Source organism: Lithobates pipiens, unplaced genomic scaffold (assembly GCF_037356315.1).
Source record: "Lithobates pipiens isolate NorthernLeopardFrog02 unplaced genomic scaffold, aLitPip1_a1.2 Scaffold_12, whole genome shotgun sequence".
Lineage (NCBI taxonomy): Eukaryota > Metazoa > Chordata > Amphibia > Anura > Ranidae > Lithobates > Lithobates pipiens.
In genome coordinates, this window is record NW_027507707.1 from 18,819 (window position 1) to 162,997 (window position 144,179).

The 144,179-nt window shown below is 48.4% G+C and overlaps 1 protein-coding gene across 1 annotated transcript; it reads right to left on the bottom strand.

Annotated features, from left to right (window-relative positions):
* Positions 1-9,039: 9,039 nt before the first annotated feature.
* Positions 9,040-70,696, bottom strand: LOC143973812 (rab11 family-interacting protein 1-like). The gene is made up of 6 exons (XM_077474666.1): positions 70,309-70,696; positions 40,706-41,148; positions 36,686-37,379; positions 24,073-25,398; positions 18,076-18,181; positions 9,040-13,129 (listed from the first exon to the last, which is right to left on the bottom strand). The coding sequence occupies exons 1-6, from the start codon at positions 70,656-70,658 to the stop codon at positions 12,911-12,913; spliced, it is 3,138 nt and encodes a 1,045-aa protein (XP_077330792.1). The 5' UTR covers positions 70,659-70,696; the 3' UTR covers positions 9,040-12,910.
* Between the last annotated feature and the right edge of the window lie 73,483 nt (positions 70,697-144,179).

Genomic DNA, 144,179 nt, shown 5'->3' on the forward strand with positions numbered 1-144,179 from the left:
GACATTACATGGGACAGGGCACATGACAGGGGACATTACATGGGACAGGGCACATGACAGGGGACATTACATGGGACAGGGCACATAGCAGGGCACATGACAGGGGACATTACACGGGGAAGGGCACATTACATGGGACAGGGCACATGACATGGGACATTACATGGGGCAGGGCACATGACAGGGGACATTACATGGGGCAGGGCACAATACATGGGGCAGAGCACATGACAGGGCACATTACATGGGGCAGGGCACATGACAGGGGACATTACATGGGACAGGGCACATAGCAGGGCACATGACAGGGGACATTACACGGGGAAGGGCACATTACATGGGACAGGGCACATGACATGGGACATTACATGGGGCAGGGCACATGACAGGGGACATTACATGGGGCAGGGCACAATACATGGGGCAGAGCACATGACAGGGCACATTACATGGGGCAGGGCACATGACAGGGGACATTACATGGGACAGGGCACATAGCAGGGCACATGACAGGGGACATTACACGGGGAAGGGCACATTACATGGGACAGGGCACATGACATGGGACATTACATGGGGCAGGGCACATGACAGGGGACATTACATGGGGCAGGGCACATGACAGGGGACAGTACATGGGGCAGAGCACATTACATGGAGCATGGGGCAGAGCACATGACATGACATGGGGCAAACAAATGGGTACATTGTGGGGGGGAAACACAGCTGGGCAAAGTACCGGTGGCTTTCTTCTTCTGGCTTCAGAGCACATTTAATTCCTCCTCCGATGGTGTGCTGTTCCCCCTCGGCCCATCCTCCTCCTCCTCCTATCCTGTCAACCGCAGATGATGTCACTTACTCGGGAAGGACAAGAGGGGGGAGGGGCCTGCAGGGAACAGTGCGCTCCAGCCAATAGGATGCCAGCCGCTTCTCTGCCTGTGTGATCCTCCTGTCAACTGCCTGAATGACAGTCAGATCGCCGCGGAACCCCGGTTGAGAACCACTGCTGTATGTGAAGGGCAACCTGAAGCATCGCTCTGTGGAGAACCATGGTTGTCCCAGAATAGAGTGTGGCGGTGTAGAGGAGATGATGGACCATTTCCTGCTTTAGTGACCCTTCAATATAAAAGTCTATAAGCGGGTGGGTGGGGCTCTGGGTATCTCTTTCCTGCTTAAGTTGTGCGGAGTGGGCGTACGGGGCTGTAGAGACTCACCGGATTTTGATTTCGAGACACTTTTTCAGCTTAGTAATCCATTATGTCACATGGAATGCACGGAGTCAGGTTTCCACTTGGGAAAAAAAAAAAGTCCTTCTCGTCTAGGTGGTGGTATGTTTATTAAAAAACTTACTAAAATGTTAAACAAAAAATACACTTTAAATATAAATAGGCAAGTCAAAACCTAACTAAGCATAAAGCTGCTCCCACCCAAGTGAGATCATGTGACCTGACAGGAGGGACTTCAGAATAGCCAAGTATAGAGCTATATTACCAAAAGTATTGGGACACCAGCCTTTAGACGCACATGAACTTTAATGAGGTCTTAGTCCGTAGGTATTGAGTTGGCTCCGCCCTTTGCAGCTATAACAGCTTCAACTCTTCTGGGAAGGCCGTCCACAAGGTTTAGGAGGGCGTCTATGGGAATGCTTGACCACTCTTCCCAGAAGAGCATTTGTGAGGTCAGGCACTGAAGTTGGAAAAGAAGGGCTGGCTTACAGTCATCTCAAAGGTGTTCTATTGGGTTGAGGTCAGGATTCTGTGCAGGCCAGTCAAGTTCCTCCAACCCAAACTCGCTCATCCATGTCTTTATGGACCTTGCTTTGTGCACTGGTCCCGACCATTTGGCCGGGGGGGGGGGTTATAGCGTGGGGGGATTGTCTTTCAGGGGTTGGGTTTGACCCCTTAGTTCAAGTGAAGGAAACTTTTACGGCGTCAGCATACCAAGACATTTTGGACAAATTTCATGCTCACCAGTGCCCGTCCCTACTTCTAAGCAGTGCCGCCCCATTAGCGCCCATCAATGGAGGAAAAAAATTACAGTTTGCAAAATTTTATAACAAACTATGAAAATTTTGCTTTTGTTTCTTTAAAATTTTCGGTCTTTTTTTGTTTGTGTAGCAAAAAAATAAAACCCCAGTAATGATTAACCACCACCAAAAGACAGCTCTGTTTGTATGGGGGAAAAAAAAAAAAGATAAAAATGTCATGAGTATAGAATTACATGACCGCGCAATTGTCATTCAAAGTGGAATAGCGCTGAAAGCTGAAAATTGGCCTGGGCAGGAAGGGGGTGAAAGTGCCCGGTAAGCAAGTGGTTAATAGGTGGGTAAAGACAGCATCAGAGGCTTCCCATATAAGCATATTACTTCCTATAAAAAGAAACCTGGGTGAAAAGTTTCCCGCCTGACTCCGCCCTTGGGGATTAGCAGATTTTATTGAGCTGTAGTCACACCTGAGCAGAGCGTGTATTATACACGAGGTAGGTCGCTTTATAAACCAATCATCTCATGTACTCAGCTCAGACTACATAAGTCGGTGATTATTTACAGAGTTTCATTTCCTGTAATTACTGACAGATGAAGATCATTACATCCACTCATCACACAGACGATCGCTGAATAGCTGTAGATATTTGTTTTGTAACTCTGTTATCAATGTGTGAGGATTGTGTTTTTTGGGGGAATCCTCAGTATTTGTTGTGCAGGAACAATACAGAATGGCTGTGAAGTATTCCAATGGTCAACCAAAATTAAAGGAGAAGTTCACATAAAAAAAAAAAAAAAAAGTATAAAAAAAATTATACGGTTAAAAAAAGTATAAGAAAAAAAAAAAGTATAAAATAAATAAAAAGATCTAAAAAATAAATTATAAAAAAAAAAAGTGCATTTTGTTTCTAAGGAACCTGCAGAACATCACACCCAAGACCTGCAGATCACGGGTGCAATGTCAGGCTCCTGCAGACTCTCTTGATAGCCGTCTGCCGGTACCTCTGATACGGACAGTTACTTGAGAGCAGAAAGTCCAATAGACTATAAAAGAGCTCACCAGCGCCCTCATAGCTCATCGAGAGCTAGAAAAAGTCTGCCGCAATGGCTGATGGTACCTGTAGTCTATTCATTTACAGGATATTGTAAAATGAATGACGTGGCCGTATTGGGCGGAGCCACCCCCGGCATGGCCATGCTGCTTTCAAATCGTGACAGGGTGCGGGGGAGACGATTCCTCCGTCAGCTGTCACATGAAGGAGGTGGGAGAGGGTGCTATGTGGGGGGGGGGGGGGGGGGGGGGGGGAGAGACATGTCCCAGTGTCCAGCAGGTTTTATTGGTATATGGGTTCAGAATTAGCAGGAGCCGATACATGCAGTAATAAGGTGAAGACAGGAGTGAAGGTGATAGAGAAATTTATTAAAAAAAAAAAAAAAAAAAATCCTAGTTAGACTTACCGGTAACGGTATTTCTACGAGTCTTTCAGGACAGCACCTGGAGAGAGCGCAGCTCCACCCACTTTCCCAGGAAACACTGCAGATCACTTTAAAGACCGGACACTTCCACCATGGCCTCAGTTGTTCATAGAGTACCTCCGGCCATGCTGAAATTAAATAAGCAGAACATAACACCCCATTTTTCAAATACAATCTAGGGTGGGTCATCGGCGCTGTCCTGAAAGACTCGTAGAAATACCGTTACCGGTAAGTCTAACTAGGGTTTTCTCCCTTCGTCTTTCAGGACAGCACCTGGAGATAATAAGAGAGTACTTACTCTAGGGTGGGACCACCGCCTGCAGAACCTTTCTGCCAAACGCTTGGTCTGAAGCTGAGAGCAGGTCCAACCTGTAGTGGCGGGTGAAGGTTGAGAAGCTTGTCCACGTAGCCGCTTTACAGATCCGATTCAGAGAGGCCCCTGCTCTTTCCGCCCAGGATGTTGCTACTGCCCGAGTGGAATGGGCGACAACCCCTGCGGGGTGCTCTACTCCGGATGCACTATAGGCTTCCCTAATAGCCATTCGTAGCCACCTAGCTATAGTATTTTTAGACGCACTATAGCCCTTCCGTGGTCCTGAGAATGCGATGGAGAGAGTGTTTGACTTCCTAAACTCACTTGTGATCTCTAGATAGTGTAATAGACACCTTCTTACATCTAGGCTATGAAAAGATTTTGAAGTTTGAAGGTGAAGGACAAAAGGTAGGTAGAACTATTTCCTGCGTCCTATGGAAGGCTGTTGAGACTTTTGGTAGGAAACCCGGGTCAGTTTTAAGAACCACCCGGTCCGGGAATATGCAACAGAAAGGCTCCACTATTGATAAGGCTTGTAACTCGCTTGCTCTTCTAGCAGATGTAATAGCCACTAAAATGACTAACTTAAACGACCACAACCTGATAGTCGCTGCTACTGGGGGTTCAAAAGGTTCCTTGGTCAATGCCTGTAGAACCAAAGACAGGTCCCATTTAGGGAAAAACCTAAATGGTACGGGCCTAGCTCTGGCCAATGCCTTAAAAAAATCTAATAAGCGGTTCTTGAGATAACCGTCTCTCAAGAAAAAACGATAAAGCAACCACCTGTGTCTTCAGGGTACTGGCTGCCAACCCTAGTTCCATGCCCTCATGGAGAAATTCAAGAACCGAAAGTATCTCCTGGGGAGGAAATTCCTTTGATAGGCACCAGGAGTTAAAACGTTTCCACGTTTTAAAATAAATTGCCCTAGTAGTATCTTTTCTACTTCCTAGGAGGGTTGAGACGAGCTTATCAGATAACCCCTTTTTCTTTAAGATTTGCTCCTCAGTAACCACCCGGTTAGGTCCCTTCGAAGCGGGAGAACCCAGTGGGGTCCCACCGCCATCCTCTGTATGGTAGCAAACCATGTCCTTTTGGGCCAAAAGGGGGCCACTAGAATCAGACTTGTGGATTCCCCCTGCAATTTCTTTAGAACCAAAGGGATCATCTGAAAAGGGGGGAAAGCGTAGCACAAGCGGAAATCCTACGGGTGTGCTAGGGCATCCAGTCCCCTTGCCTGTTTAAAGAGAAGAAGGTCCTCACTTTGGTGTTGCTCCGTGACGCGAAAAGATCTGAGGCAGACCCCATCTCACTGTCAGATCCTGAAAAACCTCGGGGTTCAGACTCCATTCTGATTCCCAAATTTTTTCCCTACTCAGAAAATCCGCTACAACATTCAGGTCCCCTTTTAGGTGTACTGCTGATATGGACCTCAGGTTGCTTTCTGCCCATGACAGAATCTGGATGGGCAAGGATAGCAGCACCCTGCTCCTTGTGCCCCCCTGCCTTGTTATATAGGATACAGCTGTGGCGTTGTCGGATAAGACCTGGATATGGAGACCTTGAACCACTTCCCTGCAGGCCCATAGTCCGAGCAGGATGGCCCCGAGTTCCCTCCAATTGGAGGATCTCCTGGCCTCCCTGACTGTCCAGCTCCCATGGGTCATCTGTCCTTCCAGGTGGGCACCCCACCCCCAGGGACTTGCATCTGTAGTCAGCCTCCGGTCTACCGGAAAACACCAAAGTAGACCCCTGTCTAGATTTGAGTGATTCCTCCACCACCAGAGCTTTCTCTGGACCCGAGGGGGCATCCTGAATTGTTTCTCCAGGGACTCCCCGTAGGACCAATTCGTCAATATTGCCTGTTGGAGCTCCCTTGCATGAAGGCGTGCCCACTGTACTGCAGGGATGGATGCTGTGAGGAGGCCCAAGACGGACATGGCTGCCCTGACAGAAATAGGCTGGTTTGTCTGGGTCCTCTTCATGGCACTCTGAACTTTTTCTATTTTCTCTACTGGGAGAAAAATCTTTTCATGTCTGGAGTCCATGGTGTACCCCAGGAACTTTATCGACTGGGATGCAATCATGCTTGATTTTTTCTCTGTTTATCAGCCATCCGAGACCCTCTAAGTGTCTTACTGTCCTTCCCAGGTCCCTCTCCAATAGACGACCTTTTAATTTTTGCCAATACAAAACATCTAAGTATGGAACGATTGATATACCTTCTACCCTGAGGGGGGCTAGGGCCTATGCTACGATCTTTGTAAATATCCTCGGAGATGAGGATAGACCGAACAGGAGAGCTCTGAACTGGAGATGTATCACTGAGCCTCCCGTCCTGACTGCAAACCTCAGATACTTCTGTGAAGCTATGGCCATGGGCACATGGAGATATGCATCTTTTAGGTCTATGGATGCCATAAAAAACAGTTTGGCATCAGAAGACTCACCGAGAAAATTGTATCCATCCTGAATCTCTTGTATCTGATCGATTTGTTTAAAATCTTCAGATTCAGGATCAATCTGAATTTGCCCGATGGTTTCCTTACAAAGAAAATGTGTGAGTAACAGTCCAGCCCTATCTCCTCGGGGGGAAACGTCACCCTTTGCTGCATCAGTTCCCGCAGAATAGAGATCATGGCTACTGATTTTTCTGGGTCCTGAGGAGCCTGGGTTACATAAAACCGTGCGGGAGGGGGATGAGCGAATTCCAGCCTGTAACCCTCTTCTATTGTTTTGAGGATGAACAGACTGTTTGTCACTGACTTCCACTGTGGAAAAAAGGCATGTAACCTTGCTCCCACAGTTGGAAGACCGTCACTGGCTTTTTGGGTTCAGGGTATGGGGGCGGAATAACACTCCCGACTTGCCCCTTTCCCTCTGCGGCTTCCAGGGCCTTCTATATCCTGTCTCTTTGGTTTGAGGTTTTTCGAAAAGCACGAAAATTTTTAGTGCTCTGGGGAATCACCTTTTTAACAGGAAAACCTTTTCTCGTCAGCCGTTCTGTCCAAAATGGCTTCAAGGTCAGGGCCGAACACCAAATCTCCCTCGAACGGAAGACCGCATAATTTGGCTTTTGAGGCAGTATCCCGTGTCCATGTCTTCACCCATAAGGCCCTACGGGCTGAGATTATCAGGGCTGCGGACCTGGCTGACATCTTAATTGACTCCGCCGAGGCATCCGCCATATACCCCACTGCTTTTAAGAGAACAGGCAAGGTATCGAGCAGGTCCTTTCTAGGTGTTCCTGCCTCAATATGGTCTTTTAGCTGTTCTAGCCAGTGCTCCAGATTTCTGGCTACTACAGTTGAAGCCATTGCTGGCTTGAGGTTTGCCAATGTTGAGTGCCAAGCCTTCCTTAGGAGGGAATCAGCCCTTTTGTCCACGGGATCCTTGAGGATACCCATGTCCTCAAACGAAAGATCCTTGAGACCTGAGAAAAGGCCGCATCAAGCTTAGGTTTCTTGTTCCATACCTGCGAGCTATCCTCAAAGGGAAACTTGCCTTTGAGGGACCTGGAAAAGAAAGGAGCCCTCTCAGGGTCTCTCCATTCCTTTTTGACAGTTTCGGATAGAAACGTATGCACCGGGAACACTCTGTTTCACCTCGCCCAAACCCTGAAACATTTTGTCATGTAGTGACAGTTGGGCCTTCTCCTCTGTGATATTCAGAGTAGTGTGGATATTTTTAAGCAGGTCATCCACCTTCTCTAGGGATAATTTATACCGGGATGATGAAGCAGAAGCCTCCTTTACTTCCTCTGCCTCCAACTCTCCCCCACCTGGAGAGAGCGCAGCACCCCTTGGTTCCCTGCAGCGCTTCCACCATGGCCGGAGGAAACACAACTGAGGCCATGGTGGAAGTGTCCGGTCTTTAAAGTGATCTGCAGTGTTTCCTGGGAAAGTGGGTGGAGCTGCACTCTCTCCAGGTGCTGTCCTGAAAGACGAAGGGAGAAGAAAAAAATAAAATAAAATTATTATATATATATATATATATATATATATATATATATATATATATATATATATATATACACACACACACACACATATATATACACATACACACACACACACACAGTGGGGCACTTAAACACCTTCCTGCCCAGACCAATTTTGAGCTTTCAGCGCTGTCGCACTTTGAATGACAATTGCGCGGTCATGCTACACTGTACCCAAATGAAATTTTTATCATTTTTTTCCCCCCACAAATAGAGCTTTATTTTGGTGGTATTTGATCACCTCTACGGTTTTTATTTTTTGCTAAAGGTGGCACTGATGGGCGACATTGTATTGTATTATATTGTACTGGTGGATGCTGATGATTGGCATCCATTGTGGGCACTGACTGGCATCCCTTTTGATCTAGGGTGGCATCCTTGGTGGTCCAGTGTGGGCATCCTTGGGGTGGGGGGGGCTGGACAGCTGATCATGTGGTAAAGAGTCTCCGTCGGAGACTCTTTACTGAGATCGTAGTTGCGGGGTGTCAGACTGACACCCCGCAACAATGATTGCCGCAATGCGCGCCTTAATATCCTGATCACGTCCGGTCAGGATATTAAAACCACTTTGCCACTGTCATTTTGCTATATGGTGGGCGGAAAGTGGTTAAAGAGGAAGTAAACCCTGATGGGTGTTACTTCCTCTTTGATTCCCTGCAAAGGTAAAGCATAAAATGGACTACGATGCATCGCATCGTAGTCCATTGTGTCACTTACCTGACACAGGCGCCAGCGAAGTCACCGCTGTCTCCGGTAGTCCGGAGCATCCGTCTTCTCGGTGGGTCTCGCTGCTCCGCCGCTGTCATTCGGTGAAGCCGCGATGACGTCACTCCCGTGCATGCGCACGGGAGCCGCCACTTGCGGCATATCGCCGTTGACCTTGGCGCGCCGCTTTCTACGGCGCATGCGCCGTAGACAGCAGTGCCTGTCTTTCGGCAAATATCTCCTAAACCGTGTAGGTTCAGGAGATATTTCTTGGACCTACAGGTAAGCCTTAATCTAGGCTTACCTGTAGGTCACAGTGGTTTGTAAGTGTTTACAACCACTTTAAGGCGAGAGAATGCAACTGTGAGAAGGAAAAGTAGGGCGTGCATTATACAGAGCAGAGGGATTGAGAGGAAGCCTGGATGAGATGAAAGTTTGATGGAGAATCGGGTCACCTGTAGTCCGTTCCGTGTTCTGCAGAAGAGCAGGTTATTTTTAATACAAAAAAAAATTAAAAAATCAGAAGCTTTGAAGCAACCAAAGAACTCAGACCACCGACTCAATTCCAGAATTTAAAAATACATTTATTTTTTTATATAAATAGATCATCACTACAAAAAAACAAAAAAAAACATTCAGTGTATAACAGTTGTGTTTTCATAAAGTGCTGCGAGAGGTGCCGGGTATGATGAAGTCCCGTGTATCCAGATATGGGGTGCACCGTTCTGCACTAAACACCTAAAGAAGGCACAATGGCGGCGGTCTGCGGTCGGGGCGAAGGTCAGCGGTCGGTCTTATTATAGGCAGCATATTTACTTCGGTGCAAACAAGGCAGCACTGGTGTAGAGAGGAGCATGTACAGAAAATAAATGGCCCCTTCAAAGTTGATCACATTCTCCAGCCATACCGCCATCTCTAATGCAATGGGGCTTTTAATTGTTCCGAGCTGCAATTGGCTGCGCCTCTCCTATTCACAGTCTAGAGACAGTCAGCTGACCGCAAACTGAAGTCCTAAGAAAAAAAAAAAAATGACCCAACCAACCCCAATTTAGGGCCGACTTACAAAACACGGTGCAGGAAAGGAGCGCTCTGTGCACATTTCCCACACTGTAGATTACTGTGCTGCCCATGATTTCTTAGTGGCACCCCAAAACACATGTTGCAAGCTCAGTGCATTGGCAGGCACCACACGGTACCCCAGTTATGTGGCTTGCTGCAATGCGTTCCGAAAAAAGTAATGCTTGCACTCCTTTTTCCACGTTCCAGGGCATGTTACACCCCCCGATGGGCTGCAAGACTGGATTGCACCCATTCTGGAGTGAACCGGCCCTTAAAGTCCCATCATTTTATGGAATGTCGTTTTCTAACCTTGTTCACCTTGTTATATAAAATATTTTGAAATAAAGTCCCATCTCCAGTCCAAACTTTGCTCTTTGTGTTAAATTGAGTGGGGAAAAAAAAAAAAAGAAAAGTTGGAAGCACTCAGGCTTTTATTTTAATCTATGTCCCAACCCGAGACAATTTCTTCTTACGTGCACCCCCAGGAAATAGGTAGTCAGAGGAAAAGGAAAGTAAAAAAACAAAACAAAAAAAAAAAAAAAAAAATGAACTCCAGGAATTCAGCAGCTTCGCAAAATGTGTTGGCATGTGATGATTCAAGACCAGTGAGGTGCGTGCCACCTCCTGGACATTTAATCTACATCTGAGTTTTATGGAGCTCTGGCAGGATAGCTATCACTACATTTCCAAAGCTTCAACACTCGACCGCGCTCCTTCAGCTGCAGAGTCGCATGCAGCTGCTGTGCCCATCCCACCTCTTGCCCAATCACAGAGCGCTTTGTATTTTTTGTAATGAGTTGATACAAAGGCTTCTGTGAATGGGCAGGAGAGGAGGGCAGGCAGAACTGCTCTATGTATGGTGAGAGGGTCTCTCCTGTCAGGGCACCCTGGAGTAGTGATACCCATCTCCAGGAGCCTAACAAAACTGCCAGATGCAACTAAAAGGTCCAGGAAGTAGCATGCACCTAGCTGAGACTTAACTCATACTATGCCAGCAGATCTTACATAGCGGCTCCATTCCTGGAATTCAGTTTTAGGGGAAATTGTGCCAATGGGCACCAGACAGGTCTTGCTGGGGTCTCAAAAAGCTTGCTAAACACCAAATTACATCCATCTGAAAAGAAAGCTCAACTGGAAGTAGAGAAATTGTATACATGTAATACATGTGGAAGATGCCCTTTAAGAAAGGCACATATAGAAGTTATGCTTCTTTCAGCACATGAAAAATGTGCCATGGCTCTGGGCCCAAAGGCCCCCCCGTGTCATGGCTCCGGGCCCAAAGGCCCTCTCCGTACCATGGCTCCGGGCCCAAAGGCCGCCCCCCCCCCCCCCCCCGTACCATGGCTCCGGGCCCAAAGGCCGGCCCCCCCCGTACCATGGCTCCGGGCCCAAAGGCCAGCCCCCCCGTACCATGGCTCCGGGCCCAAAGGCCGGCCCCCCCCGTACCATTGCTCCGGGCCCAAAGGCCACCCCCCCCGTACCATGGCTCCGGGCCCAAAGGCCGCCCCCCCGTACCATGGCTCCGGGCCCAAAGGCCGGCCCCCCCTCGTGCCATGGCTCCGGGCCCAAAGGCCGCGCCCCCCCCCCCCTCGTGCCATGGCTCCGGGCCCAAAGGCCCCCGCCATGGCTTCAGGCATCCAGGATTAGATTGGGTAAGCGGCTATCCAGCCAAACTGGTGACTCTTCATGTCTACTAGAGCATGTGGGGTGGATGTAGAATATGTAAAGCATTTATGAACGCACCTTATGTCATCTATAATTAAGGATTCTATATATAAGCTTTCCAGTCTATGAATCACATGCTGTGCATAGATATACACATTAATAAAGAGATGATTAATTCCCCTTCTAAGGATCAGTCAGGTTTCTGGCTCCGTGCCTTGTAGATCAAGTCTGGTCCAGACAGCAAAAATATTCATATACAGCAATAAAAATATCACAAAAAAAGGAGTATTTTTTTTTTTTAAAGTTTCAGCACAGATTGTCATTGCATTGTGGTCACAGCAGTACCCACATCAATATAAAATTTGTTCATTGAAAAAAAGTCATTAAAATATATAGATTCATTTAAATAGAAATATATACGTTTTTGCATACAATTCCCTGCAAGAAAGCAGGTACGTGGTGTGTAACCAGTAAAAGGCAAAGAAAGGCAGATTTCTATGTACAAGGCACATAAATATACACACAGAATAGGCACACATTCATTTACACACTTTAAAAACACTTTCAACTTTCTTCATATCTGAGCTCACCTACTAAGAGGAAGGACCTGGAACCAAAATGTGGACATTGAGTAATAAGGACCTACCTTTGTTAGCCCAAGACAGTCGTTTCAATGTCACTCACATTTTTCTAGCAAATAGATTTTCTGATTGGTGGGCCCCCTCCAGGGCAGACGCCAGCCCCCCGGGGAGCCCGCAGACGCCAGCCCCCCGGGGAGCCCGCAGACGCCAGCCCCCCGGGGAGCCGGTGTTTTATCATATGAGGTCCTCCATCCGATAGGGTCTGCTGCGTACTGCGCATGACAGCAACACCGATTCCGAAAATTGCCGAGAATGAACGGCGCCTGCGCAGTGAGTCCAGGTTCTATCCCCACTATCCAAGTGGACATAGAGTAGGAATATAAAAGAGCCGAGCGCAGCGAGGCCGAGCCCGAAGCGTCGCGAGCAAAGCTCTCCCACGAGGGGCCCTCTAATATTCACAACCCTATGTCCGCTTGGATGGTGGGGCAGGCGCCGTTCAGCTTCGGAGATTTTCCGAAGCTTCGTCTGCTCCGTAGTGCGCATGCGCAGTACAGGGCGGACACTATATGATGGCCGGACACTATATGGCAGAACACCGGCAGACGCCAGCCCCCGGGAGCCCGCAGACGCCAGCCCCCGGGAGCCCGCAGACGCCAGCCCCCGGGAGCCCGCAGACGCCAGCCCCCGGGAGCCCGCAGACGCCAGCCCCCGGGAGCCCGCAGACGCCAGCCCCCGGGAGCCCGCAGACGCCAGCCCCCGGGAGCCCGCAGACGCCAGCCCCCGGGAGCCCCCTCCAGGGCAGATGTCAGGTCGGTCCTCTTAGAGATGAAGATGGATTCCAAATAGTGCAACTTCTCTTCAACTAAAGATGGTGCAGAAGCCCAAGAGCCATCAAATCATCACAAACTTACTTTTATACTGAAAAACGTACTGCTTTGTTACCTTGTGTAGTCAAACTCACTCACATTTTATCCCAATTTGATTCCTTAAATTCTATCGTACCCATAAGATAACATTTCTCTGGTGGAATCGATAACAAAACCTCAGTCTTATTCCAGTGATGTACTTATCCCCCCCACCCCACCATTGTCCTTGGATATCCAGAACAGAAGAACGGAGCCGGTCGGGTTTAAACCTTTCCCGCCTTCTTGCTGAGCTGTGTACCGGAGCGCAGGATGTTGGGTGTTTCCTCCATGATCCGCACTAGTAGATTGTCTATGTAGTCCTCCAGCTCTCGTACCTGGTTCTCCTTCTTGGCGATGGTGTCTTTCTGCTTCAGCACCACCTGGATCAGCTCATCGTGGGTCAGCTGGGCAAACGCAGAGGCCGGGTCCGAGGGATCGTATTTCTGATAGAAGGAACATATTGGTAAGACAGAGCAGACAAAAAACACACATGGACAAATGATGTACACAGGAAAAACATTGGAGGCGATTTACTAAAACTAGAATGAGAAATCTGGTGCAGCTCTGCATAGAAACCAATCAGCATCCAGGTTTTGTCAAAGCTTAATGGAACAAGCTGAAGATAGAAGCGGATTGGCCACCAAGTAAATCAGCCCCAGTGCATAGACCCAACAAGGTTTTGTTTGGTGAAATCTCTACCAGTCAATAACCGGTATTTAGTAAGCACTGTAAAGGGTTCATCAGTGGATGGCCAAGGAGCTGGAGCAAACATAGGCCTCAACAAATGCTAGGTGCCAGGTTGCTATGGCAACTAGATATTACGTCCTGGCGCCTGGGCTTTTGTCAGCCCATTCACTGCCAGCACCACTCAGCATGTTCCAAGCCTGGTACTGAGGCTGGGTAGATGGGTTCCCAGTAAGATTTGGGCAATGGAGTTTTATTCACTGGGTGGGTCACAGAGACGGTCCCCATCCTATAGGGGCTGGGCCTTCCATCTCCTGTTGTGTGCTGGGCCGGGCTGTGAACCGATAGGACCCACACATGGTCCCGCTCAGTGTGGAGGTGGGCAGCTCTTTGTCTTAGCCAGGCAGTGCGGGGTGTAGCGGGCTGTCAGTGCTCCGCTCTGTGGGTGATCGGTGATTGGGCAGGAGGATGGAGCATGGCTGCCATAGGCTGCACGGTGAGGACAAAAATGGCTGCCCCACCCACCGCTATGTATCCCAAGCTCTGCTTGCTCATATGTGGGCCCAGAACTGGCATAGTGGGTGCCGCCGGTCCGCTCTTCATGTTGCGAACCCAGACGGGACATGTATGACAGTTCAATCGGCAAGAAAGTAATGCAGTGCGATGGGCATTGTATTATATTCACGGGAGATATTGGGCATCTTAGACCCCGCATGTCACTTTAAAGAGAACCTGTCCCCCAAAAAAATGATCACAGAGGACTTCGCTAGGTAAAAAAAAAACTGGTTTGGGGAACTGGAGAAAGTGCAGAGAAGGGCAACCAAACTGATAAGAGGCATGGAGGGGGCTCAGCTATGAGGGAAGATTAGAGGAACTGAATTTATTCTCTCTGGATAAGAGGAGATAAAGGGGGGGGATATGATCTCCATGTATAAATATATAAGGGGTCCATATAATGAACTTGGTATTGAGTTATTCACTTTACAGTCAACAAAGAGGACAAGGGGGCACTCTTTACGTCTAGAGGAAAAGAGATTTCATCTCCAAATACGGAAAGGTTTCTTCACAGTAAGAGCTGTGAGAATGTGGAATAGACTCCCTGCAGAGGTGGTTATGGCCAGCTCAGTGGATTGCTTTAAGGCCTGGATTCTCCCCTAAGTGTACAGAATATAACTGGGTACTGACATTTATAGGGAAAGTTGATCCGGGGAAAATCTGATTGCCTCTCGGGGGGGGGGGGGGGAAGGAATTTTTTCCCCCTGCTGGAGCAAATTGGATCATGGCTCTGCTGGGGTTTTTTGCCTTCCTCTGGTTCAACTGTGGGTATAGAATTGGGTATATGGGATTGTATGATATTTTGTTTTTTTTTGTGGTTGAACTGGATGGACTTGTGTCTTTTTGTAACTTATCTGGCTCTTAGAGTCAAAGCAAATTTGTCAAGCCCCTATATAAGCAATGATTGATAAGGATTATATATTCCTTTTTAGCTACAAACCGTATTTGTGGCTATAAAATAAATAGAAATTCATCATGAGGTTTAGGTTTCCTCTTTTCTTGAACAGATTTAAAAGATCTAACCTGAAAGCGGATCTGTTTAATGTATCTTTATACAGTTTGGACCAAGCTGGCCCAAACCATTTACTGCACTAACTGGTGCAATTGTTGGGCGTTCTGTATTAGCGATATGTAGCTGAAGCAGTATACAGTATACAGCGATGTGTACCGGGAGCAGAACGAGAACTTTCCGTCTCACTACCGGAACCAAATAGTAAGGCTGAGCGCTGCTCAACCATTCATGGGAAGCTTTGTATTCTATGAAAGAATATGAGAAAAATAAAAAAAGACATCCGTTTTACAGTGCCAGAAAGCGCTGTTCCACTGGAGCCATGTAACTGCCATAATGGACTTTCCAAAATCGAATACATCCGGATTTAATGAAAAGCACATTGATCCAGTCTGGCATTATGAAGGGAAGCCTGTTATTACAGTCACACTTCCTCCATAAAAAAGTTATTAGGAACAGAATTAATGTGTGTTCTGCATTTTGTTTTTCTTTACTAACATGATGAACATCAATTAGGCAAAATGCTTCTGTTGCTACCGCCTGCCGGCCTCCGCCGTAATGAATATGCCGGGAAATTAAAGCCATACTTGCAGATGAGCTTCACTTTAATAAGAGCGGGCTGTAAATATCACCGCTAACCAGGACACCGGCCCAGCACTATAGTAATTCAACCCCTTCAACTCATGCAGGCTCCAACTTGTATTAAAGTATGGAGTCCCCCCCCCCCCCCCCCCCAACCGCAAACATACTTACCTAGGTGCCCCCAGGGGCCTCCAACATTGACATTTCAGTCATTTAGATATCTCAATTAACTAATTTACACTCACACATTTAATCATTCATCCTAGGGTGATGATCCTTTTTGGTTAACATTAATGGTACACTGCCTCATCGCGACACCGCACGCTCTGTCTGCCTCAGCTCCCGTGTCAGTTGACACTCCCGGCTACTTCTGTTGCCCGTGATTGCGCCTCTTGCCATTCCCTGACCCGTAAGTATGGGTACTCGATTTGGATACACTGTCCCTTTTCCCCCATTTTTTCTTATTTATTATACAAACCTGACTAATTGTTGGCACACCATTTCTCGTCCCACAGATATTCATCATATATCAGCTCCTGATGAGTGGCAATGTAGCCACGAAACGCGTAGAGCTTTAAATACTACAAATCACATCCAAACATGCAGTTTTACTAGACTCTGGAATGTTTTTACTTAATTCTATTGATTTTTACTATGTGCAAAATGCCTATACATGAAGTCAATGCTTTTGATGTATGAACTGTGGGATTAATGTTTTTGATGTGCAATACTTTAATATATTTACTACCTATGATGGATCATGGATTATACATTGTGTATCTTTGTGCCCTATGCTATACATTTAATCTATAGTTAATTTACACTATTCGATTTTTGTTGCTCTTCTGCTTTTTGCTACCAAAATCGCATGCTTAGTCAAAGTCCCAACCCTTTCTTTTTACCAACATTGAGAGCTGTGCCATCAAACAGCTGATCGCTTGGTTCTCAGAGCTCCTGGAGCTCTTTGCTCTGAAACATCATCTCCCCCCCCAGCTGTGGAGGGGGCAGGAGTGGCTGACTCAGGGTCTGAGCAGCTTTCCGAGTCAGGTGCCAGTCCAGGCACGTGTGACTTGTCACAATCTCTCCTGGGCCAGCTCTGTGACGGCAGCAGACAGCGAGTGTAAATCTGAGTTCCACTGGTTATTAAAAAAAAATTTTTTAAAAATTCAGCCGCTACAAAAAGCTAATCTGACTTAAAACAGCCACTCACCTGCCCAACGGTCCAGCAATGCAACCACCCGATGCCTCGCTCCTCTCCCTGGCATTGTAAGTCTGGGCGCCCGGCTGTGACAGCTTGTGGCTTCACACCTGGTGCGCTGTCAGTGGCCAGGCAATCTTCCGGGACCTGTCACATGTCCCAGAAGATTGCAGGGAGGGAGTCGTCTAGGCGACCAGACCAGGAAGTGGGAGCTGGGTACCTATCAAAACTAGGTACCCACTCTTCTCTTAACACCCCCCCCCCCCCCCCCAAAAGAAAAATGACATGCCAATGTCAGGGAGCGAGGGGTACTTAAAGCAGCTGTTCAACTTTTGGGTGGAACTCCGCTTTAAGCTCGTCGTCTGCTGAAAATGGGACACAGGAGGAGTGCAGAAAGAACTACAATCCTGTCACCCACAGGAGAAGTACAGCCAAACCAGCTTTCCCCGTACTTCTCCTTTGTGAACCTACAGAGATTCTCCCTCATCTATATTCCCACTTTCAATGCGCTTTGGTTCCCCTTTCTGCAAAGTCGGATCTCATGAGAAGCAGAAGTTTCATAGTAAAGGAATTTCATGGTGAACACGGCGATTCTTGTTATTCAGATTTAGGTGTGAAGTGCTGCGTGAAAGAAGAAGAAGAGAAGAAGGAGAGGAGAAGAAGAAGGAGAGGAGAAGGAGAAGGAGAGGAGAAGGAGAGGAGAGGAGAAGGAGAAGGAGAGGAGAAGGAGAAGGAGAGGAGAAGGAGAAGGAGAGGAGAAGGAGAAGGAGAGGAGAAGGAGAAGGAGAGGAGAAGGAGAAGGAGAGGAGAAGAAGGAGAAGGAGAGGAGAAGGAGAAGGAGAGGAGAAGAAGGAGAAGGAGAGGAGAAGGAGAGGAGAGGAGGAGAAGAGAAGGAGAGGAGAAGGAGAAGGAGAGGAGAAGGAGAAGGAGAGGAGAAGGAGAGGAGAAGGAGAGGAGAAGGAGAAGGAGAGGAGGAAGAGAAGAGAAGGAGGGAGAGAAGGAGGGAAGAGAAGGAGGGAAGAGAAGAGAAGGAGAGAAGAGAAGGAGAGAAGAGAAGGAGAGAAGAGAAGGAGAGAAGAGAAGGAAAGAAGAGAAGGAGAGAAGGAGAGAAGAGGAGAGAAGAGGGAGAGAAGAAGGAGAGAAGAAGGAGAGAGAAGAGAGAAGAGAGAAGAGAGAGAGGAGAGAAGGAGAGAAGAGGAGGATCACATGATATGCATATATAAGGATCACAGCTCCAACCAACTCCCTCAGTCGGGTGGAGGGTATTGGTGCAGTTGAACGTGCAATCCATTACATGTTACCGTATCTGAATGCCTTTGTTGACATAATACAATTAGGAAGACATGAGAGAAGATCTCTACCTTGGAGTTAATGGAGTTCAGCGCATTCTCATGACTCTTGATGGGTTGTGGGAAGTTGGAGATCGGCTTGCTCTGTGTTGCATTCAGCGGCTTCACTGGGTTAGTCCTGCAGAGACGGCAAATGTTCAATAAAATATACAAGTACCATTGTAGCATTAGATTAGCGGGGGAGGGGGTGATACAGAAAGCAGGGGACATTCAAGACTTTTTTTTAAAAGGATATGTTCACACGCCTTTTTTTTTTTTACTATGAGTCTGCAAAGCATTGCACCTCCAATCAGCCGATCGCAGCTTCAATGTCAGGTGATTTGTGCTGCCGATTTCATTGCGGCTTGCGACTAACTGAAGTAGAGGTGCACCAAATGGATATTTGAGCCCAAACCAAAAATAAGGTATGTGCTTGGCCGAAAAAAAAAAAAAAAAAAGACCGTTTAAAAAAAAAAAAAAAAAGACCGTTTAAAAAAAAAAAAGAAAAAAAAAAAAGAAATGGCAACAGGGGTTATAACCCTCCCTTACTCTATTCAAATTGGAAAAAAGTTTTGCCTAGAGCAGTGATGGCGAACTTGGCACCCAGATGTTTTGGAACTACATTTCCCATGATGCTCCAGTACACTACAGAGTGTCAGAGCATCATGGAAATGTAGTTCCAAAACATCTGGGGTGCCAAGGTTCGCCATCACTGGCCTAGAGTACTAGTTTAAGGAATATGCTCCCTCCAGGCATAACTGCACCTAATGTATCCATTGCTATGCATGTGCCAAAATGGCTCCCAGACTAAGGGTAAGGACCACACTATACAGAGAGGGGGTCTTGAGGCAATGCGGCTTCTCTATTGCCCTCTCCCTCCCTCTTGCCACCCCCCTAGCCCTCGGCCCGTCTGCCACCCCCCTAGCCCTCGGCCCGTCTGCCACCCCCCTAGCCCTCGGCCCGTCTGCCACTCCTCTTCTCCCCCCCCCCCCCCAGCTCTCGCGCACGCTCTTTCCCTAGTGCTAGCTCAAATTTTATCAACTATTATAGATTTGCAAATGTTGTGCAATTAAATCATCTATTTTTTTAATGCAAGTTGTTAAGACTACCTTTTTTTGCTGGCTAGCTGGCACGTGTGCCTGCAAATATATTATATAAATTTAGATAACAAACAGGGACGGTTACCACTTTCGTTTAGCAGTCACCATGCATAAATTTGTAGGAGAACATAACTGAATGAGACAGGAAGAATGCATGAAAATTAAGTCCACGTGAATAAGACAGGTTTATACAGCCAGCCAATCGTATGACTGCAAAGGAAGTTAAATTAGCAACTCAGAAGGTAAATATTTGTTCTCTACTATACATCATTGGCTTCTGAAGTCATGTGAACAGGACTTCATTAGTGAAGAGCCACGGGCCCAGAGCAACGGGCCCAGAGCAAGGGCCCAGAGCAACGGCCCAGAGCAACGGGCCCAGAGCAACGGCCCAGAGCAACAGGCCCAGAGCAACAGGCCCTCAGGCTTGCCCTTTGTTCTGTCCCCTCCACACTAATGAAGTGTCAGACAGTCGCTGTGCACCTTGTATATCATACCCTCAATAAGCCTGACAAATGTTGCTGGTTTGTACGATCTCTGACATACAAAATAATCAGAATGACATGATGTCTAAAATGTATTCCCATTCTGGATTTATGGAAACCGCCAATGATGTAGGTACAGCCACACATGTTGATTTTTAGGATTCTCCTCCAATAAAGGAATATGAATACATTTTATAGATTAAAAATGAACACTTTCTGCACAGACACCCATCATAATGTGACTGGCAGAACTCGACTTTTATAGACAAATTAGAAACAGAAGTAATGAAATGCAGAATGAGAAGTTCAGGTTTAAAATTACTAAATTAAAACAGCAATTTAAAAATAAACTGGAAACCGTAAAAACGAACATTTACTCGGCAGTCATCCATTCACACCCGCGTGTCGCCGGCACAGAATGTCCCCGCAATGTTTACTCAAGCCAAGTCCTGGAGGCATGGAGGTTGCGGGCAGTGCCAATCACTGAGTACAAAGATGTTTACACTGCCTCTACCAGTCTATACTGGAGCCTACTGCTACTGGATTATACTGGAGCCTAAAACCGCTTTCCAGCAATATTTCCAGTTCAGCAACGCTGCACAGCACAAAGGGAAGAAAAAAAATAAATAAAATTGAATTCAAATCAAAAAGGAGACCAACCTTGAAATGCATACAGGCAGGGGATCTGTACCCCGTCCCAGGGTTGTTTCCATAAGACCCCTTTCACACTGGGGCGCTTTGGAGGTGCTACAGCACTAAAATAGCGCCCGCAAAGTGCCCTCAAAGAGCCGCTCCTCACACTCCTGTGTGAGCCCCGAGGGCTTTAACACTGGAGAGGTGCGTTGGCAGGACGCTAAAAAAAGTCCTGCTAGCAGCATCTTTGGTGTGGGTAAGGAGTGGTGTGTATACTTCACCGCTCCTGCCCATTGAAATGAATGGGGCAGCGTGGCTATACCACCGGCAAAGCAGCACTGCAGCAGCACTTTGCAGTGGTTCTAACCCTTTCTCGGCCATTGGGCAAACTTACACTCTGCAGGAGAGCCAATAGGTACACCCCCCCCCCCCCCCCCTTTATAAGCTGCACTCCAAATTTGGCACATTTTTCTACATTGATTTGTTAAAAAGATTAACTACAAATGTGTCTGCACCCAAAACCACCTTCCTTGACATGTTTCACCACCACTAGTTTGTTTACAAGGACAGGGAAAGTTTATCTTTGTGAGCAAGTCAGCAGGTGTGAAACGCGTGAAGGAAGGCGGCTTACGGTGGAGGCATCAACATATGAAGTTTTCATCTTATGACAAACTATAAAAAGAAGACCAGGCTTTGGAGTGCGGCTTATATCTACTTTGGACAGAGTGGAGAGTGGCTGAGATAACCAGCAGCTGGATCATCTGTGTGGCCTGAAAGGAGAAAGTCTGGAGTGGAGCCGTGGGGGTCTGGGAAGGTTCCTGAAACCAACTCACTGCCAAGTCCACCTTTTAGGCCTCACACAGGTGGGGTACCACGGCACACACCGGGTGAAGGACACGTTTCCCTCCGTGGAGATTCACTTTTATGAATGGAAATCCCATTCATGTCAGAACTTCAAACTTGATATCCATGCAGGTGAATGGCCACAGACGGACAAGTGTGCGTTGGAGGCCGGGCACCCGCACAGATGTCAAATCAGGGAGCAGCGGCTGTGTTCATGTACTCACTGCCACCCAACCCATATAAAAGACTACCTCCAAGGCATGCAGGAACACCTGTGCATCTTCATACAGGTAATAGCAACTCGATCTTTGATTATTCAAGATGAAGACGGGTTATTGTGAACAACTTCCAGTTATTAATCACATTCACACCTCATGCTCATTATTGGACTCCTTTACCAGGAGATTAAATAGGATTCCAGGTATAAATTAAAGGAAATTACTAAAAATTTATTGTAGCGATTAGGTGATGAAAGCGACACCAAAAGATTTATTCAACATCAGTAACAATGACAGCCATGTGATTCAACTTACAGAATTCATTAACATGGTGGGAGAAGGGAGAGGAGGGGGGGGGGGAAAGGGGAGAGGAGGGGGGGGGAAAGGGGAGAGGAGGGGGGGGGGGAAAGGGGAGAGGAGGGGGGGGGAAAAAAGGGGAGAGGAGGGGGGGAAAAAAGGGGAGAGGAGGGGGGGGGAAAAAGGAGAGGAGGGGGGAGAGGAGGGGGGGGGAAAAAAGGAGAGGAGGGGGAAAGGGTAGAGGAGGGGGGAGAGGAGGGGGGGGAAAGGAGGAGGAGGGGGAGAGGAGGGGGGGGGGAAAGGGGAGAGGAGGAGGAGGGGAAAAAAGGGGAGAGGAGGAGAAAAAAGGGGAGAGGAGGAGAAAAAGGGGAGAGGAGGAGGAGGGGAAAAAAGGGGAGAGGAGGAGGGGAAAAAAGGGGAGAGGAGGAGGGGAAAAAAGGGGAGAGGAGGAGGGGAGAAGAGGGAAAGGGGGGGGAAGAGGGAAAGGGGGAAGAGGGAAAGAGGGAAAGAGGGAAAGAGGGAAAGGGGGGAAGAGGGAAAGGAAAGGAGGTCTCCGACAAAAGGAGGCGATACGTTCTTGATAATACAGGAGGAAAAGGCGGAGAGCTCCTATAGGGAGAATGCACCCTTCACAATACAGGAGAATCGGAGATAACTGATCTCTGCACTGACCAGGTCATTCAGTTTTGCTCACAAAGTCCTGCCAACACTTAAAGGGTTATGCTGGCCATACACTATGAAAAAATCGTCCAAACCCATTTTCAAAAAACGAACATTCGGCCGTGAGTGCAAACTATAATAGTGCCATCAAGTAATGACCGATCAATCGTTCAGTGGACATAGATTGCATTGTGTTTGTTTTTTTACATATACCCAGTGTAAACAGTTCAGACGGGAAACACATTAACCTTTCAATTTATCATTTCGGCAGAAAATTTCCAAACTTGTCCTTTGTTTTTTCGGCTCAAAAACGTTCCAATTATCGATTTTGTGCCCATTAACTAGTCAAAAAAACAAAACAAGCCGTCTATATGATCGAATTTCGGCCGATTTTTCGTATAGTGTATGGCCAGCATTAGTTCACCTCCAACAAGCTGCCATATGTATGTAAGGGGTGCCTGATGATAAACTGTGCCGCTTTGACCACAGTTGGATAATGCCTTTGCTATAGGTGCAGGTTTTAGGCCATTTAACAACCTTGTGAAAGCTGCAGTTTGTTTTTTCTCTACAGAAGCCACTTACCTGTGTAGGCAGTTTTTCTGGTAAAGGTCAACTAACCCTTTAAACAGCCATATTGCTGGCCAATGAAAATGTAGATCACCCTTTAGAGGAGGATGGTATGCGCCTGAACATTTGTATGACCCCAGTAGGAGCTCATTAATGGACAGGTATTCTGAATCCGGCCATTTTATCTCTAATCAGGAATGGGGATTTTTACTCTGCCAGTAATTTTTGGCTGACAAACGGTGATGGGAAGAGGGCAAAATGTAAAATGAGAGACCACATTAGAGTATTCCAAAACTGGTCATTTTTGTTTTGGAGACCTCAATGCAGTAGTAGATTTGTCTCCTTGCCCCAAAGAAAGTCGACTCTCCCAAAAACGTGGTCCATGTAAAGGAGAATTCTATCAGATACCTAATGGTGAAGAACTTCATGGAAGGGAGACTCAAGAATTTCAGCAAGCATGTTTTTTACCTTTCCAGCAACCATGGAAATTCACTGCTACTTTAGTAGCATCACTTAATGCTACAAGACCTGACCTGTAATGAAGGATGTCTTGTGTTTGTGCAGACAGCTGGAGCCCTGAAATCTTCATGGCTGGGATGCCCCGTCCTCTTCATCTCTGAGCTTCTGGAGCTACCATGGTTAACAGCTTCAGGAGGAACAGAAGAAAAGATGGTCTGACGTGAACTTGCCCCTTCTATTAAAAAAAAAAAAAAAAGGAACGTCTTAAGAGGGGGGGGGCATCCTTTTCAGACCATCTTTACTACCTCAAGCTGTCCGCTATTACAGTTGCTAGATGTTCAGAGCCAGGAAGAGGACGGGGGATCCTTGTAATGAAGACTTCTCCTGGATCCAGCTGCCTGCACAATGTGAGACATCCTTCATTAGAGGAAAGTGATGCTACTTAAGCTGTAGGGAAATCCTTTCCAGCGAGACTGAAGCTTTAACCCTTACCCAACGCCGCCTCCTGGCCCTTTAAGTGGATCTAAATGCCGGGGAGGACGATGCTGTGAATTTTTCCTACGGTTGTCTGTGCATCCTGTTGAGTAAAACTCATTTATACACTACAGGGGTTTTAAGCTTCGACTTTGATATTTTTGAATTTGACCTTAATAGACTGAAGCAAAAACAATTGGGGGCTCGTCCGGGATTATACGCTATTGTACATCTACGATAATACTAGGTGTACTGATTGTAAAGAAATGAAAACGGTTACTTTGGCCGTCATCTCACCTTTGCCTGGAAGACACTGCTCCACCGTTCTGCACTGTAGGGATTGGATGTGTCTCAGAGGGTGAAACCCATGCCCGCAGCAGCTTCTTTTTGCCAGTGCTTTCCTTATCAGAATCATCAGTGGTTGGGTTTGCTGGGGATTCTGTGTTGGAAGGGGTAGTTTTGTCATTTGGAAGAGAAACGGAATTGGATGAAGAACTAGGATAGGTGTTGGAAGCAGGAATTTCAGGTGGCTGTTGGTGGGCCGAATCACTTATCTCCACTTCAGCTTTCACTTCACTATTTGTAACGTCAGAGGGCTTCCCCTTGAAGTCCTCCAAGGAATGCAAGGATTCTTCACTGGTCTGTTTTGCAGAGCCACCCTCTCTTTGTGCTTTGATACCAGATTGTTGATCTTTAGCATCTAGCAGCTCATCATCAGAAGCCACTTCTGGATTTTCTGGAATGACGGAAAGTCTATAATTATATTCTTCAATCAACGGACTGGCCATTTTTGGGTTGGCTCCAATGGGTCCCACATTAATATGGCTATCAACTGGTGTGGCCCCAGCACGAGCAGAATGTTCCATGATGGATTCAGGCATTGATCGCTCCATAGGCTTAGGATCTGGTTTCAAAGTAGCGGATTCCAAATCTGAAGCTTTATTTACTTTTCCACTTCGAGGTGCCGGTTTTGGTACCGCTTGCTTTTCTTCAGGTTTTTCGTTATTGGACGTAGGCTGCACTCTTGGCGGCGGCTTTGGCACATCTTTAACAGCAGCACTAGGTTTGCCTTCACTTTTTTCAGGTATTATAGCTTGATCGATCTTAGCCGACACGTCTTCATTTTGATTTGCACCATCACCCCCTCCTCGAGTTCGAAGGTTATTTTCTGGAAATTCGGGATCCTCTTCCACAGATAAGCTCTGGTGTACAGGAAATATACCCTTCACGAGATCTTCATCCACAACATTCTCTTCATCTTTACTGGTCGGCTTGCCCGTAATCTGCTCAAGGAGGGACTTGACATACGTTTTCTTCCCTTTGCTTTTTTCACCAAACGGGGCGACGACATTGACCTCTTTAGGTTCTGGAGGTTTGTTTGAAGAGTTGCCAGATCTCCAAAACAAAGGCAGAGAAGGCTTCTCGTTATCAGAGGAGCCCGTAGATTCCTCGTTGGTCTCGTCAGTCTTCGCACCTTTGAGGGAGTGAGGAGTATAAGCACTGCTGGTTGGATTAGGAGGAGAAGTGATCTGCCCACCAGAGAAAGAAGCAGCGAAAAAATTATCAGATAAAGACTCAGAAGAAAGCCTGGCTTTGGTTTCAGCCTCTGAAGACACGTCCAGTCTGTAAAAGGACAAAATAAAAAGAAATTCTGCAGGTCAGTTACCTAGCAGATACACAATATACAGGACTACAGAATTCTATATATAATTTAGATATCATTTAGATAAAGAATTTTTTAAAACTACAATAAAGCAATAAAGCAGTATTTAGAAGTCACGATCACACAGTTAATCTCTACAAGCTCCATGTTTAGGGCTCATTCACACTGGCAAATCCTAGTAAAAAAGGTTTCAATGTACATCACTGCATGGCGTCGCCCATGCATTTTAATGGCACACCAAGCTAAAAGAAAAATGCACAGATGTGATTACTTAATGTGCCGCCAAAAAAAAAAAAAAATTGGGTGCCGACAACCCATTCAAAATAAAGATGTAGCAATGCATCACAACAGTATGAATTCAGCCTTCAATAGAGGTTGCCATCGCGTACAATTTGTAGAATATGAAACCCTCTTCTCCTGCCTAACTTTAGTTAAAGCGGCTGTAAACCTCAGACATGAAATATGAACAAAGCATCTCTCTATGACGCATACTAGTCTTGGTCCAGAGCACCAAGTGTCATTTCGGTCTGTTGCCTCCTTCCTCTACCATCAGGAGTCTCCTGACACCACGAGAGGGAGCTCCAGCACACAGCCTGTGATCGACCGTGCAGGGGGTTGTGTCCTTTCAATCAGCTCTGCACCTTAAAGCTGTGTTCCGCCCAAAAAAAAATTAAAAGCCAGCAGCTGCAGCATACTGCCGACACGGGCCCTATGTCATCTAGCCTGGATGTTGCGCTGTTGGAGCTAGCAGAGCCCTCACTGAAGCTGAAGAGGCCAGTGAATGGTGACGTGCATACCTGATCATGGCGTTTATGCAGACCTAATCGCAGTGAGATGACCTGTACCCTCCCTTCCTCTAAGATTCTCGGGGCCCTGGGGGGGGACTTACCCCTAGGGGTGTGACGGCCTTTGTGACCTGTTACGGAGCCCACACCTTTGGCTGCTGTCTCCTGGGCATTCTGACGGTTGACCAGTGCCCTGGGGGCTGAGGCTGGGTTCCGGAGGATGCTACCCCCCAGACTGAGTTATGCTGGAGGCTTTAGGCCCCACTCCGGGGGGGCGTCGACCGGGACCCTGCCGAGGGCCGTGGGTGTTTTGCCCCATTACGGGTACCGACGGCTGTTGGGGGGTGTGGGCCTTGTGTTAGGCCTCTGGAGGGGGTCTCTCCCCCCCCCCCCCCCATGATGTAAACCGCGTCGGTAGGGCCTTCTTTCCCCTTCCCCCTCAAATGTTTTATCCAGTTATATGGTGACTGTTTTCCCCCTTTTGCCTTGATTTTACTTAGGTGTTCTACACAATGTTAGATCTCCTTGACAAGGTCAATTACTCAGGATAGTGATACATTATCGATTGTATTGTGCACTGTATGTTTTGATATGTTTTAGGAAAATAAAATAAAGATTATACAAAAAAAAAAAAAGCCAGCAGCTATACATACTGCAGCTGCTGGCTTAATAGGACACTTACCTTTCCTGGAGTCCCACGATGTGTAGCACTGCAGCTGATGTTTCCAATCAGCTGTCGGGTGCTGCCGCCGTCATTGCAGGTAAGGGAACGCGGTAGTGTAGCCTTAACGGCTTCATGCAGGGAATCCTACTGCCCATGCTCGAGGCCCCCGCTCCTCTCTGCTACTGACCCCGGCAACAGGAGGAGGAGGAGGAGGGAGCCCCGGGGTCATGTCATGGGCCACGGCCAGATTCTCGGAAGTGGGAACAGGATACCTGTCAAAGGGTAGATATCCAAAGGGTAGCAGTTCTTTATGATGGGGTACAAGTGAATTAAATCGGGGTGTAAAAATGAATGTAGGATTCAGAAGCCACTGGGCTGTTTGGAGGAGCATGAAGCTATGATCTTGCTTCTGCTGTAACAAAAAAAAAAAAAAAAAAAAAAAAAAGGAAGAGGAGGAGGTCATGGTGTTAAAGAGGAAGTAAAGGGAAAAAAAATACACACCCCGCAAGGCAAAGGCATAATGAGCTAGTATGCATAGCATACTAGCTCATTATGAATAACTTACCTGAGAACGAAGCCCCCCAAAGCGGTCCTCAGTCTTCCTCTTCGCCGCTACCATGGATCCCAGAGCGACTTCAGGGTCTCGCGGCTCCGGCGCTGTGATTCGCTGACATCACTCCCACGAATGTGCACGGGAGCCGACACTCGCGGCATATCGCAGTGATCTGCGGCCTGCCCAGTGCGCCTGCGTGCCGCTGTCTACGGTGCACGCTGTCTTCAGGTAAATATCTCCTAAACCGTGTAGGTTTAGGAGATATTTCTTGGACCTACAGGTAAAGCCTTAATCTAGGCTCACCTGTAGGTCAAAGTGGTTTGTAAGGGTTTACAACCACTTTAAGCGATTACACGGAATATAATTTTTGAACATTAGTTGAAGATCCATGGTCTGCTGGCAAATACGCATGTTAACTGATTTTTGGGGTTTCCGGTTGGCTATTGCAGCGTCCTCTGTTGGCTTCTCAGCCCAGAACATGTTATAGAAAAATCGATAACGTTGCATTGGAACAGATGGACCGGTTTCAGGGCCGAGGAATCCGGAGCATGCAGCCCCCACTGTACTGCTCTCTGCACAGCGTCTGAGGCATGCCATAGAATAGGGAGCAGTCCCAAAAAACAAAAGCCACACAAAGGAGCTAGCACCTGCTTGTTTAGGAGCAGAATCTGCCCACATTGGTTATTTTAGAGCAGTGGTGCATTTTGCTCGTGTTGCACCCCCATGGTTATTTTTGACATGCCAGTTAAGGGTTGCAATCAGCGTGAAAAATATGAGCTAGGATAGAACTGCATAGGAAAAACAAAAAGTTTTCTACAAATTAGCATCTCCGTTGGGAGTATGGCCATAGCTTTCGGCCCTCCTCCTCCTCCAGGTCACAGGAGTGAAATTAGTTCTGCACTCCTGTGACCCGTATTCAGCCAGTCCAGACTCCCGACTTTGTCCAGATGCCTGACCAGCATGCCCATCCCCCGCCCAGCCCTCCAGTGAGCGCTGGAAAGACACAGAGCTGCTGCATGAGCCATCGGCTCTCTACTCACCGAGGAACGAGCGATCAGAGGTCTTTGACCATTCGGCTCTCAGTCTAAGGCCCCAATCGCAACCTGAGCGCAAAACACACTCAACAAGCCAAATCCCCATTCACGTTCACATCTGAGCGTTCTGTCGCCTGAAACAAAAAACGCCTGAAGCGCAAAATGAGTACGCAAGCTTCTTTTTGGCAGATTATACGCGTTTTCAGCCCCATAGACGTCAATAGAAACGCCTGATTTGGCATTTTGTCATTTTCTTCATAAATGTATTTGTTTTCTGCTCAAACAGCAGCTCTCCGCCCCCCAATTTCCTCCCCCTAGTGCTTTCTATTGATTAACCACTTTCAGCCCCGGACCAATTTGCTGGTCAAAGGACCAGACCACTTTTTGCGATTCGGCGCTGCTTCGCTTTAACTGACAATTGCGCGGTCGTGCGATGTGGCTCCCAAACAAAATTGACGTCCTTTTTTCCCCACAAATAGAGCTTTCTTTTGGTGGTATTTGATCACCCCTGCGGTTTTTATTTTTTGCGCTATAAACAAAAATAGAGCGACAATTTTGAATAAAAACGCATTATTTTTTACTTTTTGTTATAATATCCCCCAAAAATATATAAAAAAAAAAACTTTTTTTCCCCTCAGTTTAGGCTGATACGTATTCTACATATTTTTGGTAAAAAAAAAATCGCAATAAGCGATTATTGATTGGTTTGCGCAAAAGTTAAAGCGTTTACAAAATAGGGATAGTTTTATAGCATTTTTATTAATAATTTTTTATTATTTTTTTTTTACTAGTAATGGCGGCGATCAGCGATTTTTATTGTGACTGCGACATTGTGGGGGACCCATCAGACATTTTTGGGACCGTCATTTATACAGTAATCACTGCTATATAAATGCAGTGATTCCTGTGTAAATGACCCTGGCAGTGAAGGGGTTAACCAGTGGGTGGCAGTGTAGGGGTTAAGTGTTCCTAGGGGTGTGTTACTAACTGTGGGGGGGGGGTTGTGCTTTCATTTAGTGAACACTGATCTCTGCTCCAATCACATGGAGCAGAGATCAGCGTCACTAGTTGCTAGGCAGAATGGAGAAATGTTGTTTACAACGGCACTTCTCCATTCGGCCGCTCCGTGAGACGATCGCAGGGATGCCCGCAGCCATCGAGTCCGCGGGTCCCACGACCGGACTCACGGGGGGTCCCGACCAGCGCGGGAGCGCGCCGATGGCAGGGCGGCAAATTTAAAGGGACGTACATGTACGCCCATTTGCCTGCCCGTGCCATTCTGTCGACGTACATCGTCGTGCGCATGGTCGGCAAGTGGTTAAACAAAAATCACCTGAAGCCATAAAACTCTTAAACGCTAAAACGCTTAAAGCGGGATTCCGCTGCCGTTTTTTTTTTTTTAACCTGTGTCACTGGTGGGCGATTCCTACGGTGTCTTTGCAGTCACGATTGGCGTCTTTTTAACCCCCGGCGTGATGATTTCACTGCTAAGGAAAACTTTTAAAAAAAGCAGTCCGGCGGTTTCCATTTTCACTGTGGGCGTTTGAAGCCCACAGGCATTTACTTCCTGGATGCGACGACGCTGAGCTCCCAGCATCCACCGCTCCATCTCGCACATGCTCATTGAGTGTCCTCTTTGTTTTCCTTCCTCTTGCCTCGTGTGCTATAGTGGTAATGGCAGATAGAGCTGCTTGTCCACTTTCAAAATGGCAATTTCGGACACTCCCTCGTCACGTGACCGGCGTCCTCCTTCCGAAATCTCACGAGATTTCGGCATGACTGTGTCCCCCACGGATTCCTGGGAAATAGCTAAAAAAAGTTCCCAGGGACCATTGCGAAGCCGATAAACACGCCTACTCCCACGGGAGGAGAGCCCGCAAGTCGGCATAAATATTAAAAATAAAAAGGTAAATACTGCATATTATTTTATTTCAATGGTCATAACTGCATCTATGTTCCAAAGCCATTTGAATCAGATGAACTTGCAATTTTCTGTACAAAACCGCTTTAAAGTGCAAGTTCACCTTTACAGACAAATCTATAAGGTGAGCTTGCACAGGACCCCCCCCCGCCCTCCCCCGGACCACAGCAATCTCCCGTTCTAAGCCCCGGGGCTTAGAAATCCGCTGAGCTGAATGTCCAGAACATACCCCGTTAGGAGGAGGGTGTCCTGTGTAAGTTCACCTAACAGATTTTTCTGTAAAGGTGAACACTTTAACCTCTTCCCATCCCGCGTTTAGTCAAATGACGGCCGCAAGGTGCCTCTCATCCTGGGCGGCCATCATTAGAGCTGGGTGATTTTCTACAAAAAAAATAAAAAATCTGATCTTTTAAAAAAAAACTTGATTCACGAATTCCAAATTTATTTTTTTTTGATGGCCATCGCGCCGGTCCTGAGGAGCTGCGGGTAATAGTTTTTAGGTGAGGCCGCGGCTTCGGCCTAGTCTAAAGGCGTCTGGCCGTGCAGACTAGGCCGAAGCTGCAGCCTCACCTAAAAACTCTTGCCCGCAGCTCCTCAGGGCCGCCGCGGTGTCAGCGCCGGTCCTGTTGGAAGGAAAAAAAAATGCTAAAAAAAAATAAATTTGCTGAAAATTTGAAATCGATTTGACCTCTTAACTCGAATCAGATCGATTTTTCCCCCCCCCAGCCCTAGCCGCCAACATGACGTCCTCGGCTTCCCTCGTCACTCGGGAGCTGATGCGTGTGCCTGGGGGGCTGCGATGTCTGCCAGGCACCCGCAATTGCATCACTCGGGACCCGATACGCGTGCCTGCGATGTCTGCCAGGCAGCCGCGATCGTGTCACTTGGGAGACTATGCGCGTGCCTGGCGGCTGCGATGCCTGCCTGCCGTGATTGTCTGCCGGGCACCCGCGATTGCCGGTCACAGAGCAGGGACGTGGGATCTGTGTGTAAACACAGTCCCCCACGTCCTGTCAGGGGAGAGGCGACCAATCATGTGTTCCTAGTATGTAGGAACACCGGTCTCCTCCAGTCAGTCCCCTCTCCCTACAGTTAGAATCACTGCCTAGGTCACCTTTAACCCCTTGATCGCCCCCCTGGTGTTAACCCCTTCCCTGCCAGTGACATTTACACAGTAATCAGTGCATTTTATAGCTCGCTGTAGAATTGTCAATGGTCCCAAAAACGTGTTAAAACGGTCCAATTTGTCCGCCGCAATATTGCAGTCCTGACAAAAATTACAGACCACCGTTACTAGTAAATTTTTTTTTTTTTTTTTTTTTTTTTAAATGTCCAATTTTGTAGACGCTATAACTTTTGCGCAAACCAATCTATGCATTTATTGCGATTTTTTTTTCACCAAAAATATGTAGAATACATATTGGCCTAAACTGAGGAAGAAATTTTTTAAAATTGGGATATTTATTATAACAAAAAATAAATTGTTTTTTTTCAAAATATGCCAGTCTTTGTTTAACCACTTACCGACCGCCGCACGCCGATGTACGTCCTATTTTTGAAGAGGGATATCTCGGTAACGGAGCCGTCGGTAGCGGCGGAGGCGATCGGGTCCTCTTCCTAGCTGGGCATAGAGACAAGTGAGGCTAAGATGGCCCCCCCACTCGTCTCTATACCATAGGAGGGCGGAAGCGATGTCAAAACGTCACTTCCGCCCATACCTCTTAAAAGGTATATTTTTTTTAAATGTCATTTTTTTCTTTTTTTTTGTTGCATTTTAGCCCAAATATGAGATCTGAGGACTTTTTGACCCCCCAGATCTCATATTTAAGAGGACCTGTCATGCTTTTTTCTATTACAAGGGATCAAGGGATGTTTACATTCCTTGTAATAGGAATAAAAGTGATCCATTTTTTTTTAAAAAACAGTGTAAAAATAAATAAAATCAATTAAAATAAATAAGAAAAAAAAAGTTTTTTAAAAACACCCCGTCACAATGAGCTTGCGCACAGAAGCGAGCGCATACGTGAGTAGCGCCCGCATATGAAAACGGTGGTCAAACCACACATGTGAGGTATCACCGCGATCGGTAGAGCGAGAGCAATAATTCTAGCCCCAGACCTCCTCTGTAACGCAAAAAATGCAACCTGTAGAATTTTTTTAAATGTCGCTTATGGAGATTTTTGAGGCTAAAAGTTTGACGCCATTCCACGAGCGGGTGCAATTTTGAAGCGTGACATGTTGGGTATCAATTTACTCGGCGTACCATTATCTTTCACAATATAAAAAAAAAAATTGGGCTAATTTTACTGTTTTATTTTTTATTCAAAAAAGTGATTTTTTTCCAAAAAAAAAGTGCGCTTGTAAGACCGCTGTGCAAATACGGTGTGAAAAAAAGTATTTCAATTACCGCCATTTTATTCTCTAGGAGGGTGTTAGAAAAAAACATAAAATGTTTGGGGGTTCTAAGTAATTTTCTAGCAAAAAAAAAAAAAACCTGTTTTAAACATGTAAACACCAAGTCTGAAAAAGAGGCCTGGTCCTTAAAGAGGGATTCCGCCCAAAAAAAAAAAAAATATTAAAAGCCAGCAGCTATAAATGCTGCAGCTGACGACTTTTAATAAATGGACACTCACCTGTCCCGGGTTCCAGCGATGCCGGCAGCCGAGGCCGATCGACCGCTCGGGCCTCGGCTGCTGCCGCCGCCATTCTAGGTGAGGGAATCAGGAAGTGAAGGGAATCGGCTTCACTTCCCGGTTCCCTACTGCGCATGCGCGAGCCGCGCAATAGGAAATCTCCGCGCTGTCACTGGGACCCGTGTGTGTCCCAGCAGACAGCGCGGCAGGGCAGGAAATGGCGTAGACTCCCGTGGGAGTCTATGCCCGGAAGTGGGTGAAAATACCTGACTTTGACAGGTATCTCCACCCCCCTCCCCCCTGAAAGGTGTCAATTGTGACACTGGAGGGGGGGGGGGAGGGTTCCGATCAGCGGAGGTTCCACTTTAGGGTGGAATCCCGCTTTAAGTGGTTAAAGCATAAAAATAAAAACCGCAGGGGTGATCAAATACCAAAAGAAAGCTCTATTTGTGGGAAAGAAAATTATCAAAATGTCCTATGAGTACAGTGATTTATGACCGCGCAATTGTCATTCAAAGTGCGACAGCAACGAAAGCTGAAAATTGGCATGGGCAGGAAGGGGGTGAAAATGCCCGGTATTGAAGTGGTTAAAAAAATGCCAGAAAAAGTTGCGACGCTCAGGTGTGAATGGAGACTTAAGAGACGGCAGGGGACAGCTGCAACGTTCGATCGATGCTGCATTCACCTAGGCGAGTTGATTTTCTCTCCAATCACCCCCCCCCCCCCCCTCCGACCAAGACACGCACTTCTCTTAAATATCCAACACAGAAGTAGGAGATGTCGATGAGCAAACGCAATACGTCAGACGCCGGGCTCGGCCGCTGTGGGGAGGCACACCTTATGTTCTGTATATACAGCCAAATAACCAAACCATTGCCAAATATTGTTTTCATATTCTTCCACAATCAGCAGGTAATTCTCAGCACTAAGATACCAGCTGAACTGATTAAACTTGAAGAGATCTGCCCCGGGGGTGGGGTGGGGGAGGGGGTTACATTAGAGGGTTAACAGAAACCAGCAGAGAGAAGTCTTTTCTTCCTCACTGCAGCAGAAAACATCAGCTGGGTGTGTTCTCTGGAATTGTGCCCAGAGACTTCATACCAATGTAAATGATTAACAGCGAATACCAAACGGCCCGGAGAGAGAGAGATAACACGCCGATCGTTCCTCGCCGCGCACACAGAGGCCTGATAGGTGGTTATACAAATGTTACAGACATCCGATAGCCATCCACAGCCCTAGAATAACAAACACCAACTCGGGATTGGTCACATGATCATCACCTGTCATATTCAGGGATCAATACAAAATCCGAGCCAGGAAAAAGCAGATCGAAGCCATATCAATCGCCATTTACAGATCGAATGAAGTCGCCTCTTTACAGAGATCAGCGTCAACCCAACTTTACACTCCGAGAATAAAAAGAGATTCTCATTTCCCCTTTTGGCCCAACAGGAAGTTTCCACGTGTAAAACTGCAACCAATGAAAGGTAATCTATAAATATGCGTGTCGCCTTTCACGGTGCGTTTCAAGGTGTGTACTTTGTTTTTCATCTTTAAGAAAATGTGATGTCATCAAATACGCCGCCAGCAATATGCAGACTTCACATATTAATGAAATTGATATATGTGACCGTCCACCCGCTCTCTGTGTCGATCGACAAATAGCGAGGCTCGGGAGAAAGCAGCTTTCTATGGGGGGCACTCAGCAGGGTGGAGGGAGCCAAGATGACCAGCAGGGACTGCACTATGTCAATGGGCACACAGAGCAGCTTGGGAGCAAGCCCAGGAGGGCACCAATAGCAAACGGCTTTCTATGGGGGCACTCAGCAGGGTGGAGGAGCCAGGATGACCAGCAGGGACTGCACTGTGTCAATGGGCACATAGAGCAGCTTGGGAGCGAGCCCAGGAGGGCACCAATAGCAAACGGCTTTCTATGGGGGCACTCAGCAGGGTGGAGGAGCCAGGATCACTGGCAGCATCCAATGGGGACCCCCAATGTAAAGGGGGAACCAAGATGGAGCATTGCTGCTCTCCTCCGCACTCGCTCAGTCATTGGCTCCGGCTGCTGTCAATCATCCAATGAGCAGAGCGAGGGGGTCGAGCTGCACTGTCAGTGGGCACACAGAGCGGCTGGAGAGCAAGCCCACATGAGTGCCCCCAAGGCAAACAGCTTGCTATTGGGGGGGGGAAGCCAGGAACGCATGTGGGATGTGGGGGACCCCAGAAAAGGAGGATCAGAGCTGTTCTGTGCAAAACCATTAAAGAGAGCAGGTAAGTATACCAGGTTTATTTACATTTTAAAAAAGGAGGCTTTAAAATCACTTTAAGGCCTCATGCGCAGGTTGACACCCATGTCAAGGCTGTGCTGCAAAACACGGGATACACGGGTGTTCTATCCATCCCCATACAAGCACTCTCCATTCACAATCATTTGGATGTATTGGCTGCATGGGTGCAGGTGTATGAAGATCAACTCCCCCCCCCCCCCCCCCCCCCCCAAAAAAAGCCATTTTCAGAAAAGAGAACCTATAGAATAAAAATATGGTAGTTTTATATTTTTATTAAACCTATATTTAAAAAAAACAAGTTGATAAAATATATACACAAAGTTAAATTTTGAAGCACATATACTACTGAATGCCTCTAAAATGTTTTGCTTTACTGGCAAATGTATAATAGTAATGCAAGAATAAAAAATAATAAACGATACATTTTCAATATAATACATTATATTCTAATACAATCCCAATTTATCCATAGGCCACGCCTTAAAAGCCAGCTCATCAGTTTAAAATTAACCTTAAAGAGGAAGTAAACTGCTGCCTTTTCCCCTCTGAACTGCAAAGTAAAGGCATAATGTGCTAGCATGCATCACATACTAGCACATTATGTGAAACTTCCCTGCAAACGAAGGCCTCGTCGTCACCGCTGGAGGCCACATCCATCTTCACCGACCTTGCTTCCAGGTCCGTGACTGACTGGCTGGAGGCGCATGACATCGCTGCAATGGCGCACGTTTAGGAGATGTTTACAGCACCTATAGGTAAGGCTAATAATAATAGTCTATACTTTAGGTACAATTGATGGAAGTTTACTTCCACTTTAATAGCCATAGAATTCCCCCCACTTTATCCAGTTTTGGGTTCAGCCCAAATTGCTGCGTGTTTGGAAACGCTTGCAAAATTGCGAGCGTTTCCGACCCACAGAGAAATACGCTGCTCTTTAGCAGACAATGCGTGCAACCGAGCCTCACTTCAACAGTGGTTCTGCTAGAAAAACACAAAGAACCACCATGCAAACAGAGCAAGTATATGTTCCTGCCACAGCACGAGAGCAAAAGCACAAGAGCACGAGAGCGAGAGCACGAGAGCACGAGAGCGAGAGCACGAGAGCGAGAGCACGAGAGCGAGAGCACGAGAGCACGAGAGCACGAGGCACGAGAGCACGAGAGCACGAGAGCACGAGAGCACGAGAGCACGAGAGCACGAGAGCAAAAGCACGAGAGCACGAGAGCACGAGAGCACGAGAGCACGAGAGCAAAAGCACGAGAGCAAAAGCACCCGAGCTAGACAAAACTATAGTTTACAGCAACTGCAAGCTAATTTCCTTGAACGCATTTGCCTATTTACATGCATGAACATAAGTTGTACACACCTGGGTTTGACGGCGGAGGTTTTAGCACTAGGGAGAAGTTCGGGTTTCTTCTCCACCAGATCCTCCTGGAAGGGGTTCAGTGAGCTCTTCTTGCCGGTCTCTTCTGCGGGTGGTTTGGGTGCTTCTCTCTTCGCAGGCTGCTCATTCTCTGCTGGTTTGGGGGTTTCCTTTCTCCCGGTAACCAACGACAACAAGGAAGACTTCTTGTTTTCCTGTTTTTTATTTTCCTTCTTTTCCTCTTTTGGGACATCGAAGGACAGCGGAGGAGTTTTTGCTCTGGGCTCCTCGGCCTGTGGGGTTTGCATCGCTGGTTGTTCTGAAGACTTGAGGGAAGAATTTGATGTGGAAGAGGTCATCCCCTTCTCATTACCACTGGGTGGATTTACAGTCTCCTTGGATAGTTTGAAGTCCAGGTTCTCAGCTGAAGCATAAAGAGGACTTTTCCGGGAGATCTGTGGGGAGTTGGTGACAGAACTGTCCTTGGAACTGTCACTTTTGGGTTCGGACTCCTCCATGTACACGTGATTTCCATTGATGCACAGGTTGGATCGAGTGATCGGGTCATTCTTGGATTTCAAGCCGCTGAATAGAGACAGTCCTTCCTTCTTGTTCCCGGATGTGACCTGACTCCACTGCTTGGTGTCGGCGCTAGCCGTTCTTTTGTGAGCGATTATTGGAATGTGAGGAAATCGTCCTGAAAATGTAGAAAAAAAAATTGTGAAAAACTGAACAGACTTTTAAAATTAAACTTTCTGATCTCTCCCATTTCTCAGATCAATTTCTTGGATCTCTACAGCTCTTTTTGGTAATACTACTCTTCCAGGTCACAGGAATACATGTACTTTTGTCATTCAGCTGTTCATCTAATAGTTTCTTGAAACTATCAATGCCCTCCGCTGAGACCACCGCCTGTGGAAGGGAATTCCACATCCTCACCACTCTTACAGTAAAGAACCCTCTACGTAGTTTAAGGTTAAACCTCTTTTTCTAATTTTAATGAGTGGCCACGAGTCTTGTTAAACTCCCTTCTGCAAAAAAGTTTTCTCCTTATTGTGGGGTCACCAGTCCGGTATTTATATAATGGGGGGGTCACCAGTCCGGTATTTATATATTGGGGGGTCACCAGTCCGGTATTTATATATTGGGGGGTCACCAGTCCGGTATTTATATATTGGGGGGTCACCAGTCCGGTATTTATATATTGGGGGGTCACCAATCCCCTCTCAGACATGTCTTCTCCAGAGAGAATAAGTTCAGAGCTCACAACCTTTCCTCATAACTAATATCCTCCAGACCCTTTATTAGCTTTGTTGCCCTTCTTTGTAGTCGCTCCATTTCCAGTACATCCTTCCTGAGGACTGGTGCCCAGAACTGGACAGTATACTCCAGGTGCGGCCGGACCAGAGTCTTGCAGAGGGGAGAATTATCCTTTATCTCTGGAGTTGATCCCTTTTTAATGCCAATATTCTGTTTGCTTTGTTAGCAGCAGCTTGGCATTGCTGAGCCTATCTACTAGGACCCCCAGGTCCTCCTCCATCCTAGATCCCCCCAGAGGTTCTCCCCCTAGTCTATAGATCGCATTCAGATTTTTGCCACCCAAATACATTTTACATTTTTCTACATTGAACCTCATTTGTCATATAGTTGCCCCTCCCCCATTCATTTGTTCAGATCTTTTTGCAAGGTTTCCACATCCTGTGGAGAAGTTGTTGCCCTGCTTAGCTTAGTATCATCCGCAAATACAGAGATTGAACTGTTTACCCCATCCTCCGGGTCATTTATGAACAAAAAGAATTGGTCCCAGCACAGAACCCTGTGGGAGCCCAATACCCACCCCTGACCATACTGAGTACTCCCCATTTATCACCACCCTCTGAACTCGCCCTTGTAGCCAGTTTTCAATCCATGTACTCACCCTATGGTCCATGCCAACGGACCTTATTTTGTACAGTAAACGTTGATGGGGAACTTGGCAAATGCTTTTGCAAAATCCAGATACACCACGTCTACGGGCCTTCCTTTATCTAGATACACCACGTCTACGGGCCTTCCTTTATCTAGATACACCACGTCTACGGGCCTTCCTTTATCTAGATACACCACGTCTACGGGCCTTCCTTTATCTAGATACACCACGTCTACGGGCCTTCCTTTATCTAGATACACCACGTCTACGGGCCTTCCTTTATCTAGATACACCACGTCTACGGGCCTTCCTTTATCTACATACACCACGTCTACGGGCCTTCCTTTATCTACATACACCACGTCTACGGGCCTTCCTTTATCTAGATACACCACGTCTACGGGCCTTCCTTTATCTAGATACACCACGTCTACGGACCTTCCTTTATCCAGATACACCACGTCTACGGGCCTTCCTTTATCTAGATACACCACGTCTACGGGCCTTCCTTTATCCAGATACACCACATCTACGGGCCTTCCTTTATCTAGATACACCACGTCTACGGGCCTTCCTTTATCTAGATACACCACATCTACGGGCCTTCCTTTATCCAGATACACCATGTCTAGAGACCTTCCTTTATCTAGATACACCACATCTACGGGTCTTCCTTTATCTAGATGGCAACTCACCTCATAGAAGGTTAATAGATTGGTTGGGCAAGAACGATTCTTCATGAATGCCGATTACTGCTAAGGATTCCGTTCTCATTAGTAAAATCTTGTATATAGTCCCTTATCCCCTCCAAGAGTTTACATACTATTGATGTTAGGCTAACTGGTCTAATTCCCAGGGATGTATTTTGGGCCTTTTTAAATATTGGTGACAGTAGACTGTCAGTACAAAATTAGGAACAATGGTATGGCAATTACTTGACTGAGTTCCCCAAGTACCCTCGGGTGCAAGCCATCTGGTCCTGGTGATTTATTAATGTTAAGTTCCCAAGTCTCATTTTAATTCTGTCCTGTTAACCATGGAGGTGCTTCCTATGATGTCCTATGACACTACAGTTTTGGTTACTCAACCCACCCCGATTCCCTCGTGAAGACGGAGAAGAATAAATTCAATACCTTCGCCATCTCCCCATCCTTTGTAACCAGATGTCCTTCCTCATTCTTTATGGGGCCAATATGGTCTGTCCTTTTTCACGGTTTACATACTTAAAGAATTTCTTGGGATTTTTTTTGCTCTCCTCCGCTATGTAATCTTACATTTCTTGTTGCATTCTTTATAAAGTCTGAATGCTAATGATGATCCCTCAACTTTGTATTTTTTGAAGGCCTTCTCCTTTGCTTTTATATGCATTTTTACATTGGAGATAAGCCTTGCTCATTGCATTCTTTATCATCCAATCACAACTGGTCAGATTTAAACAGACTTGTAGTCCTTTCCTCCCACATTGTGTGTGAGGAAATGGCAGCCGATACCCGGCAAGGCTGGCAGTACTTTTACACTAAATGCAGCCCCATCACCGCAGCCAAAAAATTACTTAACATAATTTTATAACAAAAATATATATATTTTTTTCCGTTTAGCACGAACAACTCCATTGGTGAATACAACGGAAAAAAAAAAAAAAAAAAAAAACGTCATATGGGTAGAGTGTTGTATGACGGTGGACTTGTGAATCAAACTGGCGAAAGCTGAAAACTGGCCTGGGCAAGAAGGCGGCGAGTGTCCGGTATTGAAGGGGTTACATGGCAAGCCTGGCACAAAAACTCTAGTAGTAAGATGCAACCAAGGGTTGCAAGAAAAATTGCTCAATTTCCCATTAGCACATTGGGGGATGGGGGAAGGCCTCTTGTGGAGCTATATAGCCTGCCCCATACATTGTTCGAATCTCAGCTGGTCCCTGCTGAACCAGCCAAGATTTGAGCAGTTTATGGCCGGCTTTAGACTCAGACAGGACAGTCAAAGGTAAAGCTATAATAAAGAAGGTACAATCTGTTACAAACACCATTTTTTTACTGAAATTTTCCTCTATGGATACCCAACGGATCATCAGGCATTAAACTACATGCGGTCATCATCAATATACACAAAGTACTCACTCTCCGACACGGGGGATCCGGAAGCTCTGTTGAAGTCAGAGGAGAAGTCGCCAGGCTTCAGTACCGTTCTCTGGGAGGGGGATGGTGGAAGTGTTGGAAGGACAGACATGGACTGAGACAAGGAGTTCTTCTTCAGTCCCGGCTTGGAGGAGAACAAAGTCTTCAGCTTGGATTTCTTCTTCTCCACCTCGGGCATCTCCGAGTCGCTCTCATCGCTGTACTGATTCATGCTGGGGACAATGGCGGAAGCCGTGTCGGGTAAACCGTCCTGCCGCTTTCCTTTTATCTTGTCCTTCAGCTTGCCGAAGGGCGAGCGGGATTTCTCCTTCATGGAGAGGTCAAACATACTGGCCGTCATGTTATTCCTCATGAACTGGACCTCCACCTCTACCTGACCACGATCCTTTTCTTTCTTCCCCGGCTTCGATTTCAAGGGATACCATCTAGGGGGAAGAGAAGGAATGAAGGTAAGGGAAGGCAATCACATGGTGATCAAAAGATAAACTACTTTAACCACTTTATCTTATTGCACAGTAAAGTCATCTTTTTTTTTATAAATTATAGAGAACCCCACAGATTTATAAATTTTCTAAAAGCAGAGACCCTGGAGAATAAAATGGTGGTAGTTGCAATTTTTTTTATATCACACAATATCTGCACAGCTATTTATCAAATGCATATTTGCATGAAAAAACACGAACATTAATTTTCTTTATTTCCTTTACACAACTTTTTTCACTTTGCCATCACAAGGGGACCAACAAGTTGCATATCCTCTATGGAGATATTGGAAGTGTCAATCAGCCAGCGAGCCAATGAGGAGAGAAAAGGTGAGGCCAAGTCACACTGTCTTGTGGACAGAGCGGGGCTTGGAATGAGCGTGTACCATTGCCCCCATAGCAAGCGGCTTGATCTAAGGGCACTTGGTAGGAGGAAGGAGGACCCAAGAAGAGGCGTTTTGGGGCTGCTCTGTGCAAAACCATTACACAGAGCAGGCAAGTATAACTTCTTATAGCCTTTAAAAAAGGAGTAGTAAAGTTTTAGGGCTTTTCACCTTAATGCATCAAGGTGAAAAACCTGTGCTGAAGCTGTCCCCCAGAGCCCCCCCCTCCCCCTTTTCTTACCCGAGCCCGATCGTTCAGGCTCCCGCTGCGATCAAATCCAGTGACAAGGGAGCCGGGGCAGAGGCCTGCTGTGTCAATGGACGCAAGTGCACCCGCACAGAAATCAGCTCTGCGTGGGGGCACTCTCCGAAGAGGAGCCAGGAGCGCCGCCGGGTGACCCCAGAAAAGGATTGGGGCTTCTCTGTGCAAAACCTCTCAGAGCAAGTATAACTTTTTTTTAAACACAAACCTTTACAAAATCACTTTAATGCATTCCCTGCATTAGAGTAATAAAAACCTTTTGCATACAGCTACCCCTCCCCCACCCTTATATTTATCCGAGTTCAACCCAGTGACATGCATGAGAGCAGAGGCTCTCTCCCTCCTCACTGGCTCAGAGACAGCCGTGGGAGCCATTGGATCTTGCTGCTATCAATCACAACCAGTGAGGAGGAAACTGGGGCAGGGCAAAGTCACAGCTCGGGGTCAAGCCTGCATGAGGGCACCCAAAGCAAGTGGCTTGCTATGGTGTGCCCTTGGCAGAGGAGAGGAGCCAGGAGTGCTGGCTGGGCACCGAAGAGGTGAATGGGGGCTGCGCTCTGCAAAACCATTACAGAGTAGGCAAGCATAACTTTAGGAATTATGAACATTTAGGCTCGGTTCACACAGGGGCGACTTGTCCAGGCGACTTCGCCGCCTGACAAGTCGCTCCCCGTTCTGTACTACGGAACCGTTCTAATAGGAGCGACTCAAGTAACTCCGACTTAGAAAAAAGGTTCCTGTACTACTTTTGCGGCGACTTCGGGCGACTTGCATTGACTTCTATACAGAAGTCGTTTTGCAAGTCGCCGCTGAGGTCGCGGCGCTGTAAGTCGTGCCGCGTACTGTGTGAACCAAGCCTTACAATGACCAACCTAAAAAGGTAAAGCCTTCTGTCTGTAATTAGATGAAGTTGTACAATAATGTCTACAGAATTCCCAGTACTGTATAAGAAAGAGTCCATCTTACCACCTACCCTCTGGATACATGTTCCCTCACAAATGCTACGTTTACCCTCTGACTATCGTACCCTCTAACCCACATCTTCAATCGCTCCCTCTCTTCTGCCATCTTCCCCAAACTCTAACACACGCACTTGTCAGCCCCATATCTAAAAAGCCCTCAATGGACCCAAGTAATCTTAACCTACGCCCCATCTCCTTGCTCCCCTTTTTATCCTAACTCCTTGAAGGTCTTGGTCTACAACCGAATGAGCAACCACCTTGGCTGATAACCTTCTTGATCCCCTTCAGTCTGATTTTCGTCCTCAACACTTCACAGAAACTGCTCTCCTAAAACTTACAATCTACCAAGGGCCAAAACCAAGCGACACTATTCTGTACTCCTGGACCTCACTGCTGCCTTTGACCGCCTCAAAAAAACTCCACTCCTTTGGTCTCTGTACTCTTCACTGGTTCTCTTCCTACTTATCCAACCGCACCTTTAGGCCGCGTACACACGGGCGGACTGTATGGCGTACTTAGTCCGTCATACAATCCGACGGACAGTCCGTCATACTTTCGACTGAACGGACTGGACCACACACGGATGCACAAACAGTCCGTCGAAAGCTTGAGCGATGACGTGTACAGCACGTACGACGGGACTAGAAATAGGAAGTCCAATACACAGCAATGCACCCTTCCGCCGTGTAAATCCTTTCTGGGCATGCGCCATTCTTAGTCCGTCCAACTAGCCTACTCACGAGCGGACTGTCCGCTGAAACCAAAGTACGACGGACAGAATTTCGAAAAATCCGAAATACTTAGTACGCCAGACTGCACGCTGAAAAAGTCCGCTGAAGCCCACACACGAGCGGACTGTCCGCTGAAATGTGTTTCGACTGACTAAGTACGCCATACAATCTGCCCGTGTGTACGCGGCATTAGTGTTACCTACAATTCTACTTCCTCCTCTCCCTTTCTCTGTTGGGGTCCCCCGAGGTTCTGATCTTGTACCTCTCATATTCAGTCTACACCTCCTCCATGGGTCAGCCGATACCAATACCATCTCTACACTGACACCCAAATCTAAAAATCGAACCCTCAGCCCACGCCTTCAGTCTCTTCACGAATCACTAATTTACCGTCAGATATATCAGTCTGGACGTCACACCACTCCCTCAAACTTAATCTATTCAAAACCAAACTTATCATTTTTCCTCTCCCAGGTGCCTCTTCCCCTGATCTGTCAAAATCGATGGCTATCTGCCCATCCCAAGGTCCTAGGTGTAGTGCTGGACTCTGTACTCATCTCTAGGCCCCGCGTCCAATCGATGTCCAAATCTTGCCTCCTCAATATCTTCAAAATACGCCCCTTTCTAACCAATGACACAAAGCCAATTCACTCGCTGTCATCTCTCCCCTCGACTACTCCCTTATCATTGGCATAACTACATAGTCTATCCCCCCTTCAATCCATCATGAATGCTGCTGCCATACTCCTCCACCTTAACTGCTCTGTGTCTGCTACTCCTCTCCTACTACTTACAAAGCCAACAACTCTGCTCCCAATTACATCACTGCCCTAGTCTCAAAATACCAACCTAATGGTTCTTAGTTCATCTCAAGACCTCCCTGCTCTCTAATTCCACCCCCACCTCCTCCCGCGCTTCTCTCCAGGTTTTTTCCAGAGACTCTCCATTCCTATGGAACTCCTTACCCCAATGTGTCCGTTTCCTACTCTATTAACTTTTAAACAATCCCTGAAAACCCATCTCTTCAGGGAAGCCTCTCCTACCCACACCTATTTTAATTTTCCCCGTCTGATCATCTCCTACAGCTATTCTCTTGTTTCACTTGACCCCCCCCCCCCCTAGATTCTAAGCTCTAACCAAGCAGGACCCCCCCCCCCCCCCCGATTCCTCCTTATTGAATTGTATAACTGTACTGTTTGCCCTCATGTAGTAAAGTGCTGTGCAAACTGTTGGCGCTATACAAATCCTGTGTAATAGAAGGTTTAGTCTACAACTGACTGAGCGACCACCTCATTGAGAAAAAACCTTGATCCCCTTCAGTCTGGATTTCGCCCACAGAATCTGCCCTCTTAAAACTCAAACGACTTACTAACAGCCAAAACCAACGATTAACACGCAACTCTTACTCTTCGACTTTTCTGCTGCCTTTGATACAGCTGATCACCCCCTCAAAAAAAAAAAAACCCATTTCCTTGGTATCCATGGCTGCGCTCTCCGTTGGTTTGAATCTTGCCTATCTCACCGCATCTTCAATGTCACTTACAACTCCACTTCCTCCTCTCCAACTTCTTACCATTGGGGTCCCCCAAAGTTCAGTTCTTAGACCTCTCCCATTTTCAATCTACATGTCCTCCCTGGGTCACATGATAGCCTCCCATGGCTTCCACTACCATTTATATGGTAATGACACCCAAATCTCTCTGCCCCTCAGCTCACCCCATCAGTCTCCTCGCACATCACTGATTTACTAACAGACATATCAGCCTGGATGTCACACCACGTCCTCAGAACTGAATCCAAAACCAAAAAAACTCTTAAAGTTTCTCCCCCACATGCCCCTTCCCCTGACTTCTGTCAATATCAATGGCACATCTATCAGTACGTGCCCATACAGCAGGGTTCTAGGGGTAACCTTCGACTCAACTGCAACTCCCTCATTGGATTACCTTTAGACTATTCCCCCTTCAGTTAATGAATGCCACTGCAAGACTCATCCACCTTACCAACCATTGTGTCCTCCACCCCTCTGCCAATCCCTCCACTGGCTTCCACTCACCCAACAAATACAATTAAAATTACTAACCATAATTTACAAAACCATCCATAACTCTGCCCCCAGAGACATCACTAACCCGGTCCAAAAATACCAACCAAGCCACTCTAGCTCCCTTGTCACCTGCTCCTATTCTCACCTCCAGGATTTCTCCAGAGCCTCTCCCATCATTTGGTTTGGAACTCCCTACCCCAATCTGTCCCCTAATCTAGCCATCTTTAGACAATCCCTGAAAACCCTTCTCTTTAAAGATGCCTATCCTGCTTCTAACACCATTTTAATTTCTCCATTAGCTCATCCCCCACAGCTGTTATTTTGTATCAATTGACCCTTCCTTTAGATAAGGTGTATAGGGAACCTCGGCTCTCCAGCTGTTTTGAAACTACAAATCCCATCATGCCTCTGCCTCTAGGAGTCATGCCTGTGATTGTTAGGCTCGGTTCACACAGGGGCAACACGACTTTTGGAGGCAACTTGGACGTGACGCGACTTGACGCGACTTACAACACTACGGGCCGGTTCACACTGCAGGCGAGGCGACACCGACTTGCCTCGCCGCGACCTGCCGCGACCTCAGCGGCAACTTGCAGATGACTTCTGTATAGAAGTCAATGCAAGTCGCCCCGAGGTCGCCCAGAAGTAGTACAGGAACCTTTTTTCTGAGTCAGAGCGACTCGAGTCGCTCCTCTCAGAACGGTTCCATTGTACAGAACGGGGGCGACTTGTCACACTGCGGCGAGGCGAGTCGTGTCGCCTCGCATCGCCCGCAGTGTGAACCGGCCCTAAGTCGCCCCAGGCCAGGCGACTTGCCGTGGCCAATCAGAGAATGAGCTTAGGGGGGGAACTCCTTTTGAGAGCTGATAATTCTGAGTCGCCTCTGTATAGACAGATCCGACTTGGAGGCGACCTCCATTGAAATCAATGGGTACCGGTCGCCTACAAGTGGGATTGAAGTAGTACAGGAACCTTTTCTGAAGTCGGAGCGACTTCAGTAGTGTGCATTAAGGGCCGGTTCACACAGCAGGCGAGGCGAGGCGTCTCCGACTTGCCTCGCCGCGACCTGCGGCGACCTCAGCGGCGACTTGCAGATGACTTCTGTATAGAAGTCAATGCAAGTCGCCCCGAGGTCACCCAAAAGTAGTACAGGAACCTTTTTTCTGAGTCGGAGCGACTCGAGTCGCTCCCCTCAGAATGGTTCCATTGTACAGAACGGGGGCGACTTGCGGGAGCGAGGCGAGTCGTGTCGCCTCGCATCGCCCGCTGTGTTAACCGGCCCTAAGACAGCTCTCATTCACTTAGGGCCGGTTCACACAGGGGGCGACATGACTTGCCGTGCCGCAACCTGACAAGTCGCCCCCGTTCTGTACAATGGAACCGTTCTAAGAGGAGCGACTCAAGTCGCTCTGACTCAGAAAAAAGGTTCCTGTACTACTTTTGGGCGACCTCGGGGCGACTTGCATTGACTTCTATACAGAAGTCATTTGCAAGTCGCCGCTGAGGTCGCGGCGAGGCAAGTCGTGTCGCCTCGCATCGCCCCCTGTGTGAACCGAGCCTTACATTGATTTCTACATGTTGTGCGACCTGAGGTGACTTGGGGCGACTTGAAGTCGGATCTGAGTCGCTCCTGTGTGAACCGGCACTTAGGGTCTTGCAATGTCTCATGGGTCTTGTAGTTTCAAAACAGCTGGAGAGCCAAGGTTCCCTGCCCCTGCTTTAGATTCTAAGCTCTAATGAGCAGGGTCCTCAGATTCCTCTTGTACCAAATTGTAGCTAAGGTCTGCCTTCATTTTGTTAAGCGCTGAGCAAACTGTTGGCGCCCTATAAATCCTGTACAATAATAATCCTCCTGACAGGTTTACATTGGAACATTCCAACCTCTAGCAGGTCTATAATTTGCAGCCACTTTTACAGGTCACTTCTCTGACCTTCGTTCTGAAATGTCAACAGAAAGCGATGTCATAGTTTCAGTGTTTGCAGAAGGACACGCCGGGCCGATCATGGTGCAGATTCAGGTTCACCCTTGAAAAGGACGATTGAACTGAGAAGACCAAATACAAGGGCATTAGACTCGGTATACGCTGCGAGGACCTGTGCAAGTTCACAGGAAAACATTCTAGGCTGGGCAGGCTTACCCAAATTGTAATGCAACTGAAAGCGGAGGTCTACCCTAAAGTGGACCTTCTGCTCATTGGAACCCTCCCCCCTCCGGTGCCACAATTGGCACCTTTCAGGGGGGAGGGGGGGTGCAGGTACCTGTACAGTACAGGTATCTGCACCCACTTCCGGGATAGCTCTCTGCGTAAAGGGGCATAGATTATACCCCTTTCCGAAAGTCCCCCCGCTGCCTGCTGGGAAACACACAGATCCCAGAGGCAACGGGTCCATCCTTATTGCGCAGCGCGACTCGCGCATGCGCAGTAGGGAACCGGGAAATGAAGCCGAAAGGCTCCACTTCCTGATTCCCATACCCAAGATGGCGGCGGCAACACCCGAGAGACGATCGAGAGATTGGCTTCGGGTGCCGACATCGCGGGCGCGCTGGGCGGGTAAGTGTCCTTATTTTAAAAGTCAGCAGCTGCAGTATTTGGAAAAAAAAAAAAAAAAACGGTGGAACTCCCGGCGGACTCCCGCTTGAAGTACGGGTGCAATAATATTTAACCATCTTAATTCCTGCGTCACCCCTGGATCTCAAGTCCATCATCAGAACCTCACCCCATTATTTATTGGTCAAGTAGAACTTCAGTTGAGCAGTAGAGGTTCTGCCATTTGAACAGAACCAGACATACAGAATCGGGACGGGCCACAGTTCAATGTCTGAATGGACACAGAACAGACTCTGCTCGGGTGCCCCCATAGCAAGCTGCTTGCAGTGGGGGGCACCCAACAGGGAGGGAGGGGCCAGGATCACAGGAGGGGGACCTCTCCTGGCAAATCCACTTCAGAGCAGGCAAGTATAACAGGTTTGTTATTTTTAATAAAAAAACAAAAAAAACGCAAGACTTTACAATCACTTGAGGACATGGCGGCCCCGCTCCTAAACCGATTAGTGCCGTTGTACTATCATATAGTGTCCCCCATCGGATAGTGTCCGCTGTGTACTTCGCATGCGCAGTACACAGCACACACACACACACACACACACACACACACACATTCCGAAAATAGGCGAAGATGAACGGCACCGCGAGTCCAGGTTCCAGCCCCACCATCCAAGTGGACAGAGTCTAAATATAAAAGAGCCGAGCGCATCAAGGTTGAGCCCGAAGCGAGCCCGCGAGGGGCCCTCTAATATCGGCGGCCCTATGTCCACTTGGATGGTGGGGCTACCACCTCGACTTACGGCGCAGGCGCTGTTCACCTTCGGAGATTTTCTGAAGCTTCTTCTGCTCCATACTGTGCAAGCAATGCGCATGCGCAGTATGGGGCGGACAGTATCTGATGGCAGGACACTATATGCCAGAACACCGGGTTTCTAGTATCAGTATGCAGATACCGGTATCAGTACTACCCCAATTCTGGTCAATGGATGGAGCAGATGATAGGAATACGGTAGTAGAAGCCATAATGCAGTATTTTTCCTACTCTATGAATATTCGGGAAAAAAATGGTGTCGGCGCCCGTTCACACAGATTCACAAAATCAATCGCTTTGCAAATGTAAGAATTTACACAATTAACACCCCTTTCTATTGTGGTATCAAAAGAAAAAAAAAATGGTAAAGTACACAGTGCTCAGATTGTATGAAGATTATATTGTGGTCATCACGTGTGGTCATCACGTGTGGTCATCACGTGTGGTCATCACGTGTGGTCATCACGTGTGGTCATCACGTGTGGTCATCACGTGTGGTCACCGAGGTGTGAAATACCTGAAAAGACTTCTATAAAAAGAACAATGACCACATGGCTGACTCAGCCCCGATACGGGAGGAACGGCTCATACACACTTCAATGGTTATATAAAGGAGTGATGTGGGCGACACGCAGGTATCGAGTCTGTAAAGACGACACACCCAGCATGACAAACACCTGAGACTAAAAATAAATCCGATCTCCACAACGTGCGGCCCGACCACATCACAGCGGCGAAGAACGGAACCCGTTTTATAGGACACACACACGTACAAATCCGCTGTAATGACAGGAAGCTATAAAAAGGTCCCAGAATAAAGATTTTAATTTGTTTACTGACAATCCGCGAGCGTTTAGGTCACTCAAAATAGCACAAAGCAGGAGATGTGATCATTGTTTACCCACAAACAGCGAGATAATTGGATCCAACCTAAAGCATCCGTGTGAAGGAAGGAGGAGATCTGTACTGAGGGACAAGGATGACCTCCTCACAGGAAATACATTTAAAATAAACCGCAATAAAAATACTACTAATATTTTTATTATCATTCATTTTGAACAGCAGTAATAAAAATCTGTCACCAGGTGGGCTTATTACAAAACACACAAACACACACAAACACACACACACACAAACACACACACACACAAACACACACACACACACACACACACACAAACACACACACAAACACACACACACAAACACACACACACAAACACACACACACAAACACACACACACAAACACACAAACACACAAACACACACACACACAAACACACACACACACAAACACACACACACACAAACAAACACACACACAAACAAACACACACACAAACAAACACACAAACAAACACACACACAAACAAACACACACACAAACAAACACACACACAAACAAACACACACACAAACAAACACACACACAAACAAACACACACACAAACAAACACACAAACAAACAAACAAACACACACACAAACAAACACACACACAAACAAACAAACACACACACAAACAAACAAACACACACACAAACAAACAAACACACACACAAACACACACACACACAAACACACACACACACACACACACACACACACACACACACACACACACACAAACACACAAACAAAAAACAAACAAAAACACATAAGCCAACCATTTCCAATCGTCTGCGACATACAATGAGTGAAGTGACATCATCCCATGCCAGCCAATTAAAAACAGCTGAAGACCATCACCTGGAACCATTGCAGGCATTATGTGATAGAGGTCTCTTGTTTACAAGTTAAAGAGGAAGTAAACCCTTCCAAACAACTTGGACCTACAGGTAAGCCTAGATTAAGGCTTACCTGTAGGTCCAAGCAATATCTCCTAAACCTATATGGTTTAGGAGATATTTGCCCGAAAATGGGCACCGCTGTCTACGGCGCATGCGCCGTAGACAGCGGCGCGCAGGCGCACTAAATGCGGCAAATCCATGAATGGATTTGCCTAATTTGTCGACTCCCGTGCGCATGCGCGGGAGTGACGTCATCGCGGCTTCGCCGAGTGGCAGCGGCGGAGCTGCGAGACGCGACTCCCGTGCGCATGCGCGGGAGTGACGTCATCGCGGCTTCGCCGCTGTGATTAGTCGGAGCTGCGAGACGCCACCAGCAACATGGATGCGGCGGACTACAGGGATCAGCGGCGACTTCGCTGGCTCCTGTGTCAGGTAAGTGACACATAATGGGCTACTATGCGATGCGATGCGATGCATAGTAGTCCATTATGCTTTACCTTTCCAGGGAAAAAAAGAGGAAGTAAACCCATCAGGGTTTACTTCCTCTTTAAAAATCAATTTCCTTTGCTAGAAAATTACTTATAACCCCCAAACATACTATAAATATACATCTTATGTCAGACACCCTAAAAAAATAAAACGGCGGTCGTTGCAATAATGTATCACTCCGTATTTGCGCAACAGTCTTACGATTTGTTTTGGAAAAAATACACTAATAAAAAAAAAAAAAAAAAAACAGTAAAGTTGCCCAATTTTTTTTTATATTGTGAAAGATAATGCTACACCGAGTAAATTGATGCCCAACATGTCACGCTTCAAAACTGCGCCCGCTTGTGGAATGGTGACAAACAATAGACCCTTGAGTTAGAGAGGAGGTCTATGGCTAGAATTATTGCTCTCGCTCTGATTGCGGTGATAGCTCACATGTGTGGCCTGAACACCTTTTTCATATGCGGGAGCAACTTGCGTATGCGTTCGATTCGGCACGCGAGCTCGGCGAGGTGTTTATATTTTTTCCTTCATATTTTCTGTCCTTTTCATTTTTTGAGTCACTTTAAAGAGGAAGTAAACTTTGATGGGTGTTACTTCCTGATTCCCTGCAAAGGTAAAGCATAATGGACTACTGTGCATCGCATCACATCGCATCGCATAGTAGCCCATTATGTGTCACTTACCTGACACAGGAGCCAGCGAAGTCACTGCTGTCCCCTGTAGTCTGGAGTGTCCTTCTTGGCGGGTCTTGCTGCTCCGCCGCTGTCACTCGGCAAAGCCGTGATGTCACTCCCGCACATGCGCACGGGAGTCGCCACTCGCGGAATATCGCTGTTGACAGTGGCGTGCTCAGTGCGCCGCTGTCTTTCGGCAAATATCTCCTAAACCATATAGGTTTAGGAGATATTGCTTGGACCTACAGGTAAGCCTTAATCTAGGCTCACCTGTAGGTCAAAGTGTGTTGTAAGGGTTTACAAGCACTTTAATTCCCATTACAAATGGAAAGTAAACATTCCTTGTAATAGGAAAGAAAAAAAAGCCATGACTGGACCTCTAATGTGAGATCCGGGGATCAAAAAGACCTCACATCTCATTTACACTTGAAAGCAAAAAACAAAATAAAAATCCCCTTTAGGTGGAAGTGACGTTTGACATCCTCCAATGTTATGGAGCTGAGCGGGGGCCATCTTTCTTTCACTCAGTTCCAGGTCTGTGAGGGGAAAAGCGACAAACTACCGGAGCGCAACAGGAGGCACCTCTCCCATCGCCAATAAAAGTGATCATGGCGAATCCGCCGCAGAGCCCACTTATGTTAAAGAGGACTGCCCACCATTTCAGAAACTACCAGGTCAGCTATGAGAAAATGTATTCCCTCTTAAGAGGGTATTAGGGGGGATATGATCTCCATGTATAAATACATAAGGGGGGATATGATCTCCATGTATAAATACATAGGGGGGGATATGATCTCCATGTATAAATACATAAGGGGGGATATGATCTCCATGTATAAATACATAAGGGGGGATATGATCTCCATGTATAAATACATAAGGGGGGATATGATCTCCATGTATAAATACATAAGGGGGGATATGATCTCCATGTATAAATACATAAGGGGGGATAAGATCTCCATGTATAAATACATAAGGGGGGATATGATCTCCATGTATAAATACATAAGGGGGGGATATGATCTCCATGTATAAATACATAAGGGGGGGATATGATCTCCATGTATATATAAAAGGGGATATGATCTCCATGTATATATAAAAGGGGATATGATCTCCATGTATAAATACATAAGGGGGGGATATGATCTCCATGTATAAATACATAAGGGGGGGATATGATCTCCATGTATAAATACATAAGGGGGGGATATGATCTCCATGTATAAATACATAAAGGGGGATAAGATCTCCATGTATAAATACATAAGGGGGGATAAGATCTCCATGTATAAATACATAAGGGGGGATAAGATCTCCATGTATAAATACATAAGGGGGGATAAGATCTCCATGTATAAATACATAAGGGGGATAAGATCTCCATGTATAAATACATAAGGGGGGATATGATCTCCATGTATAAATACATAAGGGGGGATATGATCTCCATGTATAAATACATAAGGGGGGATATGATCTCCATGTATAAATACATAAGGGGGGATATGATCTCCATGTATAAATACATAAGGGGGGATATGATCTCCATGTATAAATACATAAGGGGGGATAAGATCTCCATGTATAAATACATAAGGGGGGATATGATCTCCATGTATAAATACATAAGGGGGGGATATGATCTCCATGTATATATAAAAGGGGATATGATCTCCATGTATATATAAAAGGGGATATGATCTCCATGTATAAATACATAAGGGGGGGATATGATCTCCATGTATAAATACATAAGGGGGGGATATGATCTCCATGTATAAATACATAAGGGGGGGATATGATCTCCATGTATAAATACATAAAGGGGGATAAGATCTCCATGTATAAATACATAAGGGGGGATAAGATCTCCATGTATAAATACATAAGGGGGGATAAGATCTCCATGTATAAATACATAAGGGGGGATAAGATCTCCATGTATAAATACATAAGGGGGGATAAGATCTCCATGTATAAATACATAAGGGGGGATTTGATCACCATGTATAAATACATAAGGGGGGATAAGATCTCCATGTATAAATACATAAGGGGGATAAGATCTCCATGTATAAATACATAAGGGGGGATATGATCTCCATGTATAAATACATAAGGGGGGATATGATCTCCATGTATAAATACATAAGGGGGGGATATGATCTCCATGTATAAATACATAAGGGGGGATATGATCTCCATGTATAAATACATAAGGGGGGATTTGATCACCATGTATAAATACATAAGGGGGGATAAGATCTCCATGTATAAATACATAAGGGGGATAAGATCTCCATGTATAAATACATAAGGGGGGATATGATCTCCATGTATAAATACATAAGGGGGGATATGATCTCCATGTATAAATACATAAGAGGGGGATATGATCTCCATGTATAAATACATAAGGGGGGATATGATCTCCATGTATAAATACATAAGAGGGGGATATGATCTCCATGTATAAATACATAGGGGGGATATGATCTCCATGTATAAATACATAAGGGGTCTATATAGTGAAGTTTGTTTTATGGTCATCACAGAGGACAAGGGGGCACTATGTCTAGAGGAAAAGATTTAATCTTCAAATACGGAAAGGTTTCTTCACAGTAAGAGCTGTGAAAATGTGGACTAGACTCCCTGCAGAGGTGGTTATGGTCAGCTCAGTAGATTGCTATAAGAAAGTCCTGGATTATTTCCTAAATGTACAGAATATAACTGGGTACTGACATTTATAGGTAAAGATGATCCGGGGAAAATCCGATTGCCTCTCGGGGGGATCAGGAAGGAATTTTCCCCCGCTGTAGCAAATTGGATCATGGCTCTGCTGGGTTTTTTTTCACCTTCCTCTGGATCATCTGTGGGTATATAGGATTGTATATTTTTTATGGTTTAACTAGACGGACTTGTTTTTTCCAACCTATATGCCATAACCCGGGTATTCCATGTCAAAGCACTGACGTACAATAACAGCGGTTTGCAGGAAGTAGTCAGAGAGGACCTTAACTCGCTATAGCGTGTCCGTCTCCATGGCTACACCCCCTCCGACCCAACCCCCCCCCCCCCATAGCCACAATATAAAAAGCCCCATTTTTTTTTTTTAACAAACAGTTTTTCCACCATTCTTTCCTAGGCGAGGGGGTGATAGGATATGTACATCACATATCCCAGGAAGTTGCAGGCCGCACATACACGAGGAGCTAGCACTCATGTGCCCCCAAAGCAAGCAACTTGTCATTGGGGACACAGAAGAGGAACAGCAAAGATGGCCGGAAGGGGACCTCAGTAGAGGAGGCTCAGGGCTTCTCAAAAAAAAAAAAAAAAAAAAGTGCCTTTAGTAAAACTTTAATGAACATCTGCATTGCTGGACAGGCAGAGTTCTCTCGTATGAATGCCGCCGTGGTGATCTCGTCGGGCGCGGGATATTCCAAATCCTCGGTGTGCGTGTAAATGAAGCGCATTTTACTCTATTGGTTTCTTCCGGTGTTTATACAAAATTTGCCTAATCACCTAAACAATCGTGATTAGGAATAATGATTGTATAAAGTGACACTGGACGGGGCAGAGGGGGAAAAAAAAGTCCCAAAATAGCTACCAAAATACACACGTGTCCCCTCTACACCTCAACTATTTGCCAACACCCGAGAGGCGCGTACCTCGTCACATGGCACCGCCACCTGGTGACCCTGAGAAACCTGAAATCCTCATTATGTAAGCCTGACACAGGAAGAGATCTATTCATAGATCCGGGCCGAGTTGGGAAGAGTCAGAACCTCAGTCAGATTTGCTCCACCATCCAAGTCCTTTGGCCGGCTTTAGAATGTTTTATTGTCTGTATCCTACTGGAGGAGATTTCACCCCTCACTGATGTTGGACAAGAAGGCCTGGCTCGCAGTGTTTGCTCTAATTTATCCCAAAGGTGTTCTATCGGGTTGAGGTCAGGACTCTGTGCAGGCCAGTCAAGTCCCTCCACCCAAAATGGCTCATCCACGTCTTTATGGACCTTGCTTTGTGCACTGGTGAGCAGTCATGTTGGACCAGGAAGGTCCAAACTGTTCCCACAAAGTTGGGAGCATGAAATTGTCCACAATGTCTTGGTATGCTGATGTCATAAGAGTTCTCTTCATTGGAACTAAGGGGCCAAACCCAACCTCTGAAAAACCCTACACCATGATCTCCCCTCCCCCCACACCATAATTCCCCCTCCACCAAATGGTTTGGACCAGTGCACAAAGCAAGGTCCATAAAGACATAGATGAACTCGTTTGAGGTGGAGGAACTTGACTAATCTGCACAGAGTCCTGACCTCAACCTGATAGAACACCTTTGGGATGAATTAGAGTGGAGACTGCGAGCCAGGCCTTCTCATCCAACATCAGCGCCTGACCCCACAAACGCTCCTCTGGGAAGAATGGTCAAACATTCCCATAGACACCCTCCTAAACCTTGTGGACGGCCTTCCCAGAAGAGGTGAATATAGGTGTTATAGCCAACCCAATACTGAACCCTACAGACTAAGACTGGGGGGCCATTGAAGTTCATGTTTGTGTAGAGGCAAGCGTCCCAATACTTTCGGTAATAGATTACAAATTCCTCCATTCCTGTATACTCTTCATACTGAGCTACACAGAGCAGCTGCACACAAGTCCCACCACCTGAAATGCGCTGACTGGCTGTTCACGTCCCGTCTGTACAGAAGCATCCAGAGGACGACCTTCATAAACATGTCTGCCAACTGCAGGGATGGGGGGGAGGGGGGGGTATAAACAATGAGAATGTTGTTCATCCGAGATCTGGAAATCAGCTTCACTACATAGCAAAACGACATCAAAGGGGGAGGGGGGGAGGGGATATCCCTGGAAAGGTGCGGCTGTTTTATAGAAGATCTCAGGATCTACACAGCTGCACCACCAATGGGGGCCCCACTGGATTCCTCCAGACAATAAACGGGGGCCCCACTGGTTTCCTCCAGACAATAAACGGGGGCCCCACTGGATTCCTCCAGACAATAAACGGGGGCCCCACTGGATTCCTCCAGACAATAAACGGGGGCCCCACTGGATTCCTCCAGACAATAAACGGGGGCCCCACTGGATTCCTCCAGACAATAAACGGGGGCCCCACTGGATTCCTCCAGACAATAAACGGGGGCCCCACTGGATTCCTCCAGACAATAAACGGGGGCCCCACTGGATTCCTCCAGACAATAAACGGGGGCCCCACTGGATTCCTCCAGACAATAAACGGGGGCCCCACTGGATTCCTCCAGACAATAAACGGGGGCCCCACTGGTTTCCTCCAGACAATAAACGGGAGCCCCACTGGTTTCCTCCAGACAATAAACGGGAGCCCCACTGGTTTCCTCCAGACAATAAACGGGGGCCCCACTGGTTTCCTCCAGACAATAAACGGGAGCCCCACTGGTTTCCTCCAGACAATAAACGGGAGCCCCACTGGTTTCCTCCAGACAATAAACGGGGGCCCCACTGGTTTCCTCCAGACAATAAACGGGGGCCCCACTGGTTTCCTCCAGACAACGGGGCCCCACTGGTTTCCTCCAGACAACGGGGCCCCACTGGTTTCCTCCAGACAACGGGGCCCCACTGGTTTCCTCCAGACAACGGGGCCCCACTGGTTTCCTCCAGACAACGGGGCCCCACTGGTTTCCTCCAGACAACGGGGCCCCACTGGTTTCCTCCAGACAACGGGGCCCCACTGGTTTCCTCCAGACAATAAACGGGGGCCCCACTGGTTTCCTCCAGTCTTCTCCAGAAAGTAGATGGGGGTCCCCCACTAGTTTTCTTCAGACTCCTACAGACAGTAAATGGGGGTACGTGGGTTCCACCAGTTCTGTGCATGCTACATGAATTATCTGCCCTTACTAAAGATTATGGCTAGAAATCCCGGGGGGGAGGGGGATTTCAGAGGCACACCTAGACTCCCCTACACAGAGGTCCTGATTGGGAGGGGGAATTTTTTTATGTATATGATGTAAAGTCCTCACCTATTACCACAGACGGAAGGTTTAGCGTATGTAAACTCAGCTCTATTTATTTTGGGTTGTACAGCAATTGAACTGGTTGGAATGTCGGGGGAGGGATCTATAAGGTGAACAGTGAAGTTCAGCGAGTCAGGCGGTGCGATGAGCCTCAATGTTACTGGAAATCAGCCGAAGAATTTCCCCAAAACTTCAACACAATGTACAAAGAGCGACGAAAACCGGGTCAGGTGAAAAAATTCAAAACAAGGACATGCAAGAAAAATATTTATCCTTTGTGTAATATTCCTCCATCTATTTCCTGATTGGCAGGAGGAAGTAAAAGTCCCGAGGTGACGTTCTATGGAAATATTTGGTGTCTGAGATTTAGGAGTCCATTATCAGAACTCGCGCTGTGATTGGAGAACCAAACGGACCTCCTACAGATCAGCCAATCCAATGTAGAGAATTTTGGTGGCATTCTATACAAAGGCTGGACATGGGTGGCTTGAATGTTACCCCCATTCCAGCTACACTGCCCAACATTCATGGCACTGCAACACCCAGCATGACGAGTTAAAGCGGAGCTCCACCCAAAAGGGGAAGCTCCGCTTGTCTGCCTCCTCCCACCTAATCTGCCACACTTGGTGACTTTTTTTGGGGGGGGGGGGGGGGGGGCAAAGTGAGCAGAACGTTCAGCCGCCTCCTTCCCCTGTAGCCGGCCCAATAAGAGCACAGCGAGCTTTGCACATGTGCACTAGGGAGCCGATAAAAAAAAAAAAGGTCTTCCAGGTTCCAATAAGCCCCCCGCCCATAGACCCCTACAACCATCGGGCAAGGGTTGTGAGGATGAGGTCCTTCTCCCCCCATCAACATGGGAACAAGGTGCTTTGAGGTGGGCCGCAACCCCCAAAGCACCCTCCCAATGTTGACGACATGTGGCCTGGTATGGTTCAGGAGGGGGGCGCTCTCACCCCCCCCCCACCTTTTCCTGAGGACTGCCAGGTTGTGTGCTGGGATAAGGGTCTGGTATGGATTTTTGGGGGGACCCCACGCCATTTTTTTACATTTTGGCGCGGGGTTCCCCTTAATATCCATACCAGACCTGAAGAGCCAGGTATGGAATTTAGGGGGAAGCCCACACTTTATTTTCATTTTGGTTCGGGGTTCCCCTGTGGTCACCGGCGGCACCACATACCTGAAAGAACGCGCTTCTGCACTAGGTATGTGATCCTACGCAGGAGGATATACACAGCCTACGGGCAGGAAGTGGTTAAGAAACATTTCTATTTTTATTATATTCTAAAGGCTTTTTATGTTGAACATGTGACCAGCAGCTCCTCCTGCTTAGGTTTCCCTGCAGACAGGCTGGGAGAGAGCTGGGTCATGTGACAGCTGGATATCCATTAGGAAAAAAAAAAAAAAAAAAACACTTAAAGCGGGAATCCGACTTTTTTTTTTAAAGCCAGCAGCTACAAATACTGCAGCTGCTGACTTTTAAAATAGTGACACTTATCTGTCCAGCGCGCCCGCGATGTCGGCACCCGAAGCCCATCTCTCGATCGTCTCTCGGGTGCTGCCACCGCCATCTTAGGTATGGGAATCAGGAAGTGGAGCCATTTCCCGGTTCCCTACTGCGCATGCGCGAGTCGCGGTGCACAATAAGGACGGACCTGCTGCCTCTGGGATCTGTGTGTTTCCCAGGAGACAGCGGGGGGACTTTCGGAAAGGGGTGTAGATTCTGCGGAAAGGGGTGTTGCTTTCTGCAGAATCTACACCGGAAGTGGGTGCAGATACCTGTACTGTACAGGTACCTGCACCCCCCTCCCCCCTGAAAGGTGCCAATTGTGGCTCCGGAGGGGGGAGGATTCCAATGAGCAGAAGGTCCACTTTAGGGTGGACCTCCACTTTAAACTGGGTTCACACTATAACCCGCGCGGATTTCTGTGCGTCCCTGTTCCCCGTTTCAGGGACGAATCAGGGCTGATTCTATGCCTGAATTTGGCCCTAAAACAGACCCGAAGACGCACAGCGTTTCTGTGCCGTGCGCTCCCCAGCCGCAACGCAGATAAGTGAACCGGCTCCACAGGGATCCAGTCACATTCTCCCGCTATGCGGATTCACATAGGTGTGAACCCGGCCTTAAGAGGGTTTTTGTTTTAATTGAAATGACAGCACCATCAGCCCCATACAGAAACTGAAGGGAGGATGTAGATCTCACAGCGTGGGGATAATATCACTTCAATGCACGGAATGCACATGTATGTGAATAGAGAAACGTTCACACCCCGATACAAATCATTAAACGCCAAAAGAGCCGGGAATCGTCATTTCTATTTAATGTTTGCCGACCCTTAAAACAAAACTAAACATAAACCTATAAGAGAAGGTGCCAGAAGTGTATTGAGTCTTCCGGAGTCCAGTCTGCCCTTCATATAAAACAAAGGAGAGAAAAACTTCTAGACTGTTTGTATACAATGCAGAGAATGGAGGAGAGGAGAGGAGAGGAGCTCCATAATGAAGGATTGTATGATGAGGTCAGAGCCGGAGGAATGCCGTCCAACCTGCTGCCGGCACAACAGGAGAACATTCAGTTGTGTAACCGGAATCGTCACCCTCGCAGATACCCGCTCACCCCACCCCCGTCACCAGCGATAATTATAGAACAACAAATAGCAATATACAATGCAAACCTATATATAACCTGTACACACCTGGAAACACGCAGATCAGATGTGAGAACATGCGATTTTTAGGGTTCAACTGATCATTTGTTGCACTTTTTTTGAGATATATATATATCTATATATAGATATATATAGATAGATATATATAGATAGATATATATAGATAGATATATATAGATAGATATATATAGATAGATATATATAGATAGATATATATAGATATATATATAAAATAAAATACTATATCAAAAAATATTATATATATGAATATATATATATATATATATATATATATATATATATATATATATATATATATAATATTTTTTGATATAGTATTTTATTTTAAATATATATATATAATCACAAATTGTATATATAGATTTTTTGATTATATATTTGATATATAAATAGTATTTGATGATAGAGATCTATAAATCAAATAAAAATTATTATATATCAAATATATAATCTATATATATACAATTTTTGATATATATATATTTTGAATATAACTATATATATATATATATATAACTATATAACTATATAACTATATAACTATATAACTATATAACTATATAACTATATATCTATATATCTATATAACTATATAACTATATAACTATATAACTATATATATATATATATCTATATATAACTATATATAACTATATATAACTATATATAACTATATATAACTATATATAACTATATATAACTATATATAACTATATATAACTATATAACTATATATAACTATATATAACTATATAAATATATAACTATATAAATATATAACTATATAACTATATAAATATATAACTATATAAATATATAACTATATAACTATATAAATATATAACTATATATATATATATATATATATATATATATATATATATATATTCTATGTATTCTATGTATTACTAATATATATATTTTTTTCAAAATATATATATTTTGATATAGTATTTTATATATATATATATATATATATATATATATATATATATAAAAAAAATTATATATATATATTAGTAATACATAGAATATATAGAATATATATAGTAATATATAGAATATATATATATATATATATATATATATATTCAAAATATATATATAATATTTTTTTATATAGTATTTTATTATATATATTATATCAAAAATTGTATATATATAGATTTTTTGATTATATATTTGATATATAAATAGTATTTGATGATATAGAGATATATAATAATTTTTATTATTTGATTTATAGACCACCAGTTTGACAATATGGCCGCCTGGAAGGCGCTCTATACAGATGATATACAGAACATCCTCCTGAAAATGTATTTCCTGCTTGTGTGATTGGCTCGCTGATTTCCCCAGAAGTCTGCACTAAGATACAAGTCAGATTTTGGGCATCCCCTGCAACAAACATCATTTTTGGTGAGGTACTCCCAAAGTGAAAAAAAAAAAATCTAATCTAAAGGGATGCAGACCCTGCCACTTTCCTCACTAGAGTCCTGCAAGTGCAGCAGCTGATTGATTATAAAATAACTCACATGGACACAGACAGCTATTTTTTTCAGAACAAAAGGTTGGAATCTGCTACAAAGTTTATTATAATCCATGTACAGAGATCACCCAGAGGGGGAGGGGTATTCTCAAAAGTGGAGTTACTCTTTAAGTTGGCCGTATGCTGATCAAACTTTGGCCAGTCCAGCAAGTGACCATCTGAATTGTGTGGCCCCTTCTATAGAAGTCGACTGACATCTATCGAGGGGGCATGTTGGAAAATGTTCCATCAATCAGCTGCTGCCAATTAGTATATTGATCTTCTGCCGGTGACAGGTGCTGCTCTCCCAAGTGATGCAGCTGCCCAAACCGTCGCCCTTCTCTGCGGCACCGGCATTGCAAGTCTGGGCGCCCAGATGTGCCTTCACAGCCAGGCTCGCACCAAGCCGCGATACGCATTGTGAATGGTCGGGCAATCTTCTCGGATGTATCCCAGAAGATTGCAGGGAGGGGGAGGTTAACATCCATTCAGTGCCGCCAGGAGAGGAAGTGGGAGCTGGGTACCTGTGAAAAAATGACATGCCGAATGTGGCATGTCACGTGGTCACAAGTACTGAAAGCGGAGCTCCACCCAAAAATGGAACTTCTGCTTTAAGTGAAGGTGATCCCCTGACACCACATTTGGAGTATCTTTTTTTTGGGGCGGGGGGGGGAGATCGGATACTCTTAAGAGGCACCCAGCTCCAACTTCCTCCCGCGGCTCTGCGGCGCCAGAAGTTCACCTCTCCCCTCTCCCGCTGCAATCTTCTGGACACGTCACAGGTCCCAGAAGATTGCCCAGCCAATCACAGCTTGCCTCGCACATGCCCAGCTGTGAAGCCACACGTCGGCGCTGTGGAGAGGAGCGAGGCTTCATACGCCCGCATCGCTGGACAGGTGAGTGTCCGATTATTAAAAGTCGGCAACTTCACTTTGTAGCTGCTGAATTTTATATGTATGGGTGGAACTCTGCTTTAAAGCAGAGCTCCACCAAAAAGGGGAGGCTCTGCTTATTTGTCTCCTCCCCCTTTGCTGTCACACTTGCCACCTATGGGGGGTACATGGTTTTGACAGGCACCCAATCCGGCTGACTGCCATAGTGAACTCACTGCCTCCCCTCAGGCTTCAAAAAAAAAAAAAAAAAAAAAAGTCAGCAGCTACAAATCCAGTGATTTGTAGCTGCTGACTTGCTATTTTTTTTGAAGCCTGGAGCTCCTCTCACACCCAGAACGGTTCACATGAATGGGGTGCGATTTTGATGCAGAAACCACAGTGTGACCAGGGCCTAAAAGTGGAACTAAACTGTCCCCAAATTACAGGAATTTGTTTTTGCGACTGTTAAGAGTTCAATCTAAAATGTTCAAAATTAGCGACTCGGAGTGGAAAAGTCGCCATTTTTTATCGGAATTAAATGTGACCCGTCATTGTGCCCCTCAGTCAGGAAGAATCTACATTGGATTCTATACAATAGTATAAAATACAAACATTAAACTCTACACATCAGAATGGGAGTCAAACAAAAAAAAAAGGTTTGTCAAGTCACTGAGGGGCAGATGGAATTCTGCATAGAAACGAACTGTCGATCTAACAGCATCATCAGCGAACGTCTGTCAGCGCGGGGGGGGGGGGCGCGGAGGAGCCGTACATTCCACCCGATGTAAACATGGTGCCCACAGAGGATATAGAAGAAAAAACGCCTGGCAGGAAACGAGAACCCGCACGCAATGAGTGTCTGCAAACATCTAAATATAGAACTTTCTATAAATGTCACCTCTGATATAAATACCCCTACAGAGGTCCCAGAAAAGACCCGTTCTTCTCTATCCCCCCGCACTGCAAATACCCAATTCTACCAGACATCAAAGTCCAAGAGGTGACCCTCCCCCACCCCGACATTGAGACCGTCCCCACCGCACTCTCAGTCTACGGCCAGCTTGGGATCCATTGTAAGGGATCATTGTAACTGGATTATATGTCTGATCCTAAACAAGAGGCCTTTTCAGAGCAGATTAGAGCAATGCTAATTGCGGAACGGTCTGCTTAACGTAGTAAAAAGCAGCTCCCCCCCCCCTTCAAATCACCTACCGGGGGGGGGGGGGGGATTCTTTGCCTGGGCCTCTCCTCTGGGTCACAGAAGTACAATTCGCTTTGCACTCATGTGACCAGTTTCCAGCAGAGCGGTCAGCCCTGGCAGCATGTCATCCAGACAATAAAGTCTGGATCCGCCAGGTGCCTGGTCTGACGCTCATCTCCGGGTCTCAGCGAGATACTCCCCACCCCATCCACAGCTCAGCTCTTCAGTGAGCGCACACGGGGGAGCATGGGGTAGGGGGAGAGAGCAGAAAGCTGCTGACAGGCAAAAGCTCAGGGGAGGTGAGAGCCATCAGCGATGTTTGATCGCTCGGTTCTCAGTGCAGAGGTGCCTGGACTGACACTCGTCTCCGGCTCTCAGCGAGACGCTCCCCATCCACAGCTCAGCTCTTCAGTGAGCACACGCGGGGGAGCATGGGGTAAGGGGAGAGAGCAGAAAGCTGCCGACAGGCAAAAGCTCAGGGGAGGTGAGAGCCATCGGCGGTGTTTGATCGCTCGGTTCTCAGTGCAGAGGTGCCTGGGAACAGATGCAGCATCCACCCAAGTACGATGGGGGGGGGAGGGGGTAGAAGAACAAAAAACAAACAAACCTTAACTTCTCTTTTAAGAGTGAAAATGAAAGTGAAGCTCCGCTTGTATGAAACCCCCAGTCACATTTAGCACTTTTTTCGGGGGACTGGTACCCAGTTTTGACAGGTACCCGCTCCCACTTCTAACTCAGCCCAAAGTTTGGCCCCACCCTCCTCCCTCTCCGTCCCATGTCCTACACCTATAAGCGATATTTATCAATGGCACAGCCAAAGTCTCCATGTTTCCAGCTGTGACCTCTCCTCACCATAGAGCTGAGAGCGGAACCCCCCTTTATAATGGTCCCAACAGACGAGGGAGCTCCAGAAAGAATCACATCACAGGAAGCTAATTGCAGAAAATGGTGATAAAGCCGCTCACATCCAGCCGTACCAATATCTGCTCTTTATATAGCTTGTTTAGCTTCTCATTTCCTTCTGCACCTCAGACCACATCTCATACGACCATGAAAAACCACACAGCTCTAGCTGGTCATGTGGGAGCGCCACCGAGCCGCCACGAGGCAGACTAGAAAGAGGCGAAAACATCAGATGATTCCTTCATCACAGAATTCAGGATCTCTACGTTTTGGGCTCGGTTCAGACTAGTGCGACCCCCATTGTTGTGCGACTTTCAGGAAGACTGTGCAATGCGAATTGCTTGCAACTTTAATGCAACAGAGATTGTGACCAAGTCACATCAAAGTAGTGCAGGAAACTTTTGAAGACGCTGCGACCCGAGTTGCATAAATTAGAACAGGTGCCATTGGAATAAATGTAGCTGCATGACAAGTCAAAGCCACGTGTCGCATGACAAGTCAAAGCCACGTGTCGCATGACAAGTCAAAGCCACGTGTCGCATGACAAGTCAAAGCCACGTGTCGCATGACAAGTCAAAGCCACGTGTCGCATGACAAGTCAAAGCCACGTGTCGCATGACAAGTCAAAGCCACGTGTCGCATGACAAGTCAAAGCCACGTGTCGCATGACAAGTCAAAGCCACGTGTCGCTAGTGACATGACAAGTCAAAGCCACGTGACGCTAGTCACTATTGTGAACCGAGCCTTAGACTAAAAAACTGTTAGATGTTTCAGTTTATCGGCTCAAATTTATTCACCAATTTTTTGCAGTGAGAACCGAATCTAAAACCAAGATTGGTCAATGCCATCAACACAACCGACTCTACAATCCCAACAAGCGCACCGACAGTAATGCCCCTCCCTGCAATAAGTGTTGCCTCCCAGCCCCCTGTATGGATCAATCATGTGATGCCAAAGCCCTGAGTCCTCTTCAGTTTACAGGGTCCCCCTTTGGGTGTCCATGGCACTGCCGGTGTTTTGTCAGATTAGGCGACCCGTCAGAATTTGTAACGGAAGTGACATTTTGTTGCCGCCATCTTGCTGCACCCCACTCATCCACAGTAAGGATACAGTGAGAAGGCGGCATGCGAACATCTCGTTGCACCCACCAGCATCTTGCATTCTACACTTATTTTTAACAATAAACTTGGCTTATATAGTGAAATTCTGTATTTTGAAATCCCTCAGGCCGTTTTGATCATTTTTCAAAGCAGTGGTGCTCTGTCAGATTAGTAAACCTGTGAGATCAGCAGGCTCCCCGCTGGTTTTAAAATTCAACATCTAAACAGTCAGATTTTTAAATAATGAAATTCACAAAACAAGCTCGTACTGTTAAAAATAAGTGAATTGCAAAACTCCGGTGGGTGCACCAAGATGTCCGCTTGGCTCCTTCTCGCTGTAGCCTTACTGTGGAGGAGTGCAGGGTGTAGCAAGATGGTGGCGATGGAACCACTTCTGCTACAAATTCTGACGGGTCGCCAAATCTGACGAAAAACGTGAATGATCTTCTGTTTATTTTCTGCAAGAGTCCTCCCTTGGGTGGCCATGTCAATGCCTGCATGACATGGACACTTCCCATAGAACCGATTACATCAGAGGGAGACCTTAGGGGGGCTGGTGATGTCCAGTGTCCCCGTCAGTGCCTGAATGATCTTCTGCAAGTCTCCTCCTTTGGGTGTCCATGTCAGTGCCTGAATGATCTTCTGTCTGCAAGGATCCTCCTTTGGGTGTCCATGTCTGTGCCTGAATGATCTTCTGTACCTTCTGCAAGGGTCCTCCTTTGGGTGTCCATGTCAATGCCTGCATGACATGGACACGTCCCATAGAATATCCAGTTCTGTTGCCTGAATGATCTTCTGTTTACTTTCTGAAAGGGTCCTCCTTTGGATGTCCCTGTCAGTGCCTGAATGATCTTCTGTTTACCTACTGCCAGAGTCCTCCTTTGGGTATCCATATCAATGCCTGCATGACATTGACACTTCCCATAGAATGTCCAGTTCTCTCAGGATCCAGAAGACCAGTGACATCAGAGGGAGACCTTAGGGGGACTGGTGATCTCCAGTACATCACAATGTTGAAAACAGTGGCAATTGGCATGAAGTTGTGAGGTAAGATGATTTTAGGAAGTACACGAGGCAAAGGAAAAAAAAAAAGCCTTGTATGATGGGCTTGAGGCTCAGACTGGGGCTTTGAAATATATAAATACAAAATAAATCTGGTTTTGGGCAGAGTCATCCTGGTGACTATTAGTTGCCATTTGTTACAAATGGTTACATTTTAAAAAGTAATGGATGATGGCACTCCAGGATATGAAATAAAATCTTCAGTTTAATCAAAACTGGGTACAACAGGAAGCGAGATCCTACAGGTTTCACACCCACAGGCACTTAATCAGAGGTTAAGATTGAGAACCTGCGGGCATGGAATGAGCAAAAGACCTTCCTGTTGTACTAATTGAAGTCTCATTGGTATGCTGGAGAGCCAGAATTTGGGGGGTGCACTACCTCAATGGTTAACTTAAAGCAGGAAGTTCTGCTGATCCTCCTCCTCCCTCCATACTGAAACTTTTTCCAGGGAGCGGGTACTGGTTTATGGTTTACAGGTGGTTTACAGGTACCCAAATCCCACTCCTGCTTTCCTTGCCAGAGCGAGAAGTCACCCCCTACCACCAACTTTCTGACTGCGGGACCATTTAGAAAGCACAGAGCATCTCATACATGCGGGGGGGGGCAGCTGTGGCGGTCAGGCACCTTCCCACAGTCAAGATGGTGGTGCAGAGAAACCAAAATTGAAGAACCGACCAGGGTGATGAGAGCATTGGATCCCCGGACTGGAGTATTTGTAGCTGACCTCATTTTTATCAAAAAGACCAGCGCCCCCCTTAAAGAGGACCTCGACTCCACTCCATGTTTCTAGTGGTTCCACCATTGTCCTCCACACCAGCTCCTGAGCCACCATTTTTGGGCATCTGCTGTCTTTTTAGGGTTCTTGCAGCCACCCCCCTCCTTCCCAATCAATGACCACCCAGAAATCAGAGGGTTGACCCCTCTTATGACGCACATGTTTCTGCAGGTTGCCCGAAAGCTTCCTGAGATGTAGGACGCCACTATCCATGAAGGGTTATTGGCTGTCGGGGGGTCATGTAAAGGTGGAAGCGCTGGCCAAGTCCCAAGAAAAAAAAATGGCAATTAAAAACAATGGGCGTTAATGAGAGAGGAGGGCAAAAACTGCAAATACCCTGCTAAAGGTGACATCACCGATGCCAGGAGCCCATCCCCCACCTATTAGAGGAAACATGCAACCTTCAAGAAATGTTATCCGATTCAAAGTCAGCCCTGGCCTGGCCGTCCACTCAGGAGAGTCACATCACCTCCCCCCCCCCCCCCATCGTGACTTCTCAGGAGCTCTGCAGGTCCCCCGGGAGATGTATATTCCTTGTACTCAGCGACACAAAGACAGCCCAGCGATTATCAACCAGCATTTCAGGAACTGGAGTTTTATAAAAACGCACCGATAGCCGGCCGTGTAAATTCAGACAATTAGCTCTGCTACTAAAGAACATTCAACTATTGGGGGGGGGCACACAGCAGCCACAGTGTAGACCTATGCCCCCCCCCCCCATTACTACCCATCATAGGAACACATATTGAGCGACCAATCAGTAATGACGGTCTCTAGGATTGGAAGAAGATCTGAGCAGATTGGCAGAAATACAGAATTACCCGAGAAGGAAAATATTTACTGCAAAAGTGAAGAAATCTTCAAACTGAAGTCAGCAAAAAACAAAAACTAAAGGAATGAAAAATGATACAAAAATGATACAATTTATGATACAATCAGACATTTCCCCCCCCCCCCCATATTGGATGAGGAGAGCTACCGGGACCCCTCTTAGATTGAGAAAGCCTGCGCCCCCCCATCCATAATAAATTCAAGAGAACCGGGACCCCCATTGTTAGATTGTAAGAGACTGCCCCCAATATTCAATCAGGAACCCCCCCCCAACATCAGACTGGGAGATCAGGAGACATTGCACAGGCACCCCTCCCCACTGGGTTGGGTTGAGAGACCTCAGGGACCCCTATTTTAGATGGGGTGTTTGTTTTAATGGAGTCTTCCGAGGTGCTCGCATGTTAAATCATTACGCACACCATGGCACCTTCCTCTTCCCCCCCCCCAATACTCTCCAGACCTTCCTCCGATCCCCCCCCCCCCAATACTCTCCAGTTACCCTCTCCCTGATACTCACTGGACCTCCCTTCGATTCCCCTCTCCCCCCCAATACTCTCCGGTTCCCCTCCCCCAATACTCACTGGACCTTCCTCTGGTCCCCCCCACCCCCCCAATACTCTCCAGTTACCCTCTCCCTGATACTCACTGGACCTTCCTCGGATTCCCCTCCCCGATACTCTCCGGTTCCCCTCCCCCAATACTCACTGGACCTTCCCCTGGCCCCCCCACCCCCCAATTCTCTCCAGTTACCCTCTCCCTGATACTCACCGGACCTTCCTCCGGTTCCCCTCCCACCGATACTCACTGGACCTTCCTCTGATTCCCCTCCCCGATACTCTCCGGTTCCCCTCCCCCAGTACTCACTGGACCTTCCTCCGATCCCCCCCCCCCCCAATACTTTCCGGTTCCCCTCCCCCAGTACTCACTGGACCTTCCTCCGATTCCCCCCCCCCCCCCCAATACTTTCCGGTTCCCCTCCCCCAGTACTCACTGGACCTTCCTCCGATCTCCCCCCCCAATACTTTCCGGTACCCCTCCCCCAGTACTCACTGGACCTCCCTTCGATTCCCCTCTCCCCCCCAATACTCTCCGGTTCCCCTCCCCCAATACTCACTGGACCTTCCCCTGGCCCCCCACCCCCCCAATTCTCTCCAGTTACCCTCTCCCTGATACTCACTGGACCTTCCTCTGATTCCCCTCCCCGATACTCTCCGGTTCCCCTCCCCCAGTACCCACTGGACCTTCCTCCGATCTCCCCCCCCCCCCCAATACTTTCCGGTTCCCCTCACCCAGTACTCACTGGACCTTCCTCCGGTCCCCCTCCCCCAGTATTCCACGGTCCCCCTCCTCTCCCGGTACTCACTGGACCTTCCTCCGGTCCCCCTCCCCCAGTATTCCCCGGTCCCCCTCCTCTCCCGGTACTCACTGGACCTTCCTCCGGTTCCGGTTCTGGTGGAGCTCCCACAGGTTGAGGTCGATCTGTCCGAGGAACTTGTCCATCCCGACCAGGGCCCGGTGCATGACGATGACCCGGACGGTGCAGCGCTCCTGGTTGTCGTTGTGGAGGAGGGGCACCTCGAAGGTGGCCTCTTCCTTCCATACCGGGGCCGCGCTCTTCTCCGCCACCGAGGTGGAGTACTTCTCCTTCCCCAGCTGGATGATGGAGTAGGCGTCATTGGTGCCGGCCTTGCCCTTCCCTCTCAGGCCCTTGGCTTGGAGGACGGTGACCTGGACGTGTGTGGGGAACCAAGTCTGTGCCTGCTGGGCGAGCGCCATGTCCCCGAAGATGTGTGTGAGAGGAGCGCGGGCGAGGGGGACTTATATCACCTCCGGGGAGGGGGCGGGGAGAAGGCTATATCTCCTCCCACCCCACAGACAGGTGGGACTGCCCCCCGCTACAGGCACCTGTCACCTAGCAACGCCTCACGAAGTCACTGAGCACGTGATCGGAACGCCAGCCAATCCTGAGTGTGTCGTCACACCGGTGGGCGGGGAACCGCCCCTGTACACGCCCACCCAGCGGTGAGGATTACCTGCTCTATCCATGCCAGCTACTGTCACCTAGCAACGCCGTCCGCGCTCAATGGGCACGTGACCAGTACGCCAGCCAATCCTGGGAAAGGGATGCTGAGGCGCGTCGCAAAACACCTTGTCAGCAAACAAAACTTTATTGAAAGTCACCAAAAAAAACATAAATAACAACTATTACAGCTTACAAGTCCAATAGAGTTATGAAAAATGAACTAATAATGAATAAATGAATAATATGAAGTATTATGAATTTCAAATTATGTTCTTGTTGAAATGTGTTTATTGACATTTTCTTCAATACAAAAAAACACTCAAACTTTTTTTACAAAACACATCACAGGAAAGAGCATTAACCACTTCAGCCCCGGAAGAATTTACCCCCTCCCTGACCAGACCACTTTTTGCGATTCGGCACTGGGTCGCTTTAACTGACAATTGCACGGTCGTGCGACGTGGCTCCCAAACAAAATTGACGTCCTTTTCTCCGCACAAATAGAGATTTCTTTTGGTGGTATTTGATCACCCCTGCGGGTTTTATTTTTTGTGCTTTAACCCTTTCATGACTAAGCCTATTTCTGACATTTGGTATTTACAAGTTAAATTCCCTATTTTTTTGCTAGAAAATTACTTAGAACCCTCAAACATTATATAGTGGCCATAACCTGTTGTAGGGCGGCCTTGATTCATTGGGCTTACCAGTTACCTTCTCTCGGCCTGCTTTTCCACTTCTAGGGGTTCCCAGGGTTGATACCCAACGACTTGTACACTGACACAGATGAAGTCCTCTTTAAAAGGTTTTATTCTGCAGTAAGAACCTTCAAATAACATAGTCTCTTAGGGAACAGAGGGCATGGGTGAAGAACTCAAGCACCTTGAACTGCAGGTCTAACAAAGTCTCTATTTCCACCCAGAGAGTAGCCACTCGCAGCTGGGTACTTCAATCCTGAACAGATCTCTAGCCAGAGATCATGGCAGTCAGCACGTTGACTCAATCTTGAACAATCAACTAAGGGTGAACAAGAACCTTTTCCCTCCATACCTGGAACGTTTCCCATCTCCTCAATGGTACTGGAATAATGTGAATTTGTCAATGTCCTTCCCAACTCAGTAACCAGGCACTTCCCAGGATGCCACTTGCCGGCCCTCCTCCAAAGAGGCCTCCCCCGATTACTTCCGCAAGCTGCGGTGTCCCTCCAAGCCGAGAGCACACCCGGACACTTTGAATCCTCCCTCAGTTACTGCGCCTCGGACCAGCAGGTTCTGAGACTCAGGAACAGACGGATCCCCACCCCAGACCAGGCAGGTCTATAAGGGGCCACTAACAGGAACATGTTGCAGGATGTCCAACATCCCGTGATCGGGAACCCTCAAGGGGCTACCCCGGTCGTGGAACCAGAACAGACCACACAGGTCTCATGAACACCTCTCCTAAACACGTGACCCACACCCCTTAAGTACCCCTTCCCAACTCCTCAGCGGGCCCTGGCACTCCCACTGATTGTCTCTGAGAAGGCTGATACCTAAGCATCCAACCAGACCTGGTTCTGGCCTGTCACGTGCGCCTCACCGTTCACATAACCAGGCAGAATTTCTAAACACAGTCTGGCCAAACTGGTGTTAAGGCCCACCTACACAATTAACCATCAGAACCCCTATTGTTCTGAGGCAAAATCCAAAATGTAATTCGCTACAATTATAATATATATCTATACGTATATATATAGAGAGAGAGAGAGAGAGAGAGAGAGAGAGATAGAGAGAGATATTTTTAGCAAAGAATCTAGAGAATAAAATGGCGATTGTTGCAATATTTTAGTCACATGCTATTTGTGCAGCAGTGTTTTAAACTAAATTTTTGGGGAAAAGGGACACTTTCATGAATTTTAAAAAACAAACAAAACAGTATAGTTATCCTAATTTTTTTGTATAGTGTGAAAGATGATGTTATGCCACGTAAATCGATACCAAACATGTCACGCTTTATGTAGCGCCGGCTCCTGAAGAGCACGCGCTACGTGTTTTTTTCTATTTAAAATTCCTGAAGTCGTCTTATTGAGTATGCCCTTAGCATGTTTTTCCTTCTTGCATTACATATGAAAGACTAACAGCTCTGTGGTTTTGACATAATGTTTATATGATGAATGTGTATGTTTTACACTGCCTTCAAATGCATATGCTGCATGCATTAAATTGTGCAATTTTTTTATTTTAAAGTACAAGTGCACTTTAAAACGAAGTGCATATTTTTATTTTTGTCCACTTACCGTGACCTAACCCCCCCCCCCCCCCCCTTCGGAGAAGTGTACACACCTTGATCTAAAGATTGTGACTATACTATTTGTTTACATCCAGCAGTGCTGTGCCTGAGCATGAGTGTCCCTTTGCCTCAATTCCTGAGATGGTCCTGTATAAGTCTGTGGGAAAATTAATGTGCAGGTGCGGCCAGAGCAGGGAAGACTTGCATCTCTGGGTGCCAACAAACAATGAAACCATGCCCATCAGATTGACTTAAGTATGCATGTGTTGGAGATAAATACTTGAAAAATAATTACTTGAAAACCGTTCAACTTTTTTTTCCTCCCTTGTGTGTGCAAGATTTCACACCACTTTTATCCCCATTTTTTTTTCCTCTTCTGCCTCCCAACGAATGCACTACTCTGTGAGCAAAGTGGGTTTATGCGCGGAATATTTAAAAAGAAGCAAAACCTTTGTGGATGTGTGATCTTTTCCAAGAGCTACATTATGCTTTTTGCTGGGTTTACTGTGTAAATAAGCCATGTTAAGCTGTGAAGGAAGCCAGCTGAACGTATGCTGTTTGTGTGAAAGGTGAGCAATAAAGATTGCCTGGCTATAAAAAAAAATAAAAATTCCTGAAGCCACAGTTGGGTTTTAGAGTCAATTATACCAAATTAAGGTTTCGGTACCAGTCTAGCTGGATTGCACTGGGTTCTGCTTGGCTACGGGTGTCGCTTTCACCACCGGCAAGTGTGAGAATGCAGTTTAGCTAGGTGTATTGAGTGTCATTCTTTCTTGGAACCAGCCCAGTGGGAGAGTCATCTTTCTGTGCATTCTGGGTGAGGGTACTTAAGGTACTGACATCACATGCTTCTGGGTTCCGGTCCAGAAGATCTTTCTGTGTGTTTGGTCCTGGTCCTCCTGACCAGCCCCCATGACCCTCATGGCCTGGGGTGCGGATCCATCCAATTCCGAAAACTCGGGGCTGGCTAGGCCAAGACAAAGTAACTGGGAGGAGGATTCAAAGCTGGTCCGGTGCCGTCTCATCTGTGGAGAGGCCCAGCAACTGGAGAAGCAACCAGGGGAGGACTCTTCGGGAGAAGGCCACGCTAGGGTTGCCACCTTTTCTTCAAGCTAAACCCAAACACTTTAACAGCGCACAGCAAATTTTTACCTCTCCTTAGAGACCCCCCATTAGAACAGAGTGCCCTTATATCAGTGCCCTATTAGATTAAAGACCCCCCATTATACGAGAGTCCCTTTATATCAGTGCCCCCTAAAGACTTCCATCAGTTCAGGAATCCCCCTTTCACATTAAAGTCGCCTTTAGATCAGGAGTCCCCCTTCATTAGGTTTCGGGAGTCTGGAGTACCCCTTTACACCAGGAGTCACCCTTTACATTAGGAGCACTGTACTGAGCATCAATGGTCCCCCTATGAGATCAGAGTCCCCCCCCCCTTCACATCAGAGTCCTCCCTCACAACAGCAGGGGCCCGTTATATCAGTAACTCCACATATCAAGGGCCCTTTTACATTAGGAGCCCTCCTTAAATCAAGAGACCCTCTTTCAAATCTCAATTTACATTAGTAGTCTTCTTTACATCAGTACCCCGGTGTGAAAGTAGGGGGCAGAGTGATAGGAGGGTAGCAGAGTGTGACAGGGGGGCACATAGTGACAGGAGGGAGGCACAGTGTGACAGGAGGGGGATGCAGAGTGTGACAGGAGGGGGATGCAGAGTGTGACAGGAGGGGGATGCAGAGTGTGACAGGAGGGGGATGCAGAGTGTGACAGGAGGTGGATGCAGAGTGTGACAGGAGGGGGATGCAGTGTGTGACAGGAGGGGGATGCAGTGTGTGACAGGAGGCGGGGCAGTGTGTGACAGGAGGCGGGGCAGTGTGTGACAGGAGGGGGAGCAGAGTGTGACAGGAGGGGGAGCGGAGTGTGACAGGAGGGGGGGCAGTGTGTGACAGGAGGGGGGGCAGAGTGTGACAGGAGGGGGTGCAGTGTGTGACAGGAGGGGGTGCGGTGTGACAGGAGGGGGGGCGGTGTGACAGGAGGGGGTGCAGAGTGCGACAGGAGAGGGTGCGGCGTGACTGCAGGGGGTGCGGCGTGAAAGCAGGGGGTGTGGCGTGACAGGATGGGCCCGTGCAAATACAGAGGAGGGGTGCAAATACAGAGGAGGGGGGCAATTACAGAGAAGGGAGGGACAATTACAGAGGAAGGGGGTGCAAATACAGAGGAGAGGGGAAATTACAGAGAGGGGGGCAATTACAGAGAAGGGGGGGCAATTACAGAGGAGGGGGGTGCAAACACAGAAGGGTCAAAGCATAAGGGAGAGAGAGGCGACAGGCAGCTGCTGGTGCAGAAGTTTTTAATAAAATAAATGCTTAAAAGCAATCCACTCACTCTCCATGTCAGAGCTGTATAGGTCAGTCTGTGAAGTTGGCTGTCCCATTCTCCCCTCCGATCCACGCTGCTCTTATCACTGAATCTCTGGAGGAAACAGAGAGCCACGGGAAACTCATGTGAACTGTCAGCCTCTGATGATGGAGGCGTGGTTAAGCCTCTGGAATGCTCTAATTGGTCACAGCATCCCAGGCTGACAGCTCACTGCAGTCTCCCCGCAGCTCTGTATCCTTGGCTTTCTCCAGCGATTCAGTGATAAGAGCAGCGTGGATCGGAGGGGAGGATGGGACATCCAACTTCACAGACTGACATATATGGCTCTGACATGGAGAGTGAGTGGATTGTTTGCTTTTAAGCATTTATTTTATTAAAACCTTCCGCACCAGCAGCTGTCTGTCGCCCGCTCTCTCCCATATGTTTTGATTGCTCTGTAATTGCTCAACCCGCCCGCCGCTCCGATACCCCTGCTGTCCAGGTCCCCCTGCGTGCTGGGGCTCGTAAATGGAGGCCCCATGGTACCCCTGTCAGCTGGAAATGGTGTCCGGGTGTGAGGCATAGGGAAATCCGGGCACAGCCTCCTAAACCCGTACTGTCCGGGTCAAAACCGGACAGGTGGCAACCCTAGGCCACGCTGAAGTCTGGGTTCTCAGAAAGAGCCTGGAGGCTCAGTTTAAAGACACCAAGTGAATCTACAGTCATACGGTATCGCCGGACTTGCGAGATACTGGTACCGTATGATAGTTCTCTAAATTTGCCTACGTCCCTCAGTTACATCCAAGTCTGTGGCAGAGACTTTGTTCACAAGTGTTGTATATTCAAGTCTGTGGCAGAGACTTTGCTTTACTTAACCACTTGCTTACTGGGCACTTAAACCCCCCTCAGTCCCAGACCAATTTTCAGCTTTCAGCGCTGATGCACTTTGAATGACAATTGCGCGGTCATACAACACTGCACCCAAATGAAATTTTTATCATTTTTTTCCCACAAATAGAGCTTTCTTTTGGTGGTATTTAGTTACAGCTCGGAGTTTTATTTTTTGCTAAACAAACAAAAAAAGATGCAAAAAAATAAAAATAAAAAATAATGTTTTAATAGTTTGTTATACAATTTTGCAAACGGGTCATTTTTCTCCTTCATTGAAGTGCGCTGATTAGGCGGCACTGATGGCTGCATTGGTGGGCACTGATGGGCTGCATTGGTGGGCACTGATGGGCTGCATTGGTGGGCACTGATAGGCTGCATTGGTGGGCACTGATAGGCTGCACTGGTGGGCACTGATAGGCATAGTTAAGGCGGCACTAATAGGCACAGATAAGGCGGCACCGATCGGCACAGATAAGGCGGCACTGATGGGCAAAGATGGGCACAGATAAGATGGCATGGATGGGTGGCACGGATAAGTGCCACGGATGGGCACTGATAGGTACCACTGATAGATGGGACTGATGGGCACTGATAGGTGGCACTGATAGGTGGCTCTGATAGGTGGCACTGCTGGGCACTGATGGGCGGCACTGCTGGGCACTGATGGGCGGCACTGCTGGGCACTGATGGGCAGCACTGGGGTGCAGCACCTTTGCGGCAGATTGTGGGCACTGTGGGTGGCACTGTTGGTGGCACTGCTGGATGGCACTGTGGGTGGCATTGTGGGTGGCACTGTGGGTGGCGCTGGGGGCACTATGGGCACTGCTGGGTGGCACTGATGGGGGGCACTTACTTTCATTCAGGATGGCACTGCGGTGGGCAGGTGGGCACTGGCAGGGGGCAGGTGGTCAGCTGTATTGCTGGCCGTGATCGGGACTGATGTCCCGATCACGGCCGCCGGTGATCGGCTTTTTTTTTTCTCTCCTCGCGCTGTCAGCGCGAGGAGGAATAATAGCCGATTACCGGCTCCGTTCTGTCACATGATCAGCTGTCATTGGCTGACAGCTGATCACGTAATAAGGGGTCGGGATCGACCCCTTACACGGATCGGTGATCAGGCGAGTCTCATGGACTCGCCGATCACAGAGCGCGCCGCGCGCGCCCCTCAGGGGGCGCGCAGGCCGCTCATAACCAGGACGACGTCAATAGACGTAGTCCTGGAAATGTAGGTCCGCGCTAATGCCGTCATTTGGCAATAGCGCGGATCTCAAGTGGTTAAACACTCTATCGGCTGCTAGGCCTAGTGAGAGGAGGTCTATCCGGTAGCTGTGAGAATCCAGTGGTGAGAGGTAATTCTCTGGATTTCTATAGTGAGAGACTTCCTATCTTTTGCAGTTCCATGAGTACCCGAACTTCCTACCCAACCCTCTATCCTTTAGTGAGAGACTGTTCTGTGTACCTGTTGTCAAATAAATATCCCAAAACTGGATCCAGTGTCAGTTTCTGCAGTTCTTTTGGCCATCTACCTCGGGAAACCCCTAGACGTACACAGTGGCGTAACTAGAACCTTCAGGGCCCCGATGCAAGAAACCATGAAGGGCCCCCCTGACAGGGTCCTTTACTCCGAGTTTGGTGGCGGAACAACAGGACCCGGTTGCAAGTGGGTGGCTACATGTAAAGGAACCAATTTCTCCATTTGCCGCCGCTTCTCCACCTCTCCCTTCCACAGGCATTCAGCGGCTGCAAGAGGAAAATGGAGAGATGGGTTCCTCTATGTCGGTGTTTCTCAAGCTTTTTCCAGTCAGGACACCCTTTAAGTACATCCCTAGGTGAATGGGGCTGCATTGCAACCACCCTGCAACTGTGTGCATTGCATGCAGTTGCAGCATAGTGATGATGCATTTAAGGGGCTGTAAACCCTCATGTTTTTTCACCTTAATTCATCCTATGCATTAAGGTGAAAAAACACCTGGCAGTCACCGGAACCCCAGCCCCCACCTTTTTACTTACCTGAGCCCTGGAACTTCACCAGGTGGAGATGCGCTCTTCCTTTGCCCGGGGTTCTCGGCTCCTGATTGGATAGATTGATAGCAGCTCAACCATTGGCTCCCACTGCTGTTAATAAAATCCAATGAGGTGAGCGTCAGGGGCGCCTGCAAGGTAACCCCCCCCCCCCCCGGGAGAGCGCTTCTCCTAGGGGGTTGTCTGATAAGAGGAGGAGCCACGAGAGCCACCGAGGGACCCCAGAATACAAGGTTCGGGGCCACTCTGTGCAAAACGAGCTGCACAGTGAGGGTAAGTATAACATGTTTGTTATTAAAAAAAAAAAAGCAAAACCTTTACAATCACATTAAGGGATTAAAACAGGTGGTCAGGAGGCAACATATTGCCCCTTTACCAGCTGTCAAATGCCTCTGAAAAGCGATCTGAGCACAGATCGCTTTTCAGAGTAATAGCATTTTTTTTGCTGCTACTTTGAACAAGCAAGAAAAAAAAAACAGTTCTGATTGTACACATATGGAGTAGGGCTGGGGAAAAAAATCGATTTGAATCTTGAATTGAGTTGAGAGGTCAAATCGATTAAAATTTTCAGCAAATAGTTTTTTTTCAGATATTTATTTTTTCACCAGGATCAGTGCTGACACCGCACCGGTCCTGAGGAGCTGCGTGCAGGAGTTTTTAGGTGAGGCCGTGGCTTCGGCCTAGCCCGCGAGGCCGGACCTGCGGACTAGGACGAAGCCACGGCCTCACCTAAAAACTCCTGCCCGCAGCTCCTCAGGACTGGCGCGGTGTCCATAAAAAAAAACTGGATTCGATTTGTGAATTGAGTTTTTTTTTTTTAAATGACAACATTTTTTTTTTAGAAAATCGCCCAGCTCTAATATGGGAAGGGGGGGCAGGATTAAACGCAGATACATAAAATGTGCATAAATACATCTAAACAGCGGTGGCTGGTGCTCAAAATTTTTGGGGGGCACAAAAATTTTTTAGAAACCAAATCATCAAATGCAGCCACTGTGCCGTCAAACGCTGCCACTGTACCCTCAAATGCTGCTACTGTGCCCAACAAACGCTGCCACTGTGCCATCAAACGCTGCCTCTGTGCCATCAAACGCTGCCTCTGTGCCATCAAACGCTGTCATTGTGCCATCAAACGCTGCCACTGTGCCATCAAACGCTGCCACCGTGCCATCAAACGCTGCCACCGTGCCAATTTAACACTGCCACCGTGCCCATTTAACACTGCCACTGTGCCCATTTAACGCTGCCATTAAAGACTGCCACTGTGCCCATTTAACGCTGCCACTGTGCCATCAATTGCAGCCACTGTGCCATCAAAAGCTGTCACTGTGCCATCAAAAGCTGCCACTGTGCCATCAACTGCAGCCACTGTGCCCATTTAACGCTGCCACTGTGCCCTCAAACACTGCCACTGTGCCATCAAACGCTATCACTGTGCCATCAATTGCAACCACTGTGCCAAACGCTGCCACTGTGCCCTCAAATGCTACAACTGTGCCATTAAACGCTGCCAGTGTGCCATCAAATGCTGCTAGTGTGTCCTTGAATGCCGCCAGTGTGCCCCCCCTGCCCGCTCGCCATCTACACACATGCACATACACACACATACACGCACACACATACACGCATACATACACACACACACACACACACACAAATACACACACACATACACACACACACACACAAATGCACACACACATAAAGTCTGTTCAAAAACGGCAGTGCCCATTTAACACTGCCACTGTGCCCATTTAACGCTGCCATTAAAGACTGCCACTGTGCCCATTTAACGCTGCCACTGTGCCATCAATTGCAGCCACTGTGCCATCAAAAGCTGTCACTGTGCCATCAAAAGCTGCCACTGTGCCATCAACTGCAGCCACTGTGCCCATTTAACGCTGCCACTGTGCCCTCAAACACTGCCACTGTGCCATCAAACGCTATCACTGTGCCATCAATTGCAACCACTGTGCCAAACGCTGCCACTGTGCCCTCAAATGCTACAACTGTGCCATTAAACGCTGCCAGTGTGCCATCAAATGCTGCTAGTGTGTCCTTGAATGCCGCCAGTGTGCCCCCCCTGCCCGCTCGCCATCTACACACATGCACATACACACACATACACGCACACACATACACGCATACATACACACACACACACACACAAATACACACACACATACACACACACACACACAAATGCACACACACATAAAGTCTGTTCAAAAACGGCAGTGCTTTATCTTACCTCTTCCTGCCGGGTACTGCACTGTAGGGGGAGACAAAGAGCACACACTGTTTTCACTTTAGTTACAAGCAGTGTGATGACTCTGAGCTCCCCGCACAGTGCCGATTACACTTCGGCTGAAGATCGGGGAGCTCGGTCACAGCCGCCCGCTCCTTCAATTATACAGGGGGGCCCTCAAGGCCCCCCTGCAGCACGGGGCCCGGTCGCCTTGGCGATCGCAGCGACCCCTATAATTCCGCCACTGGACGTACATGAGGTGAAGAAGGTAATGGTAAGCCCAATAAAATCAGCCACTCCTTCGGGGGTCAGTGCTACATTTATAATTGCACACACTTGTGGAATGGCGATAAACTTAAAAATCTCCATAGGTGACACTTATGCCGCGTACACACAGTCGAACTGTTTGACGTACTTAGTCCGTTGAAACACATTTCAGCGGACAATCCGCTCGTGTGTGGGCTTCAGCGGACTTTTTCAGCGTGCAGTCCGGAGTACTAAGAATTTCGGTTTTTCCAAAAATCTTTCGGTCGTACTTTGGTTTCAGTGGACAATATGGTCGTCAGTATGCTAGTCCGACGGACTAAGAATGGCGCATGCTCAGAAAGGATTTACAGGGCTTTGCTGTGTATTGGACTTCCTATTTCTAGTCCCGTCGTACGTGCTGTACACGTCATCGCGCAAGCTTTCGTCGGACTGTTTGTGTATCCGTGTGTGGTCAAGTCCGTTCAGTGGAAAGTACGCCGGATTGTCCGTCGGATTGTATGACGGACTAAGTACGTCAAACAGTTTGACCGTGTGTACGCGGCATTACATTTTTTTTTTACGGTTACCAAGTTAAAGTTACAGAGGAGGTCTAATGCTAGAATTATTGCTCTCACTTTGGAGATCGCGGCGATATCTCCCATGTGTGATTTGAACACCGTTTACATATGCAGGTGTGACTTCCGTATACGGTATGTTTTCTTTGCTGCGCAAGCTCGCAGTCACGAAGGCGGTTTGAAATATTTTTTTCTTATTTATTTTTATAGTATTAAATTGTGTTTAAAAAAAATAATAATTTGATCACTTGTAAACATCCCTTGTGACAGTAATAGGTGGTGACAGGTACTCTTTATGGAGGGATGGGGGGGGTCTGACTTTGTTTCACCCTGCCAGTGGCCGCCGGAAGCACCGGATCGTCGAACGGCTCTCCGGTGCCACCGGGAGGCCCGGGAAGAGCGGCGAAAGGCGGCAGGAGGGGGGGGGGAGTCCCCTCCTGCTCCTCCGGGATAACAACCAAGCGACTTTTAGTCACATCGATTGTTATCCTCAGATAGCGGATTGCCCGCTCTAAACAACGGTACCGGGATGATGCTTACAGCTGCGGGCATCATTCCTGTATAACCCCCGAAACCGAGTACGCACATCTGTGTATGCTCAGCAGGAAGGGGATAAACAAAAAAAGAGCGTCAATTTTGGGAAAAAAATGCATTATTTTTCACTTTTTGCTATAATAAATGTAGTGCTGACTCCTGACAAGCAGACGCTATGTGTTTTTCAAAGTTAACTTTCCTGAAACCGCAGTTTGGTTTCTGGCTAATTTTCTAAATTTATGGTTTCAGTGCCAGTCCAGCTGGGTTGCACTGGATTCTCCTTGACCGCAGGTGTCGTTGTCACCGCCGGCAAGAGTAAGGCCGCGTACACACGCGGGGACTGTTCGCTCAACTTTGTCCGCTGAACAGTGTTTCGGCGGACAGTCCGCTCGTGTGTGGGCTTTCAGCGGACAGTTTCAGCGAACAGTCTGCTGAACAAAGTTTTTCGGAATTTCTGAAAAACTGTCCGCTGAAACTTTGTTTCAGCGAACAGTCCCCTCGTGTGTAGGCTTGTTCGTCAAACTAAGTTCCGCGCATGCTCAGAAAGGATTTACACGCCGAAGTTTGCATTGCAGTGTATAGGACGTCGTTTTCTAGTCCCGTCGTACGTGCCGTTCACGTCATCGCGCACGGTTTCAGCGGACTGTTCGTTCGTCGTGTGTGGGCAAGTCCGTCCATGCTAATTTTGAGCGGACTGTCCGCTGAAACTGTTTGACGGACAAAGTTGAGCGAACAGTCCCCGCGTGTGTACGCGGCCTAAGAACGCAGTCTAGCTGGGTGTATTGAATGCCAATGTTCTTACGGAACCAGCCCAGTGGGAGTGTTCTCCTGCTGTGCATTCTGGGAGGTGGTATTTAAGGTACCGACATTGCGTGCTTTTCTGTTCCGGAGACTATTTTCTGTCTGTTTGGTTCTGGTCCTCCTGGTCTGGGGTGCGGAACCATGCATTTCAAGTCTCGGGGCTGGCTAGCCCGAGGCAACGCAACTGCAGGGACAGACCTGAATGGATTTCGGGGGCCTATTGATCCACAGGTGGTCCAGTGCCGTCTCATCTAATGGAGAGGCCCAACAACTGGAGAAACACCAGGGGAGGACTCTTCAGGAGAAGGCCGTGCACAAGGCTGGCTTCTCTGAAGGATCCTGGAGGCTTGGTTGAAGGACACTTCATGCAACTACACTCATACGGTATCGCCGGACTGGCTGAGAGATACTGGTACCGTATGATAGTTCTATAAATTTGTCTGTGTCCCTCAGTAATGCTCAAGTCTGTGGCAGAGACTTTACTTAACACCCTACAGGCTGCTAGGCCTAGTGAGAGGAGGTCTATCCGGGGGTTGTAAAATCACACTGTGAAACGGTTGCTATTCTCTGGATTAGGGATGAGCCGAACACCCCCCGGTTCGGTTCGCACCAGAACTTTCGAACGGACCCCAAATTCGTACGAACGTTAGAACCCCATTAAAGTCTATGGGACTCGAACGTTCGAAATTAAAAGTGCTAATTTTAACGGCTAATATGCAAGATACTGTCCTAAAAAGGGTTTGGGGACCTGGCTCCTGCCCCAGGGGACATGGGTCAATGCAAAAAAAACTTTTAAAAACTGCAGTTTTTTCGGGAGCACTGATTTTAATGACGATTAAAGTGAAAAAAAAAAGTGAAATATTCCTTTAAATATGGTGCCTGGGGGGTGTCTGTAGTATGCCTGTGAAGTGCCACGTGTTTCCCGTGTTTAGAACAGTCCCTGCACAAAATGACATTAAACGGAAATAACACCATTTAAAACTGCTTGCGGTTTTAATGTTATATCTGGTTCCTGCAATATGGTTGAAAATCATTGAGAAAAATGGCATGGGTAGCCCTCCCTGCCCATTACCAGCCTATTTGGGTCTTGTACGCATATTAAGGGGAACCCCGTACCCATATTAAAAAAAGGAAATGCATGTGGCCCCCAGGCCCTATATACTCAGAACAGCAGTATACAGGCGGTGCAAACAAGACAGGGACTGTGTAGGTTTGTTGTGTTAAGTTGAATCTGTTTGTAATTTTCAACTGGTACATTTTTAAAGTGTAGCTCCAGTCAAAAAAAATATTTTTAAGCTTTTTGGAAAACATAGGGAAGGGTTATCACCCCTGTATAATTTGTTTTGCCGTCCGTCTTTTTCAGAGCAGGCAGACAGCACGCACAATCTCCTACCGCTGACTGCAAGCTCTATTTAAAACGAGCAAGATATTTAGCTAGATAGGTGGATATAGCGGTGTATACTGCGTTCAGAGCACGCACTACAGAAGAACAAGAACGAAAAATCGGCCGATAAAGATCGGTGTGTACTGTGTTGAAGGTACACAGAACACCCACTGCTTCAGACGCCAACACACTACACAAGGCCGCCGCGCTGGCGGCCTTATATAGTGTGGGGCGTGTACTACACAGCCTGAGCTATGATTGGCCACAGGCATCCTGCCTGTGGCCAATCATGGCTCTCCTCGCTGCCGGCGCTGTGATTGGCCAAGCATGCGGGGTCACAGTGCATGCTTGGCCAATCATGAGCCAGCAATGCATTGCGCCATCGCAGTGCATTGTGGGCCGTGAGCACCACACGAATTTGGCGCGAATGGTCCATAACGTTCGGAATTCGCCGAACGGGCGAACAGCCGATGTTCAAGTCGAACGTATGTTCGACTCGAACACGAAGCTCATCCCTACTCTGGATTTTTCCTATAAGAGACTTTTAATTTTTTGCAGTCCAAAGTACCTGAACTTACTCCTAACCCTCTACCCTAAACTGAGAGACTCTGTTTCTGTTTCAAATCAATAACCCAAAAGAAGATTCAGTGTCAGTTTCCACATTTTTTTGGGCCATCTTCCACGGGAAGTCGGGAACCCATAGACAGTGAAGCGGTCAAGAAGATAACGGTAAGCCCAATAAAACCAGCAGCTCCTTCGGGGGTCAATGCTACATAAATATCCCCAAAAAATATATAAAAAAAACATTTTTTTACCTCAATTTAGGCCGATACGTATTCTTCTACATATTTTTGGTTAAAAAAAAAATCACAATAAGCGTTTATTGATTTTTTTGCACAAAAGTTATAGCGTCTACAAAATAGGGGATAGATTTATGGCATTTTTATTATTATTATTATTATTTTTTTACTAGTAATGGCGGCGATCTGCGATTTATATCCTGACTGCGACATTATGGCAGACACATTGGGCAGCACAGTGGTGTAGTGGTTAGCACTCTCACCTAGCAGTAAAAAGGGTGGCTGGTTTGAATCCCAACCACAACACTACCTGCATGGAGTTTGCATGTTCTTCCTGTGCCTGTGTGGGTTTCCTCCGGGTGCTCCGGTTTCCTCCCACACTACAAACACATGCAGGTAGGTTAAAGCGGGATTCCACCCTAAAGTGGAACCTCCACTGATCGGATCCCTCCCCCCCTCCGGTGTCACAATTGACACCTTTCAGGGGGGAGGGGGGTGGAGATACCTATCAAAGACAGGTATTTTCACCCACTTCCGGGCATAGACTCCCGTGGGAGTCTACGCCATTTCCTGCCCCGCCGCGCTGTCTGCTGGGACACACACGGGTCCCAGTGACAGCGCTGACAATTCCTATTGCGCGGCGCGGCTCGCGCATGCGCAGTAGGGAACCGGGAAGTGAAGCCGATTCACTTCACTTCCTGATTCCCTCACCTAGAATGGTGACTGCAGCAGCCGAGGCCCGAGCGATCGATCGGCCTCGGCTGCCGGCATCGCTGGAACCCGGGACAGGTGAGTGTCCATTTATTAAAAGTCAGCAGCTGTAGTATTTATAGCTGCTGGCTTTTAATATTTTTTTTTTTGGTGGAATCCCTCTTTAATTGGCTTCTGTCCAAAATTGGCCCCTAGTATATGAATGGGGACCTTGGATTGTGGGCTCCATGAGGGTAGGGACCGATGTGCGTGTGCAATGTACAGGGATAGGGACAATTGTAGACACTTCCTCAAGATGGACTGGTGTCTTTATTCAACCTTACTAACTACGTAAAGCTATCGGACCCTTTTGGCACTATTTTGGGACCATTCACATTTATACATAACATAACCAGTGCGATTGAAAATGCGCCGATTACTGTGTAAATGTGACTGGCAGTGAAGGGGTTAACACTAGGTGGTGCTGTAGGGGTTAAGTGTGCCCCAGAGAGTGATTCTAACTGTGGGGGGGGGGGGGGGGGGGCTGGGCTGGGCTGTGTGTGACACATCACTGATCACCACTCCCGATCACAGATCAGAGACACACCGCGGCACCTGCTGTCGGACTCACGGCGGGCATGCGCGCGCACCCGCTAGCCAAGCCTCGCGAGATCACATACAATAACGTCATTTTGCGCAGCGGAGCCAGCCTGCCGCAGTAAAACTGAGACGGCTGGTACGCAAGCGGTTAAAGGGTTAGATCACCTTTTGGCCTGGTTCACAATTACCTGTTTTTTTTTGGGGTACTTTTTCATAGCCCCCAACTGTCCCGGATTTCGAGTATGCAAAAGTATGCAGGCATAGGACACACCCCTTGCCACGGCCCCTTAAAGGAGAATTGTACAAAAAAAAACAAGATTGGTTAAACCCACAAGTGCTTTTTTACCACTACTATTCCTTTATATCGGCTTTTGGAATTTACAAATGCAGCAATTTAGAAATCAGATGAAAGGTTTAGTCAGTCCCCCTAACATCTGGTGTCCCCTGTCAGTCCCCCTAACATCTGGTGTCCCCTGTCAGTCCCCCTAACATCTGGTGTCCCCTGTCAGTCCCCCTAACATCTGGTGTCCCCATCGGTCCTCCTAACATCTGGTGTCCCCTGTCAGTCCCCCTAACATCTGGTGTCCCCTGTCAGTCCCCCTAACATCTGGTGTCCCCCGTCAGTCCCCCTAACATCTGGTGTCTCCATCGGTCCTCCTAACATCTGGTGACCGATGGGGACACCAGATGTTAGGAGGACCGATGGGGACACCAGATGTTAGGAGGACCGATGGGGACACCAGATGTTAGGGGGACTGACGGGGGACACCAGATGGGAAACACTTTTTGAAAGATAAAAAGTGCATTTTATATAAACTATATGGATCAGACCAAAATGAGGGACAAATGAGGAGGAAAGAGGGACAGAGGGACATTGCTCCAAATCAGGGACAGTTGGTAGACCCTGATTTCGAGGGACTGTCCCTGATTTGGAGCAATGTCCCTCTGTCCCTCTTTCCTCCTCATTTGTCCCTCATTTTGGTCTGATCCATATAATTTATATAAAATGCACTTTTTATCTTTTAAACAGTGTTTCCCAGCGCTAAACCTTTCATCCGAATTCTAAATTGCTGTATTTGTTAATCCCAATAGTAGTGATAAAAAAAAAAACATTTGTGGGTTTAGCCATAGTTGCCAACTGTCCCTAATTTCCCGATACATTCCCGGGATTAGGACCCCTTTCCCGATTTAATCGCTTCCCGAGAAACGTCCCGGGAAATTCGGTTATTCACGATTTTCGCTGCCGGGCGCTAGAGGTCCGCAGCCAGCAGGGACAATGTCTCCGCCGGTCGCCATTTTCAAGAAGACCAGAAGTAGGCTTGGCGGATGGCTACAATAGAGATGCTGTGCCGCCGCCCACCCCCGCTGCCAGTCTCTGACCTGTAATGGAAAAGGGCGGGGGATGGGTGGCGCCGCAGCTCAATTTCTTTCCACGCGGCAACGTTGTCTGGAGGAGCCATAGGGGTGGGGCAGTATGGATGCTGGGGGGGGACCAGATGTTAGGAGGACCGATGGGGACACCAGATGTAAGCATTACTGATGGGGACACCAGATGTTAAGAGGACTGACGGGGACACCAGATGTTAGAAGGACTGACGGGGACACCAAATGTTAGGAGGACCGATGGGGACACCAGATGTTAGGAGGACCGATGGGGACACCAGATGTTAGGGGGACTGATGGGGACACCAGATGTTAGGAGGACCGATGGGGACACCAGATGTTAGGAGGATCAATGGGGACAACAGATGTTCGGAGGACCGATGGGGACACCAGATGTTCGGAGGACCGATGGGGACACCAGATGTAAGGAGGACCAATGGGGACACCATATGTTAGGAGGACTGATGGGGACACCAGATGTAAGGAGGACCGATGGGGACACCAGATGTTAGGAGGACTGATGGGGACACCGGATGGTAGGAGGACCTATGGGGACACCAAATGTAAGGAGAACTGATGGGGACACCAGATGTTAGGACTAGGAGAACCGATGGGGACACCAGATGTAAGTAGAACCGATGGGGACACCAGATGTAAGTAGAACCGATGAGGATACCAGATGTTAGGAAGAACGATGGGGACATCAGATGTTAGGACCGATGGGGAAACCAGATGTTAGGACCGATGGGGATACCAGATGTTAGGAGAACCGATGGGGACACCAGATGTTAGGGGGACTGACGGGGACACCAGATGTTAGGACCGATGGGGACACCAGATGTTAGGGGGACTGACGGGGACACCAGATGTTAGGACCGATGGGGACACCAGATGTTAGGAGGACCGTTGGGGACACCAGATGTTAGGAGGACCGATGGGGACACCAGATGTTAGGAGGACCGTTGGGGACACCAGATGTTAGGAGGACCGATGGGGACACCAGATGTTAGGGGGACTGATGGGGACACCAGATGTTAGGAGGACCGATGGGGACACCAGATGTTAAGAGGACCAATGGGGACAACAGATGTTCGGAGGACCGATGGGGACACCAGATGTTCGGAGGACCGATGGGGACACCAGATGTAAGGAGGACCAATGGGGACACCATATGTTAGGAGGATTGATGGGGACACCAGATGTAAGGAGGACCGATGGGGACACCAAATGTTAGGAGGACTGATGGGGACACCGGATGGTAGGAGGACCGATGGGGACACCAAATGTAAGGAGAACTGATGGGGACACCAGATGTTAGGACTAGGAGAACCGATGGGGACACCAGATGTAAGTAGAACCGATGGGGACACCAGATGTAAGTAGAACCGATGAGGATACCAGATGTTAGGAAGAACGATGGGGACATCAGATGTTAGGACCGATGGGGAAACCAGATGTTAGGACCGATGGGGATACCAGATGTTAGGAGAACCGATGGGGACACCAGATGTTAGGGGGACTGACGGGGACACCAGATGTTAGGACCGATGGGGACACCAGATGTTAGGGGGACTGACGGGGACACCAGATGTTAGGACCGATGGGGACACCAGATGTTAGGAGGACCGTTGGGGACACCAGATGTTAGGAGGACCGATGGGGACACCAGATGTTAGGAGGACCGTTGGGGACACCAGATGTTAGGAGGACCGATGGGGACACCAGATGTTAGGAGGACCGATGGGGACACCAGATGTTAGGAGGACCGATGGGGACATCAGATGTTAGGAGGACCGATGGGGACACCAGATGTAAGGAAGACCAATGGGGACACCAGATGTTCGGAGGACTGATGGGGAAACCAGATGTTAGGAGGACCAATGGGGACACCAGATGTTAGGAGGACCGATGGGGACACCAGATGTTCGGAGGACTGATGGGGACTCCAGATGTTAGGAGGACTGATGGGGACACCAGATGTTAGGAGGACTGATGGGGGCACCAGATGTAAGGAGGGGCTCCGCTGATGGAGACAGAGATGTAAGGAAGGGCTCCACTGCTGGGGACACAGATGTGAGGAAGACTCCTCTGATGGGGCACCTGATGTAAGGAGGGACTCTGCTGGGGGCACCTGATGGTATCTGGTGGCAGGCAACGTGGCTAGTGACACTCTCATGGCTCCCACTGATCCGGCATTATGGTGAGTTGAATGATTTCATTTTATATTACAATGTAATAATAGAAATAATGCGCTTCAATCATCCTGAATACCTCCTAAACCAGTGATGGCGAACCTTGGAACCTCAGATGTTTTGTAACTACATTTCCCATGATGCTCTACTACACTGCAGAGTGCATGAGTATCATGGGAAATGCAGTTCCAAAACATCTGGGGTGCTGAGGTTTGCCATCACTGCCCTAAACATTCACCGTTTATTAGGAGATATTACCACTGGATGCAGTCCTGTCACCGGCGTTTGGGCTCTGAAGGTCCGGCATACCTTACCGGACCTTCAGAGCTTCGTGCCGGAAGCTGAGGGCTCCCGCTTGCATGTGCAGGAGTGCCGTCATGGCAGCTCCGGCCAATCACATAGCCGGAGCACGCGGACCCGGAAGACAGACCGGGGGGAAGATGTCAGCCATCTCAGCGGTGACCGGGCGTCCCTTTAGGGCTTCTTTCCAAGGTATTTTCCGTACTATGCAATGCATACTAGCAAATTATATAATTGCCTTACAGGTGTTTTGTTTTGTTTTTGTTTTTTTGTTTTTTTTACCAGGCACGCTTCACAACCACTTTAAGTAATTTAGACACAGAGTACATGGGTGATGTTTGGCTTACATTATTCTGTTTCCATCTTTTTTGTAAAACACAGCAAAACATTAAACACATAAAACACCTCATCTATAATAATTATAACAATTTAAAATATGTGGAGCCACCCAAACACTCCTGTACAGAGAGCGGCACGTGCTGAATAGCAGGTATCCGTGTTTTTAACGCTCTTCTTTTTTATTGACGTCATTCACTTTTACCAAATGGATATTACAATGCATTATATCTGTATAATTATCTTTATTATTATCTGTTTGCCGACCAGCCGCTGCAGTTATACTGCGGCAACATGGCCTCGGCTGCGCAAATCGCTGTCATGTTACGCCGGTAACATATTCTGCCACTAAGGGCCGATGCGTAGTGCCAGGCGGTCGCGATCCCCGCCGGGCTCCCGCGATCGCTCGGGGCGCACCGAGAACCGGGATCTGTGTGTGTAAAGACACAGTTTCCAGTTCTCTGAGGGGAGAAAAGACAAATCGTCTGTTCATACAGAGTATGAACAGCGATCTGTCATCTCCCCTACACAGTCCCCTCCCCCCCCCCCCTTCAGTTAGAACACACACTAGGGAACACATTAACCCCTTGAGTGCCCCCTTAGTGGTTAACCCCTTCGCTGCCAGTGACATTTTTACAGTAGTCAATGCATTTTTATTGCACTGATCGCTGTAAAGACGCCAATGGTCCCAAAAATGTGTCAAAATTGTCCGACGTGTCCGCCACAATGTTGCAGTTTACGATAAAAATTGCAGATCGCCGTCATTACTGGTAAGAAAAAATATAATAATAATAAAAATGCCATAAACTATCCCCCATTTTGTAGACGCTTTAACTTTTGCGCAAACCAATCAATATACGCTTATTGCGATTTTTTTTTTTTTGCCAAAAATATGTAGAAGAATACGTATTAGCCTGATGAAAGAAATCGTTTTTTTATATATTTTTGGGGAATATTTATTATAGCAAAAAGTAAAAAATATAGAGTTTTTTTCAAAATTGGCGCTTTTTTTTTTTTTTATAGTGCAAAAAATAAAAACCACAGAGGTGATCAAATACCACCAAAAGAAAGCTCTATTTGTGGGGAAAAAAAAGGACGCCAATTTTGTTTGTGTGTAACATCGCACGACCGCGCAATTGTCAGCTAAAGCGACGCAGTGCCGAATCGCAAAACATGCTCTGGTCAGGAAGGGGGTAAAATCTTCCGGGGCTGAAGCGGTTATACACAATTTGTATAGCGCCAACAGTTTACTTTACAATGTAGAGGGGGGACGGCACAATTACAGTACAGTTCAATACAGAAGGGACAGGAGGGCCCGGCTCATAGAGCTTACATTCTAAAGGGAGGGGGGGAGGTGGTACAAAAGGTATAAGATGCGGGGAATGATTGGATGGGGGAGGCTTGGGGACAGTTGTTAGGTAGGGTGCCCACGTGTCCTGGATTGCCCGGGACTGTCCCGCAATTGCCATCTCTGTCCCTGGTCCCGGGCACCTTCATTCCGGGACAATACAGTGTCCCGGAATGAAATTGAGGTCACAGCCACCACCTACTAACTAGTAATTCAATTTACCTATACTTGCAGAACTGGTTGCTAGGGCCCGGCCCGCCTGTCGTCTAGCAACCAGTGACATCATAGACTCTCAATCTCTCAGCGAGGCCAGGAGTGAGGCCCAAGCTTAGTGCTGCACTGCTGTCCCCACCCCCCACATCGGCACCTCCTATTTTCTGGCACCCAGCAGCAGGGACTGGCATTATATTCACTCTCCAGGCAGTGTCTCCTCTCCACCCACCTCCTTCCTCGGCACCCATCACCCGGCGGCATGCAGAGGGAGTGACAGCAGCAAGGACTGGTCATCTGGTGTCTCTTCTGTGTGCTGCTGTTGGATAAGATCGATGAGTGCCCAACTTCTCCTGCATCTGGTGGCAAGCTATGGGTGGCAAGTGGCACACTGTATCTGCTGGCAGGCTATGGGTGGCAAGTGGCACACTGTATCTGGTGGCAGGCTATTAGTGGCAAGTGGGCACATTGCATCTGGTGGCAGGCTATGGGTTGCAAGTGGTACACTACACCTGGTGGCAAATTATGGCTGGCAAGTGGCACACTGCATATGGTGGCAAGCTACAGGTGGAAAGTGGCGCACTGCATATGGTGGTAGGCTACAGCTGGAAAGTGGCACATTGCATCTGGTGGCAGGTGGCAAGTAACAAGCTGCGTCTGGGGGCAGGCGACGGTGGCACGCTGCATCTGATGTCAAGTGACAAGCTCATGGTTAACACTGATTCTGCATTATAGGGAGTTGAACTATTTCATGATATTTTACAATGACCATCCTGACACCATATCTAGCATGGTGTTGGAATGCCAGCCAAAATCATTCCGCCACTGAATTCCGTGTCGACCCTGAGAATACATTGCCCCACCTCATCTTTTTTTGAGAAGCGGGGTGTCCCTGAAGGGCAGTTTTTATATGTGGTCACCCTATTGTTAGGTGGGGGAGGGGTAGGCTTCCCTGAATAAATGAATTTTCAGGGATCTCCTAAAGGTGGACAGGTCAAGGGGCTGATCGGATATAACGGGGCAGGGAGTTCCAGAGGATGGGAGAGGCTCTGGAGAAGTCCTGAAGGCAAGCATTAGAGGAGGTAACAAGGGCGCAGGAGGTCCTGGGAGGAGCGGAGGGGACAATTTCGGCGATATGATGTAGATGGGGGCGATGTTGTGGATGGCCTTGTATGTTGTGGTTAGTATTTTGAATTTTATACGGTGGGGGAGGGGAAGCCAGTGAAGGGATTGGCAGAGAGGGGCGGCAGTCACAGATCGATTATTTAGGTGTATTAGTCTAGCAGCAGCATTCACAATAGACTGAAGGGGGAGGAGCCTGTGTAAGGATTGGCCATTTAGGAGAGAGTTGCAGTAGTCATGGTGGGAAATAATCAAGGAGTGAATAAGTTGCTTTGTGGTGTCATTAGTCAGGAAGGGTGGAATTCTGGAGATGTTGCGGAGGGGAACAGGTCAGGTATTATGTACTTAAAGAGGAGGGCCGGTTTTAAAAAAAAAAATGTAAAAGTCAGCAGCTGCAAACACTGTAGCTGCTGACTTTTAATAAGCAGACTTACCTGTCTAGGGCGCCCGCGATGTCGGCCGCCCAAGGCTGACCCGTCCCTCGGTCTCGGGTCCCGGCGCCCCAATTTAGGCTAAGGGAAACAGGCAGTGGAGCTTTGCGGCTTCACTGCCTGTTTCCCACTGCGCATGTGCGAGTCGCGCAGCGCTTTGTGAATGGGGCGCGCTGTGTTCTGGGACACACAGTTACCAGAACACACAGCGACTTATTACCCAGAAGACGCCGCACGGAGGAAAGAAGACCGAAGATCACCGTGGAGGAGGAAGAGGTAGATTAGGATGATGTGCCTAGCAACAGGCATTTCTGGTAAGTTAAAAAATAAAAAAAATTAAATTAATTTTTTTTATGATTTTTTTTCTAATTTTTAATGTATTTTTTTTTTTCAGGGTGGCCCTCCACTTTAGGAACCAAGCCTCATTCTGAGATTTGTTGTTTACAAGTTAAAAACATTTTTTCTGCTAGAAAATTACTTAGAAACCCCAAACATTATAAAAAAAATTTCTAACACCCCAGAGAATAAAATGGCAGCCGTTGCAATACTTTCTGTCACACCGTATTTGTGCAGCGGTCTTACAAGCGCTCTTTTTTTTTGGAAAAAATACACTTTTTTGAATAAAAAAAATAAGACAACAGTAAAGTTAGCCCAATTTTTTTCTTTTTATATTGTGAAAGATAATGTTACGCCGAGTAAATTGATACCCAACGTGTCACGCTTCAAAGTTGTGCCCGCTCATGGAATGGCGACAAACTTTTAACCCTAAAAATTTCCATAGGCGACGTTTAAAAAAATTCTGCAGGTTGCATGTTTTAGGTTACAGAGAAGGTTTAGGGCTAGAATTATTGCTCTTGCTCTACCGATCGCGGCGATACCTCGCATGTGTGGTTTGGATACTATTTTCATATGCGAGCGCTACTCACGTAAGCGTTCACTTTCAGCATGCGAGCTCGGCGGGACGGGGTGCGTTTAAAAAAAAAAAAATGTATTGTTTATTTCTATTTCTATTATATTCTAATAATTCTATTATAGATTTTTTATTTTTACACTGTTTTTTTTTTTTTAAATTCACTTTTATTCCTATTACAAGGAATGTAAACATCCCTTGTAATAGAAAAAAAAAACATGACAGGACCTCTTAAATATGAGATCGGGGGGGGGGGGGGGGTCAAAAAGTCCTCACATCTCATATTTAGACTAAAATGCAATAAAAAAAAAAAATTGTAATTTAAAAAAAAAAATAAAAAAAAAATGGCCCTTTAAGAGCTATGGGCGGAAGTGACATTTTGACATCACTTCCACCCAGCAATTGTATGGAGACGGGTGGGGGGCCATCTTCCCATCACTCGTCTCCATACCTGACAGGAGACAGGATGCGATCGTAAGCAGCGGAGGGCACCGGATCACAGTGGGGGCGGGGGGCCCTTTCCTGCCAACGATAAAAGTGATCTCTGTGGCGTATCCGCACAAACAGCCGCCTGCAGCGGGCAGTCCGTAAATGGTTGAGGACTGGAAGATTTTCCCCCTTAAAGTCCAGCCTATTTTTTTGCCATACGGCACTGCGTCGCTTTAACTGACAATTGCGCGGCCGTTCGACATTGTAGCCAAATAAAATTCCTTCCCCCCCCCCCCCCCCCACAAATAGAGCTTTATTTTGGTGGAATTTGATCACCTCTACGGTTTTTATTTTTTGCGCTATAAAAAAAAAGAGCGACCATTTTGAAATAAAAAAAAAACAGTATTTTTTACTTTTTGTTATAATATAATATAATAAATATCCCCTGTGGGTGCAACTATGTGACTGATAATACAGGCAGGGATGAGGACCTGCTGAAAGCTTTTGCTCACCTCAGCATTTGGTGATTAAAGCTGCTGATTGGCTGCCATGGAGGGGGGAGGAAAGGGAAGCCGAACGAGAGGCCGCAGGAGAACAGCAGGAGAACGGGAGGGAGAGAGCAGGGGAAGCTGCAGCCAAGCAGGAGAAGCCACCACCAGGCAGGGGAAGCCACCAATGATGGGGTAAGTGCTACCAACTGACCAACCGACCCCCCTTACTGTTTGCCGCCACTAATGATGGGGCACAACTCCTCCAACCGACACCAAACGAAGGAACACAATTCCTCATAATGACACCAAGAATTTGACCCAATGACACGAACGATGGGGCACAATTCCTCCCAATGACACCAACAATTGGGTCCAACGATACCAATGATGGTGTACAATTCCTCCTACTGACACCACCGATGGGGCACCACTGACGTCAGGACATTTTCTACTACCAATGGCCACAGTCTGCCCCCCCCCAAAGTCTGAGGGAGATTAAACTGGACCCCTGTTTATAAAGTTTGGAGACCCCTAACATAAGCGATGAGTATTTTGTCACTTCTGGGTTCAGAGCTGTCATTGTTCAGCCTCTGTAGCCGGGGAAGCCCCAAATCCACCACGATCTGTGCTTGATTAGCTGCAGTTCTTGTGCAGCTGTAGTTAGTTACAGCCAGGAGCATGTGTGTAGAATTGGCTACACTGGGGCTCTGGGGAGACCATGCAAAGCTTTGGAGCCACCCCATAGACCAGTGATGGCAAACCTTGGCAGCCAAGATGTTTTGGAACTACATTTCCCATGATGCTCCTGCTCTTTGCAGTGTAGTGGAGCATCATGGGAAATGTAGTTCCAAAACATCTGGGGTGCCAAGGTTCGCCATCACTGTCATAGACAGTACTTTGCTAAAATCTCAAGTCCATCTTCTGCAGAATAGATTGGCCCTCAGATGGAAATCATGCAGCAGCAAGAACATTACGTAAGCATCGTTAACACATCATAATTATTGTCTCATGAGTTTAATTATACTTTAAATTAGATTTGCAGTTCTAGTGAACTTTACGTCATATATAACGCAACCTCTTCAAGAAGAATTTCCTCCCGGGTCATTTCTATGAGCAGCTCATTGTGATATTTACATGCTTGCTGGATGTCAGTGACGAAAATATCACTTTGTAATGCAGCACTGGAATGCTGTAATTATATCTTTACAAGACCTGGAACATCTACATTCCTAGAACTAAGAAAAAGTCTGAAATTTAAATCAAATGGTTAAATGTGTTCTCTACTAGTGATGGACGAACTTCCGACGGGACGTTTCGCGAACGCGAAACGCGAACGGGCACAAACGTTCGCGAAAACGACCGTTCGCCGCGGGCTCCATTGACTTCAATGGGAGGCGAATTTCGCAAACCTTTAGGTCGAATTTGCGGCCACGGGGTAATTATTAGGGGGTAGCACGTAGTCCCACCACCTGGACAATAGCATAATACATGTATGAGGTGAATTTGGGATCGATAACTACAAGCATTTTTTTTTTATTTGGGAAATTGTTCTGACAATTCAGGACTATGGAGCTAATGAAGGCAATGGAGGAGAGGGAAGGTCAGGGACCAGGGTAGGCAAACAAGAGGGTGCAGGAGATACAGAGCACTGACAGCAGCACCGTAATACAGAGCACTGACATCAGCACCGTGACATACAGCGCTGACAGCAGCTCCGTGACATACAGCGCTGACAGCAGCTCCGTGACATACAGCGCTGACAGCAGCTCCGTGACATACAGCGCTGACAGCAGCTCCGTGACATACAGCGCTGACAGCAGCTCCGTGACATACAGCGCTGACAGCAGCACCGTGACATACAGCGCTGACAGCAGCTCCGTGACATACAGCGCTGACAGCAGCTCCGTGACATACAGCGCTGACAGCAGCTCCGTGACATACAGCGCTGACAGCAGCTCCGTGACATACAGCGCTGACAGCAGCTCCGTGACATACAGCGCTGACAGCAGCTCCGTGACATACAGCGCTGACAGCAGCTCCGTGACATACAGCGCTGACAGCAGCACCGTGACATACAGCGCTGACAGCAGCTCCGTGACATACAGCGCGGACAGCAGCTCCGTGACATACAGCGCTGACAGCAGCTCCGTGACATACAGCGCTGACAGCAGCTCCGTGACATACAGCGCTGACAGCAGCACCGTGACATACAGCGCTGACAGCAGCTCCGTGACATACAGCGCTGACAGCAGCTCCGTGACATACAGCGCTGACAGCAGCTCCGTGACATACAGCACTGACAGCAGCTCCGTGACATACAGCGCTGACAGCAGCTCCGTGACATACAGCGCTGACAGCAGCTCCGTGACATACAGCGCTGACAGCAGCACCGTGACATACAGCGCTGACAGCAGCTCCGTGACATACAGCGCTGACAGCAGCTCCGTGACATACAGCACTGACAGCAGCTCCGTGACATACAGCGCTGACAGCAGCTCCGTGACATACAGCGCTGACAGCAGCACCGTGACATACAGCGCTGACAGCAGCTCCGTGACATACAGCGCTGACAGCAGCTCCGTGACATACAGCGCTGACAGCAGCTCCGTGACATACAGCGCTGACAGCAGCTCCGTGACATACAGCGCTGACAGCAGCTCCGTGACATACAGCGCTGACAGCAGCTCCGTGACATACAGCGCTGACAGCAGCTCCGTGACATACAGCGCTGACAGCAGCTCCGTGACATACAGCGCTGACAGCAGCACCGTAAGCAGCCCCAGGAGGAAGTCAGCACAGCACAGGGATGGTGTGATCCCCTCATAATAAGAACCCCCAGGAGGAAGTCAGCACAGCACAGGGATGGTGGGAGCCCCTCATAATAAGAACCCCCAGGAGGAAGTCAGCACAGCACAGGGATGGTGGGAGCCCCTCATAATAAGAACACCCAGGAGGAAGTCAGCACAGCACAGGGATGGTGGGAACCCCTCATAATAAGCAGCCCCAGTAGAAATATGACACCGCTCAACCTCTTCAAAGAGGAGGGTAGGGGCATATAGTACGGTGTGCTTTTTTGGGTCAGGGAAGTGAGCCAAATGAATTAAGAAGGTCTGTGTGCTTGATTCCAAAAATTGTTTATAGACATATACATGGTCTACTGATCACATGTGTTGAATTCCTCCGAGATCCATGCCTCATTCATTTTTAGAAATGTGAGGTAGTTAACACTGTCGTGAGCTAGGCGAGTACGCTTATCGGTCACAATCCCCCCTGCTGCGCTGAACGTCCTTTCGGACAGGACACTGGATGAGGGGCAAGCCAACAGTTCGATTGCAAATTGGGCAAGCTCTGGCCAGAGGTCAAGCCTGCCCACCCAGTAGTCTAGGGGTTCATCACTCCTCAGAGCGTCCACATCGGCCGTTAACCCAATGTAGTCGGACACCTGACGGTCTAGGCGTTCCCTGATGCTGGATCCGGATGACACCTGTCGATGGGTCGGCTGAAAGAATGACCTCATATCCGAAGTCACCAACACATCTTCAAACCGGCCTCTTCTTGCAGGCGCTGTTGGATTGGTACCCGCAAATCCTTCTCTGGGAGTGGGAATTGCTCCTCTGCCAGCGCACGCAAAAGCAGAATGCAGCATTTCTCGAAGCAAGGCCTGGAAGTGCTGCATTCTGACAGCCCTCTGCGACGGCGGTAACATTTCCGCCATTTTGTGTTTGTACCGGGGATCTAAGTACGTTGCCACCCAGTACTGGTCCTTGACCCTCATGCTTTTTATACGGGGGTCCCTATTAAAACACTGGAGCATGAAGGCCCCCATTTGCACTCAAGCGGAAGGTATGTGGTGGTGGTGGTGTTGTTGGTGGTAGTGTCTTTGGGGGTGCACATAGCAGAGAGTGAAGAAGAGGGTGCAGATCGAGAGGATGAGGAGGGTGCAGAAGAATAAGGCTGAGTGAGCCACTCAACCAAGTCTGGTGCGTCCTTTAAAGTAATTGAACGCACCTTCTGCAACTTCCCACTTTGGCTCAAGGCTGTTGCTCCTGCCCTACCCCTACCACCCCTGCGGAAGGGCCTGCCTCTTCCTCTGCCTGTCATTTTTTAAATCACCCTGTGACAAAACTCTTAGTCCCTATACCGCTGAAGGACTGCTGCAGTATAGGGCAGCGGTCAGCAGTAGTGCACGTCAACCCTATGTATTGTGGACCGATAGCGGTCCTTACAGAACAGCAGACTGTACTGCACTCAGGCCTATGTACCGTAGCACCCTATACCAAGTTACCAGTCCTTATAAAAACTTTTGTGGACCAAGCAGGTTGTGTGTTAGTGATTAGCAGACTGTACGTCAGTCCCTATACCAATGAAGGACTGCTGCAGTATAGGGCAGCGGTCAGCAGTAGTGCACGGCAACCCTATGTATTGTGGACCGATAGCGGTCCTTACAGAACAGCAGACTGTACTGCACTCAGGCCTATGTACCGTAGCACCCTATACCAAGTTACCAGTCCTTATAAGAACTTTTGTGGACCAAGCAGGTTGTGTGTTAGTGATTAGCAGACTGTACGTCAGTCCCTATACCAATGAAGGACTGCTGCAGTATAGGGCAGCGGTCAGCAGTAGTGCACGTCAACCCTATGTATTGTGGACCGATAGCGGTCCTTACAGAACAGCAGACTGTACTGCACTCAGGCCTATGTACCGTAGCACCCTATACCAAGTTACCAGTCCTTATAAAAACTTTTGTGGACCAAGCAGGTTGTGTGTTAGTGATTAGCAGACTGTACGTCAGTCCCTATACCAATGAAGGACTGCTGCAGTATAGGGCAGCGGTCAGCAGTAGTGCACGGCAACCCTATGTATTGTGGACCGATAGCGGTCCTTACAGAACAGCAGACTGTACCGCACCCAAGCCTATGTACCGTAGCACCCTAGACAGACCAAGTTACCAGTCCTGATAAAGAGCTTTGTGGAACAAGTGAGTTGTGAATGATTAGCAGACTGCAGCAGAAGGGCAGCAGTCAAGTATAATATTCTTTCTATATTTGGAAGAAAGAATATTATACGTGTACAAGCCTATTACCGTACCACTGATACCAGTCCTGAAAAGAACCTTTGTGGAACTAATAGTAACAGCAAGTCTTTAAAATTATCCTCACTGCCTGACACACTGCTTCCTGCCTGTCCCTATACAAATTGGCAAAAAAGAGTAGGCTGGAACGATTAGCTGGAACAGCTCTTTTGTGGACCTGATAGTAACAGCTAATGATGATGATGATGATGATGATGAAGAAAGACTAATCTGGCTGAGCTGTCCCTAAAATAGCAGCATACAGCGCTCTGTCCCTTTATCTAAACTGACAAAAGAAACTCAGGCTGCTGACCTAACACCTATACCAGTCCTGAAAAGAACTTTTGTGTACCAAATAGCTAGCGTTTTCTCTGTCCCTACTCCACACAGGATCCTTTCCCTACAGTGACAGAAGAAAGAATGTAAAATGGCCACCGGATCGGGTGTATTTATAGGTTAGGGGGAATGTCCAAGTGTCCATGAGCTGTCATGTCTCAATTGGTTGTCCTGTAACACATGATAAACGTGTCACGAAAGGTTAAAGTTCTTGTATACATTAAACACGTAAGTCCGCCGGGGCGAACGACGGAAAAAGGCGTTCGAACCCGCGGACGGCGAAAGTCGGAAATTCGCCGCGAAACGACCGCCGGGCGAACCGTTCGGCCATCACTATTCTCTACATACAGGTATGAAATCATGGCATGGCCTAAAGCCTTCCATCACTAATATCCAGTACCAAAATAAATACATTGAGCTGAATGGCTAACTAGAGACAGATATCGTTGAGGTCTTTTTTCCAGTGTGTCCCCCCCCCCCCCCCCCACAATGTGAAGAATGACAGCTGAGGGGCCAAAAGTTTGTGGCCAAATGGCAAAGATATTGTGGACACCTCACCATCACACCAATACAAAGTTGAACATCCTATTGCAAATCTATGGGCATTAATCTGGAGCTTTCCCCATCCCCTTAGTGGCTGTAACAGTCTGCACTCTTCTAGGAATGCTTTCTACAAGGTTTTGGTAATGTGTGTGTGGAAATGTGTCCATTCTGAAGTCAGGCGCTGATGTTGAATTGGGTTACAGTGCATTTGAAAGATGTTCAGTAGGGTTGAGGACCAAAGGTGTTCAGTAGGGCTGAGGACCAAAGGTGTACAGTAGGGTTGAGGACCAAAGGTGTAAAGTAGGGTTGAGGATCAAAGGTGTTCAGTAGGGTTGAGGACCAAAGGTGTTCAGTAGGGTTGGGGACCAAAGGTGTTCTGTAGGGTTGAGGACCAAAGGTGTTCTGTAGGGTTGAGGACCATAGGTGTTCAGTAGGGTTGAGGACCAAAGGTGTTCTGTAGGGTTGAGGACCAAAGGTGTTCAGTAGGGCTGAGGATCAAAGGTGTTCAGTAGGGTTGAGGACCAAAGGTGTTCATTAGGGTTGAGGACCAAAGGTGTTCGGTAGGGTTGAGGACCAAAGGTGTTCTGTAGGGTTGAGGGCCAAAGGTGTTTAGTAGGGTTGAGGACCAAAGGTGTTCTGTAGGGTTGAGGACCAAAGGTGTTCTGTAGGGTTGAGGACCAAAGGTGTTCTGTAGGGTTGAGGACCATAGGTGTTCAGTAGGGTTGAGGACCAAAGGTGTTTAGTAGGGTTGAGGACCAAAGGTGTTCTGTAGGGTTGAGGACCAAAGGTGTTCTGTAGGGTTGAGGACCAAAGGTGTTCAGTAGGGTTGAGTACCAAAGGTGTTCAGTAAGGTTGATGACCAAAGTTGTTCAGTAGGGTTGAGGACCAAAGGTGTTCAATAGGGTTGAGGACCAAAGGTGTTCAGTAGGGTTGAGCACCAAAGGTGTTTAGTAGGGTTGAGGACCAAAGGTGTTCTGTAGGGTTGAGGACCAAAGGTGTTCAGTAGGGTTGAGGACCAAAGGTGTTCAGTAGGGTTGAGCACCAAAGGTGTTCAGTAAGGTTGATGACCAAAGTTGTTCAGTAGGGTTGAGGACCAAAGGTGTTCAGTAGTGTTGATGACCAATGCCCAGATAGCAAGGATAACTTGCCACAAATTTGTGGTAATTTTAATTTGTATGTCTGTTACCTTGCTGCACATTTTCACTGTCAAGTTGTGCACTTGCAGAGCACTTAAAGCACAAGTTATAGTTGACACTTTTCCAATTTGTAGCAAATTTGCATGGAAAGTGTCAGGGCTGGGCTCTCTTCACAGTGACTCAGCTGTTGATGATATCCTGCTCGTCAGTCCAGCCTACTTAAGCCGTCCAGTCCAGATGATCTCTGCCTTCGCCTTGGTCACATCTCTAGATGCTCGACCTATCTTCCTGTTAAATACTTGCTTGGCTGACATTCCTTCTGGCTCCAGATCCTGCTTGCTGTTCTATTACGCTGTTCTCTGGCTCCCTGACGTTTGGGCTTGTCTGATTATCTATTCCAGTTCCTGAACTCTGGCAATGTTTTGACTACGTTTACTCTGTTTACTTTTTTTTAATTTATTTTTTTATTATTATTATTATTATTATCAAACAAGTGTCATTTAACTGTACTTCTGTTTCAGTCTGATTCATGGATTCTGACAGCAAGTCTCTAGCAAGAGCAAAGTTGCAGTGGTGAGTCTACAGAAAGAGCTCTGCAAAAAAAGGACGTCAATTTTGTTTGGGTGCAGCGCCGCACGACCGCGCAATTGTCAGTTAAAGCGACTAGGTGCTGAATCGCAAAAAATTACCTGGTCATTAAGGGGGCAAATCCTTCCGGGGCTGAACTGGTTAATCTCCTGTCTCCATTAGCCCGAAAGGAAAACTGAGAGGGTTTTTGGTTATTGTTTTATATCTTTCTGTTTAATCTACAAACAACTAATAAATGACATATGAAGATTCTAAAAGAGAATTCAGCTGTGTGTGTAATTTGAACGTTGACTAACCAGCTCTATAAAGAATTCTCACTTTGAGTCTATTTCAACATTTCTCAATCTTTTATTTTTTTACCTTCGAGGAACCATTGAAAATAGTTTAAAATCCCGGGGAAGCCCTGAAGTCTCTTCTACAGATTTAGGTATGTTGGTGTCATCAGTGAGCTGTAGTTACAGCAACAAACATGTAAACATAACAAACACTTATACTATATAAAACAGAAATTTGAATAATAAATATCAGAATGACAGAGAACTCAATTTGCATTGCTGCTCTGGGGCAACACTGACTTTTTGCTATTGCTGCACTCACTGCAAAATTTCAATTGGTGATCAGGGAAAAAAACCTTTGCATTGGTGATCAGGGAAAAGCTAACATTGGTGCTCAGTTAAATGTTTACATTGGGGATCAGGGAAACATTTACATTTGTGGTAAGCAGGGAGTACAGGGTGCCATACCTTTTACCTGCACCATCTTCATCCTCCCTGTGTGGCAGCTGCCCATCTCCACCCTGATGAGGTTCCGAACCCCCTGTGGGTGGTGAGCGACCCCAAGAAAATCCAACACTGATAGGACAGAGATAAAGCACTGTTATCAGAGGACATAAATGTGCTGCAATGGTGGCAGAACCCTTAGGGACCTCTCACAGAACCATAGAGGTCCACAGAACCCCAACTGAGAAACCCCGGTCTAGATAAGGCGGAACTCAAATGTATCTGAGCACCAAAACCTGAAAACACTATTTAATTCATTTTTAATACTCAAAGCAATCTCCCCCATCCATCTATCCATCCATGTCTCCATCCATCCATCCATCCATGTCTCCATCCATCTCTCCGTCCATCCATCCATCCATGTCTCCATCCATCCATGTCTCCGTCCATCCATCCATGTCTCCATCCATGTCTCCATCCATCCATGCCTCCATCCATCTATCCATGTCTCCATCCATCCATGTGTCTATCCAGCCATCCATCCATCCTTCCATGTCTCCATCTGTCCGTGTCTCCATTCATCCATCCATTATTATTATTATTATTATTCACGATTTATATAGGACCAACAGTTTACGCAGCACGGCTCATAGAGCTTACATTCTAAAGGGGTGGTGGTACAAAAGGTAATAGAAGCGGGGAATGATTGGATGGGAGGTGGCTCTGGGACAGTTGTTAGCTGGGTGTGGGTAGGACAGGCGTCCCTGAATAAGTGAGTTTTCAGGGATCTCCTAAAGGTGGACAGCGTAGGGGCTGATTGGATATACCAGGGCGGGGAGTTCCAGAGGATGGGAGAGGCTCTGGAGAAGTCCTGGAGGCGAGCATGGGAGGAGGTAACAAGGGAGCTAGAGAGCAGGAGGTCCTGGGAGGAGCGGAGTGATCATCCATCCATCCATCCATGTCTCTATCCATCCATGTCTTTATCGATATAAGTCTCCATCCATGTCTCCCTCCATCCATGTCTCCATCCATCCGTGTCTCCATCCATCCATCCATCCGTGTCTCCATCAATAGATGAATATATCCATCCATGTCTCCATCCATGTCTTCATCCATCCATCCATCTCTCCATCCATCCATGTCTCCATTTATCCATCCATCTCTCCATCCATTCATCCATGTCTCCATCCATGTCTCCAGGATTTATTTTGTTGAGAAATTACTTTGAAAAACACCTCCCTAGCATTTTTAGCTGCGGCCATCTTGAGTAAGGGCAGATGATTCATGTAGCATTTACTTCCTGGAATCCATCTGCCCTTAGCTCAGGCATGCAGGTTAGGGTTATACACCAACAATATTGCGCAAACGAAAAATTAAAGAAAAATCGAAAAATGTAGAAATATATAAGTAATGAGCTGCTAACACGCTAAAATTAGGGATTTTTTAGCTGGAGAACATGTCAAAAGTATAGTGTAAGCGCTCACCTTATATATGTTTCTTATAGTGCTACAAAATGATATGTGCTCAAAATGTGTCAAAATATATATAAAATTACCCCGAAGGAGAGGGATAATACTCTATTATAGAAAATGAGAAAAATATATAAAAATATATAAGGTGACTTATACATATATATATAAACCAAAAATGGTGACTGTGTGAATATTTTATCCCAAAGGAGAAAACAGTGACTATAAATTTATGTAAAAATGATCACAGTGATAAAGTCCATAAATGGATATATAGTCCAAAAAACGTGCAAGGTGTCAATCTGAACATGTTGTAATAACAGCCAGGATTCTGTTGCCACCCGCACGGTATTGACCTAGACAGTCCGGGTTTTGACACTTGTGCCTGGGTTTCTGTCCACCCAGACACAACATTCCCTTGGGTCACAATTGTCAGGTAAATCTGTCCAGGGGGTGGAGTCGCTGGGGTAAACACACAAACTGAAAGAGGATTTATTCCTGTTAGTTGCACTATACCTTCTCCACCAGCCTGTGCTGTGTGCTCTATACCTTCTCCACCAGCCTGTGCTGTGTGCTCTATACCTTCTCCACCAGCCTGTGCTGTGTGCTCTATACCTTCTCCACCAGCCTGCGCTGTGTGCTCTATACCTTCTCCACCAGCCTGCGCTGTGTGCTCTATACCTTCTCCACCAGCCTGTGCTGTGTGCTCTATACCTTCTCCACCAGCCTGTGCTGTGTGCTCTATACCTTCTCCACCAGCCTGCGCTGTGTGCTCTGTACCTTCTCCACCAGCCTGCGCTGTGTGCTCTATACCTTCTCCACCAGCCTGCGCTGTGTGCTCTATACCTTCTCCACCAGCCTGTGCTGTGTGCTCTATACCTTCTCCACCAGCCTGGGCTGTGTGCTCTATACCTTCTCCACCAGCATGTGCTGTGTGCTCTATACCTTCTCCACCAGCCTGTGCTGTGTGCTCTATACCTTCTCCACCAGCCTGTGCTGTGTGCTCTGTGCCTTCTTCACCAGCCTGCGCTGTGTGCTCTATACCTTCTCAACCAACCTGCGCTGTGTGCTCTATACCTTCTCCACCAGCCTGCGCTGTGTGCTCTATACCTTCTCCACCAGCCTGCGCTGTGTGCTCTATACCTTCTCCACCAGCCTGCGCTGTGTGCTCTATACCTTCTCCATCAGCATGTGCTGTGTGCTCTATACCTTCTCCACCAGCCTGTGCTGTGTGCTCTGTACCTTCTCCACCAGCCTGTGCTGTGTGCTCTATACCTTCTCCATCAGCATGTGCTGTGTGCTCTATACCTTCTCCACCAGCCTGTGCTGTGTGCTCTGTACCTTCTCCACCAGCCTGCGCTGTGTGCTCTATACCTTCTCCACCAGCCTGTGCTGTGTGCTCTATACCTTCTCCACCAGCCTGCGCTGTGTGCTCTATACCTTCTCCACCAGCCTGCGCTGTGTGCTCTATACCTTCTCCACCAGCCTGTGCTGTGTGCTCTGTACCTTCTCCACCAGCCTGTGCTGTGTGCTCTGTACCTTCTCCACCAGCCTGTGCTGTGTGTTCTATACCTTCTCCACCAGCATGTGCTGTGTGCTCTATACCTTCTCCACCAGCCTGTGCTGTGTGCTCTGTGCCTTCTTCACCAACCTGCGCTGTGTGCTCTATACCTTCTCCACCAGCCTGTGCTGTGTGCTCTGTGCCTTCTCCACCAGCCTGCGTTGTGTACTCTATACCTTCTCCACCAGCCTGTGCTGTGTGCTCTATACCTTCTCCACCAGCCTGCGCTGTGTGCTCTATACCTTCTCCACCAGCCTGCGCTGTGTGCTCTATACCTTCTCCACCAGCCTGTGCTGTGTGCTCTATACCTTCTCCACCAGCCTGCGCTGTGTGCTCTATACCTTCTCCACCAGCCTGTGCTGTGTGCTCTGTGCCTTCTTCACCAGCCTGCGCTGTGTGCTCTATACCTTCTCCACCAGCCTGTGCTGTGTGCTCTGTGCCTTCTCCACCAGCCTGCGCTGTGTGCTGTATACCTTCTCCACCAGCCTATGCTGTGTGCTCTATACCTTCTCCACCAGCCTGTGCTGTGTGCTCTATACCTTCTCCACCAGCCTGTGCTGTGTGCTCTATACCTTCTCCACCAGCCTGCGCTGTGTGCTCTATACCTTCTCCACCAGCCTGCGCTGTGTGCTCTATACCTTCTCCACCAGCTTGTGCTGTGTGCTCTATACCTTCTCCACCAGCCTGTGCTGTGTGCTCTGTGCCTTCTTCACCAGCCTGCGCTGTGTGCTCTATACCTTCTCCACCAGCATGTGCTGTGTGCTCTGTGCCTTCTCCACCAGCCTGCGCTGTGTGCTCTATACCTTCTCCACCAGCCTGTGCTGTGTGCTCTATACCTTCTCCACCAGCCTGGGCTGTGTGCTCTATACCTTCTCCACCAGCATGTGCTGTGTGCTCTATACCTTCTCCACCAGCCTGTGCTGTGTGCTCTGTGCCTTCTTCACCAGCCTGCGCTGTGTGCTCTATACCTTCTCCACCAACCTGCGCTGTGTGCTCTATACCTTCTCCACCAGCCTGCGCTGTGTGCTCTATACCTTCTCCACCAGCCTGTGCTGTGTGCTCTATACCTTCTCCACCAGCCTGTGCTGTGTGCTCTATACCTTCTCCATCAGCATGTGCTGTGTGCTCTATACCTTCTCCACCAGCCTGTGCTGTGTGCTCTGTACCTTCTCCACCAGCCTGTGCTGTGTGCTCTATACCTTCTCCACCAGCCTGTGCTGTGTGCTCAGTACCTTCTCCACCAGCCTGTGCTGTGTGCTCTATACCTTCTCCACCAGCCTGTGCTGTGTGTTCTATACCTTCTCCACCAGCCTGTGCTGTGTGCTCTATACCTTCTCCACCAGCTTGCGCTGTGTGCTCTATACCTTCTCCACCAGCCTGTGCTGTGTGCTCTATACCTTCTCCACCAGCCTGTGCTTTGTGCTCTGTGCCTTCTTCACCAGCCTGCGCGGTGTGCTTTATACCTTCTCCACCAGCCTGTGCTGTGTGCTCTGTGCCTTCTCCACCAGCCTGCGCTGTGTGCTCTATACCTTCTCCACCAGCCTGTGCTGTGTGCTCTATACCTTCTCCACCAGCCTGTGCTGTGTGCTCTGTACCTTCTCCACCAGCCTGTGCTGTGTGCTCTATACCTTCTCCACCAGCCTGTGCTGTGTGCTCTGTGCCTTCTTCACCAGCCTGCACTGTGTGCTCTATACCTTCTCCACCAACCTGCGCTGTGTGCTCTATACCATCTCCACCAGCCTGCGCTGTGTGCTCTATACCTTCTCCACCAGCCTGTGCTGTGTGCTCTATACCTTCTCAATCAGCCTGTGCTGTGTGCTCTATACCTTCTCCACCAGCCTGTGCTGTGTGCTCTATACCTTCTCCACCAGCCTGTGCTCTGTGCCTTCTTCACCAGCCTGCGCTGTGTGCTCTATCCCTTCTCCACCAGCCTGGGCTGTGTGCTCTATACCTTCTCCACCAGCATGTGCTGTGTGCTCTATACCTTCTTCACCAGCCTGGGCTGTGTGCTCTATACCTTCTCCACCAGCCTGTGCTGTGTGCTCTGTGCCTTCTTCACCAGCCTGCGCTGTGTGCTCTATACCTTCTCCACCAACCTGCGCTTTGTGCTCTATATCTTCTCCACCAGCCTGCGCTGTGTGCTCTATACCTTCTCCACCAGCCTGCGCTGTGTGCTCTATACCTTCTCCACCAGCCTGTGCTGTGTGCTCTATACCTTCTCCACCAGCATGTGCTGTGTGCTCTATACCTTCTCCACCAGCCTGTGCTGTGTGCTCAGTACCTTCTCCACCAGCCTGTGCTGTGTGCTCTATACCTTCTCCACCAACCTGCGCTGTGTGCTCTGTAGCTTCTCCACCAACCTGCGCTGTGTGCTCTATACCTTCTCCACCAGCCTGCGCTGTGTGCTCTATACCTTCTCCACCAGCCTGTGCTGTGTGCTCTATACCTTCTCCACCAACCTGCGCTGTGTGCTCTGTAGCTTCTCCACCAACCTGCGCTGTGTGCTCTATACCTTCTCCACCAGCCTGCGCTGTGTGCTCTATACCTTCTCCTCCAGCCTGTGCTGTGTGCTCTGTACCTTCTTCACCAGCCTGTGCTGTGTGCTCTATACCTTCTCCACCAGCCTGCGCTGTGTGCTCTATTCCTTCTCCACCAGCCTGCGCTTTGTGCTCTATACCTTCTCCACCAGCCTGCGCTGTGTGCTCTATACCTTCTCCACCAGCCTGCGCTGTGTGCTCTATACCTTCTCCACCAGCCTGCGCTGTGTGCTCTATACCTTCTCCACCAGCCTGCGCTGTGTGCTCTATACCTTCTCCACCAGCCTGTGCTGTGTGCTCTGTGCTTTCTCCACCAGCCTGTGCTGTGTGCTCTATACCTTCTCCACCAACCTGCGCTGTGTGCTCTGTAGCTTCTCCACCAACCTGCGCTGTGTGCTCTATACCTTCTCCACCAGCCTGCGCTGTGTGCTCTATACCTTCTCCACCAGCCTGCGCTGTGTGCTCTATACCTTCTCCACCAGCCTGTGCTGTGTGCTCTGTACCTTCTCCACCAGCCTGTGCTGTGTGCTCTATACCTTCTCCACCAGCCTGTGCTGTGTGCTCTGTGCCTTCTTCACCAGCCTGCACTGTGTGCTCTATACCTTCTCCACCAACCTGCGCTGTGTGCTCTATACCATCTCCACCAGCCTGCGCTGTGTGCTCTATACCTTCTCCACCAGCCTGTGCTGTGTGCTCTATACCTTCTCAACCAGCCTGTGCTGTGTGCTCTATACCTTCTCCACCAGCCTGTGCTGTGTGCTCTATACCTTCTTCACCAGCCTGTGCTCTGTGCCTTCTTCACCAGCCTGCGCTGTGTGCTCTATACCTTCTCCACAAGCCTGGGCTGTGTTCTCTATACCTTCTCCACCAGCATGTGCTGTGTGCTCTATACCTTCTTCACCAGCCTGGGCTGTGTGCTCTATACCTTCTCCACCAGCCTGTGCTGTGTGCTCTGTGCCTTCTTCACCAGCCTGCGCTGTGTGCTCTATACCTTCTCCACCAACCTGCGCTTTGTGCTCTATATCTTCTCCACCAGCCTGCGCTGTGTGCTCTATACCTTCTCCACCAGCCTGTGCTGTGTGCTCTATACCTTCTCCACCAGCCTGTGCTGTGTGCTCTATACCTTCTCCACCAGCATGTGCTGTGTGCTCTATACCTTCTCCACCAGCCTGTGCTGTGTGCTCAGTACCTTCTCCACCAGCCTGTGCTGTGTGCTCTATACCTTCTCCACCAACCTGCGCTGTGTGCTCTCTAGCTTCTCCACCAACCTGCGCTGTGTGCTCTATACCTTCTCCACCAGCCTGCGCTGTGTGCTCTATACCTTCTCCACCAGCCTGTGCTGTGTGCTCTATACCTTCTCCACCAACCTGCGCTGTGTGCTCTGTAGCTTCTCCAACAACCTGCGCTGTGTGCTCTATACCTTCTCCTCCAGCCTGTGCTGTGTGCTCTGTACCTTCTCCACCAGCCTGTGCTGTGCGCTCTATACCTTCTCCACCAGCCTGCACTGTGTGCTCTATTCCTTCTCCACCAGCCTGCGCTGTGTGCTCTATACCTTCTCCACCAGCCTGCGCTGTGTGCTCTATACCTTCTCCACCAGCCTGCGCTGTGTGCTCTATACCTTCTCCACCAGCCTGCGCTGTGTGCTCTATACCTTCTCCACCAGCCTGCGCTGTGTGCTCTATACCTTCTCCACCAGCCTGCGCTGTGTGCTCTATACCTTCTCCACCAGCCTGTGCTGTGTGCTCTATACCTTCTCCACCAGCATGTGCTGTGTGCTCTATACCTTCTCCACCAGCCTGTGCTGTGTGCTCAGTACCTTCTCCACCAGCCTGTGCTGTGTGCTCTATACCTTCTCCACCAACCTGCGCTGTGTGCTCTCTAGCTTCTCCACCAACCTGCGCTGTGTGCTCTATACCTTCTCCACCAGCCTGCGCTGTGTGCTCTATACCTTCTCCACCAGCCTGTGCTGTGTGTTCTATACCTTCTCCACCAGCCTGTGCTGTGTGCTCTATACCTTCTCCACCAGCTTGCGCTGTGTGCTCTATACCTTCTCCACCAGCCTGTGCTGTGTGCTCTATACCTTCTCCACCAGCCTGTGCTTTGTGCTCTGTGCCTTCTTCACCAGCCTGCGCGGTGTGCTTTATACCTTCTCCACCAGCCTGTGCTGTGTGCTCTGTGCCTTCTCCACCAGCCTGCGCTGTGTGCTCTATACCTTCTCCACCAGCCTGTGCTGTGTGCTCTATACCTTCTCCACCAGCCTGTGCTGTGTGCTCTGTACCTTCTCCACCAGCCTGTGCTGTGTGCTCTATACCTTCTCCACCAGCCTGTGCTGTGTGCTCTGTGCCTTCTTCACCAGCCTGCACTGTGTGCTCTATACCTTCTCCACCAACCTGCGCTGTGTGCTCTATACCATCTCCACCAGCCTGCGCTGTGTGCTCTATACCTTCTCCACCAGCCTGTGCTGTGTGCTCTATACCTTCTCAATCAGCCTGTGCTGTGTGCTCTATACCTTCTCCACCAGCCTGTGCTGTGTGCTCTATACCTTCTCCACCAGCCTGTGCTCTGTGCCTTCTTCACCAGCCTGCGCTGTGTGCTCTATCCCTTCTCCACCAGCCTGGGCTGTGTGCTCTATACCTTCTCCACCAGCATGTGCTGTGTGCTCTATACCTTCTTCACCAGCCTGGGCTGTGTGCTCTATACCTTCTCCACCAGCCTGTGCTGTGTGCTCTGTGCCTTCTTCACCAGCCTGCGCTGTGTGCTCTATACCTTCTCCACCAACCTGCGCTTTGTGCTCTATATCTTCTCCACCAGCCTGCGCTGTGTGCTCTATACCTTCTCCACCAGCCTGCGCTGTGTGCTCTATACCTTCTCCACCAGCCTGTGCTGTGTGCTCTATACCTTCTCCACCAGCATGTGCTGTGTGCTCTATACCTTCTCCACCAGCCTGTGCTGTGTGCTCAGTACCTTCTCCACCAGCCTGTGCTGTGTGCTCTATACCTTCTCCACCAACCTGCGCTGTGTGCTCTGTAGCTTCTCCACCAACCTGCGCTGTGTGCTCTATACCTTCTCCACCAGCCTGCGCTGTGTGCTCTATACCTTCTCCACCAGCCTGTGCTGTGTGCTCTATACCTTCTCCACCAACCTGCGCTGTGTGCTCTGTAGCTTCTCCACCAACCTGCGCTGTGTGCTCTATACCTTCTCCACCAGCCTGCGCTGTGTGCTCTATACCTTCTCCTCCAGCCTGTGCTGTGTGCTCTGTACCTTCTTCACCAGCCTGTGCTGTGTGCTCTATACCTTCTCCACCAGCCTGCGCTGTGTGCTCTATTCCTTCTCCACCAGCCTGCGCTTTGTGCTCTATACCTTCTCCACCAGCCTGCGCTGTGTGCTCTATACCTTCTCCACCAGCCTGCGCTGTGTGCTCTATACCTTCTCCACCAGCCTGCGCTGTGTGCTCTATACCTTCTCCACCAGCCTGCGCTGTGTGCTCTATACCTTCTCCACCAGCCTGTGCTGTGTGCTCTGTGCCTTCTCCACCAGCCTGTGCTGTGTGCTCTATACCTTCTCCACCAACCTGCGCTGTGTGCTCTGTAGCTTCTCCACCAACCTGCGCTGTGTGCTCTATACCTTCTCCACCAGCCTGCGCTGTGTGCTCTATACCTTCTCCACCAGCCTGCGCTGTGTGCTCTATACCTTCTCCACCAGCCTGTGCTGTGTGCTCTGTACCTTCTCCACCAGCCTGTGCTGTGTGCTCTATACCTTCTCCACCAGCCTGTGCTGTGTGCTCTGTGCCTTCTTCACCAGCCTGCACTGTGTGCTCTATACCTTCTCCACCAACCTGCGCTGTGTGCTCTATACCATCTCCACCAGCCTGCGCTGTGTGCTCTATACCTTCTCCACCAGCCTGTGCTGTGTGCTCTATACCTTCTCAACCAGCCTGTGCTGTGTGCTCTATACCTTCTCCACCAGCCTGTGCTGTGTGCTCTATACCTTCTTCACCAGCCTGTGCTCTGTGCCTTCTTCACCAGCCTGCGCTGTGTGCTCTATACCTTCTCCACAAGCCTGGGCTGTGTTCTCTATACCTTCTCCACCAGCATGTGCTGTGTGCTCTATACCTTCTTCACCAGCCTGGGCTGTGTGCTCTATACCTTCTCCACCAGCCTGTGCTGTGTGCTCTGTGCCTTCTTCACCAGCCTGCGCTGTGTGCTCTATACCTTCTCCACCAACCTGCGCTTTGTGCTCTATATCTTCTCCACCAGCCTGCGCTGTGTGCTCTATACCTTCTCCACCAGCCTGTGCTGTGTGCTCTATACCTTCTCCACCAGCCTGTGCTGTGTGCTCTATACCTTCTCCACCAGCATGTGCTGTGTGCTCTATACCTTCTCCACCAGCCTGTGCTGTGTGCTCAGTACCTTCTCCACCAGCCTGTGCTGTGTGCTCTATACCTTCTCCACCAACCTGCGCTGTGTGCTCTCTAGCTTCTCCACCAACCTGCGCTGTGTGCTCTATACCTTCTCCACCAGCCTGCGCTGTGTGCTCTATACCTTCTCCACCAGCCTGTGCTGTGTGCTCTATACCTTCTCCACCAACCTGCGCTGTGTGCTCTGTAGCTTCTCCAACAACCTGCGCTGTGTGCTCTATACCTTCTCCTCCAGCCTGTGCTGTGTGCTCTGTACCTTCTCCACCAGCCTGTGCTGTGCGCTCTATACCTTCTCCACCAGCCTGCACTGTGTGCTCTATTCCTTCTCCACCAGCCTGCGCTGTGTGCTCTATACCTTCTCCACCAGCCTGCGCTGTGTGCTCTATACCTTCTCCACCAGCCTGCGCTGTGTGCTCTATACCTTCTCCACCAGCCTGCGCTGTGTGCTCTATACCTTCTCCACCAGCCTGCGCGGTGTGCTCTGTGCCTTCTCCACCAGCCTGTGCTGTGTGCTCTATACCTTCTCCACCAGCCTGCGATGTGTGCTCTATACCTTCTCCACCAGCCTGTGCTGTGTGCTCTATACCTTCTCCATCAGCCTGTGCTGTGTTCTCTGTACCTTCTCCACCAGCCTGCGCTGTGTGCCATCTTCACTCACAGTCGCCTATGCCAGTAAGGCATTAGGCAAGCTAAGTCTTAGCCCTTGTACACACGGTCGGACATTCTGATGGAAAATGTCAGATTGGACGGTGTTGTCGGATAATCCGACCGTGTTTGGGCTCCATTGGACTGTTTCCGTCAGAATATCTGACCGACAACGTTTTAGAGCTGGGCTATAAACTTTTCTGACAACATGGTCCGATCGGACTTTGTCTGATCATGTGTAGAGAATTTCGATCGGACAGAGTGCCACGCATGCTCAGATCAAATTACAAGGCCAAAGCTATTGGCTACTAGCTTGAACGTAGTCCTGTCGTAAGGAAATAACGTCATCACGTTCTGAACGATCGGATTTTCCGACAACTTTGTCCGACCGTGTGTATACAACACCAGTTTCTGACAAAATCCGTCTGACAAAATCCGACGGATTTTGTTGTCAGAATGTCCGACCCGTGTGTACAAGGGCTTAGAGGACAGGGGGGAGGCGCTGATATTGTATAAGGGGGTTCTCTCTCTAATGGAGGTCTCTAAGAAAGGGGCGAGGGAGAATTGATATACGGGACCCCCCCCCCCCCTGCTGTCTTTTGGGACCTGTATTCAGAAAGAAGAAGGCTCCACTGCCGGTTTCCCTTAGGACGCGTACGCACGGGCGGACTGTATGGCCTACTTAGTCCATCATACAATCCGACGGACAGTCCGTCCTACTTTCGAATGAACGGACTTGACCACACACGGATGCACAAACAGTCCGTCGAAAGCTTGCGCGATGACGTGTACAGCACGTACGACGGGACTAGAAATAGGAAGTCCAATACACAGCAATGCACCCTTCCGCCGTGTAAATCCTTTCTGAGCATGCGCCATTCTTAATCCGTCGAACTAGCCTACTGACGAGCGGATTGTCCGCTGAAACCAAAGTATGACGGACAGAATTTCGAAAAATCCGAAATACTTAGTACGCCAGACTGCACGCTGAAAAAGTCAGCTGAAGCCCACACACGAGCGGACTGTCCGCTGAAATGTGTTTCGACGGACTAAGTACGCCATACAGTCCGCCCGTGTGTACGTGGCCTTAGTTGCAATGGTGGCACCTGCACCCAAGCCCATGTATGGATCAGGGGGGCCGACATCGCCGGGCTCCCTGGACAGGTAAGTGTCCTTATTAAGCACTTAAAGTGATTGTAAACCTTTTTTAAATTTTTTATAAATAACAAACATGTCATACTTACCGCCACCTTGCAGTACATTTTGCACAGTGTGGCCCCCGATCCTCCCCTTCTGGGGTCCCCCGGCAGCTCTTGTGGCTCCTCCCCACATCAGATAACCCCCTGGGAAAAGCGCTCTCCCGGGGGGGAGGGGGGGGGTTCCTTGTGGAATCCAGCATTTACATCCGCAGCCCACGCCATTGGATTTGATTGACAGCAGAGGGAGCCAGTGGCTGCGCTGCTATCAATCTATCCAATCGGGAGCCGAGAATCCCAGGCAGAGAGGAAGAGTGTGTCTCCGCTTATAGATGGCACTGATGGGCACTGGTAGGTGGAACTTGTAGGTGATATTGATAGGCAGCACTGGTGATGACGCACCGTGGGCACTGATAGGTGGCACTGTGGTCACTGATGGGTTGCACTGTGGTCACTGATGGGTGGCACTGTTAGGTGGTGCTGGTGGACACTGGTAGGTGAGGCTAATGGGCACAGAAGCCTCTTCACGATCGGGACCGATGTCTCTCTCACAGCCTTCGTCAATTTGCCTTTTTTTTTTTCTCCTCCCACTACCAGTGTGAGTTGAAAAAATAGCCGATTACTGGCTCTATTTAGCTATCTATTGGACGAAGCAACGTACAATGATGGCGATTCACGTAATTAGAGCCAACCTGCCCCCGTACAACTGCGGCGGCTGGTCTTCAAGTGGTTCAAAGTCGCCAGCTACAGTGTTTTTAGCTGCTGACTTTTAAACAAAAAACTTTCTTGAGGGTGGAACTCCGCAGCGTTCTCCAGAGTGAACCCAGCCTAAAAGTAAATACATTTTTGCCCCCCGGCCCACATATCAATAGGTGTCCCTCTTGCCCCTGGCGCTCTTCTTTTGGGTGGAGGCGGCGGTGGAATGTCAGCTGTCTCTACCATTTCCACTGACGCCATTCTTTCCTGATGATGAGGATGGTGACATTTTATTTTTAGCTCCATGCACACAAAACAAAAGCTGCTTTTATAGGCGTTTGTGCTTTTATTTTCGCTGCCTAAGCCCCGCCGTCACACCGGAAAGCGACGTTCAATGGAAGTAGCAGGATTTCAAAGTAGTACTGCTTCAGGTGCGACTTCAGGCAGAGATGTCTATGCAAGCTGCAGCTGAACGTGCAAAAAGTACTTCTACTACTCCGATTGGAACCAGAGTCGCACTGATTTGACTGCTTCCATTGCGAACAAATCGCATGACAAGTCGCACCAGTGTGACCGGGGGGCTTAAAGTGTTACTAAACCCACAACAGTACAATCAGTCTGTATATGCAGTAAGGCATGCTTGTTATACTCACTGTGGAGCCTAAGGGGTTAATCCTCAACAATGTGTAAAAATGCTGTGTGATCCTGTCTTCTCTGATCCTCCCCTTCTTCCACTGTCCCCAATCCATCTCCTGATAGTACAGAGCCTTGGGGGGCAAGCTGCACATGCTCAGTTTGCTGTGTGTTGCTAGAGTTTTCTTTTGTGCATGTGATCAGCACAGGGTCAATCAGCACTGTGCAGCCTCATAGGACAATCAGGGGAGAATGAAAACTCTTCCTACAAGCTTTAACCGGACACTGATAGAAGTCACAAGACTGCTATGTACTCCTGATGAGAAAAGGGATTTCCAGTTTATATTTACTAAAATAATTTCCATGTTCTGTGTACTGTGGGAGATCAGATATAGTGAATGCAGAGTCCTGGGGAGACCAGATATAGTGATTGCAGGCTCCTGGGGAGATCAGATATACATGGGCGTCCGCAGAACTTTTTCCAAGGGGGGGCATCATTTCAAGGCCACTCATGCTCCACCCCTTTTCAACAATCTCATGAAAATCTTTCCACTGGTAATACATATGTGTTATATAACAGATAATTCATCTTCACTTTGTATTGGAAGTTACTCTGGCGGCTGTGTTCCATGCCCATATAGCCTAGAGAATGTACATCTTTTTACATTGCAATACATCTGTTGTGGCCATATTTTGATCTCATACTGTCACTGTATAGACTGTTTTCATCAAGATAAAAATATGGCAACAACAGATGTATTGTATTGCAAAAAGATGTACATTCTCTAGGCTATATGGGCCCGGTACGCAGCCACCTGAGTAACCTTGCGGACGCCCATGCTTTCAAAAACCAGCCCTGAAAAAATTTCATACCAGCCTCACAGCATTATTATACCAGCCCAACAGCATAACGTCATTTTCTTGTTCATGAAAGGGAAAAACCATACATTTTAAAGCACATTTGATGAAGAGAGTATTAGATATAGACATGAAATCACATAGGGATATATATATATATATATATATATATATATATATATATATATAAATATATTCAAATTTCAGTTAATAGTGGTAGGTGATCAATCATCAAGGGGGCCCCCTGGAACTCAGAACGTGGGGGGAGGGGACCACCTTCTGCAGAAAGAATACTCTAAGGTAAGGGGGGTGGGTTACTAATATAAGGAGGAAACCCTTTAGATCAGTGCCCCTTACATTATCGTATTCACTCCCCCCTTACATCAGTGACCCCCGACTGGCCTGGTGGTGCTTTCACTGATCTCCTCTCAGGTGCACTGTGCAGGGCTCAGTCAGTCGGATCCAGCTTGGTGGCTCTGGTTTTATCCTATAGTCTCCTGTCCACAGTCCACACAAGTCTGACTTCTGCCATGACCCCCATCCTGGCGGTGCTCCCACTCTTGACTCCTCTCCAGACTCCCTCAGAGACTGCAGACATGCTACAGGAGATGGTCAGAGACTGCAGACTTGATGCAAGAGCTCAATGCAGCCTCACCAGTGCCCACCGAATTCAGCCTCACTGTGCCCACCAAATGCAGCCTCACTGTGCCCACTGAATGCAGCCTCACTGTGTCCATCAAATGCAGCCTCACTGTGTCCATCAAATGCAGCTTTACTGTGCCGTGAATGCAGTCTCACTGTGCCCATCATTGCAGCCCCTCCTGTGCCCCATGTCTCAGTCTGCAGTCCCTGTCTGTGGGAAGGTGTGTTGTTGATGCTCGGTACGGTACCTTGCATGCCAGCAGGATATCCATGACGGGCAGCAGCAGGCAGGGTCTGTTCTCGTTTTGGATGGGGACGGTGCTCCTTCCAGAGGATCTGTCTGCTGTGAGATGGAGTGGTCCCTGGCCACCTGCACCTCCAGCCGTCCTCATTTTCTGGCCCCAGTCAGCCTGTCCTCTGGTCCTGGGGAAGTGGAGAGCACTGAGTGGTAGTTGGAGAGAAGGGGGAGCAAAGAGTACTGACGGGGTTGGAGAACATATGGGTGGGGGCAAAGAGCGAGGGGGAGTGGAGATCACATGGGTGGGGAGCGGAGAGCGCTGGGGGGAACTTGAGAGCACTGGGGGGGGGGGCAACAAGAACAGGGGTAGAGAGCACGGTAGGCTGAGAGCACTGGGGGGCTAAGAGTGTGGGGTGGTGGAGAGCACTGGGGGGGCAGAAAAACAGGGGGGGGGAGAGCACGGGGGCTGGAGAGTACTGGGGGGGTACAAAGAGCAGGGGGGAGTGGAGAGCAATGGGGGGGAGCTTGAGAGCACCAGTGGGGGCCAGAAAGAACAGGGGTGGAAAGCATGGGGGACTGGAGAGCACTACGGGGGCAGGAGAGCACATGGATGGGGGCAAAATGCAGGGGGAGTGGAGAGTACAGGGGTGGGGAATGGAGAGTGCTGGGGGGAGCCAAAAAGAACAGGGGTGCAGAGCATGGAGGGTAGAGAGCACTGGGGGGGCTGGAGAGCACCAGGAGGGCAGAAAGAACAGGGGTGGGGAGAATGGGGGGCTGGAGAGCACTGGGGTGGGGGCTGGAGAGTTATGGGGAGAGCTGAAGAGCACTGGGGGGGAGAAAGAACAGGGGGGAGAGCACTGGGGGGAGTGGAGAGCACTGAGGAGAGAGCACTGGGGGGGAAGAACAGGGGGAGAGAGGAGAGCACTGGGGGGGAGAGCACTGGGGACAGTGGAGGGCACTGGGGGGAGGGAGAGCACTGGAGGGAGTGGAGAGCACTGGGGGGGGGGGGAAAGAACAGGGGGGAGAGCACTGGGGGGAGAACACTGGGGAGGAGAACGGGGGGAGAGGACTGGGGGGAGTGAAGAGCACTGTGGGGGGGGGGAGAACGGGGGGAGCACTGGGTGGATTGGAGAGCACTGGAGGGGGACAGGGGGGAGAGCACTGGGGGGGAGAGCACTGGGATGGTGGCTAGAGAAGGATGGGGAGAGCTGGAGAGCAGCAAGAACAGGGGAGGAGAAAACTGGGGGGGGGGCAGGAGAGTGTGGTGGTGGAGGAGAGCACTGTGGGGGGCAGGAGAGTGTGGTGGTGGAGGAGACCACTGGGGGGGCAGGAGAGTGTGGCGGTGGAGGAGAGCACTAGGGGGGCAGGAGAGTGCGGTGGTGGAGGAGAGCACTGGGGGGGGCAGGAGAGTGTGGTGGTGGAGGAGAGCACTGTGGGGGGGGGGGGGGCAGGAGAGTGTGGTGGTGGAGGAGAGCACTGGAGGTGGTGGCAGAAGAGTGTGATGGTGGAGGTGACCACTGGGGGGGGCAGGAGAGTGTGGTGGTGGAGGAGAGCACTGGAGGGGGTGGCAGGAGAGTGTGGTGGTGGAGGGGAGCACTGGAGGGGGGGCAGGAGAGTGTGGTGGTGGAGGAGAGCATTGGGGGAGCAGGAGAGTGTGGCGGTGGAGGAGAGCACTGTGGGGGAGGGGGCAGGAGAGTGTGGTGGTGGAGGAGAGCACTGGAGGGGGGGCAGGAGAGTGTGGTGGTGGAGGAGAGCACTGGAGGGGGTGGCAGGAGAGTGCGGTGGTGGAGGAGAGCACTGCAGCCCCCGCCCCCCTCGATCCTCCTATCCAGGCACTGTGGCCCAGATGGGCATCTACTCCTCTGGATCACAGCGCTGGATGGCTGTGTTCGGCGGCCGCTCTGTAACAAGCCCCGCCCCCCCAGACTGGCTCATGTGGTAGGCAGGACGTGATTCTCTCTACTATCACACGAGCTGGTCTGGGGGGGGGCGGGACTGTGTTACAGAGCGGCCGCCGAACACAGCCATCCAGTGCTGTGATCCAGAGGAGAGAGCGGAGGATGCAGACGCCAGCGGACTCAGAAAAAAAATGCAGCATGGCGACGGCAACACCTTGGGGATTCCAGGGGGGGCACTTGACCCCCCTTGCCCCCTGCTGCGGACGCCCATGCATATATAGTGAATGCAGAGTCCTGGGGAGAGCAGATATAGTGAATGCAGAGTCCTGGGGAGAGCAGATATAGTGAATGCAGAGTCCTGGGGAGATCAGATATAGTGAATGCAGAGTCCTGGGGAGATCAGATATAGTGAATGCAGGCTCCTGGGGAGAGCAGATATAGTGAATGCAGAGTCCTGGGGAGAGCAGATATAGTGAATGCAGAGTCCTGGGGAGATCAGATATATTGAATGCAGGCTCCTGGGGAGATCAGATATAGTGAATGCAGAGTCCTGGGGAGATCAGATATAGTGACTGCAGAGTCCTGGGCAGGGGAGGGCTGGCAGCCTTAGGCCTGGGGGGCAAGTCCAGTCAAGTGGCCCATTGAACCACTTAATCAGCTAGGTGAGTCCGCTGGTGGGGGGAGGGTGTTAGGTAAGTCCGCTGGTGGGGGGAGGGTGTTAGGTAAGTCCGCTGGTGGGTGGGGGGAGCATTTTAGATAAGTCCACTGGTGGGGGGAGGGTGTTAGGTAAGTCCGCTGGTGGGGGGAGGGTGTTAGGTAAGTCCGCTGGTGGGTGGGGGGAGCATTTTAGATAAGTCCACTGGTGGGGGGGAGGGTGTTAGATAAGTCCGCTGGTGGGGGGGAGGGTGTTAGATAAGTCCGCTGGTGGGGGGAGGGTGTTAGATAAGTCCGCTGGTGGGGGGGAGGGTGGTAGATAAGTCCGCTGGTGGGGGGAGGGTGTTATATAAGTCCGCTGGTGGGGGGGTGTTAGATAAGTCCGCTGGTGGGGGGGAGGGTGTTAGATAAGTCCACTGGTGGGGGGGAGGGTGTTAGATAAGTCTGCTGGTGGGGGGGTGTTAGATAAGTCGGCTAGTGGGGGGGAGTGTGTTAGATAAGTCCGCTGGTTGGGGGGGAGGGTGTTAGATAAGTCTGCTGGTGGGGGGGAGGGTGTCAAGTCCTCTGGTGGGGGGGAGGGTGTTAAGTCCGCTGGTGGGGGGGAGGGTGTTAAGTCCGCTGGTTGGGGGGGGAGGGTGTTAGATAAGTCCGCTGGTTGGGGGGGAGGGTGTTAAGTCTGCTGGTGGGGGGGAGGGTGTTAAGTCTGCTGGTGGGGGGGAGGGTGTTAGATAAGTCCGCTGGTTGGGGGGGAGGGTGTTAAGTCTGCTGGTGGGGGGGAGGGTGTTAAGTCCGCTGGTGGGGGGGAGGGTGTTAAGTCCGCTGGTTGGGGGGAGGGTGTTAGATAAGCCCGCTGGTGGGGGGAGGGTGTTAAGTCCGCTGGTGGGGGGAGGGTGTTAAGTCCGCTGGTGGGGGGGAGGGTGTTAAGTCCGCTGGTGGGGGGGAGGGTGTTAAGTCCGCTGGTGGGGGGAGGGTGTTAAGTCCGCTGGTGGGGGGGAGGGTGTTAAGTCCGCTGGTGGGGGGGAGGGTGTTAAGTCCGCTGGTGGGTGGGAGGGTGTTAAGTCCGCTGGTGGGGGGGAGGGCGTTAAGTCCGCTGGTGGGGGGGAGGGCGTTAAGTCCGCTGGTGGGGGGGAGGGTGTTAAGTCCGCTGGTGGGGGGGGAGGGTGTTAAGTCCGCTGGTGGGGGGAGGGTGTTAAGTCCGCTGGTGGGGGGGAGGGTGTTAAGTCCGCTGGTGGGGGGGAGGGTGTTAAGTCCGCTGGTGGGGGGGAGGGTGTTAAGTCCGCTGGTGGGGGGGAGGGTGTTAAGTCCGCTGGTGGGGGGGAGGGTGTTAAGTCCGCTGGTGGGGGGGACCACACGCTGCCACTGCCAAAATTTTAAATTGTCTTGATGACTATGCATTATTAATTAAATTTACAACTGAAGCGGATTTTCCCATTCTATTCCATTTTGTGAAGGTTATCACAGATGCCTTACTTCAGGCTGGGGAGCATTGATTCAGTGAGGACTGGAGACACTGAGCCAGGTCCTTGCCACTCTTAAGGGGGAGGGGTGATGATCCTGAAGCAGGTCTCATCTTTTCTGCAGACTGCAGCTAGCCACTGCTCCCCATAAGCCCAGCAGGTCACGTGCGACGTGACGTCCCCTCCCCTGACGTGCCACACACCTGGCCTGCCTCTGAGACTCCTGGGAGGTAGGAGCTGTAGTCTGCTGTGCTCACACCAGGGGCGTACCTAGAGCATTTGGCACCCGGGGCGGATCCTATATCTGGCACCCCCCCACCATAAAATGTAAAAACACCCACTGTGTCCCCTGCATACCTCTGCATCCTTCAATATCTTTTTGTCACTACTGTGTACCCCCCCCTCTCCACAACTGCACCTCTGGACCCCTTTAAATTACACAGCACCCTGCACCTCCGGACCCCTTTACATTACACAGAACCTTGCACCTAAGGACCCCTTTACATTACACAGGACCCTGCACCTCTGGACCCCTTTACATTGCACAGGACCTTGCACCTAAGGACCCCTTTACATTACACAGGACCCTGCACCTCTGGACCCCTTTACATTACACAGGACCCTGCACCTCTGGACCCCTTTACATTGCACAGGACCTTGCACCTAAGGACCCCTTTACATTACACAGGACCTTGCACCTAAGGACCCCTTTACATTACACAGCAGCCTGCACCTCTGGACCCCTTTACATTACACAGCTTTGTACCTCTGGACCCCTTACCTCCTGACCCCTTTACATTACACAGCTCTTGTACCTCTGGACCCCTTACCTCCTGACCCCTTTACATTACACAGCCCTTGTACCTCTGGACCCCTTTACATTACACAGCACCCTGAACCTCTGGACCCCTTTACATTACACAGCCCTTGTACCTCTGGACCCCTTTACATTACACAGCACCCCGCACCTCCGCACCCCTTTACATTACACAGCCCCTCACAGCTCTGGACCCCCTGCATGTTACACAGACCCCCTACAGTGCAGACCCCCCTCCCTACCATACAGACCCCCATCTACAGTGCAGACCCTCCTACAGTACAGACCCCTCCACCCTACAGCGCAGACCCCCCTACAGTACAGACTCCCCTACAGTACAGACCCCCCTACAGTGCCAAATCTTCCCCTACAGTACAGACCCCTCCCCCTACAGTGCAGACCCCCCTACAGTGCAGGACCCCTCCTACAGTGCAGGACCCCCTCTACAGTGCAGGACCCCCTCTACAGTGCAGGACCCCTTCTACAGTGCAGACAGAACCCCCTACAGTGCAGGACCCCTTCTACAGTGCAGACCCCCCTACAGTGCAGGACCCCCTCTATAGTGCAGGACCCCCTCTACAGTGCAGGACCCCTTCTACAGTGCAGACCCCCCTACAGTGCAGGACCCCTTCTACAGTGCAGGACCCCCCTACAGTGCAGGACCCCCCTACAGTGCAGACCCCCTCTACAGTGCAGACCCCCTCTACAGTGCAGGACCCCCCCTACAGTGCAGACCCCCTCTACAGTACAGGACCCCTCTACAGTGCAGGACCCCTCTACAGTGCAGGACCCCCCCTACAGTGCAGACCCCCTCTACAGTGCAGGACCCCCCCCTACAGTGCAGACCCCCTCTACAGTGCAGGACCCCCTCTACAGTGCAGGACCCCCTCTACAGTGCAGACCCCCTCTACAGTGCAGGACCCCTCTACAGTGCAGGACCCCTCTACAGTGCAGGACCCCCTCTACAGTGCAGGATCCCCCACAGTAAAGAACCCCCCTAAGGACCCATAATGTACCTCGAGCCCAAGGCAGTGGCATTGCAGGGGGGAGGTGAGAGCAGCACCCGAGTGGAGTGACATCTGTAGGCTCAGTGATCCGGGACCCGGCGCAATAACCCCCTTCTCTCTGTGGTCACGTGACTCACGTCGCGCCGTTCTGATCAGTCCCGGCAGCGGCTGTCACTCACAGCCGAGCAGAGTGAAGCCGCCTCCCCCTCCTCCTTCATGTCTACACAGTGCTGTGCATGGAGGAGGGGGAGGCGGCTTCACTCTGCTCGGCTGTGAGTGACAGCCGCTGCCCGAGACTGATCAGAACCGAGCGACACAACCACAGAGAGAAGGAGATTATTGAACCGGGTCCCGGCTGCCCGTCACAGCGTAAAAAAAGAAATGAACAAGCGGCCAGCGGCCGTTTTAAACATAATGTAGGTGCCGGCCTGGGGGGGAAATTTCGACCCTGCCCCCCGGCCCAGCCCGCCCCTGGTACTGGGGAGATCAGATATAGTGCATGCAGAGTCCTGGGGAGAGCAGATATAGTGAATGCAGAGTCCTGGGGAGATCAGATATAGTGACTGTAGGCTCAGGCAGCTACATCAGGACAGGATCTCTGGCTGCTTTGAAATCTCCCGCCCACACCCCCTTCCAGGCACAGATTGGCTGCATGCGGGGGTTGTGGGTGTGCACAGGGGGGACATGGGGAGTAGGTGGGGCAGACCTAACCTACCTCCTCCTCCCTCCTCGTATGGGCTAAACAGCCGGCGCAGGCGAGATGGAGTTCAGTCCAGTGTGTTTTTTTTCTGCATCAAAGACGCAAGGAAAGTAGAATATATGATTTTGAATGGCATAGTTCACACCAGTGCGTTCCAGTTCCAGAAAAAAAAAGTAGAATTTGCGGAATTTTTCCTGCACTGGACTGCACTGGAACACTGTAAAATGCATCAAAAACGCACTGCAACGTACCAAAAATGCACTGGAACACACATGATTCTATTTAAGGTTAAGAAAAAAGAGGGGGTAAAAAGTGCCCTGGGCTGCATCAAAAACGCACTAGAATGCATCAGAAAAGCGCAGGACCTTTGTTTTTTTTGGTCCGCACTTGTATCAGATTGCATGGGTCCGCACTGCGATATGCGAACCAATCTGGGAGTGTCATTAACTTTCTATTGACACCGGCAGCGGGTTTGCATGGGGCAGTGAGTACCGCCAACAGGTGACATGCGATGCAGGAGCCTGCACTGGAAACGCGCTGGTTGCCTCATCGCATGTATGTGAAGCGGGACTCATTGGCGGGATCACCAGGTGGAGGTAAAGAGAAAACAAAAAAGAAAAAGGATGGGGCCACCACAGCTAAGGATTTGTAAACTGCAATATATTCCATTTTTACCTTTGGGTTTAGCGAAGCTGTATTGCTGCTAATAATCTTTGGACACTAGGTGGTGCTGTTGAGCCTTTGGACTTTTTTCATTATATGAATCTTTTATTTGGTAATTGTAGAATTGATACATTTTCCTCTCTGTATGAAAGATGATTTTATTTTTATTTTTTTTATCTGTTTAACTTGAAGCTGTTACAAAGTGTTCATATCTGCAGCTATTCACACAGACCACAAATCTGCTTATCACACTTATATAACAGAAATGGACAACACAATTTGAATACAGTGTACTTGGTAATGTATTAGTATACAGTGCATCCAGAAAATATTCACAGCGCTTCACTTTTTCCACATTTTGTTATGTTACAGCCTTATTCCAAAATGGATACAATTATTATTTTCCGCAAAATTCTACAACCCCCAACATAATGACAACGTGAAAGAAATATGTTTGAAATCTTTTCAAATTTATTAAAAATTAAGAAACTCCCATGTACAGAAGTATCACAGGCTCCTCCCATGTACAGAAGTATCACAGGCTCCTCCCATGTACAGAAGTATCACAGGCTCCTCCCATGTACAGAAGTATCACAGGCTCCTGCCATGTACAGAAGTATCACAGGCTCCTCCCATGTACAGAAGTATCACAGGCTCCTCCCATGTACAGAAGTATCACAGGCTCCTCCCATGTACAGAAGTATCACAGGCTCCTAACATGTAAATAAGTATCACAGACTCCTCCCATGTACAGAAGTATCACAGGCTCCTCCCATGTAAATAAGTATCACAGACTCCACCCACTCCTCCCATGCACATAAGTATCACAGCCTCCTCCCATTTTTCCTAAGTATCACAGGCTCCTCCCATATACAGAAGTATCACAGGCTCCTCCCATGTACATAAGTATCACAGGCTCCTCCCATGTAAATAAGTATCACAGACTCCTTCCACTCCTCCCATGTACATAAGTATCACAGACTCCTCCCATGTACATAAGTATCACAGGCTCCTCCCATGTAAATAAGTATCACAGACTCCTCCCACTCCTCCCATGCACATAAGTATCACAGACTCCTCCCATGTACATAAGTATCACAGGCTCCTCCCATGTACAGAAGTATCACAGGCTCCTCCCATATACAGAAGTATCACAGGCTCCTCCCACGTACATAAGTATCACAGGCTCCTCCCATGTACATAAGTATCACAGGCTCCTCCCATGTAAATAAGTATCACAGACTCCTCCCACTCCTCCCATGCACATAAGTATCACAGGCTCCTCCCATGTACATAAGTATCACAGGCTCCTCCCATGTACATAAGTATCACAGACTCCTCCCATGTACATAAGTATCACATGCTCCTCCCCGATGCTTAAGTATCACAGGCTCCTCCCATGTACAGAAGTATCACAGGCTCCTCCCATGTACATAAGTATCACAGGCTCCTCCCATGTACATCAGTATCACAGGCTCCTCCCCAAAACGTAATTATCACAGGCTCCTCCCCTGTACATAAGTATCACAGGCTCCTCTCATGTACATAAGTATCACAGGCTCCTCCCATGTAAATAAGTATCACAGACTCCTCCCACTCCTCCCATGCACATAAGTATCACAGGCTCCTCCCATGTACATAAGTATCACAGGCTCCTCCCCAATACTTAAGTATCACAGGCTCCTCCCATGTACAGAAGTATCACAGGCTCCTCCCATGTACATAAGTATCACAGGCTCCTTCCATGTACATAAGTATCACAGGCTCCTCCCATGTACATAAGTATCACAGGCTCCTCCCCAAAATGTAATTATCACAGGCTCCTCCCATGTACATAAGTATCACAGGCTCCTCCCCAATACTTAAGTATCACAGGCTCCTCCCATGTACATAAGTATCACAGGCTCCTCCCCAAAACGTAATTATCATAGGCTCCTCCCCTGTACATAAGTATCACAGGCTCCTCCCATGTACATAAGTATCACAGGCTCCTCCCCAATACTTAAGTATCACCGGCTCCTCCCATGTACATAAGTATTATATTTTCCTCAAAATTCTACAAACAATCCCCCATAGTGACAACGTGATAGAAGTTTGAAATAAAAAAAAAATCCCAATCTCAAAAATCCCTAGCAACTCATCTACGCTAAAAATTCTGCATATTCATTAATTCGCAAACATCCGATTTAACAAAAGGCCGTTTAACAAATTTTTTCCAAAAACGAAAATTCAAAGAACTAAAATCCGAAAATCCCCCAAAAAATTTGGATAATTTCTATTATAATTATAATTTTAAGCTGATTAACCATTATTATTATTTTTTTTATTTTTGTTTATTAATAAACAATAATAATAATAATGAAAGCTATAATAATAGTTCTAAACTTTATATTTTAATTATAATAAAAATGATCCAAATGCTTTTCGTTTTTTCATGTTTTCAAATCTTCGTTTTTCCAATTTCGTTATTAAAGCCAAAAATGGAACTTCCGCTTTAAGCACTCCTCGCCCCCTAACATGCCACATTTGGCATGTAATTTTTTTGGGGGGGGGGGGAGTGGGGGCTTCATTAGGAGGGGGACTTCCTGTCTCACTACCTCCTTCCACCCAGGGACCGCCAAGGCGACTCCTCCTTTCGCCTTTCGCCCTCCCTCTAGGCGATCTCCTGGGACACGTGGTCCCAGGAGATCAACTGTCCACTCCAGGAGCGCAGCACGACTCGCGCATGCGCCGGGTGCCCAGAGTGGCAACAGAGGCGCCGGTGGAGAGGAGAGGGAGAGGAGTGGCTCTCTGTTCAGCCGCATCGCTGGACCGTGGAACAGGTAAGTGTCTATTTATTAAAAGTCAGCAACTACACTTTTTGTAGCTGCTGACATAAAAAGCCTGGAACTTTAATTCCGGATTTTCGTTCTTATTTTCGGATTTTCATTCTTTGGAAAATTTTTGGATTTCTCGTTCTTATTTGCCGATTTTCGGATTTTAGAATTTTTGGATTTTCATTCTTTTGAAGTTTCCCACTTATTTGCGGATTTTAGAATTTTGTAGATTTTCCTTTTTTTTTTCGTTTTTTTGTTCTTTTTCGAATAGGTAGCGAATTCGAATTTACGAATTATCAAAAATAATGAATACCGCATCTATTTGAATGAAACGTAAAAAAAAAAAATTTATTTATTCCGAAATTACGAATTTATTTAAAATAACGTATATCGAGCATAACGAAAAAAACAAAAAAAAAACAAAAAACAAAAGAATGAAACGGAAAGAAAAAATAATAATTTTTCAGCAGTGCACACGTCTATCAGTCACTCTCTTGGTCCCGTCTCCATGACTTGGCTCATCCAATGAATGGGTGTGAGAAGTTTAGCATCTTTGAGGAGATGAGGGAAAGCTCTACGCTTGTAATGAGTAATGCGGCGTACACACGACCGGACTTTCCGGCAGACTAGGTCCGACGGTCTTCCCGACAGACTTTCTGAAAGAACGGACTTGGCCACTCACGATCGGACTAAGCCCTTGTACACACGGTCGGACATTCTGCCAACCAAATCCGTTGGATTTTGTCCGAAACTGTTGCATACACACGGTCAGACAAAGTTGTCGAAAAATCCGATCTTTCAGAACGTGATGACGTAATTTCGTTACGATGGGACTACATTCAGGCTAGTAGCCAATAGCTTTGATGTAGGAATTTGATCTGAGCATGCGTGGCACTTTGTCCGATCGGAATTCTCTACACATGATCGGAGTATGTCCGACCGGCCCAGTTTGTCGGAAAATATTTCCAGCAAGTTGGAAAATTTGGTCCGACGGATATTCCAGACGGAATCAGTCCGATGCATACCACACACAGTCGGATTATCCGACAACACGGTCCGATAGGACACATTCCGACGGATTCTCCGACCGTGTGTACAAGGGCTTGGTCCGTTGGAAAGTCCGTTTGTTTTGGAACGGGATGACCTACGATGGGACTAGAAAAGGAAGTTCAATAGTCAGTGATATTAGGAGAGAACACACTGCTGACAAGGGCGGGGAGGGTGCTGCTCACCCCTATTAAATCGAAAAAAATGGAACAAGTTCCCCCACCAACGGGGTTTTTAGGCAGCAATAAACGGTGAAAGTAACATGTCGGAAATAATATAAAAAAATATTTTATTGTATGGTAAAAACATGAGCTTCACCTAGATCATTAAAACAAAAGGAAGAGCTAAGCTCTTACATTCAAAAAATACAATGATATCAATGGGCATACACTAAACAGACTTGACTATAAATATACTGTATAGATTAGTAACAGCAAAAAAATTGTTCTAACGCGTTTCAACCACTAGGGTCTTCTTCAGAGATAGTCTGTTGGTAGAGAGACAAAGTAAAACTTAATGAATCTGTCAAGTAATATTTGTATTAAGAATATTCTGAATTTATTAATATGGTTTACCCAATGGTGTATTTCCGAAAGCTTCACATAGATCGTAATGCTTAATGGTGAAGTTTACCCAGGTTCATGCTTCAGTGTCCTTCACATATTAAAGGTGGTGCGTGGTCCATACGTTTCGCCACAAAACCAAGCAGAGGGGATGGGGTCAGAGGCCCAAAGAGACGCGACTCACGAGCGGTCACACGAGAGCCCTACGCCCCATAGGAATTATAGGAAGCAGGTGCAAACATAGGCAGCCGGCCCGTATGGTAAGCCACGCCTGTGATAGAAATCCCAAGATAAACAGAATTAGACACACATGTTTCATATATGAGCACATATGTGTAGTATGAGAATATCATACACATAATTTATATGTATATAGAGGGAATATCCCCAAATATCTCACTCTACATCTGGAAAAAAAAATTTTTTTTTGAATGTAAGAGCTTAGCTCTTCCTTTTGTTTTAATGATCTAGGTGAAGCTCATGTTTTTACCATACAATAAAATATTTTTTTATATTATTTCCGACATGTTACTTTCACTGTTTTATTGCTGCCTAAAAACCCCGTTGGTGGGGGAACTTGTTCAATAGTCAGTAGCCAATAGCCTCCCTTGCGTCGTATTTGGTCGGTCGGACCGGCACACAGACGAACACTTTTCCCGACTTTAAGTCCGTCGGAATCGAGTCCTTCGGATAGATTGTTCTATTTCTAGGTCCGTCTTATTTATTTTTCGAAAAAACAATCTGATTAGCCCACACAAATTCCGATTGTCCGACGGACTAATGCTTTCGGACCTAGTGTCTGCCGGAAAGTCCGGTCGTGTGTACGCGGCATTAGTGGAGGAGCCGGGACATGGAGGAAAGAGGAAGGTCTATGTCCAGAATCTCCACTATAAGGACATCAAACATCAGCCCAGAAAAGACCCATATTATTCTAAGTATGAATCATTTGTTTTGAAGGTCTTGGCTCCTGTTATTCCCTCGGCTCCTTATTAGTATTGCTGTCGAGTGGTTGCAGTAGGTAATGGCTTTCAGGCCCCCTGAATTCTATTCTAGTACCGTTGCCATGGCTGACATAATGTGTGCATCTGTCTAACTCTGAACCTCTCATTTGGAAAATGTAAAAGATAGTAGAAATAAGCTGCAGGATTGCAGGCAGAACCTCTTCATTAGTCTGACCGGCTCAGAGATGCCAGCGGCGGGCACGCCAGCGGTGAGACCTGCAGAGTCAGTAAATAAACACAGAGCTGCAGAACGATGAGCTCCCCACAAAGAACGCCCCCCCCCCTCATGTCCAATCATCTGCTCTGTGTCATTGTCACCTACAGGATAGTATATAGACCAGAGGTGTGCACAAAGCTCAAACACACATGAATGTGTATGTTTCTACATACAGTATTTCACAAAAGTAAGTACACCCCTCACATTTGTGTAAATCTTTCCTTCTCTCTTTTCATGTGACAACACTGAAGAAATGACACTTGTCTACAATGTAAAGTAGTGAGTGTACAGCTTGTATAACAGTGTAGATTTCCTGTCCTCTCAAAATAACTCAACACACAGTCATTAATGTCTAAACCGCTGGCAACAAAAGTGAGTACGCCCCTAAGTGAAAATTTTCAAATTGGGCCCAATTGGCCATTTTTCCCTCCCCCGGTGTCATGTGACTCGTTAGTATTACAAGGTCTCAGGTGTGAATGGGGAGCAGGTGTGTTAAATTTGGTGTTATCGCTCTCACTCTCTCATACTGGTCACTGGAAGTTCAACATGGCACCTAATGGCAAAGAACACTCTGAGGATCTGAAAAAAATGAATTGTTGCTCTACATAAAGATGGCCTAGGCAAGTGATGGCGAACCTTGGCACCCCAGATGTTTTGGAACTATGTTTCCCATGATGCTCATGCACTCTGCAGTGTAGTTGAGCATCATGGGAAATGTAGTTCCAAAACATCTGGGCAGGGCCATCTTTAATATTGATTGGACCATGGGCAAAAATTTTCTTGGCCCCCCCCCATGCAATTTCGCTCTCCACCTTCTCCGAGACATACAATAAATAGCAGCTAGACTTAAAATCAGTTTTTGTATCAGATCAGGCAGCGATTGCGATTGGTTGCCAGAGGTTACAGCATATCATTACCTCATACTGACTGGTTGCTAGAGGTTACAGCACACATTAAGGCTTGCTGATTAGTTGCTAGAGGTTACAGCACATGATTTCTGTTATTTGATTGGCTGCTAGAGATTACTGTACAGTAATACTGCTCACTGGTTGCTATAGGTTACAGCACATCTTCTCCTCACTGCAGGGGGGCATGATATACATATGAATGTCACCTTTATTTACATATCAGTGCCACTGTCCTCAGCTATTTACATATGAATTTCACTGCTATTTACATATGAATGACGGTTATTTACATGTAAACACAGGGTCTGCAGGTGAGTCATCTGTACACAACAATAGGGCAGAGCTGGGCAGCATTAGTAGCAGCACTTCACACAGAGATATCACTACACAGGAAGGGACTAAAACTTTAAGGGACAAGGCAATTTAAACTGGGATAGTTGGCAAGTATGACGCAGCTGCTTTGGGCCCCACAACAATGACAGGGCCCAGGGCAGCTGCCCCTTTTGCCCTGCCTTAAAGATGGCCCTGCATCTGGGGTGCCAAGGTGCGCCATCACTGGTCTAAGCTATAAGAAGATTGACAAGACCCTGAAACTGAGCTGCATCACGGTGGCCAAGACCATACAGCAGTATAACAGGACAGGTTCCACTCAGAACAGGCCTCGCCATGGTCCACCAAAGAAGAATGAGGTCACGTGCTCAGCGTCATATCCAGAGGTTGTCTTTTGGAAATAGACGTATTGGGAATAGACGGATGAAGATGTACCATCCTTGATGTTCTACATGCTGGCCAGTGCCAGTGCATTCCATCCCTGAGTAGCCACTACCCGGCGACGGTAGACTTACACCAATCTTCTCCAGGACCTTTCCACTTATTGGACTTTTTTCACTCACATTTTTAATAATTTTTGAGTGTTTCTTGTGTGATCGATTGTTTATCACCCAGTTATTATTTGCACATTGTTATATATGTTTACTATTTAGCGCTACATTCTTTATTAACTGATATACTGCCATCTTGTGGTTATTTTGGTTATTGCGCCATCTTTTTCTGTGTTCTCTCCCATTTTTGTGATGTATTTCCTTTCCTTGTTGGGATAAAGATAGCCACTCTTCTCTAGGCCTCATGTAATCTGCTCACATCTGGAAATATATTACCACGTTCTGACCAGCAAATAATGTATTTTCGATCATCTGCTATATTTTGTTGTCTGCTATACCTGCTGCATTCAATAAAGATCTCCTTGGGTGGGAAAAAAAGGTGTTTGGTGAGTTCAGCTATCTGAAAAAGACCGTCTGCAGTGATTGTATCTGTTTATACAGGCCAGGCATAGAGGCATAAGGCAAAGAACAATGAACAAGGCAATGGATACATTATATTGCCTGATGGGAATATTAGCCTAACTTATGGCTATTGACTTGAACCACAATAAGGCTAAATCCCATTATATGCAGAATTAGTAAGCACAATATTCAACGTGACAGCTCGAATGGTACAAATGAAAAAAAAACACTGTAGCTCTTGATAATAGCTATTAAAAAAATATACCCGAATGTATGCTATGCATACACTCTTAAGAGTGGGTGGGTGTACACGTTCCCAACAGGGGTACCCCTGGGAATGGCTGTAAAGTACATGGCACCTTAACTAACAGATTTAAGCTAGCTAATGTTGGGGCCTGTCTGTACGGTGGTGCACAAGAAGCTGTCCATTTAAGACTGCACACAAGGGATGGTGGAATGGCTGTTAGGTAAGGGACATTCTCTTTGGGTGTTCACTGTGGGCAGTAACGGGTCAGGCTGGATTGTTCCACTCGCCACTTGGATCCAGTCCCATATGTTTGGCAGTCAGTTATCCCCGAAGGCTTAGTCCTTACGATCAGGTCCTCACTTGCTGTAGACACACACGGCAACAGATCTTCCAGCTGTGGTCCAGCATTCAGTTATTTGAGCCTCATACAGGTCCTCAGTTGCTCACAAGTTCTCTCTCTCTATCTCTGTTGGAGCGCAGAGTCAGACAGAAACAGGTCTACAGGTCTGGTTCCCATAGTCCAAAACCCGGGAAAAAAGTTCTCTCCTCCTACTTGCAGGTAATTGTTGGTGCTGTAGTTCTGCAGCCATTCACTTGTATTGTTAAGCGCCCTTTTCAGACTACATTTGCCACGATCCTCCTCCAGTCTCCCCTGATTGGTCCACTGCTACTGTTATAAGGACAGAGGAGAAGGAGCGAGTGAAGGGATTTTATACAGCCCTACACTGTTGCTTACAGAGCAGGGAAGCTAAGGGGTAAAAGATGGCTGAAAACACACAGCCTGCTCCATTTATATAGTAGCCCAGTGCTCCCCTCACACAGTAACATAGCAGATGTCACGTACCTGGTGGCAGAGTCTGGTATGCAGAGGGAGGCCTCTCTTGCACCTCTGACTCGAGGCCCCTGATAGAGAAAACAGGAGGCACAGGAGTGCAGAGTCGCGCGAGTGCCTGGCAAGGTTGCTAGTAGACGAGCTGGACCGGAACTGAAGCAGGAACTGGAATGGACCCAGGAACAGCTGTCATACAGGAAATTGGTGCTCAGGCAGGAGCATGCAGATGGACTGGAAGTGTAGGCACACAAGTCCAAAGCAAGTGGGTACTAGAGCAGGGTCAGGTGCAGGCAGGTTCGGCAACAGGCTGGAAGCGACATAGCAGAAGGAGCAGACAGGAACGTGGTCTCAGGTACAGACAGGTTCAGCAACAGGCTGGCAGCGAGGTAGCAGAAGGAGCAGGCAGGAACATGGTCTCAGGTACAGACAGGTTCAGCAACAGGCTGGCAGCGAGGTAGCAGAAGGAGCAGGCAGGAACATGATCTCAGGTAAAGGCAGGTTCGGCAACAGGCTGGCAGCGAGGTAGCAGAAGGAGCAGGCAGGAACGTGGTCTCAGGTGCAGGCAGGTTCGGCAACAGGCTGTAAGCGACATAGCAGAAGGAGCAGACAGGAACGTGGTCTCAGTTACAGATGGGTTCAGCAACAGGCTGGCAGCGAGGTAGCAGAAGGAGCAGGCAGGAACGTGGTCTCAGGTAAAGGCAGGTTCGGCAACAGGCTGGCAGCGAGGTAGCAGAAGGAGCAGGCAGGAACGTGGTCTCAGATACAGACAGGTTCGGCAACAGACTGGCAGCGAGGTAGCAGAAGGAGCAGGCAGGAACGTGGTCTCAGGTACAGACAGGTTTGGCAACAGGCTAGCAGTGAGGTAGCAGAAGGAGCAGGCAGGAACGTGGTCTCAGGTACAGACAGGTTCAGCAACAGGCTGGCAGCGAGGTAGCAGAAGGAGCAGGCAGAAACGTGGTCTCAGGTACAGGCAGGTTCGGCAACAGACTGGCAGCGAGGTAGCAGAAGGAGCAGGCAGGAACGTGGTCTCAGGTACAGGCAGGTTCGGCAACAGGCTAGCAGTGAGGTAGCAGAAGGAGCAGGCAGAAACGTGGTCTCAGGTACAGGCAGGTTCGGCAACAGGCTAGCAGTGAGGTAGCAGAAGGAGCAGGCAGGAACGTGGTCTCAGGTACAGACAGGTTCAGCAACAGGCTAGCAGTGAGGTAGCAGAAGGAGCAGGCAGGAACGTGGTCTCAGGTACAGACAGGTTCAGCAACAAGCTGGCAGCGAGGTAGCAGAAGGAGCAGGCAGAAACATGGTCTCAGGTACAGGCAGGTTCGGTAACAGGCTGGCAGCGAGGTAGCAGAAGGAGCAGGCAGAAACGTGGTCACAAGTACAGGCAGGTTTGGCAACAGGCTGGGAGTGAGGTTGCAGAAGGAGCAGGCAGGAACGTGGTCACAAGTACAGGCAGGTTCGGCAACAGGCTGGCAGTGAGGTAGCAGAAGGAGCAGGCAGAAACGTGGTCTCAGGTACAGGCAGGTTCGGCAACAGACTGGCAGCGAGGTAGCAGAAGGAGCATGCAGGAACGTGGTCTCAGGTACAGACAGGTTTGGCAACAGGCTAGCAGTGAGGTAGCAGAAGGAGCAGGCAGGAACGTGGTCTCAGGTACAGACGGGTTCAGCAACAGGCTGGCAGTGAGGTAGCAGAAGGAGCAGGCAGGAACGTGGTCTCAGGTACAGACAGGTTCAGCAACAAGCTGGCAGCGAGGTAGCAGAAGGAGCAGGCAAAAACATGGTCTCAGGTACAGGCAGGTTCGGCAACAGACTGGCAGCGAGGTAGCAGAATGAGCAGGCAGGAACATGGTATCAGGTACAGGCAGGTTCGGCAACAGGCTGGCAGCGAGGTAGCAGAAGGTGCAGGCAGGAACGTGGTCTCAGGTACAGACAGGTTCGGCAACAGGCTAGCAGTGAGGTAGCAGAAGGAGCAGGCAGGAACGTGGTCTCAGGTACAGACAGGTTCAGCAACAAGCTGGCAGCAAGGTAGCAGAAGGAGCAGGCAGGAACATGGTATCAGGTACAGGCAGGTTCGGCAACAGGCTGGCAGCGAGGTAGCAGAAGGAGCAGGCAGGAACATGGTCTCAGGTACAGGCAGGTTCAGCAACAGGCTGGCAGCGAGGTAGCAGAAGGAGCAGGCAGGAACATGGTCTCAGGTAAAGGCAGGTTCGGCAACAGGCTGGCAGCGAGGTAGCAGAAGGAGCAGGCAGGAACGTGGTCTCAGGTGCAGGCAGGTTCGGCAACAGGCTGGAAGCGACATAGCAGAAGGAGCAGACAGAAACGTGGTCTCAGTTACAGACGGGTTCAGCAACAGGCTGGCAGCGAGGTAGCAGAAGGAGCAGGCAGGAACGTGGTCTCAGGTGCAGGCAGGTTCGGCAACAGGCTGGCAGCGAGGTAGCAGAAGGAGCAGGCAGGAACGTGGTCTCAGATACAGACAGGTTCGGCAACAGACTGGCAGCGAGGTAGCAGAAGGAGCAGGCAGGAACGTGGTCTCAGGTACAGACAGGTTTGGCAACAGGCTAGCAGTGAGGTAGCAGAAGGAGCAGGCAGGAACGTGGTCTCAGGTACAGACAGGTTCAGCAACAGGCTGGCAGCGAGGTAGCAGAAGGAGCAGGCAGAAACGTGGTCTCAGGTACAGGCAGGTTCGGCAACAGACTGGCAGCGAGGTAGCAGAAGGAGCAGGCAGGAACGTGGTCTCAGGTACAGGCAGGTTCGGCAACAGGCTAGCAGTGAGGTAGCAGAAGGAGCAGGCAGAAACGTGGTCTCAGGTACAGGCAGGTTCGGCAACAGGCTAGCAGTGAGGTAGCAGAAGGAGCAGGCAGGAACGTGGTCTCAGGTACAGACAGGTTCAGCAACAGGCTAGCAGTGAGGTAGCAGAAGGAGCAGGCAGGAACGTGGTCTCAGGTACAGACAGGTTCAGCAACAAGCTGGCAGCGAGGTAGCAGAAGGAGCAGGCAGAAACATGGTCTCAGGTACAGGCAGGTTCGGCAACAGGCTGGCAGCGAGGTAGCAGAAGGAGCAGGCAGGAACGTGGTCACAAGTACAGGCAGGTTTGGCAACAGGCTGGGAGTGAGGTTGCAGAAGGAGCAGGCAGGAACGTGGTCACAAGTACAGGCAGGTTCGGCAACAGGCTGGCAGTGAGGTAGCAGAAGGAGCAGGCAGAAACGTGGTCTCAGGTACAGGCAGGTTCGGCAACAGACTGGCAGCGAGGTAGCAGAAGGAGCATGCAGGAACGTGGTCTCAGGTACAGACAGGTTTGGCAACAGGCTAGCAGTGAGGTAGCAGAAGGAGCAGGCAGAAACGTGGTCTCAGGTACAGACGGGTTCGGCAACAGGCTGGCAGTGAGGTAGCAGAAGGAGCATGCAGGAACGTGGTCTCAGGTACAGACAGGTTCAGCAACAGGCTGGCAGCGAGGTAGCAGAAGGAGCAGGCAAAAACATGGTCTCAGGTACAGGCAGGTTCGGCAACAGACTGGCAGCGAGGTAGCAGAAGGAGCAGGCAGGAACATGGTATCAGGTACAGGCAGGTTCGGCAACAGGCTGGCAGCGAGGTAGCAGAAGGTGCAGGCAGGAACGTGGTCTCAGGTACAGACAGGTTCGGCAACAGGCTAGCAGTGAGGTAGCAGAAGGAGCAGGCAGGAACGTGGTCTCAGGTACAGACAGGTTCAGCAACAAGCTGGCAGCAAGGTAGCAGAAGGAGCAGGCAGGAACATGGTATCAGGTACAGGCAGGTTCGGCAACAGGCTGGCAGCGAGGTAGCAGAAGGAGCAGGCAGGAACATGGTATCAGGTACAGGCAGGTTCGGCAACAGGCTGGCAGCGAGGTAGCAGAAGGAGCAGGCAGGAACGTGGTCTCAGGTACAGGCAGGTTCGGCAACAAGCTGGGAGGAAGGTAGCAGAAGGAGCAGGCAGGAATGTGGTCACAAGTACAGGCAGGTTCGGCAACAGGCTTGCAGCGAGGTAGCAGGAGGAGCAGGCAGGGACATGGTCACAAGTACAGGCAGGTTCGGCAACAGGCTGGCAGCGAGGTAGCAGAAGGAGCAGGCAGGAGCGTGGTCTCAAGTACAGACAGGTTTGGCAACAGGCTGGCATTGAGGTAGCAGAAGGAGCAGGCAGGAACGTGGTCAAAACAGGCCGGGTTCAGATGCAGGCAGATAAGCAGGGATAGTCAGGAGCATGCCAGGTAGGGTCAACTGGAGCAGGATACAGGCAAACGACAATCAGGGGTCTCAAGTAATGCTGTAGACCAGACAGCACCGATCCAAGGAAGTAAGGCAGTATAGCATACTAGCTCATTATGAATTACTTACCTGAGATCGAAGCCCCCGAAGCGACCCTCGTTCGCCTCCTCCATCGCTGACATGTTGACTCGGCGTGTCTTCCGGGGTATCACTGCTCCAGCGCTGTGACTGGCCGGAGCAGCAATGTCGTCACTAACGCGCATCCGAGCTGTGCCGCCACTAACAGCATGATCACCATTAGAAACGGCATGAGCAGCGTCGTAGACATCGCTGTTGCTATTTTTGCAAATATCTCCTAAACCTTTTAGGTTTGGAGATATTTTTTGCACCTACAGGTAAGCCTTAATCTAGGCTTACCTATAGGTCAAAGTGGTTGTAATCGGTTTGCAACCACTTTAACCAAAGTGAATATATGGGGATATTACCAAAGGAATGAACACTGTAGAAAGTGCCATGTCCTCAAACTCAACATATCTTCACCAGAGGGGAGGCTCTTCTCCTGCAACCTTCCTTCCCCATAGGAGGCGATGTTGTGTACAGAAATAGTGAGAAACTGGAGAAAAAGCAAGGAAAGCAAAAAAGCAAGAAGAAAGGGTCGTAGGTAAGAGAGAGGGAGAAGGGGGAGTGGGGTGGGGGATAACTCGGACTCCGGAGCCTGACAGGTAGTAACCAGACAAGACCCAAACAGGACGATTATAGAGAGGGAAACTCATAAGAGATCCACGGTTCCCAAACTTTGAGAAATTTAGCATGCAAGTCATTCACAATACTGGACATTCCTTCCTGAAGCATCATAGTGTTCATTCGTGTCTTCACCCTCCTGGAAAAGCCACTCGTTGGGTCTTCCAGGCTTGAGCTCTGGTCCGCTTAGCCGCAATGAAGAGTTACGTGGCCAGCTTTTGCTGTGGAGCATATAACCCAGGTATTGGACAATGTAATAGGGCTAACTTAGTGTCCCATACGGACAGTGAGATGGAAAAAGCGACTGGAGTAAGCCAAAAACCCTGGACCAGAACCCAACTAGTCTTGGGCAAGACTCCCAGGTGTGTATGACAGCCCCCCGCTGTCCACAATTGCAGAAAGAACTATCACTACTCCTCGGATAAGCATGAGCTGTATGGGCCGGGACCCAATACCATCGGAATAGGACCTTATATGCTGCTTCTAGTGTATTTGTATTAAAGGAGCATTTGGCCACTATTTTCCAAGCCTTACTCCAGTCTTCTAGGTCTATAGGAGACTGGAGGTCCCTCTACCGTTGGACCATGTAGAAGAGGGATGCTGATGTTGGGTGTCCATTCAAAGATGCATAAATTGACAAAATGAGGCCAGGGGCCCCAGGGGCGGGCTGACATTCATGTTAAAAAAAGTATTTTGAAAGGGGTGAGTGAATGCAGGGCAACAGTTATAACTTTTTGAACATTCTAATAAAATGGTGGTGCAGTACGATCTTGCCAAAATTAAAACTTAAACCTCAAAATACACCCAGGGGACACCTGCCCACAAGTTCTTTGTTTCATCATGCAATGCCATTTGCTGTCAATTTAAGCTAGTACATCCTATAGCAAGAATGAAAAATATATATATTTGTCTCCAAAGTGATGAGGACAAGGACCAGGGTTGTGTTTGGTCTGCGGGCCGGGGGGTGGGGTCGTGGCGGGGAATTTACCCCTGTCTCTGCAAAGCTGCTTCCAGTATTGGCTTGTATGGTGATGTCACTTCCGCTGGCATAGCCTGATACATTTCATCAAAGCAGCTGTCATCAGGGGGAGTGGACAGAAGGAGGCACCGTGCAGCATCCATTTATAGTCCCAGGAGGTGGCGAGATCAAAGATATCTGGCTCCGATCTGACAAGCGGCAAAAAACAAAAAAAACAAGCTGAAAATGAAAATGCTACATTCTCATTCTGATCAGAACATGTATTTCCCCCTAGCCCCTCGGCGCCTACATCACCCAGTGACGCGTGACGTCACTCATCTGACGTCACGCGATTTTCAGAGGGTGGTGGGGGTCACCCGTTTATGTCACCGGGTTGCCCCGCCCTCAGCAATATGACAGCTGCCATCGCTAAGAGACTGCAGTCGGTGGGACGCGTCCCATGGCGGCGGAGTCTTTCCATTTTGTTTCTTCTCTGGACTGTCGGCGCCATGACTGAAGATGGATGGACACCGTGGGACACTTTTTTTTTTATTTTTATTTTAAAGTAATTGTCCAAAACTGTCTCCTGTCATTTTTACTTTTTTGACACTTTTTTTTGCTGAATAACCACTACAATACAGGGCACTTTCACCCCCTTCCTTCCCAGCCCAATTTTCAGCTTTTATCGCTCTCGCACTTTGAATGACAATTGCGCGGTCATGCTACGCTGTACCCAAATGAAATTTTTATCATTTTGTTCACACAAATAGAGCTTTATTTTGGTGTTATTTATTCACGACTCCGTTTTTTATTTTTTGTGATATAAGCGCAAAAAAAGCGGAAATTTGGGAAAAAAAACAATATTTTATTTTTTCTATTTTAAAAGAAATCCAATAAAATCAAATTTTGTCATAAATTTAAGCCAAAATGTATTCTGCTACATGTTTTTGGTAAAAAAAATTCCGTTAAGTGTAGAATAATTGGTTTGTGTGATCACGGACATATGTACGCAAATGATCACGTACATACAGTGGTGTGAAAAAGTGTTTGCCCCCTTCCTCATTTCCTGTTCCTTTGCATGTTTGTCACACTTAAGTGTTTCGGAACATCAAACCAATTTAAACAATAGTCAAGGACAACACAAGTAAACACAAAATGCAATTTGTAAATGAAGGTGTTTATTATTAAAGGTGAAAAAAAATCCAAACCATCATGGCCCTGTGTGAAAAAGTGATTGCCCCCCTTGTTAAAACATACTATAACTGTGGTTGTCCACACCTGAGTTCAATTTCTATAGCCACACCCAGGCCTGATTATTGCCACACCTGTTCACAATCAAGGCATCACTTAAATAGGAGCTGCTTGACACAGTAAGGTCCACCAGAAGATCCTTAAAAGCTACACATCATGCCGAGACCCAAAGAAATTCAGGAACAATTGAGAAAGAAAGTAATTAAGATCTATCAGTCTGGAAAGGGTTATAAAGCCATTTCCAAAGCTTTGGGAATCCAGCGAACCACAGTGAGAGCCATTATCCACAAATGGCGAAGACATGGAACAGTGGTGAACCTTCCCAGGAGTGGCCGGCCGCCCAAAATTACCCCAAGAGCGCAGCGACGACTCATCCAAGAGGTCACAAAAGACCCCACAACAATGTCCAAGGAACTGCAGGCCTCACTTGCCTCAGTTAAGGTCAGCGTTCATGCCTCCACCATCAGGAAAAGACTGGGCAAAAATGGCCTGCATGGCAGAGTTCCAAGGAGAAAACCACTGCTGAGCAAAAAGAACATCAAAGCTCGTCTCAATTTCTCCACAACACATCTTGATGATCCCCAAGACTTTTGGGACAACATTCTGTGGAGCGATGAGACAAAAGTGGAACTCTTTGGAAGGTGTGTGTCCAAGTATATCTGGCATAGAAGGAACACTGCATTTCATAAAAAGAACATTATACCAACAGTAAAATATGGTGGTGGTAGTGTGATGGTCTGGGGCTGTTTTGCTGCTTCAGGACCTGGAAGACTTGCCGTGATAAAAGGAACTATGAATTCTGCTGTCTACCAAGAGATCCTGAAGGAGAATGTCCGACCATCTGTTCGTGTACTCAAGCTGAAACGAACTTGGGTTCTGCAGCAGGACAATGATCCTAAACACACCAGCAAGTCCACCACCGAATGGCTGAAGAAAAACAAAATGAAGACTTTGGAGTGGCCTAGCCAAAGTCCTGACCTGAATCCTATTGAGATGTTGTGGTATGACCTTAAAAAGGCCATTCATGCTCGAAAACCCTCTAATGTAACTGAATTAGGACAATTCTGCAAAGATGAGTGGGCCAAAATTCCTCCAGGACGCTGTAAAAGCCTCATTGCACGTTATCGCAAACGCTTGGTTGCAGTTGTTGCTGCTAAGGGTGGCCCAACCAGTTATTAGGTTTAGGGGGCAATCACTTTTTCACACAGGGCCATGATGGTTTGGATTTTTTTTCACCTTTAATAATAAACACCTTCATTTACAAATTGCATTTTGTGTTTACTTGTGTTGTCCTTGACTATTGTTTAAATTGGTTTGATGTTCCGAAACACTTAAGTGTGACAAACATGCAAAGGAACAGGAAATGAGGAAGGGGGCAAACACTTTTTCACACCACTGTATGTGTGCAGATAATATTGGGACCTGTGATTTTAGTGGGACATATGTGGGGGACATGTGTTTTTATTATTTGGGGGACATGTCTTTTTATTATTTGGGGACATGTGTGTTTTGGGGACATGTGTGGGGACATGTGTTTTGGGGACATGTGTGTATTATACTAGACTGGTGATCAGTGAGTAAAAAGCTGTAAAAAGCAGCCCATACTCACTGATCATCAGCCGGCTGCAGTGATCTGCTCTCCTCTCCTCAGCGACGACTTCCGTGTGAGGAGAGGAGAGCCGATTGCCTAGCAACCGGCTGTTTGTTTACATCACATGACGGCTGTGATTGGACACAGCCGTCATGTGATCAGGAGGGCCAATCACAGAGCCCTCCTGCCGATCCGAGATGCGCCGTGTCCGGGTAACACGAGCGCATGGGGATCGCGCCGCTGCGCGGGCACGCGCGTGCGCGATCCCCCTCCTTCTGATGGACATTCCTGAATGTCCAGTCAGAAGGAGGCGGCTCCCACCCGGCCGTATATGTACATTGGCCGGGTGGGAAGTGGATAAGTAGGGGTACAATGTACCCGATACCCATTTACATAGGGGGTAGGATCTGGGACCCCCCCACAACCACCGGGCAAGGGTTGTGGGGAAGAAGACCTTGTCCCCATCATCATGCGGACATGGTGTTTTGGAGGTAACCCTTAGGCCGCGTACACATGCGGGGACTGTTCGCTCAACTTTGTCTGCTGAACAGTGTTTCAGCG

Excerpts from the sequence above, each read along its gene's own strand:
- LOC143973812 (XM_077474666.1), bottom strand. The coding sequence starts at position 70,658 with ATGGCGCTCGCCCAGCAGGCACAGACTTGGTTCCCCACACACGTCCAG. Across the intron at positions 37,380-40,705 it reads CGGATCCCCCGTGTCGGAGA|GACGATTTCCTCACATTCCA; the intron begins GTGAGTACTTTG and ends CTACATTTTCAG. Across the intron at positions 25,399-36,685 it reads ACCTCCGCCGTCAAACCCAG|ACTGGACGTGTCTTCAGAGG; the intron begins GTGTGTACAACT and ends GTCCTTTTACAG.